The sequence below is a fragment of the Lineus longissimus genome, chromosome 13 (genome assembly GCF_910592395.1).
Source record: "Lineus longissimus chromosome 13, tnLinLong1.2, whole genome shotgun sequence".
NCBI lineage: Eukaryota > Metazoa > Nemertea > Pilidiophora > Heteronemertea > Lineidae > Lineus > Lineus longissimus.
Window position 1 is genome coordinate 10,177,217 of NC_088320.1, and position 144,179 is coordinate 10,321,395.

The 144,179-nt window shown below is 41.2% G+C and overlaps 1 protein-coding gene, 3 long non-coding RNA genes and 1 pseudogene across 4 annotated transcripts; 1 reads left to right on the forward strand and 4 right to left on the reverse strand.

Moving 5' to 3' along the window:
• Window positions 1-15,158: 15,158 nt before the first annotated feature.
• LOC135498251 (uncharacterized) lies at window positions 15,159-18,487 on the reverse strand. Its single transcript, XR_010449033.1, has 4 exons — window positions 16,882-18,487; window positions 16,242-16,310; window positions 15,886-15,958; window positions 15,159-15,381 (listed from the first exon to the last, which is right to left on the reverse strand). It is a non-coding gene; the product is annotated as an uncharacterized LOC135498251 (long non-coding RNA).
• An 899-nt stretch (window positions 18,488-19,386) lies between these two features.
• LOC135498166 (uncharacterized) lies at window positions 19,387-41,410 on the reverse strand. The gene is made up of 6 exons (XR_010449013.1): window positions 41,299-41,410; window positions 37,543-37,660; window positions 33,349-33,466; window positions 26,880-26,997; window positions 23,124-23,241; window positions 19,387-19,499 (listed from the first exon to the last, which is right to left on the reverse strand). It is a non-coding gene; the product is annotated as an uncharacterized LOC135498166 (long non-coding RNA).
• A 3,495-nt stretch (window positions 41,411-44,905) lies between these two features.
• LOC135497571 (uncharacterized) lies at window positions 44,906-53,541 on the reverse strand. The gene is made up of 3 exons (XR_010448936.1): window positions 53,301-53,541; window positions 45,490-45,607; window positions 44,906-44,987 (listed from the first exon to the last, which is right to left on the reverse strand). It is a non-coding gene; the product is annotated as an uncharacterized LOC135497571 (long non-coding RNA).
• Window positions 53,542-55,737: 2,196 nt separating this feature from the next.
• On the forward strand, window positions 55,738-56,832 carry LOC135498402 (uncharacterized). Its single transcript, XM_064788659.1, has one exon. The coding sequence runs from the start codon at window positions 55,738-55,740 to the stop codon at window positions 56,830-56,832; it is 1,095 nt and encodes a 364-aa protein (XP_064644729.1).
• Window positions 56,833-78,271: 21,439 nt separating this feature from the next.
• LOC135498403 (protein FAM221A-like) lies at window positions 78,272-89,373 on the reverse strand (annotated as a pseudogene).
• Between the last annotated feature and the right edge of the window lie 54,806 nt (window positions 89,374-144,179).

A 144,179-nucleotide genomic window follows, 5' to 3' on the forward strand; every position in this document is an offset into this window, starting at 1 on the left:
GATATGCGCCTTTCGGCAGTAGATAAGAGCCTTTCAGCAGTAGATATGCGCCTTTCCGCAGTAGATATGCGCCTTTCCGCAGTAGATAAGAGCCTTTCAGCAGTAGATATGCGCCTTTCGGCAGTAGATATGCGCCTTTCAGCAGTAGATAAGAGCCTTTCGGCAGTTGATATGCGCTTTTTGGCAGTAGATATGCGCCTTTCGGCAGTAGATATGCGCCTATCGGCAGTAGATATTCGCCTTTCGGCAGTAGATATGTGTCTTTCGGCAGTAGATATGCGCCTTTCGGCAGTAGATAAGAGCCTTTCAGCAGTAGATATGCGCCTTCTGGCAGTAATTATCCGCCTTTCGGAAGTTTCTATGCGCCTTTCGGCAGTTTCTATGCGCCTTTCGGCAGTTTCTATGCGCCTTTCGGCAGTAGATATGCGCCTTTCGGCAGTAGATATGCGCCTTTCGGCAGTAGATATGCGCCTTTCGGCAGTAGATATGCGCCTTTCGGCAGTTTCTATGCGCCTTTCGGCAGATTCTATGCGCCTTTGGGCAGTAGTAGTAATGTGCTTTTGGCAATAGTTATGGAAACAACTAACAGCAAAAATTAATTGAAAGATTATCGCGTAATAGTGCAAGATAAGCAACTGGAGTCGAATATGATGACCAGACACCCTTCAAACTCTACACTTCATGAATGCAGCACCTGAAAATGAAATTCTATAAATGTTAGAGACAAAATGTAGAAGGTGACGATGCAGTCAGGCCACCTGTTCTTGAGCTCACGGCCCTAAATCACATTTCCAGCTATCATCAGGCCATAATTCATGTCATGTTTTTGGCAACTTGTTTCTTTCAACATCAGTCATTGAAACCAGAACTCAGTGAAATCATTATTTGTATTTTCTGGGGGTTTTATAGTTAAACTTTAAGTCAGCAATGTTTATTTCAGCCTATGGATCACTTCTGTGGGGATTTCTATGGATTTATTTCATCTGATCTCCTGTCATCCTGCAGTCAATGGATGACATTTCAGTATGCCAATTGCACACCTGATGCATGTGAACACATCAAAAACATGCATACTCATCAATATACTCCAAAGCAAATTCTCATCCAAAAAAATAATAAGTAATAACGAATCCAAATTCCAAAAACTAATTTCATTTGGTATAATGAGCCTGGTACATACCTGGATTTCTTGGTATTAGTATTGTGCTGTCGTTTCTTCACTGAATTCACAGTTGGGCTACTACAGTATCAGTTAGTATTTATAACAACCTAAAAATAGAAGAGCACATAATAAAGAGTGAAATAAAATGGTCCATGGGCATGTCCTCATCTGGATCAAACAGACCCTCCCAACTCTGGAAACACTTGCTCAGGGCAAATCTCAACAGGGAGAGCGTAGCCTGAGAAGGGGGGGGGCGCACAAAATGTTTTTGGAATAGTACGATAGCTAAGGCATGTTGTTAGGAGTGATTTGAAGCATCTAAATAATTGAAACAGAGACAGCATGTGCAATCAGATAATCACAGAGCGTAATGTCCAGCTGAAATCTTCTGCCCGACAACATGAACACTAGTGACTAAACTGATCAGTAGCACCACCAGGCAAAATTCATTAACCACACTGTATCCTATACATACCTGGATTTCTTGGTATTAGTTTTATGTGGCACTTCTTTCTTCACTGAATTCACAGATTGCCTTTTACAGTATTAGTATTGTTAACAACCTAAAAGTAGAAAAGCAAATAATAAAATGTGAAATGAAATGGTCAATGGCCTTGAGGCTTGAGAACCAAGTGAGTGACAAACCTAAAACTTTTACTGTGTGATGATGGAGAATGCACCAGTTTGCTCAACTAATAAAAAGGGTTACATTTTAAAACAAAGCCTCCTATCCGAATCTATTCTGCCTAAGTGAAACTATTAACAAACCTAAGCAAAATGCCACCAGATGCAGCCTACTCTTGTAGAGGGAGCCTTTCAGCACCACACAAGAATCCATGCAAATTGTATCACATGCAGAGACTAGCCCAATCATCCGTTTTCTGTTGGTAGGAATGGGTTAGTCTCGCAGACTGGACCTTAAACTCAACTGCTGACGTGTGAGGCCAGTCTGACCGATGAGTAGGTGGGGGTCTAGCTAATTGAGAAGCCACCAGTTTCCTTTACTAAAAGGGTTACACACCTAGGCTTAACAAACAGACAGCACACGGTGGAACAGTTTGGGTGCATGGTAATGGTAAACACCTACACCATGTAGCCCGAGATATTTATTTCAAAAGAAATTAAATCAATGACGATAGTGCTGGAAAGCAGTGCACATGCCTTGACTCTAAACAAAATGGCAACAAGGACTATGGATTATAACTGACTGTGACAAGAAACAACAAAAAATTGATTGGTATGGCCTTATGTGCTAAGGAAAAAACACCAATGAGCAAAGGACTACAGATTATAACTAACTGTGACAAGAAACAATAAAATTTCATTGGTATGGCCTTATGTGCTTTGGTAGGGACAAGAAACCAATGAGCAAAGCACTATGAATTGTAACTAACTATGACAAGAAACAATAAAAAAATCATTGGTATGGCCTTATGTGCTAAGATAAGGACAAGAAACCAATGAGCGAAGGACTATGAATTGTAACTAACTCACTGTGACGAGAAACAATAAAAAAATCATTGGTATGGCCTTATGTGCTTCTGCAGCGACACGACCTAAGGACTATGGATTGTAACTGACTGTGACAGGAAACAAAATAAAAATTCATTGGACATTATGTTCTTTAGTAGGGACAATAAACCAACATCCATTGCTCTGACCAAAGAACTATGGATTGTAACTGACTGTGACAAGAAACAATAAAAAAATCCATTGCCATGGCCTTATTTGCTATGGTTACGACAAGAAATCAATATCAATTGCTGTGACCAAAAGACTATGGATTGTAACTGACTGTGACAAGAAACAATAAATAAAAAAAATCATTGCTATTGCCTTATGTTCTTAAGTGGGGACAAGAAATCAACATCCATTGCTGTGACCAAAGAACTATGGATTGTAACTGACTGTGACAGGAAACAATAAAAAATTCATTGGACATTATGTTCTTTAGTAGGGACAATAAACCAACATCCATTGCTCTGACCAAAGAACTATGGATTGTAACTGACTGTGACAAGAAACAATAAAAAAATCCGTTGCCATGGCCTTATTTGCTATGGTTACGACAAGAAATCAATATCAATTGCTGTGACCAAAAGACTATGGATTGTAACTGACTGTGACAAGAAACAATAAATAAAAAAAATCATTGGTATTGCCTTATGTTCTTAAGTGGGGACAAGAAATCAACATCCATTGCTGTGACCAAAGAACTATGGATTGTAACTGACTGTGACAAGAAACAATAAAAATATTCATTGGTATGGCCTTATGCGATTTGGTGGGGACAAGAAACCAAAATTCATTCCTGTGACCAAAGGACTATGGATTGTAACTGACTATGACAAGAAACAATAAAAATTCACTGGTATGGCCTTTTGAGCTATGGTAAGAACAAGAAACCAATGACTATGAATTGTAACTAATTGTGACAAGAAACGATAACAATTCATTGGTATGGCCTTATGTGCTCAAGAAACCAATTTCCATTGCTGTGACCAAAGCGAACTGAAACCGCCGAGCGATTTATTCAACTTTTCGACTTTCACCGCCCGAGAAAGTCAAACTTCCAACTTCCTATTCGAGTTCAGATTTGTAGCTCCGCCCCCAGTGCCCGAGCATGCGCAGTTCAATTTGTTATTATTGAAAATCATGTGAGAATCACGTGAGTCATGCGATCTTTCATTCATGAATTTTCGTAGTAAATTCCATAGTAGTGACGTCACTGAATGATTGACAGCTAGGCGCCATGTTTCATTCAAGCCTCGTTCTGATCACCCGATACGCGGGAAATGAAAACGAGGTCATACGAACTGGCTTGGCGGTTCCAGTTATTTTCAGACTTCTATTTATACCTCCATGCATGCCTGAACGGACTTATCGTTGGAAAACTTATGATGTCCAGTCCAGATTTCATCCATATCATATTTATTCATGTGAAAATACGCACTAACGCCTAAACGTACATGTAACAGAAGCAAAAACAGGAAAAGGGTCTCCGTTCAAGAATGAGTAAGCGTGACCAAATAAGGAATGCCATTCATGGCTCAACGAGGTATGTCGCATTAATTATTGATCGAGACCCGTGAAAGCATGCCGTGAAAGGCATTCCGACTCATGATCGGCCTAGTCAATTTCACCCGCGATTTCTATGAAAACTGACACTTCTGGGAACTGAGAATACTTCAACTTATGACCCATCACCCCCTAGATTTTTATTGCAGATCTGCACGAAGCTCAGGACCCGAGTTTTTGACTACCTGAAAGCCGGAATGTAACTACGCAGTTCAGTTGACGATCACCGACTCCTGCATTTCGCAGATCGTTTTTCAACGATCGTCGACGAACTATTTCAAATTAATCACATCCAATTAAACAATCAAAGCCTTCCCTAATGTCATCAACATGCAATAACACAAGCAGCCAAATATTATCGCCTATGAAATTGTGAATTTAATGAGAACTTACCTCTGAATTGACAAAAAGCGATCCGTTCTATAGCATGGTCTCCTTACGTCTGAACTGCGCAGACTCCGACACGTGACGTTCGCTGCATGTGTGATTGCACGTAGGATAACTCGCGCGAAATTTAAAATGCTCTTCTTGAGGGGTGCTCACTAAATTGCGCCAGTAACACCACCTGGTGAGAAATTCATGAACCACGCCTATTGGTAATGAAAGAGAAAGCTTTGCTCTATAAGATTAGATTTGATTCATGATCCCCAACTTAAAGAATTAGGAGAAATCAGCTGCTGGAAAGGTTTTTGGAAAATTTCGCTCGGTGCCACCTAGTGGCCAAACCCCTCATCCTGCCGGACCCACATTTGGTCTATTCAGGAGTCCTGAAGGGTCTCAACGCCTCAGAGGGAAAATCTATCGCCTATCCGCCATAGTTTTGAAACGTGCCTGTTTAACGGACAGACAGACAGACAGACAGACAGACAGACAGACAGACAGACAGACAGACAGACAGACAGACAGACAGACAGACAGACAGACGGACATTCATTCTACCATTTACTCATATGAATAGCTCAGCTTCTCAGCTGAGCTAAAAAACTTACTTTAACAAACCCGTATGTTACCCCCCTCTCTTTTTGTTTAGCCCCCTCCCAATTCAAACAAAAACCATTACTTTTAGTCTTTGCTAATATTCTTGCTCGTAATTCAGATACTTTTCTCTTTAATTCACCTGCTGAAATAAAATGAAACGGCCAGGGGCCATTGTGCTCACCGTAGAAAGCAATCTAGTACTGTTAATTATGTGCGATATGTGAATAGGTGATAGGTACCCTGGTAGGCGTACTCATACATATATATGGAATGGCTAGTAATAGGACAGGGTGGTATATATTAGTTTATGATCAGACCAATAATTGTCAATGACATCGACAAGTTCAATATCATGTGATAAAGCAGTGTTGGTGAAGACTAGGTCTAACGTTGAGTCAAAATCTGTGGTGTTTTTTGTCATGTGCTGTGTGAAATCAAATCCTTGCAACATATAGGTTTCTAATTTAGCATTGTAGTTTTCAGTATTAGCTATTGACTTCATGTTGAAATCGCCCATGATGAGGTACCTTTCAGTTGGTTCATATGTTGAGAGGCACTCTTGTAGTCTATAGACCAGGTTTTGAAATGTGCAAGTTGGTGCTGTGTAGATTGCAATGACATGAATGACTGTGTTGGAGTCTTTTGGATGGATGCAAAGAGATATAGATTCGAAGTTACTGGTGGTAATAAATCGTTTCTCCATTATTCTTATATCATTTTTCACATAAATCATTAGACCATGAGGTGGTCTTTGCACAGGGTTGGCAGTATTTTGGTCATTGCGCACAAGCTGGAAATCAGTGATAGAATAGTTCTTGTCGGTATCAGATCGTTTTAAACGTGTTTCTGCTAATGCAACAATAGATGCAGCGGTTATGTTTGGATCCGGTTTTAAATCACTAAAGTGTGCGTAGACAGATCTAGCATTGTGGTAGACAATTTTCAGTAGATTTGATGGCTGGTAAGACAGGGCAGTTTGTATTATTTGATGATTTGACCAACTCTGGTCAGCTATGTGCAGTGAGTGGATGTACTGGGTATTCAATTGATTGGTGAACACTAAATCTAATTCTGCATGTGGACACTTGTAAACTTTTTTCTTTTTTTTCGTGCTTGTTTCTTCATTTGATTGATAGGCGGTGAACATACCATTATCTGATTGTGTAAACAGATGTTCATCCCTTTTGGAATGTTTTGGCAGACCTTTTGTGGTTGGTTCTCCAATATATTGTTCAAATTGATATCTCTGCATCATGATGGTTTCCAAGTCGTTCTGGTACATGTTGACCATTATCTTGTTTGCTTTCGCTGAATCTGGATCATTAGCTAGTACTGGCTTGTCAATGTTATTGAAATTTCCAATGATGAAGAATCTCTCTAATTGTTGGTAGGGCAAAAGGCAAGTATGGAAATTATTGATTAGTTTTGACCAAGTGGAATTTGGATACACGTTTATGAAAAGGACATAGTATTGTTTACACGAGATAGATTGCGGAGGCTGTAAGTGCAGGAGGATTGTTTCAAAAGTGTCTGTTCGATCGGTTGTTGTTTCCAAGACAGTAATGTCTTTTTTTATGTATAGCATCAGTCCATGCATTGGTCTCATGATATTGTCTGTCGGTTGGTGATCATTACGTACAAGTCTGAAATTTGGTAAGGCATATGTTTCAGTGTGATCAGATTGTTTCAACCGAGAATTTGCAAGTGCAATGACGGACGCTGTTGTGATGGTTTGATTTTTTTTAATCTCATCAAAATGATCATACACTGATGTAGCATCATTGAAGACAATGGCAAGTTCTTTTCCCTGGTAGACAGGTGTGTAGCACAAGGAGAGTTTGTTTTTCTGCTTCATTAATCTCATGTACTTGATCACTTTGGCTGATTGCGAAATGGCACTTTCATTGAGGTCAAGGATGTACAGATCATCGATGGATCGGACTCGACTTAAAGCAACATAATGTGAATGTTTCATTAAATTTGTTGGTGTTGTTTGCAGTACTTGGTTAGTGTTCATGTTAACCACAAGCTTTTTGAATGTGCCCCCTTGTGCAGAGTGGACAGTTCTTGCATTGCTGGGTTTCAAGGGAAATTGACTTCTCATAATGGTATGATGTTTTCCCCATAAGAACTGACGTTTGACAGCAAATATAGGTGTCCATGATTTGTCGATGTGGTCTGAGTAAAGGGAGCGATTGGTTGCTCTTCTTTGTTGTCCAATCTTTGTTTCTTCGAATTGAACCCATATAATGGACGGATTTTTAACAATGTCTTTAAATTCAATATATTTTACAATGCAGGATGAGCCATTTACTATGCCGTCTTCTATATCGGAGTTAATTGTTGTTGAATATGTGAGGGAAACAGCAATGTTGAGTGTCCTTTGGAGGTTTGCAGAGGCTTTGTACGTGTCTATTGTTTTTAGGCTGTCATATATCTTTTGTTTTTGTTTTTCCGAAACATTTGTTATGAGAACATCATGAGCATCAATTGTTACTTTTGTCATAGTTGCTTTATCGAAAAGTTTGTTGTTATGAGCATCGACTAATCTATTAAGCAAGAATATGTGAGGTACATCTTCAGGATAATTTGGATCATTTTGGGTAATCATACGACTTTTTAATTGAGTCAAGTCATCTTGGGTTTGTTTTCCTGTTCTTAATCTATTTAGGATGTTGGCGAATGTCATGTCACCTTGTTGCCTCATTATTTGATCAAGTTCGTACACAAAGAAGTATTCTTGCCAAAAATTACCTGCCAAGTAGGCATTCGTTGCATTTGAATCTTCAAACACATAACTGTCAAAACATGGTTGCAGTTGATACATATCACCAATGGCAAGGACATGTATTCCTCCAAATAGGTTCTTGTTGTCTAAAATGTCCGTTAGTCTCTGGTGAATGAAGGAGAACATACCACAGCCAACCATAGATATCTCGTCGATGATAAGGACTTTTAAGTGCCTATATTTAGCTCGTAGTGTATTTCGTTTTTCTTGTACCAGGGGTATGTAGTCAGCTTTGAAATTCTTTTTGAATGGTATACTAAATGCTGAGTGTATTGTAGAGCCTTCGACAACATATGCTGCATATCCACTGGGGGCTATTATTTGTATTCGTAGATCCTCTGGATTCTGACCTTCTTCGGAACATAAGTGTCTTAGCATGAATTGATATAGGGCTTTAACAACTTGCGATTTGCCAACTCCTGCCCCGCCTGTTAGGAAAGTACACAGTTGATCATCACTGGTCTTCAATCTTTGTACGATATGTGTGAAGAACTCTCTTTGTTTATGGTTCAAAGTTCGAAGCAAATCTTTGTACTGATCATCTGGCAATCTTTTACCAATCAATTCAACTTCTTGACCAGGTGGACGAACAGAAATACCAATGTCTTGGCCAATGTCATAAGTCTTCTGATTATTTGCACGCTCAGGGTCAAAGAATAAGCATTCGCTACTTTGGATAGTGTGATCAATTTCATCTTGCTCAATGATATCGCCTTCTTCTGCTTGGGCAATAGCCTCTTGTAACTCGTCAATGTTCTGTTCATACTGTCTTCGTTTGGCTTCAATAGGTGTAGTTGTTTTCAGGTAGTTGTAATGCTGTTCATAGGTTTCAAAATCCCCCAGCAAGTTTTTTTCAGATGTCATCCAAGGGTGAAACAGTAATATTCTCTCCCTATAATAAGCTTCAGAATCGTTGTCTTTATTGAATTTGACATATCTGATGACCTTAGGTTTATTTCTCTTCGTTATCTTCATGCCACTCTTTGTGACGTAGGATTTTTCTACGTTAAAATCATGGTCCTCATCTATGTTGTGAACATGTTTTGAAGTCATTTGGTCATCAAGCTCACTGGAATCATCAGAAGGGTAATCATCTACATTGTCTTGAAAGAGATCATCATCATGTTCAGTTTTTGGATATGTAATGGTGAAGCATGCCACATAATCAGCAAGGCAATATTTTCGAAGACAAAATGGTCTTTTAGCATAGAGGCCGATGTTTCCAAGAGTCTGTACATCAGTTGATTGTGGTGACAATTTCTCTAATTTGTCTCGGTCTTTTAATATAAATGGCCGTTCCTCAGGGGTATTGGTATTTATGAAGACCACATCTCGTGAACAGCGCGTCATTGGCATTTGTAGTACAAGATATGCTGCCTCTTGTGCTCCCGTTTCAACAGAATTGAGAAATTTGTTTCCCATGTGGCGAACAGCTTGTCGGAGTTCCATCTTGTCTGCCTTTGCTTCTTTGGATGCGGTGTCAAGAAGAGCACTCATTCCTTTCTGGGATTTGCAGGTGTATGCAATGATGTAGACTGCCACAGCATATCCATCAAGAATGAATTGAATGTCATGGTTAGCTTGCCAGGCACCAAGTAAGTGCTTCATGTATGGATTAATACGGATTTCTGAAGGTTCTCTTTTTAGGAATACTTTTGGACATTTTAGGGATGACCGAATGCTTTTGATGTACTCATCTTCTGACATGTCTAACTGTGCAAGAAATTCATCAAACGTGAGGACGACATCTTTTCCGTCACCCATTTCATTCAAAGTCTCATTAATTCTGGTGAAATTTGCCTTGTATTTTTTCAGAAGTTCTTCATCGATATCTGGATCAAGTTGTTCCAGAATTCTTGTCCTTCTCATTGGTGGCATTGGATATCCAAATCTGCACACTGGATGCTTACCTTTTCTGCATGTCTTTGAATGTTTGTGATATTGCAATGCAAGGAATGGTTTATCAGATTCACTGACATTTGCTGATACGCTAATTACAGAATCAATGTAGTTCACAACTTCTTCTTCAGAGGCTGAGCCATACTTTGGTGCACCTTCTATCCATAGAGCAATATGTACATGTGGACTACCTCTATTCTGAAATTCCACCCTATAAAAGCTATCATTAATTTCACCGCCCAGTGGGTAATGTGGTCCTTTCAAAACAATTTTCATGAATTGCTGAAATCTATGATCGAAATATCTAGCACAGGTTACAGGATCAGCACTAAGCAGTCGGCTTCTTGTTTGCCAGTTAAACTGCTCTATTTGTTCATCAGTATATTCTACTTTGTCAATCAACAAGCCGAGTGTCTTAAGGAGTGGTGACCATCTTGTATCAGCAGCTGACAAAGACATGAACAGAGTTGGTATTCCGAGTTGTCGTATCATAGCAAAAACTTCTTTTTTCTTGTTTTCGAGGTAGGGTGGGGAATTCCGTATGGTTCTGAATATATAATAGCCCTCATCCAAGCGAACAATATTATCTCGAACATTGCTGTTTAACACATCTTCGGCTGTGTAAGCTTTTCCTTTGCTTTTGCAACGCCGTACAGCTAACTTCACTTTATCAGATATTTGTTTGATTTGTATTTTCTTCAATTTAAAGAAAAGATTAGGAATATTCTGGGAAACTCGGCGATCTACGGATCTCAATTCATATTTGCTGATATCACTATAGTGCACTGGTATGTCATTTTCAGATCTACCATTTCCACAAAATATTGTTGGGAATGAAAGGTATTCTGCATTACTATCTTGAAATATGCTTAGTGGTCTTTGGCCTTCTCCAGGGGCAAATATGAATTCCTGAGGTTCAGCAACTTCCGGAGCATCGAGCATTGTGTCCATGTTGCCAGATGTTTTTTCTGTTTCGTCGACTTCACTGAAATGATCGCTATCATCATCGGTGTCATTATCATTAGTTTTATCCTCTGTATTTGAGGCAATGTGAATGTCAAAATGAGGTGTACTATTTTGACGGTTTCTTTTCAGTTGGGACGTGCTTGGCACAGGTGAAGAAGCTGTTGGGTCAGCACTAAAAAATATATCTTTGCCGTTTTCCGTGATCATCTCAAAATTGACAATACCATCTTCATCCTGTTTCAATAACTGTGAAGTGCTTGGGCGAGGCTCTGATCCTGCTGTGTCAACAAATTCTGACATGGCTCCAGAGTGTTGCTGGTGTAAAGATTCCTTCCAAGTGTTGTGGTCATTGATAGTGATATCTTTGTAAAGAGGACCATTGTCTTTTAACCACTTCAGAGCGTTAAGTACTTTAGTAGGTCTGATATTTTCAATAAATTCATTGGTTTTGTATTGCATTCGCCTTTTGAGTTTTACTGGCACGGTTTCCATATCGGATAAATTTCTAGGTAGAGACCTAACTGTTTTTGACACATCTACTGGGACATTGACCACATTGCCTCTCACCATCTTCTGACCACCAACTGGAAGTTCTCTCATTTGCATGAACGGAATGCGTAATGATATAAGTCTTTCTTCCAACTGGTACAATTCCAGTTCTTGTGGTTTGTCTTTTACTTTGAAGCCAACATTGTTTGCAATTGACAATTTTGGGATTTTCCCTTTACTGACGGAATCTCGGCAAGTTCGGCAGATCCATTCTTTGTTGTCAACAGATATATATTCAGTCTTACATTGTGCCAACAAATCTTGTTGTGCCGTTGATACACTAGCTCTTTTGATATCAATGACAGAATCTTTAAACCACGTTTGATGACAACACGTGCAAACATAAAGGGGACCAATTTTAATTTTTTGATGAAATTTGTCTATGCATTTGTCAAGGTTGGAACCATACTCATTTTTTTGTCGTAATGTTTTTTCTACAGACTGGTAATTGGCGTTTGCTCTAGATATCTTTTTCTGCATTCTATTGGATAGCATTTCTTGGTGCCTATATTCTCGATCACTTGACCGCTTAAATCGTTTTCTTTCTCTTTCAATTTCTTGGAATTCCTCAGCACATCTGTATTTCTTTTTTCTCGATAAATCATTATTTTGTTCAATGGAATATATTCTTGGATCGCTACGACTTTTTTGTTTGTTTCTTCGTTCTTTGACTTTTACTTCATGATTTTGCCGAACATGTTGCTTACTTTTTAATTCTTTGATTTTATAATCTGGATCAGTGCGCAGTTTCCGTTTGCTTGGTGTTCCTCTTTTATTTTCCCTAATTTTATAGTCTGGATCAGCACGAACCCGCTGCTTATTTTTGACCTCCTTGGCTTTATAATCTGGATCAGCACGATCTCGTCGCTTACTTTTGACCTCCTTGGCTTTATAGTTTGGATCAGCTCGCAGTTTCTGTTTGCTTGATGTTCCTCTTTCATTTTCCCTAATTCGATAGTCTGGGTCGGCACGATCTCGTCGCTTACTTTTGACCTCTTTGGCTTTATAATCTGGATCAGCACGAACTTGTTGCTTACTTTTGACCTCCTTGGCTTTATAATCTGGATCAGCACGAACCAGTTGCTTACTTTTGACTTCCTTGGCTTTATAATCTGGATTAGTACGTTTCTGACGTATGTAGGCCCTCATTTTCGCTTTCTTCCTTTCATGTTTTTCGTTCTGATCCATGAAATATGTCGCAAGATGATCTAACAGTGGTTTCTGACAATTTGATGATAATCTTTCTTTGGTTGAAGTGGCACTATGCGAAGCATTTATGGAGGGAGTCGTGCTGTCATTCGGATAGACTATTGTCTCAGACATGCATTCATTTTCTGAAATTGCTGTATGTGCAGGTGTCTTCAAAATATTTGGTTGGGTTATTTTCTTATCATCAGAATGGTTAATTTTTTCATCTTTTTTTCTAATCTTTTTTGGAACAGTGGTTGATGAAGGTTCAGTGATATTTCTGGTGCGTACCGGTAAGCTTAAATGGAGTGGATCATGTTGTCTATTCAGTGCTAATCGAAAGGCTTTTGGTGTGAGGATACTAACTTTGAAGAAAGTCACTTCAAAAATAAGTTGATGCAAATCATTGGCGTATTTGTTTATATAACACTGAAGTTGAGAGTCATCACCAAAGCTTAACAATACTGATGTTCCATCAGGAACTTGGTTACCATGCTTGTCTCTGCTATGAGAGTCAAAGAGATAATAAGCATTTTCATGAAACATCACTGCAAATGCATCGTATCCAATAATCAAGATTGCTCCAGTGCAAGTTGTGATGTGATCAACAGCAGTTTGAAGGGACAAGTTTGGCAATTCCACTGTTGTTTCATGTAAAATCACATTTACTGTCGAGCCAAGCCGTTTCAATTTGAAATGTTCATTGAAACATTTGATTAATGGAGGCAATTCGTCAACTGCAAGGTAACTAATACTGTTGAAACTCCTATACAACATGTCGCCATTCATCAAGATGTCATTCAAATCATTTGATGCCCAATGCAAAGGTGAAATGACAAGTGAATACATCAGTGCGGTCACTGCATTTGCAACACATTGCTTACCAACTGAGTCGGTAGAGAAGAAGTGGTGATCTCCTTGGTGGAAATGGCCTTGGACAACTCGACTTATTTGTGGATTATCCATTGGTCCAGGATTACTTTCTACATCACCACTTAATTTCAATTTATCGAAGTTATATGAACGACATAAAAGTAGATGTTCCAGCAGGCAGCATGAAAAATAGTATTCACAAGTGCTTTGTAATGAGGAGTAATGGGCAGCCGCTCTTACATTTTCTACCTGGTCATTGTTTTTCTTGGTAATTTCGTCAAACCTAATGTTGTAGCTATACAGTTCAGACAGACTGTAGCCTTTAGAGTTATCTCTGTGTGGTATGAAGATTTTGGTGCATCCACACTGACCAATGTCCTTATGTTTGCTGGATGTTGCTCTACTATAGAAACAGCCCACAGCTGAACGGTATTGTTCAACAGATATCATGCTTACTTTTATCTATTCCACGGATTAAATTACACAATACGATTGACACAACTTACTACAAGCGCGACACGCTTTTTTTCCCTAAATAATTCGATAGTGCAATATTTCAAGAAGTTGATTCAGTTCATATGTACTTGTCTTTCAGAAGTATTGTACTTCACACTCTTGATCGGTCTATCCCCAATAGTCATAATCAGCGACAATAATGTCGTACCCTTTCTGTGGCCAATATGATCGTCACAATCTTAGGTTCAATATCAACAGGAGTAACACGTTGTTGCAGGTAGAAGTAGGAAATATATTATCAGTACGGGTAGTAAATATATTGAAGAACTGAACAATCAGAGGGTTACACTCGACCTTCCGATGAATTTTATTGAGTCTTGACCGGTTGTCCAAATTGTCACAATTAGCTGTGCACTTTTGGTGATGAACAATATTACAGGAACAGTTCCTTTGTAGCTATGTCTCTGTCTATCTATAGATAGGAACCAAAGTCTACTATAATATACAAGTAAGAGTTTATTTATGAAGAAAAAATATACTTATATTATAACAAAGACATAGTACAGAATGACGGTGGATACAGTAAAATAGTCGGAACGATGATGAAGAGTAGCTGGTCCTACAAGATGCACCTATAAAATGGAGTCGATGGGAAATGAGTATCAACCTTTTTCCTTCAGGCTTTAATGGACTGTTCTGCTGGTCAATCTTGAGAAGTATCTTTTTCTTCTTCACATAACTTTGATAGCGCTTCACTTGGTTTTGCTTCGTAGGTCTGGTTTGCTTGCTTTCTTTGTTTCTGATTATATAGTTTGCTTTGCTGGTTGTTTGTTTGCTTATGCTTATGTTCTTCGTTTGCTTATGCTTATATAACAGGCGTGCAGCCTGCTGTGCTGCTATGGGTTCTCGTGAGAGAGCCTGGACTGTGCAACCTGTGGAAAGTTGCACGCTGTCTCAAGCAGGGCAGACAACTTCAGAAAGTGCCAGCAGCGTTACGCAAAATTTTCCAAATGAGAATTCTCGAGATGAAAATTCATCAATGGAAAATTATGCCAGAGTTACCCGGCAGGCACAGGTGCACGCTGACACCTGCGATTAAGTTCAAGTACACGCTGACACTTGAACTTTGTTCTCACCAATGTGAGAGGGCCTTGGTTAGAGGCAAACGCAAGTGTGATGAACACTTGCACAGTTACCAATGCCAGAGTTACCCAGCAGGCACAGGTGCACGCTGACACCTGCGATTAAGTTCAAGTGTACGCTGACACTTGAACTATGTTCTCACCAATGTGAGAGGGCCTTGGTGAGAGGCAATAAACACCAATGCCAGAGTTATATGGCAGGCACAGCCAATATCACTCGGAGGGCAGGCGTACAAAGGACACTTGGTCAATTGTCAGCAGTGGAAGGTCGTCGTGGCTAGTGCAAGCCAAATCTGCGTTAGCTGAAACAAGAAGGAGAAACAGGTTAAATTAGAAAGTTTTGGGAAAGAACAAAAGGTTTATCAAATTACCTGCAACGTGAAAGCAGGCGAATCGCAATGCATGCCCTTGCTCCATGGACACCAGAGTCCAAAGGCCTGACGTCCACTAAAGTGGTTTTGAAAAGCAAAGATAGTAGCCATGTGGCGGCCATGTTTGATTTTGAATAGGGTCTGGAACTAGTAGAGAATCTCCCTTTCACTACATGTAGGTCATGACCCACATACGTTTCAGGTCTGTCAAAAAGAAAACAAGTTGGTGGCCTGGTGGACATCTGGGACTTTGGTTTGGGCCTAAAATCAATAGGGAATTTCCTCTACCATAGGAGATCACACCACAAAACTTTCAGTTCAGCCATGGGTTGAACTACCATCGCGAAGTGTCCACCAATTCCTAATAGATACATTGATAAAATAATGCCTTGAAAGTATGCGTACTTGGTGATCCAATTATGTCAGTGTACTTACATTATCAAAACCTCCAACAACCCCACCACCACTTTGGTGTCAATAGCACACAACCTTGCTTAAGTGTGTCAATCTTGAAAAGAGACAGAGAAAAGTTTTCTAAAACAGTTGTCATGTACAACATACGTCATCTTCTGTGCACCATGCGACTGGTTTTGCCATGGCGGGGCACAAAATTATTATGTCATGTACATCATACATATACACAGACGATGTCGTACTAATCAATGTAATATTCAGTTATCACTGTGTGTATACTGTATATCGTCATGGCGTTGATTCCCAATAAAGGTGGCGATATCACAGACAATATTCCGACAACATCGTCATATTACACCAGGTGATGTAAGACTTACCGCAGTAGCCCTAAATAAGCTTGATCTGCATCAGCAATACACTCAATGACTCATAGAAATAGCAACAACCTAAAAAAGTAAATGAAATACATGTACTAGCATATTATTATCGAGCCTATTATTATAAGCCCAACCACAGCCTGACAGAAAGTGTCAAGAACGTTTGATCGACCTTTCTTAGCTGTAAGAGATAACATCACACCAGCCGGAGGAAGTCACTGCCACGCCATCCACAACAAACCTTTTAAGAGGCACAATGAACAAAAGAACAGATGCTAGTTTTCTGCTAGTTTGTTGTGGCCAGCTGAATTTTGCAAACTGGGTTGACTGCAGAATCTGGTATGGCAGGGACAGTCAGTACATTTTGTGTACAATTGACCCAATGTACTAGTATACAGTGGCCAGCACGACCAGTACATGTTTTGTAAACAAACAATGTGTAGGCCTATACAATAATGTAGTGTAGACGACATGCATCATTGCATGCATGCTGTGTGTATTGCATGTAGTTGAGCACGAGCATCATGACCAAACTTCCAAAAACACACCTCAGACCTACTAATACTAGAAAATACAATGAGTGTAGGTCCAATGTACATTTTAATCAAACCTCATGTCCCAAATGTTGCATTTAACTTACCAATAATGCACTAATAACACTTTGAAAATCCTGAAATCAAGCACATGTGCAGTCTCTTGCAAGATGAGAAACAGGAAGTGGTCAATGTATGGAGCGCCTTTACTGAATAAATTATTCTCTGATATTTTTCAAATATGTATTTTTTTCAGTTTCAGTGATGCAGAACCTAAATACAGCAGACCCTACATAGAAATCCTTTCCTCCTAACTGAATTGAAACAATAGTAGTAGTACAGCATATTTATGTATGGTCTCCAACTATACTTATAGGGCGCCTTTCGTGCACAAATTTAGTGGCATCTTTGAAATAATTTTCAATAAAATCCAAGAAGTAATGGTCACATGGTACAAGTTTCCCACCCGATTGTGGTGGGTTAATCATAAGCATAATTTGATGTGCGGTACTTGCAGCTGCCACTTTGGCCTGTGGGGCCTAAATTTGGAATGATCTATGAGCTGTTCTAATATTTCTGTAAGGTATGACAAATCAGACAACTGCCTTTTTTCCTATGATCATGTAGGCCTCTCCTTATTCACACATGCATCTGTGATCTGTTCAGAACTGGCCCTGGCCAAGTGGTGAATCCGAGACTTGCGGTACCAAGCTTGCATGTACAGTCTAGGTCAAAATAATAGTGAAGAACGTGCCACTTGATGACAATGGTGAATTTTTAACTTTGACCTCAGTGATCCCTGATTGATAGGTCAAATGATAAACCAGGGTGATATGTATACACATCCACCAACAATTTCATCACTCTAGTGACAACAATAGGCTACAAAATGACAAAAAATGATTTCCAAGATAGCCACCTAATGATATGGCACCAAATAAATAAAAAATCAAGAAAATGTAAGGTACAAGTCAGAAAAGACAAAAGTGAAAAGATAAAAAAAATAATAAAATAAAAAAAATATTTTTGGCCGTCCTTGACCGGGGTTTGAACTCACGACCTTTGGATTGCCACAACACGAAAAACACGAAACATGCAATTTCGGCCATATCTGTGTCTGCGTTGTGACCTCTGTGACCTTGACAAGTAGGTCAAATTAAAAACCCATATGATATATGATGTATCCTTGCTATGAGTACCTACCACAAAAGTTTTATCGAAAACAAGTCATCAAGCGAGATATCACACTTTTTAGATATCCACATTCGACCCCCTGGTGGCCAAATTGAGAATCAGATCGGACCGATATTCAGCACAAGACGTTATCTGATATAGGGGGTTATATGTACCAAGTTTCAAGTTCATAGCTGTGGCGGTTGAGAAACGTGCCATAGTTACACTGAAACAGCCAATTTATGCCATTTGACCTCTGCAACCTTGAAAAGTAGGTCAAATTAAAAACCCGTACGATATATGATGTATCCTTGCTATTAGTACCCACCACGAAAGTTTTATTGAAAACAAGTTATTGATAAGCGAATTATCACACTTTTTAGGTATCCACATTCGGCCCCCTGGTGGCCAAGTTGAGAATCAGATCAGACCGAAATTCAGCACCAGAGGTTATCTGGTATAGGGGGTTATATGTACTAAGTTTCAAGTTCATAGCTGTGGAGGTTGAAAAACGTGCCATAGTTACACTGAAACAGCCAATTTACGCTATTTGACCTCTGTGACCTTGAAAAGTAGGTCAAATTAAAAACCCGTATGATATATGATGTACCCTTGCTATGAGTACCTACCACAAAAATTTCATTCCAAACAAGTTATTAATAAGCGAGATATCACACTTTTTAGATATCTACATTCGGCCCCCTGGTGGCCAAATTAAGAATCAGATCGGACCGAAATTTAGTGTCACAGGTCATCTGACCAAGGGAGTCCTGTGTACAAAGTTACAAGTTCATAGGCTTAGCGGTTAAGAAACGTGCCACTGTTTTTGAAACAGGATACGACGACGACGGACGACGACGGACGACGGACACTGCGGTGTTGTATAGACTCCCCTACGGTGAGCCAAAAATTAGTGAAAGCTTGGTACCCTGCCACCCAACGTGCTCTGTGCCCGACACCTCCCAAAATGAAAATAACATGCAAAACAATCAACACTTTCATTACTATTCACAATTGATGATTGTTATGAAACATATCTAGCCCAAAAAAGTAGAAAAATTTGAAATTATTTGAAATTTTTTGAAAATTTCAATTTTTGGCATTTTCACTTAAAAGCCCTGTAGGCCAGGGGGGGGTTAAATTTGAGAATTTTCTTTTTTTCCACATTTTCCAATTTCAATGATATGTCCACACATTCTCAACACATTTCAGCCAATTCAAACGGTTTTTGTGGATTTCAGAGCTCATTTACTATTTTTGACCTGTAACCCAAAACCCTCTAATGAAGAGGGATAATCTTGAGATATCAATGAAATATGCCTTTTCCCAAGCATTTGAGATGTCTTGACTAACATAACCAAGTTTCATCAAAAATGAACTTGATTTGAGCGAGCTATTAACGTTTTAAAATTTTGTCCGATATGGACAACCTACCTTATATTTCGTCTTCAAATTGTTTACAGACTGTCTTCAAGTTAAGCTCATTAACTCGTAGAATTCTTAATCGAATGGTACCGAATCTTCGACAAATCACCAGTGGTCTACAGTCAATCTGAAATAGGAATTTGAAACAATTTTAATTCATGACAAATATTCAAAAATTTCAATTTTTTGGAAAAAAGTTGTCTTTTTAAAGGATGTTCCAAGGTTGTGACAGTGGTATCATGCTGAAAATGTCAAAATTTCAAATCGAACAATATTAACTTTGTCTGAAATTTGAAAAACAACAAATATATGATGCATTATAAGCATGGAAAGCTTGTTAGTAAGGTGTGAAATGACAAAAAGATTAACCCATATGTTATCTCCCTGTCTGTCACATCCAAGTCTGACACTTCCACAACAGCAACCATTGTCATCGCTATTGTCCTATCAACATCGACCCTTTTGTAATCTCTTGTCCTTTCTTGTGTATTTTCAGTCTGTTGAAGGAAGCATCCCGAAATAGGCATCTCCTAGGAGTACGATTTTAAGCGAAGAAAGACAAGTATACGAAAAGACAAGACAAGATGAGGACAAAGGCGAGGAGATTGATAGGAAAACGGGGTTCTCCGAGGCGTGCTAGGGCATCGAATGCAGCAATGAGAACAATGTTCAAGAGCGGACACGTGCGGAGTGGAGGTGTCGAGGTGGTGAGCGACGACGAACGAGAAGTAGGCCTACAACCCACATGGAGACGACTCACGCCCCAGGAGTACGGACAGGTCACAACGATGGGACACGACGGCAAAAGACACATACCGGATATTAATAACCGTACTGCCAAGAATGTCAACTTACTACGGCTGAACATGAAAGAAGACACTGATGATGAGATGGAGATACCAGATGAGACCATGGAGCATGATCACGAGAGTTTCGTTGTTCAGACAACCAAACTGATGGATGTGCTCAACGACGTTAACAGGGCCCATAGCGAATATCACGTGAACTGTCAGCCGATATTCAAATATGGAGAGGTACGTAAGCAGGGGGTGTGTTGTTCAGTCACTGTGGTGTGTAAAAACTGTGGTTTTTATTTGAAATTGTATAAACTTTTTGAGGACATAGACACTGGCAAGCGCGGACGAAAAGCCGCTCTTCCAAATGTTGCATTACAGATTGCGTTGCAGGACACAATGATTGGCAACGAGAGTATGAGTTACATACTGAGCATGATGGGAATCCCGCCCCCCTGTAGGAGTATCATGCAAAAGCAGGCAAATAAAGTTGGTGATGAAACTGTTAAAATGAATGTGGCCGATATGGCAGACATACGCGAGAACTTGAAAAGGATACTGCGCCTAAGAAATCAGGACGACACAGGAATCAATGTCCAAGCTGATGGACGCTATAATAGTTTACACCTCACTTCGAGGAACAAGATGGGCCGTTGTGCGAGCACAATGACTGGATTATGTGTTGAAAATGTGACAGATGAACACAAAATCATTGACATTGAGGTTAAAACAAAACTCTGCTGGATAGGGGCTGCAATGCGGGCGAAAGGTTTTGAAGTTAAATGTGGTGCCACTGGCACAAACGTTGACGAACGACACTCGAAGTGCACGGCTAACTTTCCTGAAGCAGATGCATTCAGAGAATATGATCTTGGGGTTGCATTTGCCGAGACTTTTGAGAAACAGGGCCTACATGTAGAACATTTGACTACAGATGGTGATTCCAGTTCATTCAAAGGGTTAACTGATGCAACAAAAAAGCTCTTCGGCGGCTTGTTCACGGTGAAGCATCAACTTGACTCTATACATTTGCATCAAGCCCAGACGCGTGCAGGACATAGAGCTGAATTCAGTAAAGGTATGTTCCCGGGACGTACTGCTGAGGAGAGAACACTGTTAAAAACAACGTTTCTGAATGATCTTAGGGTAAGGTCATCCAAGATTTTGCAATCTCTATTCAAGCGCTGCAACGGTGATCTTGACAGGATCATGGGATACCTGTATGACACTGTTGCCTGTGTTGTGAACTGCTATGGTGGTGACTGCACTGGTTGTCGACAGAACGAATTCTCACTGTGCTCAGGCACAACTGGTTCTTGGTGGCACAAATCAACACGATGGTCATCTTACGGTGAGATTCCCAAGTTTAAAATGACAGTGATTGACAAGAACTTGGTACATCTCGTTTTGGAGGTATGCCTTAGTAAAGGAGCGTTGCAACAGCTGAGTCTTGGCGTGACAACCCAGGGGGTCGAGTCCAAGAATCGAGGTCTGTCGGCCAGCGATCCTAAGATTGTGACCAGGAGCAGGAACTCAACCCCTCGTATCCATTCAGCAGCCCACAGAATGAACCATAACATAGCCGAGAGCTAAAGTGGTTCAACATCGAAGTCGATACTTGTTGCCGCCCAATGAAAGCACTGGACAGAATTGCAATGAACAGGCAGTACACAGTCAGGTACCAACGGAGTGCTAGACACCAGAAGTTAGCTGGTGTTTTGAAAAACATCAGGGCAACAGATTACTTCACCAAAAAGAAAAACAAAACCAGGGGTGGTGACTACAAGAAACATGTGATGATAACAATGCCGGACTTGCGAAGGAAGGCTGTCAAGAAGGCTGTTGCACGACGAGACAGACCGCCTGTACCAGAGTGGAAATGTCTCGACCCAAACAGCAGAAACTATGACCACTCCTACTTTCGGCGATCCTTCAAGATCCAACCAGCCACCAAGACATCCAAGAGGTTGCCATCGCGGTAAGAAAACTTTCAAATGTCAATTCAATATAATGATATTTTCTTTCAACTTCAACATATAGCTTACCAGGAAAAATGCATTTAGGGCGGTTGCCATGGCCTGCACAGACTTTCTTGGCATTGCACCTTTTTCTACTTTGATTGACCCTTCCTCTTTCTATTGTCAAGTGCTCGACTTTCACGCACAGAGGATTATGACAAAGATGACTTATATGATAACCTGCGCCAGTTTTGAATTTCAATTCATCATGGTCACACAAAAACATTGCCCGGTGTGCCGTCATTGTGACCGGCTTATCTAAAAAACTTACTTTAACAAACCCGTATGTTACCCCCCTCTTTTTTTGTTTAGCCCCCTCCCAATTCAAACAAAAACCATTACTTTTAGTCTTTGCTAATATTCTTGCTCGTAATTCAGATACTTTTCTCTTTAATTCACCTGCTGAAATAAAAAAATTAGTGAAAGCTTGGTACCCTGCCACCCAACGTGCTCTGTGCCCGACACCTCCCAAAATGAAAATAACATGCAAAACAATCAACACTTTCATTACTATTCACAATTGATGATTGTTATGAAACATATCTAGCCCAAAAAAGTAGAAAAATTTGAAATTATTTGAAATTTTTTGGAAATTTCAATTTTTGGCATTTTCACTTAAAAGCCCTGTAGGCCAGGGGGGGTTAAATTTGAGAATTTTCTTTTTTTCCACATTTTCCAATTTCAATGATATGTCCACACATTCTCAACACATTTCAGCCAATTCAAACGGTTTTTGTGGATTTCAGAGCTCATTTACTATTTTTGACCTGTAACCCAAAACCCTCTAATGAAGAGGGATAATCTTGAGATATCAATGAAATATGCCTTTTCCCAAGCATTTGAGATGTCTTGACTAACATAACCAAGTTTCATCAAAAATGAACTTGATTTGAGCGAGCTATTAACGTTTTAAAATTTTGTCCGATACGGACAACCTACCTTATATTTCGTCTTCAAATTGTTTACAGACTGTCTTCAAGTTAAGCTCATTAACTCGTAGAATTCTTAATCGAATGGTACCGAATCTTCGACAAATCACCAGTGGTCTACAGTCAATCTGAAATAGGAATTTGAAACAATTTTAATTCATGACAAATATTCAAAAATTTCAATTTTTTGGAAAAAAGTTGTCTTTTTAAAGGATGTTCCAAGGTTGTGACAGTGGTATCATGCTGAAAATGTCAAAATTTCAAATCGAACAATATTAACTTTGTCTGAAATTTGAAAAACAACAAATATATGATGCATTATAAGCATGGAAAGCTTGTTAGTAAGGTGTGAAATGAGAAAAAGATTAACCCATATGTTATCTCCCTGTCTGTCACATCCAAGTCTGACACTTCCACAACAGCAACCATTGTCATCGCTATTGTCCTATCAACATCGACCCTTTTGTAATCTCTTGTCCTTTCTTGTGTATTTTCAGTCTGTTGAAGGAAGCATCCCGAAATAGACATCTCCTAGGAGTACGATTTTAAGCGAAGAAAGACAAGTATACGAAAAGACAAGACAAGATGAGGACAAAGGCGAGGAGATTGATAGGAAAACGGGGTTCTCCGAGGCGTGCTAGGGCATCGAATGCAGCAATGAGAACAATGTTCAAGAGCGGACACGTGCGGAGTGGAGGTGTCGAGGTGGTGAGCGACGACGAATGAGAAGTAGGCCTACAACCCACATGGAGACGACTCACGCCCCAGGAGTACGGACAGGTCACAACGATGGGACACGACGGCAAAAGACACATACCGGATATTAATAACCGTACTGCCAAGAATGTCAACTTACTACGGCTGAACATGAAAGAAGACACTGATGATGAGATGGAGATACCAGATGAGACCATGGAGCATGATCACGAGAGTTTCGTTGTTCAGACAACCAAACTGATGGATGTGCTCAACGACGTTAACAGGGCCCATAGCGAATATCACGTGAACTGTCAGCCGATATTCAAATATGGAGAGGTACGTAAGCAGGGGGTGTGTTGTTCAGTCACTGTGGTGTGTAAAAACTGTGGTTTTTATTCGAAATTGTATAAACTTTTTGAGGACATAGACACTGGCAAGCGCGGACGAAAAGCCGCTCTTCCAAATGTTGCATTACAGATTGCGATGCAGGACACAATGATTGGCAACGAGAGTATGAGTTACATACTGAGCATGATGGGAATCCCGCCCCCCTGTAGGAGTATCATGCAAAAGCAGGCAAATAAGGTTGGTGATGAAACAGTTAAAATGAATGTGGCCGATATGGCAGACATACGCGAGAACTTGAAAAGGATACTGCGCCTAAGAAATCAGGACGACACAGGAATCAATGTCCAAGCTGATGGACGCTATAATAGTTTACACCTCACTTCGAGGAACAAGATGGGCCGTTGTGCGAGCACAATGACTGGATTATGTGTTGAAAATGTGACAGATGAACACAAAATCATTGACATTGAGGTTAAAACAAAACTCTGCTGGATAGGGGCTGCAATGCGGGCGAAAGGTTTTGAAGTTAAATGTGGTGCCACTGGCACAAACGTTGACGAACGACACTCGAAGTGCACGGCTAACTTTCCTGAAGCAGATGCATTCAGAGAATATGATCTTGGGGTTGCATTTGCCGAGACTTTTGAGAAACAGGGCCTACATGTAGAACATTTGACTACAGATGGTGATTCCAGTTCATTCAAAGGGTTAACTGATGCAACAAAAAAGCTCTTCGGCGGCTTGTTCACGGTGAAGCATCAACTTGACTCTATACATTTGCATCAAGCCCAGACGCGTGCAGGACATAGAGCTGAATTCAGTAAAGGTATGTTCCCGGGACGTACTGCTGAGGAGAGAACACTGTTAAAAACAACGTTTCTGAATGATCTTAGGGTAAGGTCATCCAAGATTTTGCAATCTCTATTCAAGCGCTGCAACGGTGATCTTGACAGGATCATGGGATACCTGTATGACACTGTTGCCTGTGTTGTGAACTGCTATGGTGGTGACTGCACTGGTTGTCGACAGAACGAATTCTCACTGTGCTCAGGCACAACTGGTTCTTGGTGGCACAAATCAACACGATGGTCATCTTACGGTGAGATTCCCAAGTTTAAAATGACAGTGATTGACAAGAACTTGGTACATCTCGTTTTGGAGGTATGCCTTAGTAAAGGAGCGTTGCAACAGCTGAGTCTTGGCGTGACAACCCAGGGGGTCGAGTCCAAGAATCGAGGTCTGTCGGCCAGCGATCCTAAGATTGTGACCAGGAGCAGGAACTCAACCCCTCGTATCCATTCAGCAGCCCACAGAATGAACCATAACATAGCCGAGAGCGGGCGACGGAAACTAAAGTGGTTCAACATCGAAGTCGATACTTGTTGCCGCCCAATGAAAGCACTGGACAGAATTGCAATGAACAGGCAGTACACAGTCAGGTACCAACGGAGTGCTAGACACCAGAAGTTAGCTGGTGTTTTGAAAAACATCAGGGCAACAGATTACTTCACCAAAAAGAAAAACAAAACCAGGGGTGGTGACTACAAGAAACATGTGATGATAACAATGCCGGACTTGCGAAGGAAGGCTGTCAAGAAGGCTGTTGCACGACGAGACAGACCGCCTGTACCAGAGTGGAAATGTCTCGACCCAAACAGCAGAAACTATGACCACTCCTACTTTCGGCGATCCTTCAAGATCCAACCAGCCACCAAGACATCCAAGAGGTTGCCATCGCGGTAAGAAAACTTTCAAATGTCAATTCAATATAATGATATTTTCTTTCAACTTCAACATATAGCTTACCAGGAAAAATGCATTTAGGGCGGTTGCCATGGCCTGCACAGACTTTCTTGGCATTGCACCTTTTTCTACTTTGATTGACCCTTCCTCTTTCTATTGTCAAGTGCTCGACTTTCACGCACAGAGGATTATGACAAAGATGACTTATATGATAACCTGCGCCAGTTTTGAATTTCAATTCATCATGGTCACACAAAAACATTGCCCGGTGTGCCGTCATTGTGACCGGCTTATCTAAAAAACTTACTTTAACAAACCCGTATGTTACCCCCCTCTTTTTTTGTTTAGCCCCCTCCCAATTCAAACAAAAACCATTACTTTTAGTCTTTGCTAATATTCTTGCTCGTAATTCAGATACTTTTCTCTTTAATTCACCTGCTGAAATAAAAAAATTAGTGAAAGCTTGGTACCCTGCCACCCAGCGTGCTCTGTGCCCGACACCTCCCAAAATGAAAATAACATGCAAAACAATCAACACTTTCATTACTATTCACAATTGATGATTGTTATGAAACATATCTAGCCCAAAAAAGTAGAAAAATTTGAAATTATTTGAAATTTTTTGAAAATTTCAATTTTTGGCATTTTCACTTAAAAGCCCTGTAGGCCAGGGGGGGGTTAAATTTGAGAATTTTCTTTTTTTCCACATTTTCCAATTTCAATGATATGTCCACACATTCTCAACACATTTCAGCCAATTCAAACGGTTTTTGTGGATTTCAGAGCTCATTTACTATTTTTGACCTGTAACCCAAAACCCTCTAATGAAGAGGGATAATCTTGAGATATCAATGAAATATGCCTTTTCCCAAGCATTTGAGATGTCTTGACTAACATAACCAAGTTTCATCAAAAATGAACTTGATTTGAGCGAGCTATTAACGTTTTAAAATTTTGTCCGATACGGACAACCTACCTTATATTTCGTCTTCAAATTGTTTACAGACTGTCTTCAAGTTAAGCTCATTAACTCGTAGAATTCTTAATCGAATGGTACCGAATCTTCGACAAATCACCAGTGGTCTACAGTCAATCTGAAATAGGAATTTGAAACAATTTTAATTCATGACAAATATTCAAAAATTTCAATTTTTTGGAAAAAAGTTGTCTTTTTAAAGGATGTTCCAAGGTTGTGACAGTGATATCATGCTGAAAATGTCAAAATTTCAAATCGAACAATATTAACTTTGTCTGAAATTTGAAAAACAACAAATATATGATGCATTATAAGCATGGAAAGCTTGTTAGTAAGGTGTGAAATGAGAAAAAGATTAACCCATATGTTATCTCCCTGTCTGTCACATCCAAGTCTGACACTTCCACAACAGCAACCATTGTCATCGCTATTGTCCTATCAACATCGACCCTTTTGTAATCTCTTGTCCTTTCTTGTGTATTTTCAGTCTGTTGAAGGAAGCATCCCGAAATAGACATCTCCTAGGAGTACGATTTTAAGCGAAGAAAGACAAGTATACGAAAAGACAAGACAAGATGAGGACAAAGGCGAGGAGATTGATAGGAAAACGGGGTTCTCCGAGGCGTGCTAGGGCATCGAATGCAGCAATGAGAACAATGTTCAAGAGCGGACACGTGCGGAGTGGAGGTGTCGAGGTGGTGAGCGACGACGAACGAGAAGTAGGCCTACAACCCACATGGAGACGACTCACGCCCCAGGAGTACGGACAGGTCACAACGATGGGACACGACGGCAAAAGACACATACCGGATATTAATAACTGTACTGCCAAGAATGTCAACTTACTACGGCTGAACATGAAAGAAGACACTGATGATGAGATGGAGATACCAGATGAGACCATGGAGCATGATCACGAGAGTTTCGTTGTTCAGACAACCAAACTGATGGATGTGCTCAACGACGTTAACAGGGCCCATAGCGAATATCACGTGAACTGTCAGCCGATATTCAAATATGGAGAGGTACGTAAGCAGGGGGTGTGTTGTTCAGTCACTGTGGTGTGTAAAAACTGTGGTTTTTATTTGAAATTGTATAAACTTTTTGAGGACATAGACACTGGCAAGCGCGGACGAAAAGCCGCTCTTCCAAATGTTGCATTACAGATTGCGTTGCAGGACACAATGATTGGCAACGAGAGTATGAGTTACATACTGAGCATGATGGGAATCCCGCCCCCCTGTAGGAGTATCATGCAAATTCAGGCAAATAAGGTTGGTGATGAAACAGTTAAAATGAATGTGGCCGATATGGCAGACATACGCGAGAACTTGAAAAGGATACTGCGCCTAAGAAATCAGGACGACACAGGAATCAATGTCCAAGCTGATGGACGCTATAATAGTTTACACCTCACTTCGAGGAACAAGATGGGCCGTTGTGCGAGCACAATGACTGGATTATGTGTTGAAAATGTGACAGATGAACACAAAATCATTGACATTGAGGTTAAAACAAAACTCTGCTGGATAGGGGCTGCAATGCGGGCGAAAGGTTTTGAAGTTAAATGTGGTGCCACTGGCACAAACGTTGACGAACGACACTCGAAGTGCACGGCTAACTTTCCTGAAGCAGATGCATTCAGAGAATATGATCTTGGGGTTGCATTTGCCGAGACTTTTGAGAAACAGGGCCTACATGTAGAACATTTGACTACAGATGGTGATTCCAGTTCATTCAAAGGGTTAACTGATGCAACAAAAAAGCTCTTCGGCGGCTTGTTCACGGTGAAGCATCAACTTGACTCTATACATTTGCATCAAGCCCAGACGCGTGCAGGACATAGAGCTGAATTCAGTAAAGGTATGTTCCCGGGACGTACTGCTGAGGAGAGAACACTGTTAAAAACAACGTTTCTGAATGATCTTAGGGTAAGGTCATCCAAGATTTTGCAATCTCTATTCAAGCGCTGCAACGGTGATCTTGACAGGATCATGGGATACCTGTATGACACTGTTGCCTGTGTTGTGAACTGCTATGGTGGTGACTGCACTGGTTGTCGACAGAACGAATTCTCACTGTGCTCAGGCACAACTGGTTCTTGGTGGCACAAATCAACACGATGGTCATCTTACGGTGAGATTCCCAAGTTTAAAATGACAGTGATTGACAAGAACTTGGTACATCTCGTTTTGGAGGTATGCCTTAGTAAAGGAGCGTTGCAACAGCTGAGTCTTGGCGTGACAACCCAGGGGGTCGAGTCCAAGAATCGAGGTCTGTCGGCCAGCGATCCTAAGATTGTGACCAGGAGCAGGAACTCAACCCCTCGTATCCATTCAGCAGCCCACAGAATGAACCATAACATAGCCGAGAGCGGGCGACGGAAACTAAAGTGGTTCAACATCGAAGTCGATACTTGTTGCCGCCCAATGAAAGCACTGGACAGAATTGCAATGAACAGGCAGTACACAGTCAGGTACCAACGGAGTGCTAGACACCAGAAGTTAGCTGGTGTTTTGAATGAAACGGCCAGGGGCCATTGTGCTCACCGTATACATCTTTTAGTAGGCAGGATCATGCTTAGTTTAGAGGTGAATATGGTGAACACAATCAGGCATGAAGACTTTTTTTAGATGTGTATTGATTTTTAGATGTGTATTGATGTCAAGTAATAAGACAGGGCAGTATATATAAGTTTATGATCCAACCAATAATTGTCTATGACATCAACAAGATCAATATCGTGTGATTGCTAAGAGTCCCTGCAATAAAAAATTCATCGAAAAAAAGTCATTAATAAGCAAGATATTGCACGTCCTACTTTTTCAGTTTTGACCCCCTGGTGGCCAAATCAAGAATCAGATGAGGCCAAAATTCGGTGTCAGAGATTATCTGATGTAGGGGGTTACATGTACCAACTTTCAAGTTCATAGCTTCAGCAGTTAAGAAACGTGCCATAGTTACACTCTAATGGCCAATTTACGCCATTTGACCTCTGTGACCTAGAAAAGGAGGTCAAATCCAAAAATCGTAGGACATGTGGTGTATCCTTGCTAGAAGTCCCTGCCATAAAAATTTTATCGAAAACAATTCACTCAAATAAGCAAGATATTGCACTTCTTACTTTTTCCATTATGGCCCCCTGGTGGCCGAATAAAGAATCAGATCAGGCCAAAATTCGGCATCAAAGGTTATCTGATGTAGGGGGTTATATGCACCAAGTTTCAAGTTCATAGCTTTACTGGTTAAGAAACGTGCCATAGTTTACACTCCAACGGCCAATTTACGCCATATGACCTCTGTGACCTTGAAAAGTAGGTCAAATTGAAAACCCGTAAGACATGTGATGTATTCTTCCTAAGAGTACCTACCATAAAAATTTTATCGAAAACAAGTCACTTAATATAAGCGAGATATCACACTTTTTAGATATCCACTTTTGGCCCCCTGGTGGCAAAGTTGAGAATCAGATCAAACTGAAATTCAGCACCAGAGGCTATGTGATATAGGGGGTTATATGTACCAAGTTTCAAGTTCATATCTTTAGTGGTTAAGAAACGTGCCATAGTTTACACTCTAACGGCCAATTTAAGCCATATGACCTCTGTGAACTTGAAAAGTAGGTCAAATTAAAAACCCGTATGATATAAGATGTATATTTGCTATGAGTACCTACAACACAAGTTTCATCGAAAACAAGTCACTAATAAGCGAGATATCACACTTTTTAGATATCGACATTTGGCCCCCTGGTGGCCAAGTTGAGAATCAGATCGGACCGAAATTCAGTGTCAGAGGTCACCTGACCTAGGGGGTGCTGTGTACAAAGTTTTAAGTTCATAGCCCTAGCGGTTAAGAAACGTGCCACTGTTTTTTAAATAGGATACGACGACGGACGACGGACGACGGACACTGCGGTATTACATAAGACTCCCCTACGGTGAGCCAAAAATCAAGAAAATGTAAGATACAAGTCAGAAAAGACAAAAGGGAAAAGATAAAAAATAATAAAATAAAAAAATATTTTTGGCCGTCCCCGACCGGGATTTGAACTCACGACCTTTGGATTGCCACAACACGAAAAACACAAAACATGCAATTTCGGCCATATCTGTGTCTGCGTTGTGACCTCTGTGACCTCGACAAGTACGTCAAATTAAAAACCCATATGATATATGATGTATCCTTGCTATGAGTACCTACCACAAAAGTTTTATCGAAAACAAGTCATCAATAAGCGAATTATCACACTTTTTAGATATCCACATTCGGCCCCCTGGTGGCCAAGTTGAGAATCAGATCAGACCGAAATTCAGCACCAGAGGTTATCTGGTATAGGGGGTTATATGTACTAAGTTTCAAGTTCATAGCTGTGGAGGTTGAAAAACCTGCCATAGTTACACTGAAACAGCCAATTTACGCCATTTGACCTCTGTGACCTTGAAAAGTACGTCAAATTAAAAACCCGTATGATATATGATGTATCCTTGCTATGAGTACCTACCACAAAAATTTCATTCCAAACAAGTCATTAATAAGCGAGATATCACACTTTTTAGATATCTACATTCAGCCCCCTGGTGGCCAAATTAAGAATCAGATCGGACCGAAATTTAGTGTCACAGGTCATCTGACCAAGGGAGTCCTGTGTACAAAGTTACAAGTTCATAGGCTTAGCGGTTAAGAAACGTGCCACTGTTTTTGAAACAGGATACGACGACGACGACGGACGACGACAGACGACGACGGAAGACGGACACTGCGGTATTGTAAAGACTCCCCTACGGTGAGCCAAAAACATCAGGGCAACAGATTACTTCACCAAAAAGAAAAACAAAACCAGGGGTGGTGACTACAAGAAACATGTGATGATAACAATGCCGGACTTGCGAAGGAAGGCTGTCAAGAAGGCTGTTGCACGACGAGACAGACCGCCTGTACCAGAGTGGAAATGTCTCGACCCAAACAGCAGAAACTATGACCACTCCTACTTTCGGCGATCCTTCAAGATCCAACCAGCCACCAAGACATCCAAGAGGTTGCCATCGCGGTAAGAAAACTTTCAAATGTCAATTCAATATAATGATATTTTCTTTCAACTTCAACATATAGCTTACCAGGAAAAATGCATTTAGGGCGGTTGCCATGGCCTGCACAGACTTTCTTGGCATTGCACCTTTTTCTACTTTGATTGACCCTTCCTCTTTCTATTGTCAAGTGCTCGACTTTCACGCACAGAGGATTATGACAAAGATGACTTATATGATAACCTGCGCCAGTTTTGAATTTCAATTCATCATGGTCACACAAAAACATTGCCCGGTGTGCCGTCATTGTGACCGGCTTATCTAAAAAACTTACTTTAACAAACCCGTATGTTACCCCCCTCTTTTTTTGTTTAGTCCCCTCCCAATTCAAACAAAAACCATTACTTTTATTCTTTGCTAATATTCTTGCTCGTAATTCAGATACTTTTCTCTTTAATTCACCTGCTGAAATAAAAAAATTAGTGAAAGCTTGGTACCCTGCCACCCAGCGTGCTCTGTGCCCGACACTTCCCAAAATGAAAATAACATGCAAAACAATCAACACTTTCATTACTATTCACAATTGATGATTGTTATGAAACATATCTAGCCCAAAAAAGTAGAAAAATTTGAAATTATTTGAAATTTTTTGAAAATTTCAATTTTTGGCATTTTCACTTAAAAGCCCTGTAGGCCAGGGGGGGGGGTTAAATTTGAGAATTTTCTTTTTTTCCACATTTTCCAATTTCAATGATATGTCCACACATTCTCAACACATTTCAGCCAATTCAAACGGTTTTTGTGGATTTCAGAGCTCATTTACTATTTTTGACCTGTAACCCAAAACCCTCTAAATAGAGACAAGACCACAATTGATTTTCCAAGCCATTTCCAGTTATTTAAAATGCCTGCCATTAAAGAATGCGTGGAGCTGTGAAACTGAAATTCGGATATGATATACGGGTTAGTCTTGCGAGTAACTGGTGCGATGGAAATTGGTGATTGACCACGGAAATTTTTTTTAAAATTGACAAGTTTGACACAAGTGGACATTTTTACCCATTTCGGCCATTTTCACTCCAAATTTGAACCACCCCCCCTATGGCCAGGTTGTCAAAATTCAAAATTATTTTTTTTACCAAACAATTTATTTATATCTGTAGACTTGCCACAGCAAATATTTTTTCAATACCTCTCCAAATATGTACTTGAGAGTAAAAAACATGCACTCGTCTAATAGATAGGCCTGGACCCTCCAACCTATGAATATTCATTAGTGGTCTTGTCTCAATGAAGAGGGATAATCTTGAGATATCAATGAAATATGCCTTTTCCCAAGCATTTGAGATGTCTTGACTAACATAACCAAGTTTCATCAAAAATGAACTTGATTTGAGCGAGCTATTAACGTTTTAAAATTTTGTCCGATACGGACAACCTACCTTATATTTCGTCTTCAAATTGTTTACAGACTGTCTTCAAGTTAAGCTCATTAACTCGTAGAATTCTTAATCGAATGGTACCGAATCTTCGACAAATCACCAGTGGTCTACAGTCAATCTGAAATAGGAATTTGAAACAATTTTAATTCATGACAAATATTCAAAAATTTCAATTTTTTGGAAAAAAGTTGTCTTTTTAAAGGATGTTCCAAGGTTGTGACAGTGGTATCATGCTGAAAATGTCAAAATTTCAAATCGAACAATATTAACTTTGTCTGAAATTTGAAAAACAACAAATATATGATGCATTATAAGCATGGAAAGCTTGTTAGTAAGGTGTGAAATGAGAAAAAGATTAACCCATATGTTATCTCCCTGTCTGTCACATCCAAGTCTGACACTTCCACAACAGCAACCATTGTCATCGCTATTGTCCTATCAACATCGACCCTTTTGTAATCTCTTGTCCTTTCTTGTGTATTTTCAGTCTGTTGAAGGAAGCATCCCGAAATAGACATCTCCTAGGAGTACGATTTTAAGCGAAGAAAGACAAGTATACGAAAAGACAAGACAAGATGAGGACAAAGGCGAGGAGATTGATAGGAAAACGGGGTTCTCCGAGGCGTGCTAGGGCATCGAATGCAGCAATGAGAACAATGTTCAAGAGCGGACACGTGCGGAGTGGAGGTGTCGAGTTGGTGAGCGACGACGAACGAGAAGTAGGCCTACAACCCACATGGAGACGACTCACGCCCCAGGAGTACGGACAGGTCACAACGATGGGACACGACGGCAAAAGACACATACCGGATATTAATAACCGTACTGCCAAGAATGTCAACTTACTACGGCTGAACATGAAAGAAGACACTGATGATGAGATGGAGATACCAGATGAGACCATGGAGCATGATCACGAGAGTTTCGTTGTTCAGACAACCAAACTGATGGATGTGCTCAACGACGTTAACAGGGCCCATAGCGAATATCACGTGAACTGTCAGCCGATATTCAAATATGGAGAGGTACGTAAGCAGGGGGTGTGTTGTTCAGTCACTGTGGTGTGTAAAAACTGTGGTTTTTATTCGAAATTGTATAAACTTTTTGAGGACATAGACACTGGCAAGCGCGGACGAAAAGCCGCTCTTCCAAATGTTGCATTACAGATTGCGTTGCAGGACACAATGATTGGCAACGAGAGTATGAGTTACATACTGAGCATGATGGGAATCCCGCCCCCCTGTAGGAGTATCATGCAAAAGCAGGCAAATAAGGTTGGTGATGAAACAGTTAAAATGAATGTGGCCGATATGGCAGACATACGCGAGAACTTGAAAAGGATACTGCGCCTAAGAAATCAGGACGACACAGGAATCAATGTCCAAGCTGATGGACGCTATAATAGTTTACACCTCACTTCGAGGAACAAGATGGGCCGTTGTGCGAGCACAATGACTGGATTATGTGTTGAAAATGTGACAGATGAACACAAAATCATTGACATTGAGGTTAAAACAAAACTCTGCTGGATAGGGGCTGCAATGCGGGCGAAAGGTTTTGAAGTTAAATGTGGTGCCACTGGCACAAACGTTGACGAACGACACTCGAAGTGCACGGCTAACTTTCCTGAAGCAGATGCATTCAGAGAATATGATCTTGGGGTTGCATTTGCCGAGACTTTTGAGAAACAGGGCCTACATGTAGAACATTTGACTACAGATGGTGATTCCAGTTCATTCAAAGGGTTAACTGATGCAACAAAAAAGCTCTTCGGCGGCTTGTTCACGGTGAAGCATCAACTTGACTCTATACATTTGCATCAAGCCCAGACGCGTGCAGGACATAGAGCTGAATTCAGTAAAGGTATGTTCCCGGGACGTACTGCTGAGGAGAGAACACTGTTAAAAACAACGTTTCTGAATGATCTTAGGGTAAGGTCATCCAAGATTTTGCAATCTCTATTCAAGCGCTGCAACGGTGATCTTGACAGGATCATGGGATACCTGTATGACACTGTTGCCTGTGTTGTGAACTGCTATGGTGGTGACTGCACTGGTTGTCGACAGAACGAATTCTCACTGTGCTCAGGCACAACTGGTTCTTGGTGGCACAAATCAACACGATGGTCATCTTACGGTGAGATTCCCAAGTTTAAAATGACAGTGATTGACAAGAACTTGGTACATCTCGTTTTGGAGGTATGCCTTAGTAAAGGAGCGTTGCAACAGCTGAGTCTTGGCGTGACAACCCAGGGGGTCGAGTCCAAGAATCGAGGTCTGTCGGCCAGCGATCCTAAGATTGTGACCAGGAGCAGGAACTCAACCCCTCGTATCCATTCAGCAGCCCACAGAATGAACCATAACATAGCCGAGAGCGGGCGACGGAAACTAAAGTGGTTCAACATCGAAGTCGATACTTGTTGCCGCCCAATGAAAGCACTGGACAGAATTGCAATGAACAGGCAGTACACAGTCAGGTACCAACGGAGTGCTAGACACCAGAAGTTAGCTGGTGTTTTGAAAAACATCAGGGCAACAGATTACTTCACCAAAAAGAAAAACAAAACCAGGGGTGGTGACTACAAGAAACATGTGATGATAACAATGCCGGACTTGCGAAGGAAGGCTGTCAAGAAGGCTGTTGCACGACGAGACAGACCGCCTGTACCAGAGTGGAAATGTCTCGACCCAAACAGCAGAAACTATGACCACTCCTACTTTCGGCGATCCTTCAAGATCCAACCAGCCACCAAGACATCCAAGAGGTTGCCATCGCGGTAAGAAAACTTTCAAATGTCAATTCAATATAATGATATTTTCTTTCAACTTCAACATATAGCTTACCAGGAAAAATGCATTTAGGGCGGTTGCCATGGCCTGCACAGACTTTCTTGGCATTGCACCTTTTTCTACTTTGATTGACCCTTCCTCTTTCTATTGTCAAGTGCTCGACTTTCACGCACAGAGGATTATGACAAAGATGACTTATATGATAACCTGCGCCAGTTTTGAATTTCAATTCATCATGGTCACACAAAAACATTGCCCGGTGTGCCGTCATTGTGACCGGCTTATCTAAAAAACTTACTTTAACAAACCCGTATGTTACCCCCCTCTTTTTTTGTTTAGCCCCCTCCCAATTCAAACAAAAACCATTACTTTTATTCTTTGCTAATATTCTTGCTCGTAATTCAGATACTTTTCTCTTTAATTCACCTGCTGAAATAAAAAAATTAGTGAAAGCTTGGTACCCTGCCACCCAGCGTGCTCTGTGCCCGACACTTCCCAAAATGAAAATAACATGCAAAACAATCAACACTTTCATTACTATTCACAATTGATGATTGTTATGAAACATATCTAGCCCAAAAAAGTAGAAAAATTTGAAATTATTTGAAATTTTTTGAAAATTTCAATTTTTGGCATTTTCACTTAAAAGCCCTGTAGGCCAGGGGGGGGGTTAAATTTGAGAATTTTCTTTTTTTCCACATTTTCCAATTTCAATGATATGTCCACACATTCTCAACACATTTCAGCCAATTCAAACGGTTTTTGTGGATTTCAGAGCTCATTTACTATTTTTGACCTGTAACCCAAAACCCTCTAAATAGAGACAAGACCACAATTGATTTTCCAAGCCATTTCCAGTTATTTAAAATGCCTGCCATTAAAGAATGCGTGGAGCTGTGAAACTGAAATTCGGATATGATATACGGGTTAGTCTTGCGAGTAACTGGTGCGATGGAAATTGGTGATTGACCACGGAAATTTTTTTTTAAATTGACAAGTTTGACACAAGTGGACATTTTTACCCATTTCGGCCATTTTCACTCCAAATTTGAACCACCCCCCCTATGGCCAGGTTGTCAAAATTCAAAATTATTTTTTTTACCAAACAATTTATTTATATCTGTAGACTTGCCACAGCAAATATTTTTTCAATACCTCTCCAAATATGTACTTGAGAGTAAAAAACATGCACTCGTCTAATAGATAGGCCTGGACCCTCCAACCTATGAATATTCATTAGTGGTCTTGTCTCAATGAAGAGGGATAATCTTGAGATATCAATGAAATATGCCTTTTCCCAAGCATTTGAGATGTCTTGACTAACATAACCAAGTTTCATCAAAAATGAACTTGATTTGAGCGAGCTATTAACGTTTTAAAATTTTGTCCGATACGGACAACCTACCTTATATTTCGTCTTCAAATTGTTTACAGACTGTCTTCAAGTTAAGCTCATTAACTCGTAGAATTCTTAATCGAATGGTACCGAATCTTCGACAAATCACCAGTGGTCTACAGTCAATCTGAAATAGGAATTTGAAACAATTTTAATTCATGAGAAATATTCAAAAATTTCAATTTTTTGGAAAAAAGTTGTCTTTTTAAAGGATGTTCCAATGTTGTGACAGTGGTATCATGCTGAAAATGTCAAAATTTCAAATCGAACAATATTAACTTTGTCTGAAATTTGAAAAACAACAAATATATGATGCATTATAAGCATGGAAAGCTTGTTAGTAAGGTGTGAAATGAGAAAAAGATTAACCCATATGTTATCTCCCTGTCTGTCACATCCAAGTCTGACACTTCCACAACAGCAACCATTGTCATCGCTATTGTCCTATCAACATCGACCCTTTTGTAATCTCTTGTCCTTTCTTGTGTATTTTCAGTCTGTTGAAGGAAGCATCCCGAAATAGACATCTCCTAGGAGTACGATTTTAAGCGAAGAAAGACAAGTATACGAAAAGACAAGACAAGATGAGGACAAAGGCGAGGAGATTGATAGGAAAACGGGGTTCTCCGAGGCGTGCTAGGGCATCGAATGCAGCAATGAGAACAATGTTCAAGAGCGGACACGTGCGGAGTGGAGGTGTCGAGGTGGTGAGCGACGACGAACGAGAAGTAGGCCTACAACCCACATGGAGACGACTCACGCCCCAGGAGTACGGACAGGTCACAACGATGGGACACGACGGCAAAAGACACATACCGGATATTAATAACCGTACTGCCAAGAATGTCAACTTACTACGGCTGAACATGAAAGAAGACACTGATGATGAGATGGAGATACCAGATGAGACCATGGAGCATGATCACGAGAGTTTCGTTGTTCAGACAACCAAACTGATGGATGTGCTCAACGACGTTAACAGGGCCCATAGCGAATATCACGTGAACTGTCAGCCGATATTCAAATATGGAGAGGTACGTAAGCAGGGGGTGTGTTGTTCAGTCACTGTGGTGTGTAAAACCTGTGGTTTTTATTCGAAATTGTATAAACTTTTTGAGGACATAGACACTGGCAAGCGCGGACGAAAAGCCGCTCTTCCAAATGTTGCATTACAGATTGCGTTGCAGGACACAATGATTGGCAACGAGAGTATGAGTTACATACTGAGCATGATGGGAATCCCGCCCCCCTGTAGGAGTATCATGCAAAAGCAGGCAAATAAGGTTGGTGATGAAACAGTTAAAATGAATGTGGCCGATATGGCAGACATACGCGAGAACTTGAAAAGGATACTGCGCCTAAGAAATCAGGACGACACAGGAATCAATGTCCAAGCTGATGGACGCTATAATAGTTTACACCTCACTTCGAGGAACAAGATGGGCCGTTGTGCGAGCACAATGACTGGATTATGTGTTGAAAATGTGACAGATGAACACAAAATCATTGACATTGAGGTTAAAACAAAACTCTGCTGGATAGGGGCTGCAATGCGGGCGAAAGGTTTTGAAGTTAAATGTGGTGCCACTGGCACAAACGTTGACGAACGACACTCGAAGTGCACGGCTAACTTTCCTGAAGCAGATGCATTCAGAGAATATGATCTTGGGGTTGCATTTGCCGAGACTTTTGAGAAACAGGGCCTACATGTAGAACATTTGACTACAGATGGTGATTCCAGTTCATTCAAAGGGTTAACTGATGCAACAAAAAAGCTCTTCGGCGGCTTGTTCACGGTGAAGCATCAACTTGACTCTATACATTTGCATCAAGCCCAGACGCGTGCAGGACATAGAGCTGAATTCAGTAAAGGTATGTTCCCGGGACGTACTGCTGAGGAGAGAACACTGTTAAAAACAACGTTTCTGAATGATCTTAGGGTAAGGTCATCCAAGATTTTGCAATCTCTATTCAAGCGCTGCAACGGTGATCTTGACAGGATCATGGGATACCTGTATGACACTGTTGCCTGTGTTGTGAACTGCTATGGTGGTGACTGCACTGGTTGTCGACAGAACGAATTCTCACTGTGCTCAGGCACAACTGGTTCTTGGTGGCACAAATCAACACGATGGTCATCTTACGGTGAGATTCCCAAGTTTAAAATGACAGTGATTGACAAGAACTTGGTACATCTCGTTTTGGAGGTATGCCTTAGTAAAGGAGCGTTGCAACAGCTGAGTCTTGGCGTGACAACCCAGGGGGTCGAGTCCAAGAATCGAGGTCTGTCGGCCAGCGATCCTAAGATTGTGACCAGGAGCAGGAACTCAACCCCTCGTATCCATTCAGCAGCCCACAGAATGAACCATAACATAGCCGAGAGCGGGCGACGAAAACTAAAGTGGTTCAACATCGAAGTCGATACTTGTTGCCGCCCAATGAAAGCACTGGACAGAATTGCAATGAACAGGCAGTACACAGTCAGGTACCAACGGAGTGCTAGACACCAGAAGTTAGCTGGTGTTTTGAAAAACATCAGGGCAACAGATTACTTCACCAAAAAGAAAAACAAAACCAGGGGTGGTGACTACAAGAAACATGTGATGATAACAATGCCGGACTTGCGAAGGAAGGCTGTCAAGAAGGCTGTTGCACGACGAGACAGACCGCCTGTACCAGAGTGGAAATGTCTCGACCCAAACAGCAGAAACTATGACCACTCCTACTTTCGGCGATCCTTCAAGATCCAACCAGCCACCAAGACATCCAAGAGGTTGCCATCGCGGTAAGAAAACTTTCAAATGTCAATTCAATATAATGATATTTTCTTTCAACTTCAACATATAGCTTACCAGGAAAAATGCATTTAGGGCGGTTGCCATGGCCTGCACAGACTTTCTTGGCATTGCACCTTTTTCTACTTTGATTGACCCTTCCTCTTTCTATTGTCAAGTGCTCGACTTTCACGCACAGAGGATTATGACAAAGATGACTTATATGATAACCTGCGCCAGTTTTGAATTTCAATTCATCATGGTCACACAAAAACATTGCCCGGTGTGCCGTCATTGTGACCGGCTTATCTAAAAAACTTACTTTAACAAACCCGTATGTTACCCCCCTCTTTTTTTGTTTAGCCCCCTCCCAATTCAAACAAAAACCATTACTTTTATTCTTTGCTAATATTCTTGCTCGTAATTCAGATACTTTTCTCTTTAATTCACCTGCTGAAATAAAAAAATTAGTGAAAGCTTGGTACCCTGCCACCCAGCGTGCTCTGTGCCCGACACCTCCCAAAATGAAAATAACATGCAAAACAATCAACACTTTCATTACTATTCACAATTGATGATTGTTATGAAACATATCTAGCCCAAAAAAGTAGAAAAATTTGAAATTATTTGAAATTTTTTGAAAATTTCAATTTTTGGCATTTTCACTTAAAAGCCCTGTAGGCCAGGGGGGGGTTAAATTTGAGAATTTTCTTTTTTTCCACATTTTCCAATTTCAATGATATGTCCACACATTCTCAACACATTTCAGCCAATTCAAACGGTTTTTGTGGATTTCAGAGCTCATTTACTATTTTTGACCTGTAACCCAAAACCCTCTAATGAAGAGGGATAATCTTGAGATATCAATGAAATATGCCTTTTCCCAAGCATTTGAGATGTCTTGACTAACATAACCAAGTTTCATCAAAAATGAACTTGATTTGAGCGAGCTATTAACGTTTTAAAATTTTGTCCGATACGGACAACCTACCTTATATTTCGTCTTCAAATTGTTTACAGACTGTCTTCAAGTTAAGCTCATTAACTCGTAGAATTCTTAATCGAATGGTACCGAATCTTCGACAAATCACCAGTGGTCTACAGTCAATTTGAAATAGGAATTTGAAACAATTTTAATTCATGACAAATATTCAAAAATTTCAATTTTTTGGAAAAAAGTTGTCTTTTTAAAGGATGTTCCAAGGTTGTGACAGTGGTATCATGCTGAAAATGTCAAAATTTCAAATCGAACAATATTAACTTTGTCTGAAATTTGAAAAACAACAAATATATGATGCATTATAAGCATGGAAAGCTTGTTAGTAAGGTGTGAAATGAGAAAAAGATTAACCCATATGTTATCTCCCTGTCTGTCACATCCAAGTCTGACACTTCCACAACAGCAACCATTGTCATCGCTATTGTCCTATCAACATCGACCCTTTTGTAATCTCTTGTCCTTTCTTGTGTATTTTCAGTCTGTTGAAGGAAGCATCCCGAAATAGACATCTCCTAGGAGTACGATTTTAAGCGAAGAAAGACAAGTATACGAAAAGACAAGACAAGATGAGGACAAAGGCGAGGAGATTGATAGGAAAACGGGGTTCTCCGAGGCGTGCTAGGGCATCGAATGCAGCAATGAGAACAATGTTCAAGAGCGGACACGTGCGGAGTGGAGGTGTCGAGGTGGTGAGCGACGACGAACGAGAAGTAGGCCTACAACCCACATGGAGACGACTCACGCCCCAGGAGTACGGACAGGTCACAACGATGGGACACGACGGCAAAAGACACATACCGGATATTAATAACCGTACTGCCAAGAATGTCAACTTACTATGGCTGAACATGAAAGAAGACACTGATGATGAGATGGAGATACCAGATGAGACCATGGAGCATGATCACGAGAGTTTCGTTGTTCAGACAACCAAACTGATGGATGTGCTCAACGACGTTAACAGGGCCCATAGCGAATATCACGTGAACTGTCAGCCGATATTCAAATATGGAGAGGTACGTAAGCAGGGGGTGTGTTGTTCAGTCACTGTGGTGTGTAAAAACTGTGGTTTTTATTTGAAATTGTATAAACTTTTTGAGGACATAGACACTGGCAAGCGCGGACGAAAAGCCGCTCTTCCAAATGTTGCATTACAGATTGCGTTGCAGGACACAATGATTGGCAACGAGAGTATGAGTTACATACTGAGCATGATGGGAATCCCGCCCCCCTGTAGGAGTATCATGCAAAAGCAGGCAAATAAGGTTGGTGATGAAACAGTTAAAATGAATGTGGCCGATATGGCAGACATACGCGAGAACTTGAAAAGGATACTGCGCCTAAGAAATCAGGACGACACAGGAATCAATGTCCAAGCTGATGGACGCTATAATAGTTTACACCTCACTTCGAGGAACAAGATGGGCCGTTGTGCGAGCACAATGACTGGATTATGTGTTGAAAATGTGACAGATGAACACAAAATCATTGACATTGAGGTTAAAACAAAACTCTGCTGGATAGGGGCTGCAATGCGGGCGAAAGGTTTTGAAGTTAAATGTGGTGCCACTGGCACAAACGTTGACGAACGACACTCGAAGTGCACGGCTAACTTTCCTGAAGCAGATGCATTCAGAGAATATGATCTTGGGGTTGCATTTGCCGAGACTTTTGAGAAACAGGGCCTACATGTAGAACATTTGACTACAGATGGTGATTCCAGTTCATTCAAAGGGTTAACTGATGCAACAAAAAAGCTCTTCGGCGGCTTGTTCACGGTGAAGCATCAACTTGACTCTATACATTTGCATCAAGCCCAGACGCGTGCAGGACATAGAGCTGAATTCAGTAAAGGTATGTTCCCGGGACGTACTGCTGAGGAGAGAACACTGTTAAAAACAACGTTTCTGAATGATCTTAGGGTAAGGTCATCCAAGATTTTGCAATCTCTATTCAAGCGCTGCAACGGTGATCTTGACAGGATCATGGGATACCTGTATGACACTGTTGCCTGTGTTGTGAACTGCTATGGTGGTGACTGCACTGGTTGTCGACAGAACGAATTCTCACTGTGCTCAGGCACAACTGGTTCTTGGTGGCACAAATCAACACGATGGTCATCTTACGGTGAGATTCCCAAGTTTAAAATGACAGTGATTGACAAGAACTTGGTACATCTCGTTTTGGAGGTATGCCTTAGTAAAGGAGCGTTGCAACAGCTGAGTCTTGGCGTGACAACCCAGGGGGTCGAGTCCAAGAATCGAGGTCTGTCGGCCAGCGATCCTAAGATTGTGACCAGGAGCAGGAACTCAACCCCTCGTATCCATTCAGCAGCCCACAGAATGAACCATAACATAGCCGAGAGCGGGCGACGGAAACTAAAGTGGTTCAACATCGAAGTCGATACTTGTTGCCGCCCAATGAAAGCACTGGACAGAATTACAATGAACAGGCAGTACACAGTCAGGTACCAACGGAGTGCTAGACACCAGAAGTTAGCTGGTGTTTTGAAAAACATCAGGGCAACAGATTACTTCACCAAAAAGAAAAACAAAACCAGGGGTGGTGACTACAAGAAACATGTGATGATAACAATGCCGGACTTGCGAAGGAAGGCTGTCAAGAAGGCTGTTGCACGACGAGACAGACCGCCTGTACCAGAGTGGAAATGTCTCGACCCAAACAGCAGTAACTATGACCACTCCTACTTTCGGCGATCCTTCAAGATCCAACCAGCCACCAAGACATCCAAGAGGTTGCCATCGCGGTAAGAAAACTTTCAAATGTCAATTCAATATAATGATATTTTCTTTCAACTTCAACATATAGCTTACCAGGAAAAATGCATTTAGGGCGGTTGCCATGGCCTGCACAGACTTTCTTGGCATTGCACCTTTTTCTACTTTGATTGACCCTTCCTCTTTCTATTGTCAAGTGCTCGACTTTCACGCACAGAGGATTATGACAAAGATGACTTATATGATAACCTGCGCCAGTTTTGAATTTCAATTCATCATGGTCACACAAAAACATTGCCCGGTGTGCCGTCATTGTGACCGGCTTATCTAAAAAACTTACTTTAACAAACCCGTATGTTACCCCCCTCTTTTTTTGTTTAGCCCCCTCCCAATTCAAACAAAAACCATTACTTTTATTCTTTGCTAATATTCTTGCTCGTAATTCAGATACTTTTCTCTTTAATTCACCTGCTGAAATAAAAAAATTAGTGAAAGCTTGGTACCCTGCCACCCAGCGTGCTCTGTGCCCGACACCTCCCAAAATGAAAATAACATGCAAAACAATCAACACTTTCATTACTATTCACAATTGATGATTGTTATGAAACATATCTAGCCCAAAAAAGTAGAAAAATTTGAAATTATTTGAAATTTTTTGAAAATTTCAATTTTTGGCATTTTCACTTAAAAGCCCTGTAGGCCAGGGGGGGTTAAATTTGAGAATTTTCTTTTTTTCCACATTTTCCAATTTCAATGATATGTCCACACATTCTCAACACATTTCAGCCAATTCAAACGGTTTTTGTGGATTTCAGAGCTCATTTACTATTTTTGACCTGTAACCCAAAACACTCTAAATAGAGACAAGACCACAATTGATTTTCCAAGCCATTTCCAGTTATTTAAAATGCCTGCCATTAAAGAATGCGTGGAGCTGTGAAACTGAAATTCGGATATGATATACGGGTTAGTCTTGCGAGTAACTGGTGCGATGGAAATTGGTGATTGACCACGGAAATTTTTTTTAAAATTGACAAGTTTGACACAAGTGGACATTTTTACCCATTTCGGCCATTTTCACTCCAAATTTGAACCACCCCCCTATGGCCAGGTTGTCAAAATTCAAAATTATTTTTTTTACCAAACAATTTATTTATATCTGTAGACTTGCCACAGCAAATATTTTTTCAATACCTCTCCAAATATGTACTTGAGAGTAAAAAACATGCACTCGTCTAATAGATAGGCCTGGACCCTCCAACCTATGAATATTCATTAGTGGTCTTGTCTCAATGAAGAGGGATAATCTTGAGATATCAATGAAATATGCCTTTTCCCAAGCATTTGAGATGTCTTGACCAACATAACCAAGTTTCATCAAAAATGAACTTGATTTGAGCGAGCTATTAACGTTTTAAAATTTTGTCCGATACGGACAACCTACCTTATATTTCGTCTTCAAATTGTTTACAGACTGTCTTCAAGTTAAGCTCATTAACTCGTAGAATTCTTAATCGAATGGTACCGAATCTTCGACAAATCACCAGTGGTCTACAGTCAATCTGAAATAGGAATTTGAAACAATTTTAATTCATGAGAAATATTCAAAAATTTCAATTTGTTGGAAAAAAGTTGTCTTTTTAAAGGATGTTCCAAGGTTGTGACAGTGGTATCATGCTGAAAATGTCAAAATTTCAAATCGAACAATATTAACTTTGTCTGAAATTTGAAAAACAACAAATATATGATGCATTATAAGCATGGAAAGCTTGTTAGTAAGGTGTGAAATGAGAAAAAGATTAACCCATATGTTATCTCCCTGTCTGTCACATCCAAGTCTGACACTTCCACAACAGCAACCATTGTCATCGCTATTGTCCTATCAACATCGACCCTTTTGTAATCTCTTGTCCTTTCTTGTGTATTTTCAGTCTGTTGAAGGAAGCATCCCGAAATAGACATCTCCTAGGAGTACGATTTTAAGCGAAGAAAGACAAGTATACGAAAAGACAAGACAAGATGAGGACAAAGGCGAGGAGATTGATAGGAAAACGGGGTTCTCCGAGGCGTGCTAGGGCATCGAATGCAGCAATGAGAACAATGTTCAAGAGCGGACACGTGCGGAGTGGAGGTGTCGAGGTGGTGAGCGACGACGAACGAGAAGTAGGCCTACAACCCACATGGAGACGACTCACGCCCCAGGAGTACGGACAGGTCACAACGATGGGACACGACGGCAAAAGACACATACCGGATATTAATAACCGTACTGCCAAGAATGTCAACTTACTATGGCTGAACATGAAAGAAGACACTGATGATGAGATGGAGATACCAGATGAGACCATGGAGCATGATCACGAGAGTTTCGTTGTTCAGACAACCAAACTGATGGATGTGCTCAACGACGTTAACAGGGCCCATAGCGAATATCACGTGAACTGTCAGCCGATATTCAAATATGGAGAGGTACGTAAGCAGGGGGTGTGTTGTTCAGTCACTGTGGTGTGTAAAAACTGTGGTTTTTATTTGAAATTGTATAAACTTTTTGAGGACATAGACACTGGCAAGCGCGGACGAAAAGCCGCTCTTCCAAATGTTGCATTACAGATTGCGTTGCAGGACACAATGATTGGCAACGAGAGTATGAGTTACATACTGAGCATGATGGGAATCCCGCCCCCCTGTAGGAGTATCATGCAAAAGCAGGCAAATAAGGTTGGTGATGAAACAGTTAAAATGAATGTGGCCGATATGGCAGACATACGCGAGAACTTGAAAAGGATACTGCGCCTAAGAAATCAGGACGACACAGGAATCAATGTCCAAGCTGATGGACGCTATAATAGTTTACACCTCACTTCGAGGAACAAGATGGGCCGTTGTGCGAGCACAATGACTGGATTATGTGTTGAAAATGTGACAGATGAACACAAAATCATTGACATTGAGGTTAAAACAAAACTCTGCTGGATAGGGGCTGCAATGCGGGCGAAAGGTTTTGAAGTTAAATGTGGTGCCACTGGCACAAACGTTGACGAACGACACTCGAAGTGCACGGCTAACTTTCCTGAAGCAGATGCATTCAGAGAATATGATCTTGGGGTTGCATTTGCCGAGACTTTTGAGAAACAGGGCCTACATGTAGAACATTTGACTACAGATGGTGATTCCAGTTCATTCAAAGGGTTAACTGATGCAACAAAAAAGCTCTTCGGCGGCTTGTTCACGGTGAAGCATCAACTTGACTCTATACATTTGCATCAAGCCCAGACGCGTGCAGGACATAGAGCTGAATTCAGTAAAGGTATGTTCCCGGGACGTACAGCTGAGGAGAGAACACTGTTAAAAACAACGTTTCTGAATGATCTTAGGGTAAGGTCATCCAAGATTTTGCAATCTCTATTCAAGCGCTGCAACGGTGATCTTGACAGGATCATGGGATACCTGTATGACACTGTTGCCTGTGTTGTGAACTGCTATGGTGGTGACTGCACTGGTTGTCGACAGAACGAATTCTCACTGTGCTCAGGCACAACTGGTTCTTGGTGGCACAAATCAACACGATGGTCATCTTACGGTGAGATTCCCAAGTTTAAAATGACAGTGATTGACAAGAACTTGGTACATCTCGTTTTGGAGGTATGCCTTAGTAAAGGAGCGTTGCAACAGCTGAGTCTTGGCGTGACAACCCAGGGGGTCGAGTCCAAGAATCGAGGTCTGTCGGCCAGCGATCCTAAGATTGTGACCAGGAGCAGGAACTCAACCCCTCGTATCCATTCAGCAGCCCACAGAATGAACCATAACATAGCCGAGAGCGGGCGACGGAAACTAAAGTGGTTCAACATCGAAGTCGATACTTGTTGCCGCCCAATGAAAGCACTGGACAGAATTGCAATGAACAGGCAGTACACAGTCAGGTACCAACGGAGTGCTAGACACCAGAAGTTAGCTGGTGTTTTGAATGAAATGGCCAGGGCCATTGTGCTCACCTCATGTGGAGGAAAGATGGATAAAGAGCATGGTATTGTGTCATGTAGTGTTAGGTTTGATGTAGGTCCAAGCAATTACAATTTCCCCAAAATGGCCAATTTACAGTACATTCGACCTCTGTGACCTTGAAAAGTAGGTCAAATCAAAGAAGACCCGGGTGACACATTGAACAGTTGTTAGAATTAGATGTACCTATGATATAAAATTGGTGCCAATCGGGCAAGTCATTACTAGGAATAATGGCATTTTGAAGAATTTAGGATTTGGCCCCCTCCCAGGAGGCCAAACGGCAAATCAGATCGCACCAAACTTCGGTACCTGAGATCACCTGACCAAGGGGTACATGTGTACTTAATTTGTGATCAATAGTCATTGCAGTTAAGAAACGTGCCATAGTTACGGCCTGACAGCGAATTTACGCCATTTGACCTCTGTGACCTTGACAAGAAGGTCAAAGTAAAAACCTGTGTGACATATACTGTATGGTGGTTAGATGTACCCATTATATCAAATTGGTGTCAATCGGGCAAGAAGTTAAGGAATAATCACATTTTTAAGGTTTTTGGATTTTGCCCCCTGGTGGTCAAGTGGTGAATCATATTGGACCAAACTTCGGTCCCTGAAATCAACTGACTAAGGGGTAAATGTGTATCAAATTTGGTATCAATAGTCATTGCAGTTTAGAAACGTGCCATCGTTACATCCTAACGGCCAATTTACACCATTTGACCTCTGTGACCTTGAAAAGGAGGTCAAATCAAAAACCCGGAGGATATATGATGCACCTTTGCTAATAGTACCTACCAAATTTTTTTCAAAATTTTCCGACTACTATTAAGGGAGATATTGCATATTTTCACTTTTAACGTTTGGCCCCCTGGTGGCCAAACCATGAAACGAATCGGACCGAAACTTGGTCTCCAAGGTGTCATTACATAAGGGTACATGTGTACCAAGTTTCAACTCAATAGCTCTAACAGTTACGAAACGTGCCCTGCTAACGGACGACGGACGACGACGACGACGACGACGACGACGACGACGACGACGACGGACGACGGACGCCACGGTATGGGATAAGCTCACCTCTGCTAAGAGGTGAGCTAAAAACATCAGGGCAACAGATTACTTCACCAAAAAGAATGAAACGGCCAGGGGCCATTGTGCTCACCGTAAGTATTTTTAGTAGACAGTTACAGAAAGTGCTACAGTATGTAGGCCTCTCATAATTTATACATGCATCTGTGACCAGTTCAGAGCCGGCCCTGGCCAAGTGGTGAATCCGAGACTTGTGGTTCCAAGCTTGTAGAGTCTAGGTGAAAATGATAGTGAAGAAACGTGCCACTCCATGACAATGGTGAATATATTTTTAACTTTGACCTCAGTGACCCTGACAGGTAGGTCAAATAACAAACCAGGGTGATATGTGATGTAGACACATCCACCTGACCATAACAATTTCATCACTCGTTACACTACAGCAATCGGCAAAAAACGATTTCCAAGATGGCCGCCTAATTAAATCTATGGCACCAAATAAATCAAAAAATGAAGAAAATGTAAGATAGAACTCAGAAAAGAAAAAAGGAAAAGATGAAAAATAAAAATATTTTTGGCTGTCCTTGACCGGGGTTTGAACTCACGACCTTTGGATTGCCACAATACGAGGAAAAACACACAAAACATGCAATTTCGGCCATATTTGAATTCCGATCTGGCTGAAACTTGGCATACAAATAGTGGCTTCTTAGATGCATCATTACACAAAATTAAAACTCTTTACATTGAACAACGACAAAACGTACCAAGAACGGTAAAGTTTTCAACTTTGACCTCTGTGAACTTGAAAGGTGGGTCAAATCAAAAACCCGTAAGATATGTGATGTATCCTTGCTGGGAGTACCTACCATGAAACTTTTATCAAAAACAAATCAGTAATAAGCGAGAAATCACACTTTTTGAGTTTTGAGTTTGGGCCCCCTGGTGGCCAAGTCAATAATCAGACCGAACCAAAATTCAGTGTAAAAGGTCAACTGACCTAGGGGGTCATTTGTTTAAAGTTTCAAGTTCATAACTGTTGCGGTTGAGAAACGTGCCATAGTTACACTCAAACGGCAAATTTACACCATTTGACCTCTGCGACCTTAAAAAGTAGGTCAAATCCGAAAAATCGTGCAACATCTGAGGTAATCTTGCTAGGGGCCCCTGCCATAAAAATTTCATCAAAAACAATTTGCTAATAAGCAGGCTATTGCACTTCTTACTTTTTCTGTTTTGGCCCCCTGGTGGCAGAGTCAAGAATCAGATCAGGCTGAAATTCAGCACCAGAGGTTATCTGATATAGGGGGTTATATGTACAACGTTTCAAGCTCATAGCTTTGGTGGTTGAGAAACGTGCCATAGTTACACTCAAACGGCCAATTCACGCCATTTGACCTCTGCGACCTTGAAAAGTAGATCAAATTAAAAACCCGTTCGATATATGATGTATCCTTGCTATGAGTACCTACCACAAAAGTTTTATCGAAAACAAGTCACTAATAAGCGAGATATCACACTTTTTAGATATCCACATTTGGCCCCCTGGTGGCCAAGTAGAGAATCAGATCGGACAGAAATTTAGTGTCACGGGTCATCTGACCTAGGGGGTCATGTGTACAAAGTTTTAAGTTCATAGGCCTAGCGGTTAAAAAACGTGCCACTGTTTTTGAACTAGGATACGACGGACGACGACGACGACGACGACGACGACGACGACGACGACGACGACGACGACGACGACGGACGACGGACACTGCGGTATCGTATAGACTCCCCTACGGTGAGCCAAAAACAAAACCAGGGGTGGTGACTACAAGAAACATGTGATGATAACAATGCCGGACTTGCGAAGGAAGGCTGTCAAGAAGGCTGTTGCACGACGAGACAGACCGCCTGTACCAGAGTGGAAATGTCTCGACCCAAACAGCAGAAACTATGACCACTCCTACTTTCGGCGATCCTTCAAGATCCATCCAGCCACCAAGACATCCAAGAGGTTGCCATCGCGGTAAGAAAACTTTCAAATGTCAATTCAATATAATGATATTTTCTTTCAACTTCAACATATAGCTTACCAGGAAAAATGCATTTAGGGCGGTTGCCATGGCCTGCACAGACTTTCTTGGCATTGCACCTTTTTCTACTTTGATTGACCCTTCCTCTTTCTATTGTCAAGTGCTCGACTTTCACGCACAGAGGATTATGACAAAGATGACTTATATGATAACCTGCGCCAGTTTTGAATTTCAATTCATCATGGTCACACAAAAACATTGCCCGGTGTGCCGTCATTGTGACCGGCTTATCTAAAAAACTTACTTTAACAAACCCGTATGTTACCCCCCTCTTTTTTTGTTTAGCCCCCTCCCAATTCAAACAAAAACCATTACTTTTATTCTTTGCTAATATTCTTGCTCGTAATTCAGATACTTTTCTCTTTAATTCACCTGCTGAAATAAAAAAATTAGTGAAAGCTTGGTACCCTGCCACCCAGCGTGCTCTGTGCCCGACACCTCCCAAAATGAAAATAACATGCAAAACAATCAACACTTTCATTACTATTCACAATTGATGATTGTTATGAAACATATCTAGCCCAAAAAAGTAGAAAAATTTGAAATTATTTGAAATTTTTTGAAAATTTCAATTTTTGGCATTTTCACTTAAAAGCCCTGTAGGCCAGGGGGGGTTAAATTTGAGAATTTTCTTTTTTTCCACATTTTCCAATTTCAATGATATGTCCACACATTCTCAACACATTTCAGCCAATTCAAACGGTTTTTGTGGATTTCAGAGCTCATTTACTATTTTTGACCTGTAACCCAAAACCCTCTAAATAGAGACAAGACCACAATTGATTTTCCAAGCCATTTCCAGTTATTTAAAATGCCTGCCATTAAAGAATGCGTGGAGCTGTGAAACTGAAATTCGGATATGATATACGGGTTAGTCTTGCGAGTAACTGGTGCGATGGAAATTGGTGATTGACCACGGAAATTTTTTTTAAAATTGACAAGTTTGACACAAGTGGACATTTTTACCCATTTCGGCCATTTTCACTCCAAATTTGAACCACCCCCCCTATGGCCAGGTTGTCAAAATTCAAAATTATTTTTTTTACCAAACAATTTATTTATATCTGTAGACTTGCCACAGCAAATATTTTTTCAATACCTCTCCAAATATGTACTTGAGAGTAAAAAACATGCACTCGTCTAATAGATAGGCCTGGACCCTCCAACCTATGAATATTCATTAGTGGTCTTGTCTCATCGAGTTTGTTTACAATATGCAGCGCCATCTTGGAAAAGCCGTGACGTCACCGCGGTATCCTCCTTGAGCATTAATGCAACCAACTGCTACCCACTGTAAGTCAGCTGAGCTGACCATGAGCCTCTTGTTGGTTTACGGCTTACTAGTGTGCTATTCTTATAAAAGTAACTCTTTGAGGTGTACATGTATTGCATCTTGCGAAATGGGGCACTGCTATGGAATCTGTTGCATGAAATGTAGGAGAAAACCAGTTCGTAGTGTCATGACACGGGGGAAACAAGTGTTGCAGCAAAAAAATCAGCTATTGGTTTTACAAAATCCATTCGGTTCTCAAAACAAAGAAAATCATTGTACAGGAGGAAGCCTGTTACACTATTTTGCGATCCTAATCTCGAGGTGTTTATTTTCAGCTTACGTCAGGAATATATTTCCCCAGTTAACTGATGCAGAATTCAACACCTTTGGAAATGAATGCATCAAGAACCAAAGGAAGCCGGGGAAGGAGGAGTAGTGACATGAGTGATGCCTGACCCCCATTCTCCTAGCGATCCTAAAGTCCGCTCATTTCACCGCCGACATCAAAGGAGGTGGATCGGCATGGGATATTGTTGCCGCTCTGGCCTTTTAGGCTGAACTGATTATACTAATTACACTACAAAACTTTTCATATTATATTTTGTTGTTGTCTTGAACTCTGTTGGGTACTATTAGACAAAAATGTTCGTTTTATAGCAGTTGGATTGGAATGCCATGATATCAAATACATGTAGCTTTTTTGTCGGTCACCAACATTCTGGTCGCCAATGGTAGCAATCATCTTTGACATCAGCTGGATTCTGCTCTCTGTTTTCCACATGAATTATATTGTACACTTCAATGTAGGATAGTGTCTTGAAAGAAGTGCTAATATAGGCCTACGCCAATAGATAAAGTAGAATTTTTGCTTACTTTTGTCTCTTCCGTTCCGTCAGGTGCCAGTGTGTAGGTCCATTGTTCACCAGGGGAGCTCTGCACTTTTGATAAGTTTAGCTAAATGGGTAATTTACCAGGATTTTTTCCGACTTCGATGTGTGTTTCAACAGTATGCACTTGAAAAATTTGAGTCAAGCGGCATGAGATTTTAGCCAATCAGGTTTGAGCTCAGTTTTAGCGACAATGGCGAGTGCAATTATGTTTACTGTATAGCCTAGCCTGGTACCACTGGCCACCGTCAGACGACGCTGTTGTGTTTGACCTATTTTGACTTTTGTATTGACGGGACGGACGGAGCGTCGTCTGACGGTGGCCAGTGGTACCAGGCTATACTGTAGCCTAAATACAGGAAAAGACAATGACACGTCGTATTTCAACGCATGTGCAATCGATCGTAAACAAAGACATTATTTCAATTCAGCACAGGCCTTGTTTTGCAAGGTCACAGTCTAAAACTTCTATTTCATCGATTTTCAATGCAGATTCGTAGCCGAAATGCATCAAATGCATCAAATGAGTAACATAGAAACTAGATTACGCGTGGGAAGCCTCAATTGAGGCGGATACGCGAAAAAGAGTAGAAAATGCGACTAGCAGACGACGCATTCAAATATGGCGTCGATGTATTGTGTGTACAAGAAACGCACATAAAAGGCACGGGGGCAGAGGAAATAACAACAATATAGTGCATGGATCTATAGCGACGGTAAAACAAAATACGAACTGTTCTATACCGGCCCAGAGGACAATAAACATCATGGTGTTGGACTAGTTATATCGAAAAACATTAAACCACAATTTCAACGAATCAATGATAGAATTTGCATGATGACAGCCAAAATGCCGAAACGAGATCTTGTCGTCGTAACAGCATATGCACATACATTACCGAATAGTGAGGAACATCCCGAAATTCGTGATAATTTCTATGACGATTTAGAAAGCATAATCAATAAACAGGCGAGGAGATCCCTCCTAATCATAGCAGGCGACTTTAAACGCAAAAACGGGCTCAGCATGGAGAGAATTTCCAGAGAACATGGGGAAATTCGGAAAAGGGACAGTGAACAGCAATGGTCAATTCCTACTAGAGATGGCAAAAAGAAATGAACTCATCCTAACAAACACACTATATCAACATAAGATGGCTCACCGAACCACTTGGGAAAGCCCCGGTCAAAGAAAAGACAAACTAACCGGCCAAATGAAACCGTGCAGAAACCAAATAGACTATGTAATGACCAGAATCCAACATAGAATGATCATAACCGACTCTCGATCATACAGCGGCATTAATGTAGCGACGGACCATCGTCTACTACTAACAAAGATACGTTTAGACTGGTACAAAATGAAACCAAGCAAACATCAGCAAGGTCAACTCAACATCACGAAACTCGCCATAGATAAAGAAATGCAAGATGCATACTCCCGAAAGGTTGAGGAAAAGCTCCAAACTGAAGAAAATATGACCCCACAAGAACAATGGGATACCATCGTGAACGCATGTTTAGAAGCCGGGAAAGAGACAATAAGCAAAGAAAGAAACAAGAAACAAAGTGAAAACAAACTTATCAAAGAACTGTCAGCAAAACAAAAGAAACTCAGAGATGATCGAAATGCAACAACAGATCATGATAGACGGCGGGAACTACAAACAGAAAGATACGCAACTCTCAAACAAATCCACCAACTACTAGCAGAGGAGGAGAAACAGAAGATTGAAGTCAATTAGATGAATTAGACAGATACAAAGATGATTCCACTAAGATGTATCAAGTTATAAGGTCACTAAAATCGATCGAACCCCAGAAGAAAATACTGGTACAGGGAGAAAACGGTTTAGCCACAAACGAAAAAGAACAAGCCGACATCATCACCAAATTCTTCAACCAAACCTTTTGTGTAGATTGGGAGCTCGAAATACCAACAACACCCCCACAAGAAATGACGACAATGGACGATACCTTTCACGACAAAAGAAGTAGACAACGCCATAAGAAGTCTAAAGAATGGGAAGAGTCCTGGATGTGACAACATCAAAGCCGAACTATTAAAGTACGGGCCAAAAAAACTAAATACAAGCATAGCCAAGATACTTAACGACATAGCGAAAACAGGAACATTCCCAAGTGAAATAAAAAGAGGCATACTCATCCCCCTTCCGAAACCAGGAAAACCTCAAGGACCACCAGCTAACCTACGACCTATCATCCTCCTCTCAATGATCAGAAAAATACTTGCCATCTGCATGATCCGAAGAACCGCCGAGAAAATCAACACACACATTCCACGGAGTCAAGCTGCTTACAGATCCGGTAGAAGCACCACTGAACATGTCTTCGCATTCAAAATATTGGCAGAAAAAGCCGTAACATCAGCAGACTACACCATATACACACTCATGCTAGACATGAGTAAGGCTTTTGATACCGTGAAGAGAGAGACCCTATACCAAGATCTCCGTGAGATACTCCAACCAGACGAACTCCACATGATGACGATTCTATTGAAGGATGTCACACTGAATGTAAAAGTCGGACGCGAAGTAGGAGCAGAAATAAAGACTAACATAGGTGTCCCACAAGGAGACTGCGCCAGTCCAATCGCCTTCACGCTATACCTTGCTAAAGCCCTAAAACCAGAACGGACAGATATCCCACTAGAACACAACTACGCACAAACAGTAAAGACAGCCGAAGAACTCCAACCAGACCATCTCAAAGATCACACTTATGCCACACCCACAGACACATATATGGAAATAGACGAGCAATATGCCGATGATATCAACTGGATCACCACAGCCCAACACAAAAGAACAGAAAAAGAGAAGATCGTCCCGAAACAACTCAAGAAAAGAAATCTAAACGTAAACGAAACAAAGACTGAGAAGCATACCATCACAAGAAACGGAAATGATGAATGGAAACGATGCAAACTGCTCGGGAGCCTACTAGACACAGAAAAAGACATAAAACGAAGAAAAGGTTTGACCATCAGCACCTTCAACAAACTCAAGAACATCCTACAATCCTCCAAAATCGATCTCAAAACCAAACTCCGAGTATTCAACACCTACCTCCGAAGCATATTCCTCTACAACTCAGAACTATGGACCCCAACCGCCAAACTTGAACAAGAAATTGATGCCTTCCAACGTACCCTACTAAGAAAATTACTGGGAATTAGATGGCCACAAAGGATTTCAAACGAAGACCTCAATAAGAAGACACAACTAGAACCATGGTCCCAAGACACCAAAAGAAGGAGACTGAGCTGGTTCGGCCACTTGCTTCGATTGAGTGAAGACACCCCAGCCAGGAAAGCCTTAGCCGAATCAATGCGAACAATCAAGAAACCACGTGGGCGACCAAAGCTCACGTGGCTAAAACTCATATACCAAGGTCTGAAACTCCAACCAAACCATGACATTCAACATTTGAGTATTCTGGCTGCGGATCGGCAGCATTGGAACGGTGTGAAAGAGGGCGCCATGTCCAAATAGGACGAAAGCGTAACGACGACGACGACGACATGCGCAATACATCGACTCGCATCGTTGATGATCTGGCGCCTCGAGTTTCAAGATCGGTACGGAAAGATGTAGAGCATCTTTCTGTACGCTCAGAATGAGGTTGCTAAAACACATATATATAAGTTAAAACTAACAATAGGTAAAAAACATCCTGAGCAAGTTTGCAAAATACTCGGGCAACGAGGTGTTTGATAGTTTATGCAAGTTTCTCGAATTCGAATCTATTTTTGTCTGTCATGTGACCTCGGCAAATTCCCGGCCAATCTTGACACTAGAGGCGCTGATTTCGTTGCTTACAAATTTCGGCACTGTGCGAGTTTGGCCCAAGCCGGCCGCGGTGGAATTGAAAATGTCCTCGTCCATGTCTATCATGTGTACGAGTTTGATTTGAAGAGGCATTTATCTGCATCATTGGAACAAAAAAGTGGCAGTGAATTCACTCAGACATAAACAAAATGGTAAGCATATGATATATACAACATTCCGGAAATTTCGCAGAAGGTGCTGTTCATATTTAACCTGGCTATTTCCATGACCATGAATGGCATGATTCTGGGCTGTTATTTATTAAAGCTGAACTATCTCCATTTAAGGTGCCTGCGCCATGTTTATAAAAAGGCAGCCGTGCCACCGCGCGACTACCTTTGTAAATAGCAACTACCATCCGCCATGTTTTAACCCTTTAGCTCCTGGGGGTCTACAAATTTTTTTCCAGCATCTCCCTGAAGATTTCCAGGTAGCCTATTCCTATAGCATGTATAGTGTATAGGTGTACACCTTTCCAGAAATGGGGCGCTGAGTGTCCGAAGTAATGATATCATAAGGGGAAACTAGGCCTTATGGTGGAGGGACAAAGGAGATAGTCATTGTTGACCAACACACTTGAATGCCTTTAATGACGGACTAGGGGGAAAGAGTTAGTTCCAATGCAAGCCACCAATTTCGGGAAGCATTTATAAGCCCCCCTTTAGGAGGGGCTCTTAAGATACACGTGTGTGTGGGAGTATATACTGATTTGATGAGAAATAAAGAGAGTAACAATTGTATATCCTACAAACAATTGTTTTTGGTATTTTTCTGAATTAACTCCGTTGAGTTTACCGATTTCTCCGCGATCTTCCGGTGGTGGTTGCTATCCCATTGGTTGAAATTAATTTAAATTAATTTAAATCTTCATGGGAATTCGCTACATCATATGCCTAAGAAATTGGCCAATTATATTAATATTTTTATTAGAGAAATATCCGTCCTAAATAATGACAGAAAAGGGTGGTTTATTTCAATTTTGTGTCGACATGATCGAGGTCACGTGACATAAAAACAAAACAATCGCACACACCCGTCCAAAAAAGGCACTTTAAGAAAAACAAATACGTTTTTCCAGCTTAAAACCACACTGACGACTAAGTTATATTGGTCTTCTGCCCAAATCTGAAGTATCAAAATGAATCACAAACTAGAACTAGCTCTATTTAGCAAAAGTTGCGTGAAAAATTCGGGTGAGCGACATTCTGCACCCTAGCGGCCAATAATTAAACTACTTTCAGCCGTCTGCTCCGGTCTCGTTAGGAAGTTTTTCCCAAATGTACGCGATGATGACGTGCCCCATTAACAGGACGTAACATCTATTTTAAAATGCGTTTCCAAAGTGAATGCATGAGGACAACCTATTTGTGTCGTATATCACTGGAAACGCCCGATTCTCGTGAATAAGGACAATCACAATGACGTATTACATTACCAAAACAAAAATGTGTCGGAAGGAACTATATGGATGGTCCCATCGCACCCCCCCCTCCAGCAGTATGACACAGAAGGGCTAGTTGACTGTCCACCGGGGGGGTTTGGGGGGAGCTTCCCCCCAACGCACTGGTAAAAACCTATGTCGATGGAGGGGGGTTTGGGGGGTGTCCCCCCATTGTAACAGCTGTAGTTGTTAGAGCTTGCACTTAACATATGCTCGTAGGGGGGTTCGGGGGAGCTCCCCCGACCTAAAGGGGGGCTCACTAAGTCCTTGACTTTACATATTAGACTGTCTTTGGGCAAAAGAGATCTAGGCCTATATGCAAAAAATTACAAGTGATCGGGAGCTCTGAAGCGAGGTATATGGTTAGAGAGTGTGTGTATACCGGCAATGAAAAAAAGTTGACCCGGAGCCAGAAAACCACCTCACCCAGGTGAAATTTTTGCACGCGAGGATTCGTATACGCCTATGCACAGCAATTTACCTGGGGAGAGATTTTCTTTTTCCAAAACAATGCAGGGGGACTGATGATTTTTACGCGGAGTAGCCACTGTTCGGTTGGAGATTTCGTCAACGGATCCAGTAGTTACGAAACGTGCCCTGCTAACGGACAACGACGGACGTCCCGCCAATGCAAAAGCTCACCTCTAAGCTAAAAACCATTGTGTACAATCCGCATTAATCTTGAGAGCTACTTGTTTTAGTACAAATACAACATCTTATCCTACAATATGATATAACGTCAAATGACAATTACACAGAATCTGTACAGGTAAGGAGAGGGAAATGTGTAGTACGATGAGCTTTGTATGTCAAAGCAGGCCAGTGGACCATTTTGCTCCTAGACATGGCATCATCCTAACTATATACCCCCCCCCCCCCACCACCACCACCACCACCACCACCACCACCAGAGTCTTCTCGCTCACCAGCCCTATTAACGAAGAGCTCCCTATCAAGGCCTGAGCCTTCCCCATATTATTTATTTTGAAGCTAACAATCATACCTACAATATGATATCATTAATTTTTCATTTTAACCCCCTGGTATCGAAAGCATTAACACTCTCAGCAATTTAGTGAAAATAGATAGAAAGGCCCTGTAGTAAACAATAGAATCATAAAAAGTTCCTACCTAATCAAAAAAATCTTTAAAGAAACCCTAATGTACGATAATTCAACCTAATACTTTTGATCGAAAAACACAACCCGGCAGTCTCCTGTACATGAATACATGGAGGAGGCTGACTCGCCAACTCGCCCTGTATTAGTATTACTCGGTAAAATGTACAGCAACCCACCTAGGAACAAGGAAGATTACACTGTGGTGTAACTTTACTTCTCTGCCCCTTGGATATCTTAGGGTGGGAGTTTTAAACACGGGCGGCTACGGGCGGTACAGGAGGGGTACGCCGGTCGTAATTACTTGTGTGTTGTCCGGTTAAATAGAAATCCACCAATACATATTGCCGTAGTGCAGTTATTATGTACAAAAAATTGGTTATATCCGCACTTTCGGAGAAAGTTCGGATACTGTTTTTATCAGGATTGTCGGTCCGACCGTCTGGCCGTCCGTCTGTATGTCACACTCTTGTGACCTCTCTACATTCTGAACGAGTTAGCCTAGACATTTCATATTTGGTGTGCACGCGTATCGGGTGAATATCAAGACCAAGTTCGATAATGGCTGATTTCGCACTCAAGATGGCTGACTGGCGGCCATTTTGTTGTAAAACTTCCAAATCACTTGTGACCAGACCTACATTCTGAACGAGTTCGCCTAGACATTTCATATTTGGTGTGCACCTGTATTGGGTGAATATCAAGGCCAAGTTCCATAATGGCTGATTTTGCATTCAAGATGGCCGACTGTCGGCCATTTTGTTGTAAAACTTGCAAATGCCTTGTGACCTCTCTACATTCTGAACGAGTTCACCTAGACATTTCATATTTAGTGTGTATGTGTATGGTGTAAATATCAAGGTGAAGTTCGATAATGGCTGATTTTGCATTGAAGATGGCCGACTAGTGGCCATTTTGTTGTAAAACTTGGAAATGCCTTGTGACCTCTCTACATTCTGAACGAGTTCACTTAGACATTTCATATGCGGTGTGCATGTGTATTTGGTGAATATCAAGGCCAAGTTTGATAATGGCTGATTTCCCACTCAAGATGGCCGACTAGCAGCCTTTTTGGCTCACCGTCAGGGGAGTCTATAAAATAGCCCTGCGTCCGTCGTCCGTATCCTGTGTGGCACGTTTCTTAACTGCTTGTGCTATGAACTTGAAACTTTGTACACATTATGAGCTAGGTCACATGACCTTTGGCAGCGAATTTCGGTCCGGTCTGATTCTTCACCTGGCCACCAGGGGGCTAAAACCAAAAACTTAAAAAGTGCGATAGATCGTTTATTACTGATTTGTTTTTGCTAAAATTTTTATGGTGGGTACCCCTAGCAAAGATACATCAGATATTATACGGGTTTTTGATTTGACCTACTTTTCAAGGTCACAGAGGTCAAACTCTAAAATTTCACCGATAGTGGCACGTTTTGTCTTTATTCGTCATATAGTCTTTATATTTGGTGTGTAGACACCTGTTACGTAGCTCTACATGTTGACAAAAAATCAGGTTAATGTGGCGTACTTTTCAAGGTCACAGAGGTCAAATGGTGTGAATTGGCCGTTTGTGTGTAACTATACACCTTTCCAGAAATGGGGCGCTGAGTGTCCGAAATAGTGATGTCATAAGGGGAAACTAGACCTTATGGTGGAGGGACAAAGGAGATAGTCATGGTTGACCAACACACTTGAATGCCTTTGATGATGGACAAGGGGGAAAAAGTTAGTTCCAATGCAAGCCACCAATTTCAGGAAGCATGTATAAGACACATTTCTTAACCGCTAAAGCTATGAACTTGAAGTTTGGTACACCTGATTCCCTATGTCATGTTACCTCTGACACCAAATTTCGGTCCGATCTGATTCTTGACTTTCAAATATTGCCGTGCGGCCATCTTAACCACTAAAGCTATGAATTTTAAACTTGGTACACATGACCCCCCTAGGTCAGATGACCTGTGACACTGATTTTCGGTCCGGTCTGATTCTTCACTTGGCCACCAGGGGGCCAAAACCAAAAAGTTTGAATAGTGCCATATCTCGCTTATTACTGATTAGTTTTTGGTAAAAATTTTATAGTAGATACTCATAGCAAGGATACATCACATATGACACGGGTTTTTGATTTGACGCACTTGTTAAGGTCACAGAGGTCAAATGGCGTAAATTGGCCATTTGAGCGTAACTGTGGAACATTTGTTAACCCCTAAGGCTATGAACTTGAGACTTTGTACAAAGGACCCCCTAGGTCAGCTGACCTGTGACCCTGAATTTCACTCCGGTCTGATTCTCGACTTGGCCACCAGGGGGCCAAAAGTGAAAACCTAGAAAGTGTGATATTTCGCTTATTAGTGATTCTTTTCAATAACATTTTGATGGTAGGTTCTCCTAGCAAGGATACATCACATATCATATGAGTTTTTGATCTGACCTGCTTTTCAAGGTCACAGAGGTCGAATGGCATAAATTGGTCGCTTGACGCAAGGGCCCAACGCGCCGCGTAGCGGCAAAAAAGCGAAGCTGGCGAAACATTTATAACGGGTCACCGTCACTTATTGGCTCACCGTAGGGGAGTCTATACAATACCGCAGTGTCCGTCGTCCGTCGTCGTCCGTCGTCGTCGTCGTCGTCGTCGTCGTCGTCGTCGTCGTCGTCGTCGTCGTCGTCGTCGTCCGTCGTATCCTAGTTCAAAAACAGTGGCACGTTTCTTAACCGCTAGGCCTATGAACTTAAAACTTTGTACACATGACCCCCTAGGTCAGATGACCCGTGACACTAAATTTTTGTCCGATCTGATCCTCTACTTGGCCACCAGGGGGCCAAATGTGGATATCTAAAAACTGTGATATCTCGCTTATTAGTGACTTGTTTTCGATGAAACTTTTGTTGTAGGTACTCATAGTAAATATACATCTTATATTATACGGGTTTTTAATTTGACCTACTTTTCAAGGTCACAGAGGTCATATGGCGTAAATTGGCCGTTAGAGTGTAAACTATGGCACGTTTCTTAACCACTAAAGCTATGAACTTGAAACTTGGTACATATAACCCCCTATATCACATAGCCTCTGGTGCTGAATTTCAGTTTGATCTGATTCTCAACTTTGCCACCAGGGGGCCAAAAGTGGAAATCTAAAAAGTGTGATATCTCGCTTATAAGTGACTTGTTTTCGATAAAATTTTTATGGTAGGTACCCTTAGGAAGAATACATCACATATCTTACGGGTTTTCAATTTGACCTACTTTTCAAGGTCACAGAGGTCATATGGCGTAAATTGGCCGTTAGAGTGTAAACTATGGCACGTTTCTTAACCACTAAAGCTATGAACTTGAAACTTGGTACATATAACCCCCTATATCACATAGCCTCTGGTGCTGAATTTCAGTTTGATCTGATTCTCAACTTTGCCACCAGGGGGCCAAAAGTGGAAATCTAAAAAGTGTGATATCTCGCTTATAAGTGACTTGTTTTCGATAAAATTTTTATGGTAGGTACCCTTAGGAAGAATACATCACATATCTTACGGGTTTTCAATTTGACCTACTTTTCAAGGTCACAGAGGTCATATGGCGTAAATTGGCCGTTAGAGTGTAAACTATGGCACGTTTCTTAACCAGTAAAGCTATGAACTTGAAACTTGGTGCATATAACCCCCTACATCAGATAACCTCTGATGCCAAATTTTGGCTCGATCTGATTCTTTATTCGGCCACCAGGGGGCCATAATGGAAAAAGTAAGAAGTGCAATATCTTGCTTATTTTTAGTGATTCGTTTTCAATAACATTTTTATGGTAGGTTCTCCTAGCAAGGATACATCACATATCATATGAGTTTTTGATCTGACCTGCTTTTCAAGGTCACAGAGGTCAAATGGCGTAAATTTGTCGTTTGATTGTAACTATGGCACGTTTCTTAACCACTAAAGCTTTGAACTTGAAATTTGATACACATGACTCCCTACGTCATGTAACCTCGGACACCGAATTTCGATCTGATCTGGTACTCAACTCGGCCACCAGGAGGCCAAAACTAAAATAGGTAAAAAGTGCAATATCTCGTTTATTATTGACTTGTTTTTGATGATATTCTTATGGTACTTACTCCAAGCAACGATACATCACATGTCATACCGACTTTGGTTTGACCTATATACTATACATGTACAATGTTTCTTAATCTGGATGAATTACAAAGCACCAAATATCTATACGGTGAGCACAATGGCCCCTGGCCGTTTCATTATTGGACTTATAGCGCATTTACGGGGTTGCAACTATTTTGCTTATAGTGTCACCAGGAAAGAAAAGCATGCGACCTAACGCCGATCTATTTGTATAAAGTGATAATTGGAAGGTATATAGTAGGAAATATCAATAAAATAATCATTCCATGTCGTCTTTTGAGGGCATTTTTGATTGTAAAAAATATATGTATACGTCACCGTAGTCTCTGCAATGATAATTTTATCAGAGCAGTCTCGCGCAAGTAGAAGTTCTTTACCTATTAGTTCTTCACTTATTAGTCTCAACGTCTGGCGCAAAGCCAGACGTTTTCCATTACGATTTCACTACGATGTTTGACAAGAAGGAGCAGTGCGCGAGATATGCTAATGAGCAGACTTCCCTCGCTTGAGTTTCTGAAGAATGTTCCATATCGCGCTAAGCTCATCACTGCTGATTATGACAGGCGTGCAACGGTAGGTATCTGCTCCCCAACTTCCACCCTAATACGGTACAATAAGTTACCATTTGATGGGAATGGGACAATGCCCTCACTGTGTATGGAGTCATAGGGATAAGAAGACATTATTCATTAGTTTTGGTACAAGTGATTTTGCCCAAAAAGCATGCGCATTCAAAAAACAAAATATGCAAGGTATCACGTACATGACCATGACGACGTGCAGAAAGTGCACTGGCCAGTGCATACCCTATGGCTATGTACTAGTAAACATGGTAAACATGGTAAACATGAACAACATCATTATTCATCGGCAGTTCATTTTACTCTGAGCTTTTCCTGAAACATATAGCCATGATGATTAGGCCTACCATGTACCATGACCAATAACAGCACTAGATCATGTAGATGTCAACAAGTTCACATGAACCGTATAATCCCGCATGGCGCATGTGGGGCATGCGTCTAAACCAAAGCCCCAAAATCACTTGTTTTTGTCTATTTCACTTGTGTTTCCCCCGTCTCCCAGTCCATAATACATTTACAGTTTACAATCCCCGATCATGGCCCAACAAAAGGTCATCGGTTGACTAAAGGAACACAACTGTTCAATGGATTTATAGTTCAATAGTTGAATGCGATCAAACTACGTCTTTTCAATCGTGGATTGTAAATTTAACCCCATGGGCCTAGGGAAGGCCCTATAACAATACTTTCGACACAGTTATTATCTCCGCTGCCTCCACCATGTTACACACAGTGCTCACTGCTGATTCTAAAATGCGCCACCTAGTCAAAACAGGACATATGTTCTTCTAGGAATAGATCTCTTTCCAGTATTTCGTCATTCCACTATCGTCATCACCTCATCATACTTTCATTGACATTACAGGCACACATCAAGATCCACAGAGCACTCTTCAAATCATCTAGTGGTTATCCAACTAGGATTATAAAGGTAATTTCTTAGCCCCGCACAGTGGGTTTCAGTCTTGATAAAGGGGCACTATTGCTAGCAGCTAGGTAGGCAAGATAAAGTTAGCCGTAGTAGCCGATAGGGGTCTCTCACCCCTCAAAGTCGTCACAACTATTCAAGCTTGTACAAGGAATACATGCAGCGCTGACTCTAACAAGACCCAATGGGAATGTCGCACAGTCATCTGTCAAAAACAAGATCTATGTTGTAGTATGATCTCTTGCCAATATTTAATAATTGCACTATCGTCATCACCTCATCATACTTCATTGACATTACAGGCACACATTGACATAGACCACTGTTGCAATCAACAACACAGTCGCTATCCAAGTAGCATTATAGAGGTAATTATCATTATCATACCTCATTAGCATGTGAACCAATCGCGTCGCGTCCTTTGCGATCACGGCAAAGCCTCATGGAATAATGTCTTTCACCGTTGAATAATTTTTCATATTCCATGCCTACAACTTCAATTTCTTCATATTCCATGGCTAGAAGTTCAATACTAATATAATATCCAAGATAAAGTTACAAGAAGTAGTCAATAGGGGTCTCTCACCTCTCACTGTATGTCCACACTATTCACGCTTGTACGAGGAATACATTCAATGCTGAATCTAACAACACCCAGTGCCCTTACTCTGTATATTAGTCACTGGAAGATGGCCCATTTCACTCCTTGCTTCTACTTCACCTATAGTCTATGCAAACGCCTCAGTTCTATGATATCACATTCACTTTCAGCTGTCATGCAACGCAACAACTGTGCTATCTGCCATCGCACATCAACGAAGAAGTGCAGCCGCCCACATTCCACCTCACGTCTGTCCGACCAGCTGCAATCCTCGAGGACGCCCCACTGTACCACGATTTCACTACGATGTTTGACAAGAAGGAGCAGTGCGCGAGATAGGCTAATGAGCAGACTTCCCTCGCTTGAGTTTCGGAAGAATGTTCCATATCGCGCTAAGCTGACCACTGCTGACCATGACAGGCGTGCATTGGACTGGTACAGGTTGGAACTGAACATTGAATATGCTGGTGGTGACGCTTTCTGATGAGAAGTTGGTCGTGACTGATGCAGTATCCTTGGACTTGTCCACAGCATCGTTCAATCATTGCTCTCTGAGCTGCCTTGATTCTGTACTTACCCAAATACTAAGACCAAATGCCTCTTGACTGTGCTTTAAGAGAGACTGGCGCCATGCCTAGAGATATGACTGACCCCTATTGGCAAATTTGTATGACTTTATCTTGCCTACCTAGCTGCTGCCTATAGTCTCCCTTTAACTGCGGAACACTTCAAAGTCGATAAAATGCCATGTTCCACCTTTTAATGTGTTCAGACTGCCATTTTCAAAATAATCAAGTCAGGACACTGCCTTCTCGTCTCATAATAAATTTTGCTTTCCTCAATAATAACATTTCTTCTTCTTCAATGCTTTCATCATTCCAAACTTCTCCTCCTCTGACTTTTACAGGGGTACAGTCATGGCAATCAAAACCCAAATACTGAGACCAAATGCCTGTTGACTGTGCTTTAAGAGAGACTGGCGCCATGCCTAGTCTCTCTTAAAGCACAGTCAACAGACACCAACCCCCTCAGACTCAGAAACCACAAACGCCCAACCCTTCCTGCTACCTTAATACTTCTGGATTGTAACTATGGCACGTTTCTTAACCACTAAAGCTATGAACTTGAAATTTGGTAAACATGACTCCCTATGTCATATAACCTCGGACACCGAATTTCGATCTGATCTGGTACTCAACTTGGCCACCAGGAGGCCAAAACTAAAATAGGTAAAAAGTGCAGTATCTCGTTTATTAGTGTTACTCCAAGCAACGATACATCACATGTCATACCGACTTTGGTTTGACCTATATACTATACATGTACAATGTTTCCTAACCTGGATGAATTCCAAAGCATCAAATATCTATACGGTGAGCACAATGGCCCCTGGCCATTTCATTGTTGTAAAACTTAGATTTGCCTTGTGACCTATGGCCTGTTATGTGTAGCACTATGCGATTCACTGATTCATTCAATATTTCAGTCAGAAATCGAATGAATAGTTTCTTTAGTGAAAAATAAATCAAATAAATTGTCAATCAAATCGAATGATAGGTTGTTTTATCAAAAATGTATTGGAAAGAGTTTAAAATATCAAGACCGAGATCAAACAATCTCATTCGATTCTTACAAATCACCTATTCAATATTAATCGCATAATTCGTCATATAGATTAAAGTACATTTCGATATAATCAAATAGTTCTTACAAAAAATTGAATGATAATTTGATTTTAAGAATGAATGTTCATTCGATTCCATATCAAATGAAAAGCAATATTCGATTTAAAAATCAAATGGTCTATTTGATTTAAATCGAATAAAAAATATATATATTTGATTTCAAAATCGAATGGTCTATTCGATTTAAATCAAATGATTATTCGATTTAAAAATCAAATGGTCTTTTTGATTTAAATCGAATAAAAAAATATATGTATATTTGATTTCAAAATCGAATGGTCTATTCGATTTTAAATCGGATGACCTATTCGATTTAAATCGAATGAGTATTCGATTTCTAAATCAAATGGTCTCATTCGATTCTGCTCCTATTCCATTCGATTCTAATTGGTTGCTAGTTTGTCACGTGACTACGATTGACCAATCAAAATCGAATAGAAATCTACAAAAATCGAATGACATATTCAATTTTAAATCGAATGGTCTATTCGATTTTAAATCGAATGACCTATTCGATTTAAATCGAATGAGTATTCGATTTCTAAATCAAATGGTCTCATTCGATTCTGCTCCTATTCCATTCGATTCTAATTGGTTGCTAGTTTGTCACGTGACTATGATTGACCAATCAAAATCGAATAGAAATCTACACAAAATCGAATGACCTATTCGGTTTTAAATCGAATAAAATCTGATGATAATTCGATTTTAAAATCGAAAGACCCATTCGATTTCAAATCGAATATATGAAATCGAATAATACTAAAATCTAATTCATATATTCGATTTGAAATCGAATTTACATTCGATTTAAATATCAAATCGAATAGTGCATTCGATTTTGAAATCGAATAGCTATTCGATTTCAAAATCGTATATACTTCTTATTTGATTCTGAAATTGAATATACTTTGATTAAATTGAAAGATTTGGTGTAATTAAAATCGAAAATGCTTCGTTTTTTGACCAGTTAATGCGATATATTTGAATCTGATTTTGATCTATTTCTTTCACCTTTTGATTTTTTCTAAGTTATATTCGATTATGAATTTATAGTGTTTGATTTGATATACAACAAGAACAGTATTTTTTGTTGATAAATGTTTGAAAAAAATCGAATGAATATGCAAAAAAATCAAATGATTGAGGGAAGAATCGAACAAAGTTGATTAAAATCGAATAGATAGGCACAAAAATCGAATTTTAATTGCAATGTTGCTCAAATCGAATTTTGCTACAAAAAACATGCCATAGTGACCCCTCTACATTCTAAACGAGTTCACCTAGACATTTCATATTTGGTGTGCAGATGTATGGGGTGAATATCAAGGTCAAGTTCAATAATGGCTGATTTCGCATTGAAGTTGGCTGACTGGCGGCCATTTTGTTGTAAAACTTCCAAATCCCTTGTGACCTCTCTACATTCTGAACGAGTTCACCTGGACATTTCATATTTGGTGTGCACACGTGTATGGGATGAATATCAAGGTCAAGTTCGATAATGGCTGATTTTGCATTCAAGATGGCCGACTGGCGGCCTTTTTGTTGTAAAACTTAGAAATATCTTGTGACCTCTCTACATTCAGAACGTGTTCACCTGAACATTTTTCGCTATAGAAATAGACTACCCAAAATAACAATAAAAGCCACTCCAATCATCAGCTTCCTTCTTTACTATTCTATTCTATTCCATTCCATAACACTACCAGCAACCTGATTTCACCAAAGTGCGGATATACTAGCGTTTGCCAGCAAACGCGGTGCCTCTAGTTTAAACTTGGTATTCATTGTATTGGTATATCTGTCTACACAATGACAATGTTTAAAATTTATATTTAGTATGTATTTCTGCAATTGGAAATCTTTCTCCCTACATGATATATCCTCTGACACCGAATTTCGATCCAATCTGATTCTCGACTTAGCCACCATGGGACCAAAACAAAAAACCGTAAAAAGTGCAATATCGCGCTTAACAGTGACTTATTTTCAATGATATTTTTATAATTTAGTAGGTACTCAGAGAGCAAGGGCACATCACATTTCCTACGGGTTTTTGATTTGACCTAATTTTCAAGGTCACAGAGGTCAAATGGTGTGAATTGGCCGTTTGAGTGTAACTATACACCTTTCCAGAAATGGGGCGCTGAGTGTCCGAAATAGTGATGTCATAAGGGGAAACTAGACCTTATGGTGGAGGGACAAAGGAGATAGTCATGGTTGACCAACACACTTGAATGCCTTTGATGATGGACAAGGGGGAAAAAGTTAGTTCCAATGCAAGCCACCAATTTCAGGAAGCATGTATAAGACACATTTCTTAACCGCTAAAGCTATGAACTTGAAGTTTGGTACACCTGATTCCCTATGTCATGTTACCTCTGACACCAAATTTCGGTCCGATCTGATTCTTGACTTTCAAATATTGCCGTGCGGCCATCTTGAAAATGAAACAAAGTGGGATTGCAACCAAATTTCATGTGATTGTATATCTAAGTACTCTCTACAACATCCCTGATTTTCAGTCAAATCCATCTACCAATATGGCCGCCAGGCGGCCATCATGAAAATTAAACAAAGTCCTGTTACTCCGAAACTAATGATCGGATTGCAACTAAACTTTATGTGATTATGTATCTATGTACTCTTATAAATATCCCTAATGTTCAGTCAAATCCCATGACAAATATGGCCGCCAGGCCTGCATCGTGAAAATCCAACAAAGTCATACTCCTAAACTGTTGAACAGATGTCAACCAATTTCCATGTGACATGTACACTCTTCAATAACCTGAAATTCAGTCAATTTTATAACCAAAATGTTATACTTAGATGGTACCGGTATTTTTCTTTTTGCCATTGAGCCGAGAAGAATAATATTATCCAATACGTGTGACATATACGAAGAAATAATGAAGAGAACGGCTGGATGGTTCCTATAAACGTTGTTATGAAAAAATATAAAATGATACAAAATTGAGAACACTCTCAAATCCAATAACACCTTGTCACATGTCACTTCCGTTCTATAGTAATAAAAGAAATTACTACCTGGAGTCACATAATGAGGCCTAGCAACAAGTACCTTGACCAAGAAACTCATTGCGAACTATTCCCATATTTTAATTCAAGACTGTCAGGTGCTGCCACCAACACTACGGTGGACAAACTACAAAATCAGGGAAATCTAACATTTTCACTCTCTGTCATGAAAAGACCAATAGTTCCCAATCAAATACCTAGGTCAAACCAAGATTGAGTACAACAGTTCAGCTACCAGCAATGGCATTTAAAATATAATGGGAACTCACCAATATTGCAAATAGAGACTTCGCCCTGAACATAATCACATACATGGATATTCCTACACACACATCAGCGAGGCGACACAGAGAGAATCGCGACGTCACTGAGAAAGATTTAAAGCGAATATTAGTGCGTTTCACAACAATATGGGAATAAAAACTGGTGAAACTAACCAGAAACTGTTCTCCCCATATCCACTGCAAATGACATGCATTACATTACCCGAGGTGGGCACATGGTCCCTGGACAATTTCATTCATATGTATGTATATGAATGACCCTAAAATCTAGGTCGAGTTCAATTTTAGGTGCGCTGTGATTCTTAGTTTGCCGACTAGGTGACTTTTTCTGAAAAACTTAAAACTGGTCTAGCTCCCATATCCTTTCAGACAGGAATTCTCCATTTGAGACTTAGGATTTCAATGCGGTTTTATTGATTTTCAAGTGTTTTGGACTTATTTCCACAGAAATAGGTAGGTGCAGCTACTAAAGGTACATCATTTATGATACAAGTTATTTTTTTTTTTACCGAATTTCAAAACATCTCCCCCCGAATTCCTACTGCCAAGCAGGCACAGTGCCCTGGGCGCTATCGTTTAATATTCTGGGGTTTTCCGACTGCTGCTTACGATATTGGCCTTCACACTCGTTCCTAGAGACCTGCAATGCATGCCGTCCTGTAGAACAACCATATAGGCAGGGGCCGTGCTACCCTGTTAGCAAATTCGTCCAATTCATGATAAGCATTCAAGTTCAAGTTTGCCAATTACGTTCATGACTTTACTTACTATAAATTTCATACTTGGATTTATTTCATTTCAAGATACATTTATTTTGAATTATCAAACATTTCTGTGGAAATAAAGAGTACATAAAGTGCCAAAACACTTGAAAATAACATAAAACCGCATTGAAATCCTAAGTCTCAAATGGAGAATTCTTGACTTGATTGGAAAATAAATATCTTTCATAGGTGTGGTGATTTCAGCCAATAGGACGAAAGTAGGACAAGGTTGAATCATTTGCATAATTGATGTTATGAATGCAACTGGCACAGCCATCCCATTTGAGATGGTAGTTGATAAAGCTTGGAATCAGTGAAACCATGTAACCAGTGATAAACCTTGGAATAGTCAGTACTAAACCGTGGAATCACTGTGCAAGTACTGCGTAAAATCGGCGCATTTCTTCCACGATTTATACCCTCCCAACTGCCAATCTCGTCCCAGCTGACTTTATTGATAGCAATTTGCCAGTAGTTCCAGAATCAACCTTTTTGTGGAGGATGACGTCATCATTGAATGCATTGGAAATGTGTTGTTGTCGTTAAAAAATAAACTTATATTCATGACAGGCCGCCATTTGCAAATATCTAATTATTGCTCTTCGATAAAAGCAAAAGTAAGCTTTTGTGATTGTTTTGTATTCCATATACTAAAATAAAACGTTTTTATTAGAAGAATCATTTGTATATATGATGCTCTGATAAAGCTCAGTAGATATGACAAACATGCACACGGGAATCACTAAAAAATGTGTCCACTTAGAACTGGTTACATCACGAAAATATCTCTACATCCCTCGATGTGTACATGAATATGTACGAAATCACTCACAGCGAAGGAATTTATTCACATTTTTCATCTCCAAACCCGGCTAAAACCTTCGGTAATAAACCTTCATCTACGTTTCTACGGATAAGTGCCAGCCGGTACTGCATGATGTAGTCAATCTTCTCTGTATCACCCTGTATGATCACACCGCTCCGTTGTTCAAATAGACCCCGTGTGGTGGTGTAGTAAGCGGAGCGCTGATTGGTCCATATTATGGGTGTGTGGTGGGCGTGTCGTTACGTGCATGCCCACATTTGGGAGATCAGTAATGTACACTGGAGGCGAGGTATGACTGGGTTGTTCTCAAATATAGATTATTGAATCGGATATGCGACTGATTTCTAAACTACCGTCAAATTCCGATCTGATCATGTAAAAATAAGCTCCAAATATTGATTCATAACCACCTTAGGTTCAAATGGCATTATTTCATGTTTTTATGCATTTTTAGGACTGATTCCAAGGTTTATCACTGGTTTCAAGGTTTCACTGGTTCCAAGCTTTATCACCTACCATTTGAGATGTTTGGGGAATCCCCATTTCATGCCCATGAGGAGTTGAATACATATACTTGCTATTTTTGATTCACAATTGCGATCCTTATTTTTGCCTCTTAATTTTGTTCTTCGTCGATTTTCTCCTTGAAATCTATCACTACAGGTCTTATTATTTTACAAAGCCTAGCTAAATTTGTATGCCGTTCTGTGTCCCCTCAGATTTATTTGGTATAAATCGCTAGCTTTTTGAGAAAAGGTGATTTTTGTGGTCATTCGTCAATTTATTTCATGGATATTTTGGGTGGTGTCCGTTTACTCGATAACTGCTTTTAAAATCAAATAAAAGGTTTTTTAAGGTATTTGATATGAATTAAAAATATTACTATTTGTCCAGTGGGATTGTCGTTGGACATTGACTGTTGAACAGTTATGCAGGAATGACAAAAATATGTCCACATTGTTGAGAGTACAGTAGAACCTCCCTTAGTGGACACCTCTGCCAGGCGGACACCTCTACATTACGGACACGTCCGGCCAGTCCCAATTTTTTCTAAGTCATTTCAAATAACAAAAACCTCTGTACGGCGGACACCTCTCTACTCCGAATTGCGGACCTACATTCGGCGAATGAGGTCATCGGGAAGTTTAAACTTCTTTCCTTTATACCTCGGTCCACAGAGGAAATATTGTTTTCAAATCTGGCCGAATATTTTTAAATAATTTTTCATTTTGACTTGTAATGGAATTAGTTTAGTTTTCACCGCCAGTTGGCGCTACAGGCACATTTGACAGATTTTTGACGATTTAAAAGCCCGGGTTATGACGTATAGTTGCGCAGTTGTATTCTGCGCATTGAATTGGCCAAGGAACCAGGCTATATTTCAGCATACCCACTGTGACCAGTCTAAAGATGGAAGATTGATTTTGCAACAAGTAACCAATTTTCTGCTAAAAAGTAGTCAAGTAGGCGATATTATCACTAGTTCCTTTCAGTGGGTAGTCATAAGGTCTTAAGGGAATACTTTCAGAAATTAGTTCTTGAAAATTTGGCCACAATTCTGTGAAAACGATATCGGAAGTGCACGCTCTGTTTGCGATGTATTTTGAAGTGGAGAATTCCCACAGTATGTGCAGTGAATCGGCATGATTCTGTTTGCATATTAGTTTTTAGTACTACGATTCTTACATGAGTAAAAAGTAGACGTTTTAAGCAACACAATAATGTTACTCCCATAAAAATTGATTCAAAATTGACGGAGCTACGGCATTCTGTTCGGCAATTGGCAGCGCTGATAAAATACATTGCATGCTAATACATGCCAAATGGCACACTTTAAAAAGCGCTCATTGGACAACGTAGGGAATCACCAGTAATGACGTCATCGCTGGTCTAAATCTTCTATATAATAATATTAGAAGGGGGACGAATAAAGTCACACTTAGAGGCGTTGGATCACCTTGAAATTTTGCATGAATGGTGATGACACCTTACCCTGATGCAACGTCTTGGTTTTATTCAAAAATTTACTTCAGAGGAGCAGTAATGAGGGATTTTTAATCGGACACTGTCAATTCTCCTTACCACTCACATAAGCCAAGCCATTGCGGGAAATGAAATTGTAAACAAACGCATGTGTGCAGTTCAAATGTAAACAAAAATGTATTTTTGGTATTTTTGGTTGCTGGACTTGGGTTTTCCCGCAGTCAGGAGCTGGGGTCAAATTGGTGGTCTATTGTTTATGGGTGCTGTTTTAGTCCGAGGTAGCCCTTGATTATGAAGGGATTTTCAAATTAAGGTGACCATGGTCTTTTTATATGCTCACCACGGCTTTCAATACTTGATGTTTCTGAAGAGGCGTGCGGAACCTGACATGGCCTTACCAAGGAGCTGCTCACGGTGCTGAACATCTAGCTTGCCTGTCGACTAAGTGCCTTTTTGGCCGAGACATTGCTACATGTAGGAGGAGCACGCATTTTAAAGTTATAGTAGTGATAGTACAGTTGGTTCGAGCCATTTAGAAGCCGACGTGTGAAGGTCTATCTGGGTTCTCCTTCTCCGTATAAAAAGGGGAATATTGCTGACTAAGGAACGAGGCATATTGACATTGCCTCATCATCTCTATCGGACCAATTGATATACTTTTATATGCACACATACATCACGCCATTGCAGGGTCCGAGTCTGTGGAAAATTGGTTTGATTAATTTGTCTCTTTGATATTGCTCCTTTATTGCATTAGATTTTCATCGCAATTCAATCTATTGGCTTACTGTATTTAGCGCAATATTACGCCTATTTAGCGCAATATTACGCCTCGGGAGCAATCATTATTTTCTGACTCTAAAAAATACAATGGAACAAGGGTAGATGTCAGTTATCGTATCATCTCATAGATGGCGCGCCTATTGATCTATTATTATATACTAGTAGTAGTACATGGTGTGGTGGCGGTGACCTATTAGCTTGAATATCATGTCTGTTTTGCATTGGGATAATAAAGATTACCTTAAAGAGACAATATAGGCAGCAAGATAAAGTTACACAAAGTCGCCAAAAGGGTTCTCTCACATCTCACGCTTCTGTAAGGAATATATTAAGTGCTGAATCGGACATGGCCCAGCGCCCTTAGTTCGTGACGGGTGCCGGTTGGCTGGTCGGGGAACTAAGTCTACCTACCACCCTGCCATCTTACGACGATTATGAAACCATGGTAAACACAAACTCACACTCGCGAAAGTCGTCGACCTAACAGTACCCGTACTTCAGTTTTTTGTTATTGGATTAGTAGTGTTAGTATACACCGAAAATATCGGAGCTACAGGTCCGTCCTCGAACGTTTATCCATGGTAAATCATCATGTGTGGGTAAATGTATTAAACCAAAAAATGAACACTCCCTAAGCGGAAGTAGTTGATCTCGTGCCCTATGTCCAATTACGTGCATTTCATTGTGTTTCTCAATAGGCAGAGAAATAGGTACCACATTTTGGGTTTTCCCCCATTCATTGCGCTAAGCGTAATGATTGCGCTAAATACAGTTAGCCCAATCTATTCAAGATATAGCCAATTTGAACCTGTCTGCGCCAAGGATAGATTGGTTCCCGATTGACTCACTAGGGATACGCAGTAGAGCACAATGTCATGAAAAACGACCCTTTGTATTGTAAATTCCAATCACCTGCAGGACAGGTCAATTTCTCTCAATAAAATTAATTTTGTTGACTCCTGTAATCTCTACCTTATTAAAAAAAAAAAAACAGTGGTGTTCGTCCCAAACTGGTCATTTCTAATTCTATTTATTTTGAACTCTGTTAAATCAGGATACCTCTCAATTACAGACAGCATTTTGTATCCTTGTGCTGTACAACCCAGCCTGGACATACCACCCTTGTCCATGGAGAAGTCTCATCCTCTCTGACACTTCTTTTCTGTAAAGCTACCGATACAACATACTGAACTAGGGATATCTTCCGTTGCCTCCAGTAAAATTTACATACCATGGCTGATTAGTTCAATCATATTTCATCCAGCTGGCAGGTCTGCATTGGAAATTTTAGTGGTATAACGTGTTCTCTTGACCTTCAAACAGTAGTATAAAGCCGATATTTACTACTTTACACCCTCTGTCCTATGTTATTAGGTCATCCAGTTGAGCGCCAGGCCCTTGGGCCTCTTGTTAGTGGGTGTAGGCCTAATGCAGTTTTGTAAGGGGAAGGTTCCTTTCGAAAATCAGCGCGATTCGAAATTCAATATGGCCGCCACGCTCACATCCTCAAAATAGGTTTCTACAATTTTAATTTCCATATGCAAACTAGCCACTCCACTAAGCCAACTTCACCATTATCTCACCTTCAACCTTAATAGGCTGAGGGGTTATGCTCGCTTTGCGATGCTATTTTTGCCATTTTGAAGTTAATGGTTGTAGCTAGAGTGATGATAGGTGGCACGTTTCATTTCCATTTGAGCTAGAATGTTCTAAACTTGTGAGGACATACATCGAGGGACCCCTCATTTCTCTATTCAGGCGGCCATCTTGAAAATTAAACAAAGTCAGATTGCAACCAAATTTCATGTGATTGTATATCTAAGTACTCTCTACAACATCCCTGATTTTCGGGCAAATCCATCTACCAATATGGCCGCCAGGCGGCCATCATGAAAATTAAACAAAGTCCTGTTACTCCGAAACTAATGATCGGATTGCAACTAAACTTTATGTGATTATGTATCTATGTACTCTTATAAATATCCCTAATGTTCAGTCAAATCCCATGACAAATATGGCCGCCAGGCCGCTAGGCCGCTATCGTGAAAATCCAACAAAGTCCTATACTCCTAAACTGTTGAACAGATGTCAACCCAATTTCCAAGTGACATGTACACTCTTCAATAACCTGAAATTCAGTCAACTTTATAACCAAAATGCTATACTTAGATGGCACCGGTATTTTTCTTTTTGCCATTGAGCCGAGAAGAATATTATCCAATACGTGTGACATATACGAAGAAATAATGAAGAGAACGGCTGGATGGTTCCTATAAACCCTGTTTCTGAAAAAATGTAAAATGATACAAAATTGAGAACACTCTCAAATCCAATAACACCTTGTCACATGTCACTTCCGTTCTATAGTAATAAAAGAAATTACTACCTGGAGTCACATAATTAGGCCTAGAAACAAGTACCTTGACCAAGAAACCCATTGCGAACTATTCCCATATTTTGATTCAAGACTGTCAGGTGCTGCCACCAACACTACGGTGGACAAACTACAAAATCAGGGAAATCTCACATTTTCACTCTCTGTCATGAAAAGACCAATAGTTCCCAATCAAATACCTAGATCAAACCAAGATCGAGTACAACAGTTCAGCTACCAGCAATGGCATTTAAAATGTAATGGGAACTCACCAATATTGCAAATAGAGACTACGCCCTTTTCCCTTGAGTAAAGAATGTGCCGAGATTAACAGATTGTTAAACTAAAGAAGTGGCTTGGACTATCAACAAGTGCTTTCGGACGCTGGCCAAAGTCAGAGTCACAAAGCCAATAAACCTTATTGGGTCAACAATGACTCCAGTTCTGACATGCATTCACATATTGATTGTGAAAATTACTCAAGGCAAACTTATTCTCGAATTTACTGGGTCAGTTTGCCGATCAACAAAAACGATCACAGCCGTGCCTATTCAAATCATTCTACTTTTTCTGGTTGGCCCTGGACTTGACAGGTGGCAGATACACATTGGATTTCTTTTGCTGAAAAACAGAAAGAGAGGAATGAAATTTCATGATAGTTAAGATTGCATTTTGACACCTGAAAATAAGAACATATTCATTCGACTGAAGAAGCTTTATGAAGCTTGCAGGGAAATGCTTCATACGAGAAACTTTAACAGATTTCATAACTTCAAAGATACCTCCACTCCTTATAAACCCAGACTCTAACTACAAGTTGACCAACAATAGATTGAAAACTTCTGTGGCACAAGTTGGTCAACTGACCCTTTCCTGGTAGCGCCTCTCATAGAAATCCATCTCCGACTCCCCGGGTTGACGCATCTTGGACTTGAGCTCCTGCTGCTCTCGGTCAGAAATCCTCAAGCCCTGGGTCTGCTTGACCATGTCGACCTCCTCGAGGTTAGCACGGAGGAACGGGTGGTCTTCGCTTGTGATTGGCTGATTCAAGAAGGCCTTTGATGGCAGGGCTGAAAAAGGGATTCGGTCGTTAAATATTGCATTGAAGTTGCCACGTAAATACTGAGTTGAGAGATGAGGGTCAGTCACTCAATGAGAACAAAAGTACTATTGGCAAAGTTTGTTTCTAATGCATCTCGTGAAGTACTGGTCTAGATCCCAGACAAGCACCGATGTTAATTCTGAACAGTGGTATTGTTCATCGTTCCACTTTCACAGTCCTTTGCAATCTGCCAATCTAAAATGTCACTGTTTCCATGTAACTGAAATTATAATTTTCTCTAATTGAAAATATTATCCACTAGTAGCGTACTTACCTGTTAGAATTACTTTTGAGTATTATCCCGGCTACCCGGATCCAACGCCGATTCCATTTTTTATACCCCACCATTATCACCTCCTGCGCATGCGTACAACGTACTTCCTCTTTATCTGAGGTTGCTATACACAAACCAAAAATCCACAACAGCAGGGAGGAGGGTGGGAACATTCTTACAGGTAAGTACGCTACTAGTGGATAATATTTTCAATTAGAGAAAATTATAATCCACTGCGTAGCTCCCTTACCTGTTAGAATTACTTTTGAGTAGAAATACTGAAGCTTATTAGGATGGTGGGAGTCTTGAAAAAAGGAGGTGATAATTAAACACGAGATGTTGAAAGGACAGCCTGGGCAAACCTCGCCCTCTGACCTGTAACATCCCTCATGTAAAAAGCAGTGAACGTAGAATCTGATTTCCAGTTTGCTGCTTGCATGAGTTCCTCCATTGGTACTCCCTTGGCTAAGGCCCACAAGGTGGCCATTGCCCTTACATCATGTGCCTTACAATGTACCCTCTCCCTGAGCGAGGCATTGTCATAAGAAAACTTGTTGGTTTCTACCAGCCAGCGACTGATAGTGTCTCTAGCACAAGGTTTTACTTTCCCTTTCGCATATGTCAGAAAGAGCTGATTCTGGCCGTCTCTGACACTCTTGGTCCTATCTAGGTAAATTCTAAGTGCCCTGCATGGGCACAACCAGGTGTCTTCCTGCACACTGGAGACTGAAGACATTTCAGGTAAAAAGATTGCTTTACTCATGTAGTTGGCGGATTCATTTTTGGCCATGAACCCTGGGGATGGAATGATTGTCAGCCCTTCCCTTGACCAAGACAAATGGCCTTCGTCGATGGATAATGCATGAAGAGTGCTTCTCTGCCTCGCCGAGGCTGCTGCTATCAAAAAGGCTGTCTTCCAGGACAGGAATTTCATATCTGCCTTCCCCAGAGGCTCGAAAGGTTCCAAACAAAGTTTCATGAGGACTAGAGGCAAATTCCAACCCGGGCAAATATGCCTAGACGGAGGTCTGATGTAAATGAAAGACTTAATGATGTCAGAAAGTAGAGGGTACCTACCCACTACTATTCCACCCCAACCTGGGTGCACCACTGATATAGCAGCCTTGTAACCCAGAATAGTTCTAACCTGGAGATTCTTAATCTCGAACAAATAAGTAAGGAAAGAGGAGACCTCGGCTAAAGTGGCCTGCAATGGTCGAATCTCCCTCTCCCTGCACCATTCAAAGAAAATTCGAAGTCTGGCATCGTATGTGTCCCGGGTTGACTTTCTTCGGGCCTGGGCTGCATGCTCTGCAGCGTTGACAGGTATGCCTTTCTTAACCCAGGCATTCTTGATAATCTCCATGCAACTAGCTTCATGATGGAGGGATCTTTGTGGAGTTGTTTGTTGTGTGGTTGGTACAGTAGGTCGGGTCTGTCCGGAAATTTCAACGGCGACTCGATCAGGAGATCTAGTACCCCGAGAACCAAGGCTGTCGGGGCCACCACGGTGCTATGAGGAATACAACACAGTCCTCCTCTTGTATTTTGTTGAGTACCCTCTGTATCAGGGCTACCGGAGGAAAAGCATAACCCAGGATCCCCCTCCAAGAAATTGACAGGGCATCTACTGCCCATGCCTGAGTGTCTTGAACTGGGAAGACATATACAGGAAGCTGGTGATTTAGACTTGTTGCGAATAGATCGACATGGGGTCTGTCCCATCTGCTGAATACCAGCTTCAGAATGTCCCCCTTTAGGGTCCACTCTGTGGGGAATGTCCCGTCTCTCCTGGACAGAGCATCCGGGACTATGTTTTTCACCCCTGCGATGTGTCTGACCTTCAGGGAAATGCCCAGGCGTGCACACCAAAGCAGGACTGACCTCATGAGAAGACACAGGTCCTTCGAATCAGTGCCCCCTTCTTTGTTTAGATATGCAGCCACCGTGGTGTTGTCGGTTAGAACAAGTACCATCTTGCCCCCCAGCGATTTTTTGAATCCCATCAAGGCTAGCTGTACAGCTCTCAATTCTAGCCAGTTTATATGTTTTATTGCCTCTGCCTTGGTCCAAACTCCTGAAAGGCTGCTGCCCTCCTTGAGTGCTCCCCAACCCTCGAGTGATGCATCTGTTGAAATCGTCACTTGGGTTTTTTGGGGGGTTATACTGACCCCTTTGAATAAATTGGCTTCTACTGTCCACCAGTGGAGCTGACGTTTCAGATTGAAAGGTAGAGAAATATGTTTCGATAGGATATTCCTCTGGGGGCACCAGGACTCCCGTAAATGAAGCTGAAGGAGCCTCATCTGAAGTCTCGCCCATTGGACAACGTCTGTGCATGATGCCATCATTCCAAGGATGCTGAGAATTTCTCGAGCAGTGGCCCACTCTCTGTCCATTACGGATGAAATTGCAGACTAGAGAGCTGATGCTCGTTCCCGTGATGGGAAGGCCAGACTGTCCACTAGGTTCAATATTGCCCCAAGACTATTACCTGGGTTGGTGCCAATTCGGATTTTTTCCAATTTATCAAGAAGCCCAGGGCTGTGACAGTCTGGGTCTCTAAGCTTAAGACCTGTTTCAGTCGGCGTCGACTGAACGCTCTTATAAGCCAGTCGTCTAAATAGACATGAATTCGGATTCCTCTGGTCCGAAGGTGGGCCATGAGGGTTGCAACTACCTTTGTGAATACCCTCGGAGCCGATTTCAGTCCAAAAACCAGGGCCTTGAACTGAAATTGTTTGCCCGCAAACTGGAATCTGAGGAATTTCCTGGATTCTATGTTCACAGGGACGTGAAAATATGCTTTGGACAGGTCCAGCGATGCCACCCATTTGTCGGGTTTCAGAGACCTCATCACTGACCTGAAGGTCTCCATCCTGAACGGACGGTCTACTATGTATGAATTTAAAGCCTTTAAATTCAACACAGGACGCAAACCCCCCAGATTTTTTGGGAACAAGAAAAAGATTTGAATAGAAACCTACCTCTTGTTGGTGCACCGGGACTTCCTCTATTGCCCCCTTTTCCAACATCTTTTCTATTTCCAAGGACATGGCCCCCCTCTTCTCTTGGCTGAGAGAATTTGCTGTGTCCGGACGGAAGTTTGACAAGGGAGGGCTTTTTTCGAATTCTATGGAATAGCCATTTTCCAAGATGTTGAGCACATACTTGTCTTTTTGTAATCTTTCGCCATTTTTTGGTGAAAGAGCCCAGCCTGCCCCCCACTGGAGGCCTTGAAGATGTTGTGGTGGGGGGGGGGGGGGGGGGGCTGGGGACAATGGTTGCTATTGTGACTGTTTGGGGCGATAGGACTGCTTGAATGACCTTTGCCCTTTTCCCCATTTGTTGCCCTGGCGACCTTGAGTTGCCTGCTGTTGTGCCCCCCATTTTTGCTGAGGCTTCTGCAGACCTTTTTTGTCGGCTCTTGAATCATAGCCTGGGGCCCAAGCCTCGTTCCTCGTGGGGGGCCAATCCCTTGAACTGGTTATCAACGGAAGAAGAAGCTTTCCTCTTGGTATTTCGAGAACTGTCCCTGCCAAAACTGCTGGCAGTTGACGCCATCGTGCTTGCCATTTCTCGAGCATCACGTCTTAACTGTGAAGATTCCTTCGCAATATCATTAAACTTTCCTCCAAAAAGTTTAGATCCCTCAATGGGAACCTTCAGAAGGGCGTCCCTGTCTGACTTGTCTGGAAGATTTAGGGCTTCCACATACACATGCCTACGCTTGTTGACACATTTTGCCAATGCTGTAGTGCTCAGGGCGGCCACATCGCAAGTTGCCGTCGCTAGTGCCCTCAAAATCGAAGCAATGTCCGCCTCCGTGGAGCTCGCTTCTGGAGCCAGGGCCTGTCTGAAGGCTGCTAACAGGTACGATGAGTGACACACCACTCTCTGTTGACAACGAAGAACTTTGTCGATCCCTTCTAGGGCCTTCTCCGTCTTCACTTCAGAGGGGTAAAGTGACCTAGGTTTGAACCTACCTACCTTGGTGTTAAGGTAAGTGGCAACCGACTTGTCGAGACTTGGACATTTGCCCCTCCGTTCGAAATCAGTCTCCGGCCATCTATATTGCCTCCTTAGTCTATTCTCATCCGAGAATGACACCCTAGGAAGGCTCTTGTTAACTTTGTCCCACCTGATGTCCACGCTGCCATCCTGTCCACGCTGCCGGTCTCTTAGGGAAAGGAGATTCTCCCCCTCCAAAAATACTATCTTCATAATTGTCTCCAAGTACAGAATTAATATCCCCACGATGGACAGGTGGACTCCTCCCAGTCCTGTGGGAAAGGAAACTGGGCGAATCTGGAGAAACCGCACGACTGTCCCTACTAGGGCCACTGATCGGACCACTGCCGGCTACACCGGGCCTCACCCCTTGCAGTGAGGATGCCATTATGCCCAAAATTTTAGTCTCAAAGTGGGACATTTTTTCTTCCATGAAGGAACTCATCTTTTTCTCCCAGACTGCCCCAGCTGTGTGAGGATTTTTTTGAAGATGATGACCTTTACCTATGACCCTCATGGCCATGAGAGTGATCATGGTGACGAGACCCCTTTTTTGACGAGTGGGATTGGGAAGACCGTTCCCTGTCTGTAATATCCTTCTTTCCCGATCCACTAGGAACCCCCACCTGAGGCTCAGAGGATGGGCCGCTATCCTGTCCTGCTTTCTCAATGGAGCTGGATCCCTGTCCAAGGGAGCCCACATTGGAATTCGGGTGTGATCCCCGACCAGAGGCACCCTTTTCTTCCGCGGACTTGCATAGATTTAGCGGCAGATTTTGGTGACCTTGACCCCGCGGCTGTCCGGCCACTGTCAGAACGGCCGTTTTCAACACGCACAGAAGTCGCATTATCGGGCGTGAAAAGCGGTTAATCTGCCTGAACGGAGTGAGACATGATACACAACAAATATAAGTTATAAATACAATATAACCAGAGAATCTAGCGTAAAAGATAAAAAAGAGCGTGAAAAACACAGGAAATTTCGAGAGCTTTCTCATCTGCGATCCGGGTTTGAACGCGCCGAAGATAAAGAGGAAGTACGTTGTACGCATGCGCAGGAGGTGATAATGGTGCGGTATAAAAAATGGAATCGGCGTTGGATCCGGGTAGCCGGGATAATACTCAAAAGTAATTCTAACAGGTAAGGGAGCTACGCAGTGGATGTGACAAAACATGACGCCCTCCTGCCCGACTGAGCGTCCTCCCTCCTGTCGGAGTGGGCATCCTCTCATCACCAGATGACTGGTCATCAAATCCAAAGATTAATTGAATTATGAGCGTACCTTTACCACTCAGGTCCATCCTCATGTAGCCCTAAGCCAGAGATGAGAAGCCCGACAGACTGCCCATGGCCTGGTATGGGACGTCCTCCTGCCCGACTGGGCGGCCTTGTTTCTCCTCCCACCATCTCATGTCTGTGAGCCGGCTCACCGCAGCCACAGGTGTAGGAACTCTTGAACCCAGCACACTTGCATCCAGCTGAAACACCAGACAATACATTAGTTTGATATTTGTAAGTCTCAGGATGGAAGGCAATAGCTGTTGTGAAGGACATGGGGTGCTGACACCGGCCCAGCAGGTGACCTTGTATGTTGAACAGTTGGGTGCCAACTGACTCGGCCTTTAGCCAGGAAAGAGGAGTCCATCGTGAATCTATGTGTAGGGTTATCAGGACATGTACATGAAATTATGAAATTCAAGACTTCTCCAACTTACACTTCTTGCACTTCATGAGATTCGTCTCCGAATGTTCGTCCGAGTAATGTTTACAGCCGCACCTGATTAGTTGAGAGCCATTCAGCGGGATGGGACGTAGCTGTACGAGTTACAGCAGCAGCCACGGACTTTGCACGGCTGAAGGATGGGGCAGGCCTCCGGGATTGTTTCAAAGTATGTTTTGTGTTGCTTATATCTGGAAGAGAAGGTTACACTTCTGTCATTTTGTTTAAATTGGCATCCTGGACTTTTCGGGCTATCTGGGAGTGGCACAGTAGATAAGACTGTTACGTCTGAGGTCACCAGTTTGATTCTAAGTCAGACTACAAACCTGTGAGTACAGAAGCATGGCATCTCTGGGCCAACCAGCTTGCAGTCGATACCAGTCGGTGGAGAATACCAGCTGACATACAGGCGGTTCTTTTGACGCTGAAATTATAACACCCAAATAAAAATATGTTGTGATATAGAATTTGACTTCGAGCAGATAAATTTTGCTTCCTTAAGGCCAGTGCTGAACTGGAACGAAAGGTTGGCAGTCCGACAGATTGACTGCTGTAAACTGAGAATCTGAGATACTGTTAATTGGGTAATGTTCAAAACATTAAACTTGCTAATACATGTTTTTCTTTTTATTGTTTACATAGAGTTCTTAGATGATATAAATGAAAACCAGCGGAGTTCTATGCCTACCATTAGCAGAACTCTTCTCTGGTAGTCTTCAAAGTCCTCAGGTGACATGATGACACCCCCATCATCATCGCCAACAATTCTGAAAAGATTCAAAACGTGTGATTGGGATGGTACGGAAGTTAAAAGAAAACATCTAGCAAACAAGTGATTTTTTAATCGCTGTGACCTGTGATTTTAGTAAATCGTCACAATCTTGGATGAGTGTTTGTGTGTCTCACTTGGAGACAGTCCGAGTCTGGATGCGTGTTTGAGTGTCACACTTGGAGACAGTCACAATCTGGACCAGTGTCTGTGTGTTTCACTTGGAGACAGTCACAATCTGGACGAGGGTTTGCTGGTGTCTTTCTTGGACTGGAGACAGTCACAATCTTGGATGTGTGTTTTGTTTGTTTCACTTGGAGACAGTCACAGTATTGAAACACTGTAGGAAAAACACATCATTTTTGACGGGTCATCCTATTTTGCGTCCAGTGGCGTCCAACGCGAAATAAGGCCATTCAAAATTAATTTTTAGATTTACGTCACTCAGATCTGAAAAATTTGGTGGGGAGGGGAATTTGTTTTTTACTTTTTGACATTATTGTGCCCGGAACATTTATCCCAAACCAGGCCTTCACTATAGTTACGCCACTCGTTACCTGAACAACAATGAATCCCATGTTGTCAAGGAATACTGCTCCGGTACACAAATGTCACAAATCGAAATCGAAACTAGTCTACTTCAACACAATGCCATGGTCCCGCTTGCATCACTAACCACAGATGCTATGATTTATGTGAGTTTTCAACATTTAATGACTCTAGCGTCTGACAGGTGGTGCGCCCTTGCAATATTAATAGTAACTTCAAAGACCGTTGATTTTTTTATTGAACGTGCGCGCCGTACGTGTGTTCAGAGGCTGCCAACTTTATTAAATATTCAAAGCATCCCTGTAGACAGGAATTATCGCAGTGACCACATGAAATTGTTGAAGGTTGCCTACAATAGTTTTCCCGCCAAAAACGAAGCCGCTCAGTCGTCTGCCACGTGTGTACGCGGCAACTCTACCCGATCGTTAGTCCCAGTACGCTATCTTTCCAAGTTCATAACTCAGTTCATATTTTTCTAATCTCTTTGTCAAAGATATCATTTTGAAGCTTAGGACTATACTAATTGACTGAAACGCAAATTCGCGGCATCCGTGTCCTCCTCAGTTCGAAAAAGATGAAAGAACCTTCCACTCTAGTATATTCCCGCAATGCGGCGTCGGTATACTATTGCGTACTACATCTAACGGGAGTTGGATATTTTGGCTAGTATTGTCATATAAGCACTGTACCTAAGCTATCCCTATGAGGAGTTGTGCCAGTAATGAGTAGGGCCATAAAAAAGGTTTCCAATGGGCTTCAAGACCGATCTAATACAAAAAAACGTTTTTTTTTAAATTTAGCAAAAAACAAAAACATATAGGGACGGAGGCAAAAACTGGGGCGGTCGGTAACGTAAATCTAAAAATTAATTTTGAATGGCCTAATGGGGTGTATATGGTTAAAATGTTTTCAAGCTTCCAAGGAGGATACCGCGCTGCATATTGTGAACAAACTCGATGAGACAAGCCAGGCCTATCAATTAGACGAGTGCATGTTTTTAACTCTCAAGTACATATTTGGGAGGTGTTGAAAAAATATTTGCTGTGGCAAGTCTACAGATATAAATAAATTGTTTGGTAAAAAAAATAATTTTGAATTTTGTCAACCTCGCCATAGGCGGGGGTGATTCAAATTTGGAGTGAAAATGGCTGAAATGGGTAAAAATGTCCACTTGTGTCAAACTTGTCAATTTAAAAAAAAAATTCCGTGGTCAACTACCAGTTTAAATCGCACCAGTTACTCCCAAGACTAACCCGTATATCATATCCGAGTTTCAGTTTAAGGAATTGAACCCGAGGCGGAGGACCTTGGTTGAGTTACCAAGACACTCGAGGGTGGAGCTAAAATACAGTCCAAACCCGAGCCGATAGGCGAGGGTTTGGACGAAATTTTAGCTCCACCCGAGTGTCTTGGTAACTCAACCAAGGTCCGAAGCCGAGGGTTCAATTTCTATTCTAAAAGTACCTCAAACTTGAAAAGATAGGCCACGAAAATAACTTGAATATGTGCGAATTTGGCAAATTCCATCCATCGCCTGCCCGGAGCGCTGGTAGCGCCGTTGTTTACATTATGTTACGGCAGTGCGCATAGGAAGTGATGCTAAAATCCGCGCAAATGGGCTATTTGGAGCGTTTTTCTCAGCAAATATGTGTAGTGCTCATTAAAAAACTTAGGGTGGTTGATGCTTCCTTGGTTCATTTGTGTTTGAAGCAGTGTTTTGAGAGCCTCAAACTTCTGAAGTGAGCTGTGTGCATGGTTTCCACATTTTAGTGCAACCCGAGGGAACTTTGGTAGAGCATCTTGGTTGCGTGTCCAAAACACTCCACTCTCAGAACGAGGCTTATGCATTTTCCATTAAAAAGTTGACTTTACGGTACCAAGGTATTTTAGAATTCACAACCCCACGCAGTATTTGATGGCGGGCATTTGAAATAACTGGAAATGGCTTGGAAAATCAATTGTGGTCTTGTCTCCATTCAGAGGGTTTTGGGTTACAGGTCAAAAATAGTAAATGAGCTCTGAAATCCACAAAAACCGTTGTAATTGGCTGAAATGTGTTGAGAATGTGTGGACGTATCATGGAAATTGGAAAATGAGGAAAAAAAGAAAATTCTCAAATTTAACCCCCCCCCCCCCTGTCCTACAGGGCTTTTAAGTGAAAATGCCAAAAATTGAAATTTTCAAAAAATTTCAAATAATTTCAAATTTTTCTACTTTTTTGGGCTAGATATGTTTCATAACCATCATCAATTGTGAATAGTAATGAGAGTGTTTATTGTTTTGCATGTTATTTTCATTTTGGGAGGTGTCGGCACAGAGCACGATGGGTGGCAGGGTACCAAGCTTTCACTAATTTTTTTATTTCAGCAGGTGAATTCAGGAGAAAAATATTAGAATTGAGAGCGAGAATGTTATCAAAGACGAAAAGTGACGGTTTTTGTTTGAATTGGGAGGGGGCTAGGCAAAAAAAGAGGGGGGGTCACATACGGGTTTGTTAAAGTAAGTTTTTTAGAGAAGCCGGTCACAATGACAACACACCGTGCGATGTTTTTATGTGAAAATGATGAATTGCAATTCAAAATTAGCACAGGCTATCATATAAGTCATCTGTGTCATAATTCTCTGTGCGTGAAAGTCGAGCACTTAACAATAGAAAGAGAACGGGTCAATCAGAGTAGAAAAAGGTGCAATGCCAAGAAAGTTTGTGAAGGCCATGGCAACCGGCCTAAATGCATTTTTCCTGGTAAGCTACAGTATGTGTTGAAATGAAAGAAAATATCATCATATTGAATTGACATTTGAAAGTTTTCTTACCGCGATGGAAACCTCTTTGTTGTCTTGATGGCTGGTTGGATCTTGAAGGATCGCCGAAAGTAGGAGTGGTCATAGTTTCTGCCGTTTGGGTCGAGACATTTCCACTCTGGTACAGGCGGTCTGTCTCGTCGTGCAACAGCCTTCTTGACACCCTTCCTTCGCAAGTCCGGCATTGTTATCATCACATGTTTCTTGTACTCACCACCCCTGGTTTTGTTTTTCTTCTTCGTGAAGTAATCTGTTGCCCTGATGTTATCAAACACCAGCTAACTTCTGGTGTCCAGCACTCCGTTTATACCTGACTGTGTACTGCCTGTTCATTGCAATTCTGTCCAGCGCTTTCATCGGGCGGCAACGAGTATCGACTTCGATGTTGAACCACTTTAGTTTCCGTCGCCCGCTCTCGGCTATGTTATGGTTCATTCTGTGGGCTGCTGAATGGATACGGGGGTTGAGTTCCTGCTCCTGGTCACAATCTTAGGATCGCTGGCCGACAGACCTCGATTCTTGGACTCGACTCCCTGGGTTGTCACTCCAAGACTCAGCTGTCGCAACGCTCCTTTAATAAGACATACCTCCAAAACGAGATGTACCAAGTTCTTGTCAATCACTGTCATTTTAAACTTGGGAATCTCGCCGTAAGATGACCATCGTGTTGATTTGTGCCACCAAGAACCAGTTGTGCCTGAGCACAGTGAGAATTCGTTCTGTGGACAACCAGTGCAGTCACCACCATAACAGTTCACAACACAGGCAACAGTGTCATACAGGTATCCCATGATCCTGTCGAGATCACCGTTGCAGCGCTTGAAATTAAATAGAGATTGCAAAATCTTGGATGACCTTACCCTAAGATCATTCAGAAACGTTGTTTTTAACAGTGTTCTCTCCTCTGCAGTACGTCCGCGTGTCTGGGCTTGATGCAAATGTATCGAGTCAAGTTGATGCTTCACCATGAACAAGCCACCGAAGAGCTTTTTTAGCTCAGCTGACAAAGTCAGCAGAGCTATTCATATAGCTATTTGATTGGTGTCCGTCCTTCCATCCATCCGTCCGTGGACACAATTGGGCATTTTGTAACCGTAAGGCCTAGGCACTTCAAATCTAGTCTTGCTTATAAACACCGCAGAAAATGTTGCTTACGGAAAAAATTTTGGGCGATTCGACTCAAATTCAGCTCCCCAGGGGGCAAAATGCGTAAATGAAAAAACAACTTTTTGACGCTCTATTCCAGCAGATAAAAGCTTGAAATAAAGTTGAAAAGGTCTTCATGATACAGACGTTTTGATATAAAATAGATTAGTGTTGATTTATATCACCAGTTGGCGGTAGTGAGCAAAACTGTTGTTTGACCCCAGATGATTCCGCTTTAAATTTCCCGCCGCGATCGAAAACCTCGAACCAGGGAATACCGGACTGCTGGTATTGCCAGTGCATCCACTGTATGAACGGCTCGTCTGGGGTAAATTGAAGAGGCGGCTCGACCCTCCACTGCGCGGTCGAGGTTACCTGGAGTACTATCATCAAGAAAATGGCGGTGACCTTTTTATTTCTACCGGAGCGGTGATTTTGTAAGTGACAAATTTTCTTATTTAAGCCTTTACGGAAATGTATTTTGGTACGAAACTTCACACGTTTATAGAAAAGATCAACGAGAATGTGTTCAAATGCCCTCATAACGATGAGTTCAACGGAATTTGGTCAAAACAACCTTCGAATGGAGTCAACTTTCTTTGCGAAATTGAAGCGACGACCTCATTATTTATCGTAATTTATGCAGATCTGAGTCCAGCTGATGGGTGATGTTCTGATTTGTGTTCAAACTATTGGAAACTTCGGAAATTAGTTCTATTAGTTCTACTATTCTGCAGGAGTATATTATAGCCATTGATGTTGACAGCTAAAAGCACGAAAACTTTGTTTATTTATCAAACTGTATTGAGTGTTATCGAATCGAATGGATGTGTCGATCGTCGGGGCGGATTGATATGTGGTTGTGCGTCCAAGGCGATTAGGTCATTCAGTTAGTTTGAGAAAGATCATGATCATGAAGATGCGTGTTGTGTCATCATAACCGGAAAATAATTTGAAGTTATTAGTGGTGTTGTCATTGCCATTTTTTGCATGGAATGATAGTTCGAGAGCTCTCATCGACGTATTCAGCATTGATGGAAAGTAGGTCCGGATTTGGCAACACGCCAGCTGTCTCACATTGTTCCTCCTGGAGTCACCAGGCAACTGACTTAACATGGTGCTACAGCCAACACTGTACAATCACTTTCCATCTTGACATCTTGTAATAATCTTTGCCAAATCAGTGATTCTTATATAATTTACTCCATGATTGCAATCAGCCTTTGTTAAATTCCAATCACCTGCAGGTCAGGTCAATCTTTTACCAATAAAGTTAATTTTCTTAAGCACCTCTTTATCTTACTTCTTCACATACAGGGCATCCCAAACACTTTGCTAAATCCACTAACCCCCCATTTCAAGTTGGTATTGCACCAGACCCAAGCTCAACGGTACAATGATCATGTAAGTGTCCAAATACCTTTTCAGGACATACTAGTATGAGGACATCAATTTTGATACCAGAAGCAAAACCAATCCTGTCCGTGTGTCCCTGTGACATAGATCCTGGCTCTATTGGAAATGTCGCACTCGCACTGCATTACTTCATGTGATGTCACTTACATCTTTCACAGTTGACAAATTGAAGCATCCATGGTTATTGTAACTATAATAGTCCTTGCCAAATCTATCTAAAAGTATCAGTAAAACTGCTAAACTATGAATTGTATCTGCTTACTCAGCTGAGCGCCAGGCCCTTGGGCCTCTTGTTGTTGCATCGGTTCCACATGTACATGTTCCACATGTAGGCCCTGTTTCTCAAAAGTCTCGGCAAATGCAACCCCAAGATCATATTCTCTGAATGCATCTGCCTCAGGAAAGTTAGCCGTGCACTTTGAGTGTCGTTCGTCAACATTTGTGCCAGTGGCACCACATTTAACTTCAAAACCTTTCGCCCGCATTGCAGCCCCTATCCAGCAGAGTTTTGTTTTAACCTCAATATCAATGATTTTGTGTTCATCTGTCACATTTTCAACACATAATCCAGTCATTGTGCTCGCACAACGGCCCATCTTGTTCCTCGAAGTGAGGTGTAAACTATTATAGCGTCCATCAGCTTGGACATTGATTCCTGTGTCGTCCTGATTTCTTAGGCGCAGTATCCTTTTCAAGTTCTCGCGTATGTCTGCCATATCGGCCACCAACTTTATTTGCCTGCTTTTGCATGATACTCCTACAAGGGGGCGGGATTCCCATCATGCTCAGTATGTAACTCATACTCTCGTTGCCAATCATTGTGTCCTGCAACGCAATCTGTAATGCAACATTTGGAAGAGCGGCTTTTCGTCCGCGCTTGCCAGTGTCTATGTCCTCAAAAAGTTTATACAATTTCGAATCAAAACCACAGTTTTTACACACCACAGTGACTGAACAACACACCCCCTGCTTACGTACCTCTCCATATTTGAATATCGGCTGACAGTTCACGTGATATTCGCTATGGGCCCTGTTAACGTCGTTGAGCACATCCATCAGTTGGGTTGTCTGAACAACGAAACTCTCGTGATCATGCTCCATGGTCTCATCTGGTAACTCCATCTCATCATCAGTATCTTCTTTCATGTTGACCCGTAGTAAGTTGACATTCTTGGCAGTACGGTTATTAATATCCGGTATGTGTCTTTTGCCGTCGTGTCCCATCGTTGTAACCTGTCCGTACTCCTGGGGCGTGAGTCGTCTCCATGCGGGTTGTAGGCCTACTTCTCGTTCGTCGTCGCTCACCACCTCGACACCTCCACTCCGCACGTGTCCGCTCGTGAACATTGTTCTCGTTGCTGCATTCGATGCCCTAGCGCGCCTCGGACAACCCCGTGTTCCTATCAATCTCCTCGCCTTTGTCCTCATCTTGTCTTGTCTTTTCGTAACTTGTCTTTCTTTGCTTAAAATCGTACTCCTAGGAGATGTCTATTTCGGGATGCTTCCTTCAACAGACTGAAAATACACAAGAAAGGACAAGAGATTACAAAAGGGTGGATGTTGAATAGTGATGACAATGGTTGCTGTTGTGGAAGTGTCAGACTTGGATGTGACAGACAGGGAGATAACATATGGGTTAATCTTTTTGTCATTTCACACCTTACTAACAAGCTTTCCATGCTTATAATGCATCATATATTTGTTGTTTTTCAAATTTCAGACAAAGTTCATATTGTTCGATTTGAAATTTTGACATTTTCAGCATGATACCACTGTCGCAACCTTGGAACATCCTTTAAAAAGACAACTTTTTTCCAAAAAATTGAAATTTTTGAATATTTGTCATGAATTAAAATTGTTTCAAATTCCTATTTCAGATGACTATAGACCACTGGTGATTTGTCGAAGATTCGGTACCATTCGATTAAGAATTCTATGAGTTAATGAGCTTAACTTGAAGACAGTCTGTAAACAATTTGAAGACGAAATATAAGGTAGGTTGTCCGTATCGGACAAAATTTTAAAACGTTAATAGCTCGCTCAAATCAAGTTCATTTTTGATGAAACTTGGTTATGTTAGTCAAGACATCTCAAATGCTTGGGAAAAGGCATATTTCATTGATATCTCAAGATGATCCCTCTTATTTAGAGGGTTTTGGGTTACAGGTCAAAAATAGTAAATGAGCTCTGAAATCCACAAAAACCGTTTGAATTGGCTGAAATGTGTTGAGAATGTGTGGACATATCATGGAAATTGGAATATTTGGAAAAAAAGAAGAAAATTCTCAAATTTAACCCCCCCCCCCGTCCTACAGGGCTTTTAAGTGAAAATGCCAAAATTTAAATTTTCAAAAAATTTCAAATAATTTCAAATTTTTCTACTTTTTTGGGCTAGATATGTTTCATAACAATCATCAATTGTGAATAGTAATGAGAGTGTTGATTGTTTTGCATGTTATTTTCATTTTGGGAGGTGTCGGGCACAGAGCACGCTGGGTGGCAGGGTACCAAGCTTTCACTAATTTTTTTATTTCAGCAGGTGAATTCAAGAGAAAAGTATCTGAATTACGAGCGAGAATGTTAGCAAAGACTAAAAGTGATGGTTTTTGTTAGCTCAGCTGACTAAGTCAGCCGAGCTTGTCAAATAAGTTGTTCAGTGGCGTCCGTCTGTCCATCCATCCATCCATCCATCCGCCTTGAAGAATGTACCCTTGTGCATCAATTTTTCGCTACAGGGGGGGTCTTGTGCATCAATTTTTTCGTATGCACATATGTGCATAAGAAAGTGGTTTTATTTTTGAAAAATGGCATCCTGTGGATCATTTTTTGGTGTCCAGAAGAAATCTGTGCACAAGCATAAAACTGTCCAACTAAAGTGCTTGGACTCCATTCGCAAGATGGATGGACGAACATTCACACTGCAGTAGCGCCCTCTACCCCATTATCACAAGATTCTACTGCGCATGCCCGGAAGACTATTAGGCGGCCATTTTTTACCATGTGCACAATTTCCATCCAGACATGCCAGATCCATGACAAGTAACCCGACTTTTCATGGTTTTGTTTCACCCGGTGAAGGATTTTTTTCATGAAATAGGTAGGTTAAACATTCAGGATATCGTCAACATAGATTATTTGCCATTTTTGGTTTGTTATGCTGAACTGTGTGTGTTTGTGCGGCTGTTATAAAACGCGGATTCCGCGGAAATCCGCGGAAAAATCTAACTTGGCTGCAGGGTGGCTACCTGAACCGCAGGTGAGAGTTTTTCATATTAATAGTGTGCATTGTTGTGTGCATGAAGTACTCCTGGTGACAAGGTCTTTGGGAATCCCCGTTATATGGTGCGCTGTATGCGCCGTAAATCACAAGCACCTTGTACAGTAGTTTGAAATAAACTTATACTCTAGGACGGGCCGCGAAGTAAGTTTTTGTGATTGCTAAAAATAGACTCCAATGCGCAGTCGCATACATGTATATGGTTGGTTAGGTTCGAGCTGCAAGGAGATTGTCCTAAAACATTTTCGTAGACCAGAATTCAGTTCGTCATCGACCTATATTTGAAGGAGGCATACCGTAACGTACATCAATCCGGGCATCAATCACACTTGAAAGCAGCCTCGTAATATGTTCCGTTAGGGAATCAGGAACCACGGTGGTGTCGAAGATAGGCCTAACATGCAAAGTTTATCAACACCTGTCACCCCTGCGAAATTCGACTGGAAATTGTCGGCAAAAGCCGGCAATTTCCACCTAATTCCAAACTATTTTTCCTTGCCAGGAGGCTGGAATTAGCTGGAAATTCCAGAAAATGTCAGGGCTGGAGTTTGGCGGTATTTTGGTAAATGGCAGTGCCAGAAAATGCCAGCTCGGGAAAAAGCTGGCATAACCTGGCATTAGCTGGAACCTTTAAATTTCCAGAGCTGGAATTAGGTGGAAAAATCTTGACCCAGGCCTTCCAGCTGATTACCAATGTCAGGGCTGTCATTTATTGGAAATAGCTGGCATTAGTTGACATTAGCTGGAAATTTAATATTGAGTATGTGACCTGCTCTACGTTTGAATCGATCAGAGCACTGCACACTAATAAACAGGCGTTTTTTGTCACTCAACAGTGACTATGATTAGAATCGTTGTGATATGCAACAAGAAGATCTCTTGTCGTGGAGTAAAACCAATAATCGCTTAGTTTTGACTTTGCTGATTGCAATCTTGTCACACGCACCTGCGATTATCACCACAGACAGGCAATTTTTCACATGCAAACATGATTGCAAGTTGATTTTGCTTGATCCCAGGCCGTGCGATTTCCAATTCTAATTCAATTTTGATGGCATCTGCAATTATAACTGCAAACAAGCAATTTCTGTCACACAGAAATATGATTAAAGGTTGCAGGTTGATTTTGCTTCCAACAGAGGTTGCTAGGATGACCAGTTCTTGTTGCGGGCACCTGAAATTATCTATGCAAACAAGTGATTTATGTCACTTGCAAACATGATTGCTGTGGCATTATCAAGTTTTGAGCATATGCCACTGACCTAATCCCTTAGTTTTCTGACACAATCTTGTCACACTGTTATAATGTAAATATCATTCTTGGTGTGTGTTGACCATGGACTTACACGAGCATAAGAGGCCCTATCATATAAAACGTAAGATTATTGCTTCACTGAGGCTTCTTGCAGACACTTCTGCCAGGCGGACACTTCCCCATTGCAGATGGTTTAAGTTGCCACATGACCTGGGTTGGAGTGCTCGTCAATGCCGACTGGCGTCGTCAGGGCTCAATGCCCATCCTGGAGACAGCACGTCATTTACATCATAGCTAATTGTGATCAGTTGATACGATGACGTCATTGACAATCACTGACAGGAAAATTTTGCCTCTCGTTTAATAATATAGATAGTGCAAAGTATTCACATTGTAATATTAGGCTCATAAGTTTGAGGATCATGGATTGACCAGATTGGTGTGAATTGCCCCAGGGCCCATGGAACATATGTAGGCCTATACCAATTTTAAGTCCAGACTTTACGAAACGTGCCGCGCTAACAATACGGCCGCCACCAACGATGGACGCCACATCATCGCATAGGCTCACAAGGTGAGCCAAATAAAAAAGAGGTGCCGTTTTAACTGGATACCGTGACATCAACATGATGTTAACCACACATAGCACACTCTGTCACTTTGATGTCTGGAGGGCAGGGTTACAGACGGGGACTGACGTCCAAAATGGATGTCCAAATAACATCACTGCACGACCTTGAAAAGAATGATGGAGCAAGCCGACTGTTGATTGACTCCATCACTTACATGAGTCATGAGCTGTGGACATCTCCCATGCAAAATCTTACAGTTATGATACCGTCCGGGTCTACGATCATGCATACAATAATACAGGCTTAGCAAATACACTGATTCAGGCTTCATCATATGCTAAAAAAACAACCTCAAGGCCTGTCCAGATTACCCTTTTTGCATTCATTTGAATCCTTATGTGTTCCAATTCAATTTGTGTAAACTTTGGATATCTTGATATCGAATTCGGGGTAAAAATCAAGAAATAAGAAGAGCTCCCACATGATTTCTTTGTTTGACTTGAAAATTCAAACCTACCAGTTCCTGTCTGAGGTGTAATGCATCATGGCATAGGTCAGGTGATAAGACCACATGATAGAATTGCATAACATAATAGCAATTTTCATAATGCCAGCAAATGCCAGCTTTTTCCAACAATTGTCAGAAACATCGAATTTGAAATTTCCAGCTAATTCCAGCTCTGACAATCTCATAGTAAAGTGACAGAGATTTCCAGCGCTGGAACTTTTACGAAAAGTAAAGTTCCAGAAAATGCCAAGAATTTCCACCCCATGGATAAAGTTCCAGTTTTTGTCAGCTTTTGCCAGCTATAACTTTTCGATGAAACTCTCTAAATTCAAAAGGCGTTTTTACACGGTGCGGGTTCAAGCCGGATCGAGACTAGTTCAGGTACCAGCCGGTTTATTTTCCCTCGTGTAAAAGCGAACCTACCGTCCTGAACCCTCCTGGTCCGAGGCGGGTTCCGATCGCCGGTCTCGGGTCGGTGCAGGCCGGTGTAGGCCGGTGGAGGAGGGTTTATTTATGCGTGTAAAAGCGAACCGGCTCCGAGCCGGTTTGCACACGGTACTCGCGTGACGTCATTCGCGGGAATAGCTGCCGTGTTCCTGGCATGAAATTTTCCGCGGAAAGAAACTGCTGTGAAATCTTCAATTTATCGAGAGCAAGAGCTTTCTTTCCATACAAATGCTGTGTACCAAAGCAAAAACTCTGCATCTCACCGGCGCCATCGTGAACCATTTTGTATTATTTGTTGAAGGTTGTGATATTTTCGTAGCTCCACCGCCAGCAGGATTGATCAGCGCCACCAATTGACGATGTTAGTGACGAACCGGCCTGGAGCCGGATCGAGGCCAGATCGTCGAACCGTCCCCGTGTAAAAGCGAAATGAACCGTCCTGAACCGAACACGCCTCGTGACGGTTCAGGAGGGTTGTCTTGAACCAGCACCGTGTAAAAAGGCCTAAAGTGTCAGCTTATTCCAGCCAAGAGCTGGAAATTCCAGCTATTTCCAACAAAATCCACCTAAGGTAAAATTCATTTCGCAGGGAAGAAAAAAGAGGGAAGAGTCGATCGGAATGGCATGAATGGCGCTCCAGAGGATTAAAATATGACCGATGAAATATGCAGATAACTGGTAGTTCTTGCCTCCGATTTATGATTTATGTTGTTATTTGTATAATATAATTATCATTAAATATTATGCGCGTATTTACTGGCGGCTTTGTGATTTTTCCGCGGAATCCGCGTTTTATAACAGCCGGTGTTTGTGATGTGATTTTACTGATAACAAAACAGAAATTCTGCCACACACACCCCTTGGAAATCGGCATCAAAAGCAAATTTCGCGTTCATAAACTCACATGAAACTTTCTGACAATATATTTTGACACTTCTTCCTTCTAATGATTCCATGCTGAACCAAAATTATCGCTTTTATTATGCCCGAAAGGCCTAACAACGAACATGACGAACTGACCTGGCCACCCTAATTTCGCCATGTCCCTAATAGGCTATAGGGGCCTACAGCCAAATGCATGCAATACAAGCAATGCTAGTAGCAAATAGGCCTATATCATCATTATACAAAATGATAATAGTGAATAAGTGTTCTCCACAGCAGTTAAGTAGGGGGTGCCTCGCAGGGGGGTCCGTTTTCCGCCCCCCTCTTTAAAAAAATCCCCAAATTTTTTTTTTTATTTATTTTTTTTTGGTTGAAAATGACCTCCTAATTCGTTTTATCCACCTTAAAATGCTATAATATGAACCAATATGCCTTTAAAAAATGTCTGAAGTCCTTAAAATCTTCAAAATTCGACTTCTTATAAAACAGAATTTTGAACAATTTTCCCAGTTCGCGCAAAAATGGTCTCCGTGCACGCGAAAAACGGTAGATCAGCCCCCCCTCTTAACTTGAAAGCTGTGGAGGACACTGTGAATAAACCTGAAGTTGAATTCAATTGATAGTAGGCCTTTGATTTTTTGAAACCCTGTTTGAACTGTGATGGTTCCCTAGGCAGTTGCTTGTGCAACTATTCTCATTTCTGTGCACAAGTGATACTCTTGTGCATTGGTTTTTTTGTGCAACAAACCAACACGCATGCACCATGTTTCTATCAGTAGGCCTACATGTACATGTAGGCCCGAACTGATGTATGAGCATAGAAACGAGCATGCATCAGCCTGATTCATAACTTTATCAACATTGTATAGGCCTAGTAATGTTATTGTTATGAAACGGGGCTGGTGTTCCTGAAGTCCTCGTTAGGTTAACGGTATCGTTACGCTATTCATTAATCCAGTTGTAACGGCGTCCCTAACATATTATTCTAAAATACCTTGGTACCGTAAAGTCAACTTTTAAATGGAAAATGCATAAGCCTCGTTCTGAGAGCGGAGTGTTTTGGACACGCAACCAAGATGCTCTACCAAAGTTCCCTCGGGTTGCACTAAAATGTGGAAACCATGCACACGTCACGTCAAAGGAATTTCACCTCACTTCAGAAGTTTGAGGCTCTCAAAACACTGCTTCCAACACAAATCAGTCAAGGAAGCATCAACCACCCTAAGTTTTTTAATGAGCACTACACATATTTGCCGAGAAAAACGCTCCAAATAGCCCATTTGCGCAGATTTTAGCACCACTTGAGCGAGCCGATGCGGACTTCCTATGCACGCTAACATAATGTAAACAACGGCGCTACCGGCGCTCCGGCCGGGCCGGCGATGGATGGAATTTGCCTCGGCGAGGGTTTGGACTGTATTTTAGCTCCACCCTCGAGTGTCTTGGTAACTCAACCAAGGTCCTCCGCCTCGGGTTCAATTCCTTAAACAAAGGCTTCGGGAACACCTGCCCTGACTAGTTGACATGGGCCTAAATTTGGTTGCATAGAAATACATGTGCCCAAAAAGGTGCACAAGAGGTACTCAGTCCTAATTGCTGTGATTATGAACATCTTGTTATTTCATCTTCCAGTGGAACATGGCCAGTCACACACTGACTCGCAAGACTGAATGCCAATGTGGTGCTTCGAAAATGGAGGTGCTTCTTGCACAAGTATCAAAGAACACCTTGAATCTTGAAGTTAGGGAAATTGATGACGTCATTGGTAAGTCAGATTTGAAGAGAACAGGCAATGGCATTTCAATCTCATGATGGCTACAGCATTATACATGTATACCCCAGCGCCCAAAATTTCTTTCTGGGGTAATGACTCCCTCTGTTAACAAGCCCTTTCCCAGCTAGCAAATTACATGGGACCCATATGGGTGCCAAATGGGCAATCTGGGTTGCCAATATGGGCTCCATCTAAACAAACCATATGGGACCCAGATGGGAAACATGGGGCCCACTTCAACCATGTGGGGCCCATATGTGTTTTGCACCGTGGACGCCCATGTGGGTACCATCTGGGCAAATTGGGGTATCTGGGTATGACGTGGGGGTTGCATGGGCAAGCACCACCTTAAACCCCTGTAAATCCCAGTTAGTGCCCACCTGGTCTGATGTGTTCTACACTTCTTTGAATAGTCTATGTCATCCCCAGACACGTTGTCTCAAAAAGAGATTGGGGACACTGAGTTGAGTTCATTGAGAATGGAAAAACGAAACAAAATGTATGATAAAAAATGAAAATATTTATTTGATTTCTATAATGAATTGAAGTTGATATAGAAATACTTATAATATACTGAGTATCAACAATGTCAAAGCACCAATGTCATTGAATAAACCTGAGATTTTGTCCTGCATAACAAAATGTATGATAAAAAAATGAAAATATTTATTTGATTTCTATAATGAATTGCAGTTGATATAGAAATACTTATAATGTACCGAGTATCAACAATGTCAAAGCACCAATGTCATTGAATAAACCCGAGATTTTGTCCTGCATAACAAAATGTATGATAAAAAATGAAAATATTTATTTGATTTCTATAATGAATTGCAGTTGATATAGAAATACTTATAATGTACCGAGTATCAACAATGTCAAAGCACCAATGTCATTGAATAAACCTGAGATTTTGTCCTGCATAACAAAATGTATGATAAAAAAATGAAAATATTTATTTGATTTATATAATGAATTGCAGTTGATATAGAAATACTTATAATGTACCGAGTATCAACAATGTCAAAGCACCAATGTCATTGAATAAACCTGAGATTTTGTCCTGCATAACAAAATGTATGATAAAAAAATGAAAATATTTATTTGATTTCTATAATGAATTGCAGTTGATATAGAAATACTTATAATGTACTGAGTATCAACAATGTCAAAGCACCAATGTCATTGAATAAACCCGAGATTTTGTCCTGCATAACAAAATGTATGATAAAAAAATGAAAATATTTATTTGATTTCTATAATGAATTGCAGTTGATATAGAAATACTTATAATGTACTGAGTATCAACAATGTCAAAGCACCAATGTCATTGAATAAACCTGAGATTTTGTCCTGCATAACAAAATGTATGATAAAAAAATGAAAATATTTATTTGATTTCTATAATGAATTGCAGTTGATATAGAAATACTTATAATGTACTGAGTATCAACAATGTCAAAGCACCAATGTCATTGAATAAACCCGAGATTTTGTCCTGCATAACAAAATGTATGATAAAAAATGAAAATATTTATTTGATTTCTATAATGAATTGCAGTTGATATAGAAATACTTATAATGTACTGAGTATCAACAATGTCAAAGCACAAATGTCATTGAATAAACCTGAGATTTTGTCCTGCATAACAAAATGTATGATAAAAAAAATGAAAATATTTATTTGATTTCTATAATGAATTGCAGTTGATATAGAAATACTTATAATATCGTTAGCCTCACAGCATAATTGCCTAACTCATACTTGAAGGTTTTGAGAAAAATTAAAGAAAACTATTTTTTTAGAAAACGCTTAAGAAATTTTTACTCAAACTTTAACAATAACTTATAACAGATGTCTCAACATTTTAAAAACCATGAAAATAAGTAAACAATGCTTGAATAACACAGAATAGTGACATAGGCAATTATGCTACGAGGCTAACGATATACTGAGTATCAACAATGTCAAAGCACCAATTAATGTCATTGAATAAACCTGAGATTTTGTCATGCATTTCCATGTTTTGGCAAGTCACTGTTCATCACTATGTTTATATACAGTAGACCCTCTCCATTAAGGACACCCTTGGGACTGACAAGTGCTGTCCTTAATAGAGAGGTGTCCTGATTAGAGAGGTCAAATTGAATGGAAACAACCAATTTGGGACCAAAACTAGTGTCCTTAATAGAGAGGTGTCCGCTAACAGAGGTTCCACTGTATATTCTTAATTGTCACTATCAATATTTTGTGGCTCTGGCAGGGCAGGGTCATTTCCACCTGGCAATTGCTGTTCAATGACCACTTCAACTGCTCTCGCCGCACGTTTTCCTCCTGCTCCTCGATCACGCGCATTCGTGAACCATAACGACATTTTCTCTGCGATGGCCTTGTCTGTTGCCTGCTTTTGATAGGCATGTTTGCGAACACTTTCTGAAACCAAAGACGTATAGTGTAACAGTATTATGTACATAACAATAGTTTTCTGACAAGAAGACAATCAATAAGTAGTACGACAGACAACAGATGAGAGGAGTATTGGCTATATTTCATAATTGACATCATTTTTGTGATCTAATGGAACTGCACTCTATTTTTGGGTTGCATGGACAAAGTTTGAATTGCTTCAAGTTACATTATGTCAGTATTTCAGAATAGAAAATAAGGGGAAAGATTCTAATCAACTTTCCAATCAAACCCCCGATCAAAATTGGAGTGTTACTTTTTATATCAAACACACAAGTTTTCATCCTGGTGATGGCTCACAACAGGCGCTGTGAGAATAAATGTAACTTCCGTTGTAAATGATTTTTCCTTTATGTCGCCAACTTACTTGTTATTGCTTTGTTTAAAAGCTTGAACTGATTGAAGGCATCCTTCTTCTTAGCCCCAGTTGGATTAATGGTTTTTGCCAACTTGCAATCTACCACCTCCTTCATTATATTGCCGACAATGCCCTTGAGGTCATTGCCCCCAACAAGACTCAATCGCCGCGTCTGAAGTAAGAAATGGGTATAGCTATATTCACCAAAAAAAACCAAGTTTCTTTACAAAGGCATTAATCAGCTTGTTCCAAGAGACTTCTTTGCAAACCTCTCAGATTCATTTTCAGTATTTCACTTAAGACTGCTTTTGGTTGAAGACTATGCACTTTAGAATTGTTCACCATTTGATAAAACACTGAAAGATTGTGAAGTGCAAGGACAGGTACACTTGATCAGAGAGCGAGTCAAACTTTGGTGTGGTCGTTACTTCTTGTTACTCACCAACTTCTTGAATACAATTTCTGATTGCAGACTATCTTCGAGGTGGCGAAGGTCTGGAAGAGAAGTGCAAGGGATTTCCAACTCTTCCTCGACAGCCTCATCTTGTTGTGGGTTGTTTTCCACCAGTTTTTTCAACAAGGCTTCTTGGGCAATTTGCTTGTCCAAGATCCTCTCCAGAAGACCAAACACTCTTCCTGCAAAAAAGATAATGAGTTGCAAAGTTCAAGCCATTTTGTTATGACAAAGAAATCAATACCACAGGAAGAATCTTCAACTTCAAAAAATACTGTCAGTGTCACACAATATTCAAATGCGGTGGACAACACAATGATTTCCTGGTTATCAAGAAATCCCCACAATGTCCTACTGGTACCAAGTTATTTCTTGATCTTGATCTCGATTCCAACAAGGTATCAAATTGTGAAGTTTTTTGTCATTCTGTTTAACCGAAGGATGCTTAACACGTTGACTACAGTACGAGTTATCTCGTAGAAATAGGTTATTTGTATTTGCCACTACGAGTTATCTCGTAGTGACCAACTGAGTTCAGTGTCACCTGAATTAGTCTGGCAGTGATGAATGCATGCTAAAATTTTTGCCGGCAACACGGCAGGACTCAGAATTCATAATGCATACATTAGCAAGGTGTAGACTGTTCATTACTGGAGGTAACAAGTTTTGGTGAGGGACCCCTGGGTAATGGCGGACCGGGAGATTCAAAACTTTTTGGTCGGCAGTAAACGTGTAAAACTTTATAAATGAAATGACCAACATAAACACTTACCCAAGGATACATTGGCAACAGGCTGTTGCACATGTGTTGGAGTACCACTCATGCCACTATCAGAAGGTCGAGGGGATTGCAACGGCGACCGAAAACTTTGGACCGGAGTCCCAGATGTACCATTTCTTCGATCTGAAATTGAAAATAGAAAAAGTTGTTTCTAAACTGTTTATATCGGAGCTTACCACTCTATTACACCAATGCACAAATCATTTCTTCACACCATCTTGCGACATGTACCCTCCTCATGACCATTTCATTGATGATGGAAGCATGCATTTTAAAGCAAGCATTTTAATGCAAGTGATACAATATACAAATAGTGGATGTTTGGGAGTCCGATATGGAATTTTGATGGATGAAGAAATGTCTTCTGATGTTTTGCCCTTATCCCTACAAGGAGGTTTCCTGGCTATCAATGGGCTACAAAGCACTTGATTGATAATGACCAATATCAGAGCTGAGCTTTCAAGGCATTGAAACTTACAGATCTGATGTGTTCCTAAGGTACTAAATTGCACCTGATTTGTCATGTTCAATCAGATAATAGTTTCTTTCCACAAATTATCTTCACTTACCAAATGATGCATTATCACTATCAGCAGTCTGACGTGGTGACTCCGGCATGAATGTTGCGGAACATCCTTTAGGGGATTGCAAGCATGATGGAAAGGCACCTGAAGAAAACGAGCTCCGGCCTGAAAAGAATAATAGAGTATACAATGTACAATTACTTTACGGTGTAACAGTGATGTCACTGGCAATGATGGAATCGCAGTTCCTAGATTTAGCCATCAGTATCATGATCTAGCCAAATTTTCCCACAGTTACAATAATTGCTTAATCATGATTTTATATATCTTGAATTCCATGATAATGATACATAAAATCACCAGGCAAAAATAAGGACAATAAATCGAATTGTAGCCAATGTCCGTGTGATAAAGGCTAACAGTCTTGACAAGCGAGTAGCCAGGCATGCCAGTATAGGTTTAATTCAAAATAAGATGACATTTAATGGCACAATAATTGGACTACAAATATCATGAAATGTCCCTAATCCAAAAATATAGGGATATTGCTGCATTGCAATAATTACCACTGATTCTTTGCCTCGGGGGTGGCTTTGGTAAATTGTTACCAACATATGACAATGGCAGGCCGACTTCCAAAGGGAAAAACGTAGAAGACGATTCTTCGGCACCACTAATATTACCCTCCGGCTCGTACCCAAATCGATCTGGAGACCTGAAATTTAAAACAAAATTAAGCCACGAGGATACATCACAATATTCTGTCATAATAATGCACACACATTTGAATTGATTTACCGGGTACTCCTCTCAAAATAATGTGACGGTTGCAGTGATTGTGCTTTTAGTAGTCCTTTCTACTAGTTGACAAGTAAACAGCTTTATGGCAGAGGCCGATCAATGAATCATTTTCTATAAGGCCTACCTTCTTCTCCTCTTATTCTTGTGAAAAGATTCATCTCCATCCTCATCTTCAGTCGTGTCCAGGGAGCTGGTATATATGGACTTGTCAGCCTTCTTGTTGGCCTTTTCCCAGTCCGCTGTCAATGAAGAAGAAATTAATTATTGCAATGCTAATTTTGAGATGATTCCCAAAGGTCTGTTGTGCACCTGTGTATCGGGGCCGAGACCTCATCACACTGAAAAGGAAATTTGTGTTTAGGCAGAGAGAGAGAGAGAGAGAGAGAGAGAGAGAGACAGAGAATATACTTGATCTTTGAGAATGCATTCTCCCTAGATTTTAAAATGTATAGTATTAGTCAGTTATTATTGTATATTACATGTAGCTGCTAATAATTTTAATAAGGTTTCATCCCATGGGCAAGGCATGGGGCAAGCAAATGTTTTGTGCCACTGCAATTACATTTATAACAATGAATCTTGAATGTAAACAATTTAACTTACTTGTTGTGTAAAGAACGCGACTGATCCTGTAGACCTTCCACCTGTCAGAGGGGGCTTCACCCCTTTTCGCAGCCGCCTTTAACTTTTGGGAATCCTTGATGTGTGTTGGCCACAAAACATGTGAAGACAGCTCGTCAGGTTGCGCATTAAACCAAACTTTTGGGATGACCGCCACCGAAGTTTTATTTGCATTTTCATTCCTGCCATCTACTACAAATTCTACTACGAGGTATTCCCTTTCCAAATCCTTGTTTGGTTTGACAAATGATGATTCCATATTTACCTATTCATGACAAAATCAAAAACATGAAAGATTGTGAAATACACAATGTAATAAACCTGCAGAATCTTCTTGTTAATGTGTGATGATTAGGAACATACCGTACTACATTACAACAACCAATTTTTTACTCATGTTGAACCGGAACAGAGTTCCTGTAGGCCATGTAACTTTTTTAGCCTGATAACTACCAATGTGACCACCTAATGACCCTTTTTGACAAACTTTTAACCTCAACAAAATCTACATAAGCCTACATTGTACATAGGGGACACTTTCCTAAGGAGTAAAATCACGGAACCTGGAAGTACACAGCAGTTTCAAGAGACGACAAAAAAGTAGAAGTATCACCCACTTAAAAGAGCTGGTGGAGGATAGGGACAAGTACAAATTCCTCTTTGTTGAGAACGAGTGGAAATCTCTGTTCCTTATAAGGAATCCTGAATAACTTTGAGACAAATGAAGACACTTTCTCCGCCTTAAGAAATCCAGACAAAGCACTAACCTTGACAATACCAAGGTCCCTTGAGTCCAATGGGTATTGAAAGAATGCAGTTACAGATTTAAATTCTTCAAACATCACAACTGGCTCCGACTGCTTATTTTTTGAATCCCTACAAATATTCCTAATCAGGCCATATTTTGAGCCAATCTGCACACAGCTATCACCGTCCTGAGAAGAATATCTAAAACCATCAAGCTCCATGCTCTTGTACTGCAAACAAGTCCTGTATGGGAAAAGAACTGGACCAGAGGAGTGCTCTTGCCTGAAAATGAGGCCTTCTTTGTTCTTGTCTTTTGCTGTCCCCTTGGATTCAGAAAGCCTACGAATAACCTGAGAAATTGCCTGGTTGGGTTTACGCACCAATTTTTTAAGTTTACCCAAGTGGTTTTCAAATGGAAAGGCAGAGAACCCATCAAGAACACCATAAATCTTTGCATCAGCTGCTAAATGAACAAGTCCATGAACATTGTACACATACATGTCTCTACCATACAACTTCCCCCATTCTATCACAAATAACCTGAGTAGATCACTTGCATATTCACAATGAGTAGTGAGATACAATGGACTGGACAGGCGATAGATAGCAACGAAAAGTAGAGAAAAATGGCGATAACAAGCATCAGACAAATTTCTTTTAGTCGCCACAATTCCACTATACAGGACGAATTGGCGGAACTCTGTTGCCTTCCATCTATCAACGTCATCAAGTGATCGACATTTTCTAGGGAATTCCCGTGGCACGAATTTGTGACACGAGAGGAGAGAACCAGAAATCTGACTGACAGCATTGAAACCAATACGACAATTGTTTGCAATTGGGCCCTTGATCCAAGACCAGATGATTCGTTTAACAACACCAAGATACACCAGATGCATGGGATCAAGAGGGAAGTTGGAAACCATTCCCAATGAAAGCTCTGAGAGAGGTGAGATACCAAGTTGGTGGCCACCTTCTGCACTGTAAGCCATCTCATCAAAAGCAACATCAGTTCGCAGAGGAGAGTCAGCTTCTGGATAGGTAACCTTCTTCACCCAGACGCCTTTCTGAACACACTTATCACAGCCATAATATCCACTGTATAATTTAGTTTTCTTCACAAAGCAACGTGCTGGAGTATCACATATGAAACATGACAAATTGAGTAAAAACTGCTTCCTGAAACCATCAATTTCGATGTCAATCCCATTCTTTTCAACATACTTGACTTCAGACACAAAGTCAGCAAGAAATACATCAACACTGTCTGGCTTACTTTGTCCACAAAATAACCCAATGATAAATGGATCAGCCGTAAATGGCATGGAAATCCTTCCCAAAATTGGCCAGAACTGCGTCTTTGAACTCTTGTAGAGAGGCAAACCATCTATATTGATCTGGATATGAACAGTGCCACCATTACCGATGTCAAGTAATTCAGATGAGCTGGTTTTTATACCCTGAACTAGGCCAAAATGGTGATAACTACCTCCAGCTATGTTCTGAATTTCATAGCTTGTGGTCGTTTCAAGAAGGGTGCGTGGGTCCTTGGGAAGACTTGGATGAAATGGGCGTAAGACGGAAAGAAGACCTCTTATTTTGTTGTGTGGAATCTGAGAATCAGCTGCCCAAACTGCAAGATTATCAGTGAGCTGTGAATGACCACAACCTTCATCATCACTTTCACTCGAGTCTGAACCCCACGTATTATCCGAATACGAGTAGTAGTCAAACTCATCATCATCATCATTATAATCAACATAACCGTCAAACTGATGTCTTTTTTCAACATCATCACCTGGCCTGTCATTTACAGAAGGAGTGAATTCCTCATTGTCCGACTGATCACTGCATAGGCCCACTGGGCCTTTATCCAAGACTGAGGCTGGCCTAACACCATCAAGATAAGGGGCCTCATCAACAAAAATAGGATCATCTAACCTGTGATATTTACTAGGCATGTCTGTGTAGTAGGGAAAAACAGACGCACTTGACGGCGATGACGTTGCTGCTTCAAACCGACCCTCGGCCACACCACCACCCTCACGCTCCTGGTCCTGGAGGACCACCTCATCCTCAGGCTCAGCTTCAGCATGTTGATGTTCAGGCTGCGGCTGGTTGACAAAATCAAGATGCGCATTGACATTTTGTTTGATTTTCCTCCATCGTGACCAACGTGACTTTGAGTTTGAACAACTCATGACGACAAAAAGCAAAAATAACAGTACCACTAGATTAAGATTGATTGAACAGGATAAAAACAAGGCTACGAGTACCACTACATAGGCCTACAATACATGGTCATGATAAAACAGCAAAACAGGTAGGCAAGACGCACTGCACAGTGTATTTTCACGTACATAAATGTACACAGTTAAATGTACAGTGTAGCATGTACAGTTACAACAGCACTAGCAGCCTACAACGAACAGGATATCACAACAAAAACATCGAAGAATCTGCAGGATTGTATTGAAAGAATGTATATAAAGCACACAAACATCAAGATTGATGCTTTAGACAAGGTCACAACTAACCTGGCAAACAAAAAACTATACTAGTCAATGAAATTATGGGAAAGTTTCTCTGCTTTTCGAGTAATGGCGTGAAGAACAAAATCAAATATGGCGGCTGACAATGGCGTGCAAGGAGGGGACAATACTCGTCCCCATCAGCTCTTTCAGCTCCATTGAAGACGCACGATGCACTCGGAGGCCAATGGGGACGATTTTGATTTGCTTTGGCGCCAAACAAATTTTGTAAAATGCCAGCTTTACTCCTTGAGCTTTACTCATAAATTTCATAAAACATATTTCATTATCATAATCTTGAATGGGCCTCATGTAGGCTAAACCCTTTATTTTTAAAACAATATAATTGGAAATTCTCAGATGTGGGATTGATATGGGGTTCATATGGGATACATTGGGCTTGCAATTCTCAATTGATCCCCATATAAACCATCGCAAACCCACATGGGTCCCATAACTCGAAACCCATATGGGCCCCACATGGTGAAATCCCATGTGAAATAAACCATCTTGGTCCCACATGGGTTACATGTGGGCCAGATGGGACCCTGCTTGCCCAGGTAAAACCCATGTGGTTCCCATATGTTTTGCTAGCTGGGTTGGCTTTAAAGTTCGTGGGGGTGATTGTTGTCAGATTTTATGCGTGGCCAGATGATAAGTCGAAAATTGCTTTTTACAGACATTGAGATATCACTTGCGATGAAGGCATGAAACAGGTCTGCAGGCATGCTGAATTTCGACCCGAACATTTGCATAGGGCGGTAGGCCCTAGGCCCTACTAGTTTTATAATGAGGCCGCAAATGCAGTGGCTGGCGTTGGCCCACACCACCACCATATACATGTAGGCCTACACAGCTGGCATCTTGGTGTCGCATGATTTCGCATTGCAATGTCCAGGGTGGGTTAAAGTGGTGAAAAAGACGCTACTGAACGCAGCGTATGCTCAGACCAGTTTCCGCTGACGGCAACTCTGGTGGCGAGAGGCGTTCACTCAGTTAGGGTGTCGTGTGCTGCTAGCTTTAGGCTGTACTAGAGGTCTGAAATACATTTTGTACCACTAAACATGAATTTTATTTGGTAACCTCTGCTAGGAACTTCTTTTTTATAATCCTGTTCACTTGTGAAAGTAGTTGTTACTAGTGCATTTGCTTATATAAGTAGTCAAGGTTACTAAACTTCGCTGATAGCGACCTCTGTTGCTTGTGCACCTAGATTCGCGTGTGGTCTCCTTGATCAATTCCTTGTTTTTTCACTTTAGCACTCAGTGCCAATCAAGGTGCAAAGTAGCTTGATTTCAGTGTTTGAATTCCGAGTGCTGGACTACAGGATAATTATTATTTCCTGTACGATACATGTTGATTATGCATTTTATAGCTGGTTCTGAGAACAGGTCATTTGATGAGCCTCAGACAGGATTTTTGTGTGGTCTTTTTCCTGTCAAGTACCTAGTTTTATTTCTGCTGAATGCACATAATCTCGGAGCCAAGAGAGAGGATTATTTGTCATCTCGAGTACAAAAAGTTTGAAGCTTGGGATGATCTGATGTGGCAAGAATGGCCATTGTGTTTACGGATGCAGAACATGATATTACAAGTTGTTTGTCTCTGCTATCCACATGTTTCGTAGGTCTAACTTGCTGTGACATTTTGCACATGACGTCATCAGTTTCTGTGGAGTGTGTATGTTAAAGTCGTGAACTCGATCAGAGAACACGAGAACATGCGTAAGTTTTATTGGCAAGGAGTGTTGTTACGAGGGTGTGAAGTTTAAAAATGATGTTCGACCAATATTAGGTGACATAAATCGTGTTTTTCCAACTTATACAAAATCGATTTTCCCCAGACACGGGTCACGCGATGTCATGACAACCAACTCATCAAGTCGGTCGTGTTCTCAGTTGGGGGGGGGGGGGGGGGGGGGTGGGGGGGGGGGAGATCTGAACCTCTCAATTATATAGCTAACAGCAATGATGATTGCCTTACATTTGAGATTTATTTGATTAGGAAGCTTTAAGCTATTTGCAGATGTTTTTGTTACACATGTTTTGATGTCATGACCTTAAGAATGTTAGCAGAGTGTATTCATCCAGTTGTCTCGGATTGCTGTGTATGTCCCTTCTGTTTCCCTTGTCGCTAGCTGTTACAATAAAGGCATGCACAACTTGTAAAGCGTGCTGTCTGCAAGGGTCAGGGCTAATTCCAATACACGATTGCAGATTTAATGACGGTGAACCTTGATTGCACATCACTCATCAGTAATGACTGGGACACTATTGAAGTGGTTAGTGGTCTCCCTAGCTATAAAACCCTAAACAGTCAATCAAGTGTCCCAGTCATAAGCCCTACATGTAATTCTGCAATTGTGTTCTGGAATTAGCCCTGACCATCTGGAAGACATACTCTACTGACAAAAAAGTCATTCGAATCACCACGGTTTTTGTTTAAATTACATGCTATTTTTTATGTTTTGAACTGTTGGTGTATTGCATACTATGGTATTTGTATGAAATAGAATTATAAACACCTCAACAAAAGTAAGTTCCCCGTAATAGACAATCGAAAAATAATCATAGACTACTCATGATATATGAATACTGATAAGAGCAATTGTACCAGGTAGTCTTATCAACGATCTTTGAAAGGTACAACATTATCGGACCTGTTATTTTTGAGTTATTACAATTATAACAAAAAGTGTCCCATTTCAAAAATCGCAAAATGACTCCGTTCATTGCCATTTCAATGATCTGAATGACTCGTCATAATGACAAGCTCACTGATGTGCCTACATTTACATTGTGATTTTGGAAATTGGACTCTTTGCATTCATATTGTTCTCATTCATTCAAAACTTTACCATTAGGGTTGACCTTTTCACCGTTTGTTCCAAAGACCATACCCTGCTTATAATGAAATTTTCGTTTCTACACGGCCAATTATTTTAGAGTTATTAACAATTTTTTTAAGGGGGCCGGGGACTTACTTTTGTTGAGGTATTTACATGCAATTTTTATGTTTTGAACTGTTTGTGTACTGCATACTATGGTATTTGGATTTGGATTAGAAGAGGTGCTGAAAAACTGAAGTGCTAGATTTCAATTTGCAACAGCAACAATTCATTTCAAAGACATTTTTCATGTTGCTGTGTTCATACAGTGTGATTGGCCTTGGCCGATGGGGTCTAAGCAAAACCTAGGAAAAACTGTTAGCTGTTCACTTCTCCTTGTGCACATTCTATTTTGGATGTCCAGACCTTGTGCACCAACATGCTTTGCTTGTGCACCTCCTACAATTCAAGCTAAAAGCCATCCCCGCACATCTTTCTTGTGCACATGTTGACAGAAATAGTATCTTCCTTCTGCACATGTTCTCAGAAATAGTATCTTCCTTGTGCACATGTTGTCACTAGTCAGAAGTATCATGTTGATAGAAATATGGCTGCTCCTGGGGTGTTTCCAAGTTTACTTGTTTTTTTCGATCAACAACTTTGAATGCACTGACTTTCCCTTTTGGTTTTTGAATAGAGACTATTTCCTTGTGTATCGGGACATTTGCCACCTAGACATTTGCACATGAGAAAATGGTTAGGGTTAGTTTTAGGTGCAAAAGTCCGGTGGGATTTTTCAATTAAAATGACTTTCTGAAAATGGTGTACAGTGGAAACCAAAACCAACTTTGAAATCACCCATTGTATATCCTTAGTAAAGTTTCACAATGTGTGCAGCTAAGCCGCTCTTATGATAATACTAGTTTTACATCCACCCCGCTTGGTTTACAACCACAGCATTTATTAAACCAACCAAAAACAACTGTCTTCTTCCACCACGAACTACAAGTACAAGGTACCTAGACCCACCGACAGGTGCAACTAAAAGTAGGTAAAAATGCATTGAAGATACGAATGGAATGGTAATGCTACGCCAGTCTGGTCACCGAGTGACAAACTGCAAATGTTCCACCTCGCAGTTGCCATGCCTAAATTGGTAGTCCGTTTTCTTAACCACAAGGAAAATAAGACACAGCAATAGCAAGGTGGGAGTAGGACTAGACATGAGTTTGTGAGGTAGAAGTACAACTTATGTGTATTGTATTAGTACTTTGTTTTGATTAAGAATGGGAACACCCCCGGACAGACAGACATAAATTATGTGACATGTATGATGTCCATTAACGGAGATATATCTTGTAATAAAAATGTCAGTGTGAATAAAAAAATTTTCAATGTTTTATGCATTGTTATTGTTTTATGTTTCCCCTATTTTAATCTCGAACATGTAACTGTTTCTAATAGCGTTGTTCCCTATTCACAACAGTTGCTGACATAGACTGCATACGGCCTATATTTCCATGCAGTTCCCAGACAGTAGAACTACTGTATTTGCTACTGTTGAGGCCTAAGCACAGATGGCTGCCGAATAAGAGGCCTTTTGTGCAATAGTAGCTATAGTCAGCATTTCATTTCTGTCTACTGTTGTGAATAAGGAACAACTCTAATAACATTTTTTCAAAACTATGCGACTCTAATGGCACCCGTGTAGTTAAAGATTTAACCCCAAATGTCTGTGAGAGAAAAGGTGTAACTGAGATAGCCCGGAGGTATAAATCGGTACCTGGCCGGCAGACATGATACCAGTTTTCACATATGTCTCAAGTCATGTGTTTACTGAGGAACGTAAGTGAATCATGACATGTGCAAAGTGAATTGTTCATTCCTATGTAACGGCCTTGCCCCATCAATAATGAAGCAAAACCTTGGGAAAACGTTGTTCACTTCTACTTGCGCGCATTCTATTTTGGATGTCCAGATCTTGTGCACCAACATGCTTTTGCTTGTGCACCTCCTACAATTCAAGCTAGAAGCCATCCGGCACATCTTCCTTGTGCACATGTTGACAGAAATGTCATCTTTCTTGTGCACATGTTCTGGGCACATCTTCCTTGTGCACGTGTTGACAGAAATGTCATCTTTCTTGTGCACATGTTCTGGGAACATCTTCCTTGTGCACATGTTGACAGAAATGTCATCTTTCTTGTGCACATGTTCTGGGCACATCTTCCTTGTGCACATGTTGACAGAAATGTCATCTTTCTTGTGCACATGTTCTCCGCACATCTTCCTTGTGCACATGTTGACAGAAATGTCATCTTTCTTGTGCACATGTTCTGGGCACATCTTCCTTGTGCACATGTTGACAGAAATGTCATCTTTCTTGTGCACATGTTCTCCGCACATCTTCCTTGTGCACATGTTGACAGAAATGTCATCTTTCTTGTGCACATGTTCTGGGCACATCTTCCTTGTGCACGTTGACAGAAATGTCATCTTTCTTGTGCACATGTTCTCGGCACATCTTCCTTGTGCACATGTTGACAGTAATGTCATCTTTCTTGTGCACATGTCCTCGGCACATCTTCCTTGTGCACATGTTGACAGAAATGTCTTCTTTCTTGTGCACATGTTCTCGGCATATCTTCCTTGTGCACGTGTTGACAGAAATGTCATCTTCCTTGTGCACATGTTCTAAGAAATAGTATCCTCCTTGTGCACATGTTGTCACAAGTCAGAAGTATCAGGTTGATAGAAATATGGCTGCTCCTGGGGTGTGTCTTCCTTGTGTCATTTTCTTAAGGCATCATGATTTCCAAGTTTACTTGGAGCTTTTTTCGATCAACAACTTTGAGTGCACTGACTTTCCCTTTTGGTTTTTGAATGGGAGCAATGCTGATGGTGTTTCTTTTTATTCGACTGGAGACTATTTCCTTGCCACTGACATGCTACGCACAAATAGGATTAGGCACTTATGCGGATTCTATGACATTCAACAGTACAGGCCTGTGAGTGAAGAATAAGTGTTTCGAAGGTAGGTTTTCCTGTCCCTGCAGATCTTGCTATTAGTTGGGTTTCAGTGTCTCAAATGGTCTGGCCTTCACTGACAAAAAAGAAGAACATAACTTGCACAAGTGAAATTTGTGTGTACCACAAGGTCAAAGCACACAGTGTCCAATTCTTCTCCAGCTTTTTTCAGACTTACCCTGCATCTTGCCCTGATCTATGCAGGGTTGTTGAAGGATCTATACTTGTGGATCACATTTTCACTCCAATTTGACCTTGTGGTTCAATTTTGACATATGCACATAATATGTCCATAAGGAAGTGGTTATGCTTGTGGATCAGTTTTGGTGCACATGCATTTAAAAAGTGGCACTCTAGGCCTGTTTCCACTGGACTGTTTAGTGCGTCGCACGATGGCGCAATTTTACACCTTCAATGCTATTTTAGCTTTTTCTCGACGGAAAACCGCGCCGTTTTTCAGGTTTGAATGGAAAAGCGCTCTAGTGGGGACAGGCCTTTTAGGTTTACAACAAGTTTCGTTAGTGCTGATCACAGATTATGATGAACAATTTTTCTTAGTCCGTGGAAATTAAATGTTCAACATCACAAATGTGACTTGGTAAAAAGTTACAGTATTCAGGAGGCGTGGCAAACCGCTCCCAGTGGTTGGGGGGGGGGGGGGCTTGGCTCCATGAGGCATCGTCCTAATGGGGCAATTACCTAAGGATCAGAGCAGTTCTCTGGGGACCCCGAAGGCGGCTAGGTATCTGACAAATACCAGTACGCCCACCATATATCAGGTGGTGCTAGTTACTTTGAATTTATGAATCATACTAAGCTCATATGTTGACAAATGATGTATCATGTATCAGAGTTGGATATTGACAATCAGTGCCTCTTAGTGGTAATAATAAAAATTGATCCATATGCCACATATCAGTGTAGTACTAATCATAATATGTAAAGAGCAATCTCTAGTGAACTCACACAACTGTTTGACATGGGGGAGCCCCCCAAACCCCGTCCTTCTGACATATATAGCCAGTACATTGGGGGATGAGTCCCCTAAACCCCCTCCCCCGTTCTCTAAAAGTGACAGGTTTTAGTCAGTACATTGGGGGGAAGGCCCCCCCCCCCCCCCCCCCCCCCCCATTGGACTCTAAAAATAGAATTCCTTGGAGACGCTGAACAATAAGGCCCCATAAAGAAATAGTCCCCGCCCCGGTAGCTGTCTCATATCTGCTAAAAGAAGCAGCTCTTTGTGGTGAAATAATAATTGAATGCATGTCATGACACCCAGGAGCTTTTTCTCATTTCTGAAACAGTTGCATGGTTGGAATGAATTTCCAAATCAGTCCGTCAAATCTCTATGCAATGAAAATTGAAATGTCACAACTGTCTCCACCGACGTTGTCCTGTATGTCCTAGCAGACGATTTTTAAATAAATGATGTGATTGATACACTTGTAGATTGGAATGAATTATTTCTTCAATGATATGAAAGTTGAAAACCCTCGAGTACGAAAATGCAGAGGCAAGACACATCATGCATGTCATGACACCCTGGAGCTTTTTCTCATTTCTGAAACAGTTGCATGGTTGGAATGAATTTCCAAATCAGTCCGTCAAATCCCTATCCAAATGGAACTTTAAGACCACTCTATATTTGTGCAGTAGTGTTAAAACTGACTTTTTGAAGTAAAGTACGTAAATCGAGAAGAAGAGGACGTTTACTTCGTCCATCTGCAATGAAATGTCACAACTGTCTCCGCCGACGTTGTTGTCCTGTATGTTCTAGCAGACGATTTTTAGATACATGATGTCCCACACCCGCACTTCAGGACAGTGGCGCTGGTGTGAATAAATCTACTTGCGTGAATGGTCAATGGCTCATGACGTCATGAAATAATTGCGTCAACAACGGGAATCATGGTAACTGTGGTTGCGGTGCGTCGTAAAAGCAGGATCGGCAAGCGCGGCCCGTATGGAATGCAACAAACTGTACCGGAACCGGAACTGTCATGGGTCTGCACAAATTTTTTCAGATTCGATTGACATGATGGATATATGAATTTTTATACACACACGTAACCATTACACTCACTACGTTGTGTGAGTTATCAATGTACCTATTATAAGTTGCTTCAAGAGGCCCTTTAACCCAGCAATTGTCATGCAGAGTCACCCTAACACTCCAAGAGACGTACTTCAGGAAGCATATATTGTTGTTCAAGTGGCTAGTATATGAGGGGGAGGGAATCATTCAGGGGGTATTGTCCATCGTGCGGGGTGAGTTGTCGAGGCAGAATACTTAGTACCCTTCATGATTAACACTGATAAGCCTCCTCGACTCATCCTCTTCAAAACCTATAGCCTAAGTTTGGTCATGCTTTACAGTATTATCATTGAAACACTCCCTAGGTAGGACAGGTCATGCACTGACACAAGGTTCCTCAGTCTCTGGATACTCTTAATTGTGTTTGCGACATTGTTAAAAAATTGATGTTGTTAATAATATTTTACATGCAGAGGTTCTAATCGTTTTCATACCAACCATGAATAAAAACAAAATTATATAACACGATATGTTTTTGATAAAAATAATATAAGAAATCATCATTTCCTGTACTTCAGAGAAAGATCTAAGACAATTTACCAGATTTATCACTGATAACTACCAGATTCTGTATTTATGTTCACAAGTTTGGATAGGCAGATTTCTTGTGCATATCTGTTCACTTGACCTATTTTTCAACAAAGATTTTGTGCACCAGTTTTCATATGTGCAGAAGGCCATTTCGTAGCAATGCGTATGTGCATAAGCAAAATGATTCACAAGCATACATATTTCCCTCCATCCGTCGTCGTCCGTCGTCGTCGTCCGTCGTCCGTTAGCAGGGCACGTTTTGTAACTGTTAGAGATATTGAGTTGAAACTTGGTACACATGTACCCTTATGTAATGACACCTTGGAGACCAAGTTTCGGTCCGATTCGTTTCATGGTTTGGCCACCAGGGGGCCAAACGTTAAAAGTGAAAATATGCAATATCTCCCTTAATAGTAGTCAGGAAATTTTGAAAAAAATATGGTAGGTACTTCTAGCAAAGGTGCATCATATATCCTCCGGGTTTTTGATTTGACCTCCTTTTCAAGGTCACAGACTCACAGAGGTCAAATGGTGTAAATTGGCCGTTAGGATGTAACGATGGCAAGTTTCTAAACTGCAATGACTATTGATCCCAAATTTGGTACACATTTACCCCTTAGTCAGGTGATCTCAGGGACCGAAGTTTGGTCCAATATGATTCACCACTTGACCACCAGGGGGCAAAATCCAAAAACCTTAAAAATGTGATTATTCCTTAACTTCTTGCCCGATTGCCACCAAATTGATAATATGGGTACATCTAACCACCATACAGTATATGTCGCACAGGTTTTTAATTTGACCTTCTTGTCAAGGTCACAGAGGTCAAATGGCGTAAATTTGCCGTCAGGCCGTAACTATGGCACGTTTCTTAACTGCAATGACTATTGATCACAAATTAAGTACACATGTACCCCTTGGTCAGGTGATCTCAGGTACCGAAGTTTGGTGCGATCTGATTTGCCGTTTGGCCTCCAGGGAGGGGGCCAAATCCTAAATTCTTCAAAATGCCATTATTCCTAGTAATGACTTGCCCGATTGGCACCAATTTTATATCATAGGTACATCTAATTCTAACAACCATTCAATGTGTCACCCGGGTCTTCTTTGATTTGACCTACTTTTCAAGGTCACAGAGGTCGAATGTACTGTAAATTGGCCATTTTGGGGAAATTGTAATTGCTTGGACCTACATCAAACCTAACACTACATGACACAATACCATGCTCTTTATCCATCTTTCCACCACATGAGGTGAGCACAATGGCCCTGGCCATTTCATTTTATTTCAGCAGGTGAATTCAAGAGAAAAGTATCTGAATTACGAGCGAGAATGTTAGCAAAGACTGAAAGTGATGGTTTTTGTTTGAATTGGGAGGGGGCTAAACAAAAAAAGAGGGGGGTAACATACGGGTTTGTTAAAGTAAGTTTTTTGGATAAGCCGGTCACAATGACGGCACATCGTGCGATGTTTTTGTGTGACCATGATGAATTGAAATTCAAAACTGGCGCAGGTTATCATATAAGTCATCATTGTCATAATCCTCTGTGCGTGAAAGTCGAGCACTTGACAATAGAAAGAGGAAGGGTCAATCAAAGTAGAAAAAGGTGCAATGCCAAGAAAGTCTGTGCAGGCCATGGCAACTGCCCTAAATGCATTTTTCCTGGTAAGCTATATGTTGAAGTTGAAAGAAAATATCATTATATTGAATTGACATTTGAAAGTTTTCTTACCGCCATGGCAACCTCTTGGATGTCTTGGTGGCTGGTTGGATCTTGAAGGATCGCCGAAAGTAGGAGTGGTCATAGTTTCTGCTGTTTGGGTCGAGACATTTCCACTCTGGTACAGGCGGTCTGTCTCGTCGTGCAACAGCCTTCTTGACAGCCTTCCTTCGCAAGTCCGGCATTGTTATCATCACGTTTCTTGTAGTCACCACCCCTGGTTTTGTTTTTCTTTTTCGTGAAGTAATCTGTTCCCCTGATGTTTTTCAAAACACCAGCTAACTTCTGGTGTCTAGCACTCCGTTGGTACCTGACTGTGTACTGCCTGTTCATTGCAATTCTGTCCAGCGCTTTCATTGGGCGGCAACAAGTATCGACTTCGATGTTGAACCACTTTAGTTTCCGTCGTCCGCTCTCGGCTATGTTATGGTTCATTCTGTGGGCTGCTGAATGGATACGAGGGGTTGAGTTCCTGCTCCTGGTCACAATCTTAGGATCGCTGGCCGACAGACCTCGATTCTTGGACAAACCCCTGGGTTGTCACGCCAAGACTCAGCTGCCGCAACGCTCCTTTACTAAGACATACCTCCAAAACGAGATGTACCAAGTTCTTGTCAATCACTGTCATTTTAAACTTGGGAATCTCACCGTAAGATGACCATCGTGTTGATTTGTGCCACCAAGAACCAGTTGTGCCTGAGCACAGTGAGAATTCGTTCTGTGGACAACCAGTGCAGTCACCACCATAACAGTTCACAACACAGGCAACAGTGTCATACAGGTATCCCATGATCCTGTCGAGATCACCGTTGCAGCGCTTGAATAGAGATTGCAAAATCTTGGATGACCTTACCCTAAGATCATTCAGAAACATTGTTTTTAACAGTGTTCTCTCCTCTGCAGTACGTCCCGGGAACATACCTTTACTGAATTCAGCTCTATGTCCTGCACGCGTCTGGGCTTGATGCAAATGTATAGAGTCAAGTTGATGCTTCACTGTGAATAAGCCGCCGAAGAGCTTTTTTGTTGCATCAGTTAACCCTTTGAATGAACTGTAATCACCATCTGTAGTCAAATGTTCTACATGTAGGCCCTGTTTCTCAAAAGTCTCGGCAAATGCAACCCCAAGATCATATTCTCTGAATGCATCTGCCTCAGGAAAGTTAGCCGTGCACTTCGAGTGTCGTTCGTCAACATTTGTGCCAGTGGCACCACATTTAACTTCAAAACCTTTCGCCCGCATTGCAGCCCCTATCCAGCAGAGTTTTGTTTTAACCTCAATATCAATGATTTTGTGTTCATCTGTCACATTTTCAACACATAATCCAGTCATTGTGCTCGCACAACGGCCCATCTTGTTCCTCGAAGTGAGGTGTAAACTATTATAGCGTCCATCAGCTTGGACATTGATTCCTGTGTCGTCCTGATTTCTTAGGCGCAGTATCCTTTTCAAGTTCTCGCGTATGTCTGCCATATCGGCCACATTCATTTTAACAGTTTCATCACCAACTTTATTTGCCTGCCTGCACACCCCCTGCTTACGTACCTCTCCATATTTGAATATCGGCTGACAGTTCACGTGATATTCGCTATGGGCCCTGTTAACGTCGTTGAGCACATCCATCAGTTTGGTTGTCTGAACAACGAAACTCTCGTGATCATGCTCCATGGTCTCATCTGGTATCTCCATCTCATCATCAGTATCTTCTTTCATGTTGACCCGTAGTAAGTTGACATTCTTGGCAGTACGGTTATTAACTCTTTCAGTGCCCAGGATTTGGGCATTTTTGGGCATTGTCACTACCCAAAATCTCACAAAAATAATTGAGATACACTCATCAAAATTCTTCAAAACCTTTGTCTTTACCTCCTGTTTCAATAAAACAGCAGTAATAAGTAGGGGCATACTAGGATTATGTTCTAAATTTTTTTGAGGGAGTGGTATTTTTGGCCGATTTTCACCATTTTTCACCTAAAATGAGGGGTGGCAAACCCCACCCCACCCTCTCAGTCGAAAAAATTATTCAATTTGGACGCCCCAGGCCAGAGAAACCATATGAACCACATTTGAGTAGCTGGGGACATCTGGTGTCGTCTGGAGGAACTAAAATACCTTAATATTTAGGACGTACATGTACGTCCTTGGCACTGAAAGAGTTAATATCCGGTATATGTCTTTTGCCGTCGTGTCCCATCGTTGTGACCTGTCCGTACACCTGGGGCGTGAGTTGTCTCCATGCGGGTTGTAGGCCTACTTCTCGTTCGTCGTCGCTCACCACCTCGACACCTCCACTCCGCACGTGTCCGCTCTTGAACATTGTTCTCGTTGCTGCATTCGATGCCCTAGCGCGCCTCGGACAACCCTGTTTTCCTATCAATCTCCTCGCCTTTGTCCTCATCTTGTCTTGTCTTTTCGTAACTTGTCTTTCTTTGCCTAAAATCGTACTCCTAGGAGATGTCTATTTCGGGATGCTTCCTTCAACAGACTGAAAATACACAAGAAAGGACAAGAGATTACAAAAGGGTGGATGTTGATAGGACAATAGCGATGACAATGGTTGCTGTTGTGGAAGTGTCAGACTTGGATGTGACAGACAGGGAGATAACATATGGGTTAATCTTTTTGTCATTTCACACCTTACTAACAAGCTTGCCATGCTTATAATGCATCATATATTTGTTGTTTTTCAAATTTCAGACAAAGTTCATATTGTTCGATTTGAAATTTTGACATTTTCAGCATGATACCACTGTCACAACCTTGGAACATCCTTTAAAAAGACAACTTTTTTCCAAAAAATTGAAATTTTTGAATATTTGTCATGAATTAAAATTGTTTCAAATTCCTATTTCAGATTGACTGTAGACCACTGGTGATTTGTCGAAGATTTGGTACCATTCGATTCAGAATTCTACGAGTTAATGAGCTTAACTTGAAGACAGTCTGTAAACAATTTGAAGACGAAATATAAGGTAGGTTGTCCGTATCGGACAAAATTTTAAAACGTTAATAGCTCGCTCAAATCAAGTTCATTTTTGATGAAACTTGGTTATGTTAGTCAAGACATCTCAAATGCTTGGGAAAAGGCATATTTTATTGATATCTCAAGATGATCCCTCTTATTTAGAGGGTTTTGGGTTACAGGTCAAAAATAGTAAATGAGCTCTGAAATCCACAAAAACCGTTTGAATTGGCTGAAATGTGTTGAGAATGTGTGGACATATCATGGAAATTGGAAAATGTGGAAAAAAAGAAAATTCTCAAATTTAACCCCCCCCCCCTGTCCTACAGGGCTTTTAGTGAAAATGCCAAAAATTGAAATTTTCAAAAAATTTCAAATAATTTCAAATTCTTCTATTTTTTTTGGCTAGATATGTTTCATAACAATCATCAATTGTGAATAGTATTGAGAGTGTTGATTGTTTTGCATGTTATTTTCATTTTGGGAGGTGTCGGGCACAGAGCACGCTGGGTTGCAGGGTACCAAGCTTTCACTGATTTTTTTATTTCAGCAGGTGAATTCAAGAGAAAAGTATCTGAATTACGAGCGAGAATGTTAGCAAAGACTCAAAGTGATGGTTTTTGTTTGAATTGGGAGGGGGCTAAACAAAAAAAGAGGGGGGTAACATACGGGTTTGTTAAAGTAAGTTTTTTAGATAAGCCGGTCACAATGACGGCACATCGTGCGATGTTTTTGTGTGACCATGATGAATTGAAATTCAAAATTGGCGCAGGCTATCATATAAGTCATCTTTTTCATAATCCTTTGTGCGTGAAAGTCGAGCACTTGACAATAGAAAGAGGAAGGGTCAATCAAAGTAGAAAAAGGTGCAATGCCAAGAAAGTATGTGCAGGCCATGGCAACCGCCCTAAATGCATTTTTCCTGGTAAGCTATATGTTGAAGTTGAAAGAAAATATCATTATATTGAATTGACATTTGAAAGTTTTCTTACCGCGATGGCAACCTCTTGGATGTCTTGGTGGCTGCATGGTTGGATCTTGAAGGATCGCCGAAAGTAGGAGTGGTCATAGTTTCTGCTGTTTGGGTCGAGACATTTCCACTCTGGTACAGGCGGTCTGTCTCGTCGTGCAACAGCCTTCTTGACAGCCTTCCTTCGCAAGTCCGGCATTGTTATCATCACATGTTTCTTGTAGTCACCACCCCTGGTTTTGTTTTTCTTTTTCGTGAAGTAATCTGTTGCCCTGATGTTTTTCAAAACACCAGCTAACTTCTGATGTCTAGCACTCCGTTGGTACCTGACTGTGTACTGCCTGTTCATTGCAATTCTGTCCAGCGCTTTCATTGGGCGGCAACAAGTATCGACTTCGATGTTGAACCACTTTAGTTTCCGTCGTCCGCTCTCGGCTATGTTATGGTTCATTCTGTGGGCTGCTGAATGGATACGAGGGGTTGAGTTCCTGCTCCTGGTCACAATCTTAGGATCGCTGGCCGACAGACCTCGATTCTTGGACTCAACCCCCTGGGTTGTCACGCCAAGACTCAGCTGCCGCAACGCTCCTTTACTAAGACATACCTCCAAAACGAGATGTACCAAGTTCTTGTCAATCACTGTCATTTTAAACTTGGGAATCTCACCGTAAGATGACCATCGTGTTGATTTGTGCCACCAAGAACCAGTTGTGCCTGAGCACAGTGAGAATTCGTTCTGTGGACAACCAGTGCAGTCACCACCATAACAGTTCACAACACAGGCAACAGTGTCATACAGGTATCCCATGATCCTGTCGAGATCACCGTTGCAGCGCTTGAATAGAGATTGCAAAATCTTGGATGACCTTACCCTAAGATCATTCAGAAACGTTGTTTTTAACAGTGTTCTCTCCTCTGCAGTACGTCCCGGGAACATACCTTTACTGAATTCAGCTCTATGTCCTGCAGGCGTCTGGGCTTGATGCAAATGTATAGAGTCAAGTTGATGCTTCACCGTGAATAAGCCGCCGAAGAGCTTTTTTGTTGCATCAGTTAACCCTTTGAATGAACTGTAATCACCATCTGTAGTCAAATGTTCTACATGTAGGCCCTGTTTCTCAAAAGTCTCGGCAAATGCAACCCCAAGATCATATTCTCTGAATGCATCTGCCTCAGGAAAGTTAGCCGTGCACTTTGAGTGTCGAGTGTTGTTCGTCAACATTTGTGCCAGTGGCACCACATTTAACTTCAAAACCTTTCGCCCGCATTCCAGCCCCTATCCAGCAGAGTTTTGTTTTAACCTCAATATCAATGATTTTTTATCATCTGTCACATTTTCAACACATAATCCAGTCATTGTGCTCGCACAACGGCCCATCTTGTTCCTCGAAGTGAGGTGTAAACTATTATAGCGTCCATCAGCTTGGACATTGATTCCTGTGTCGTCCTGATTTCTTAGGCGCAGTATCCTTTTCAAGTTCTCGCGTATGTCTGCCATATCGGCCACATTCATTTTAACTGTTTCATCACCAACTTTATTTGCCTGCTTTTGCATGATACTCCTACAGGGGGGCGGGATTCCCATCATGCTCAGTATGTAATTCATACTCTCGTTGCCAATCATTGTGTCCTGCAACGCAATCTGTAATGCATGATTTGGAAGAGCGGCCCTTTCGTCCGCGCTTACCAGTGTCTATGTCCTCAAAAAGTTTATACAATTTCGAATCAAAACCACAGTTTTTACACACCACAGTGACTGAACAACACACCCCCTGCTTACGTACCTCTCCATATTTGAATATCGGCTGACAGTTCACGTGATATTCACTATGGGCCCTGTTAACGTCGTTGAGCACATCCATCAGTTTGGTTGTCTGAACAACGAAACTCTCGTGATCATGCTCCATGGTCTCATCTGGTATCTCCATCTCATCATCAGTATCTTCTTTCATGTTGACCCGTAGTAAGTTGACATTCTTGGCAGTACGGTTATTAATATCCGGTATGTGTCTTTTGCCGTCGTGTCCCATCGTTGTGACCTGTCCGTACACCTGGGGCGTGAGTTGTCTCCATGCGGGTTGTAGGCCTACTTCTCGTTCGTCGTCGCTCACCACCTCGACACCTCCACTCCGCACGTGTCCGGTCTTGAACATTGTTCTCGTTGCTGCATTCGATGCCCTAGCGCGCCTCGGACAACCCTGTTTTCCTATCAATCTCCTCGCCTTTGTCCTCATCTTGTCTTGTCTTTTCGTAACTTGTCTTTCTTTGCTTAAAATCGTACTCCTAGGAGATGTCTATTTCGGGATGCTTCCTTCAACAGACTGAAAATACACAAGAAAGGACAAGAGATTACAAAAGGGTGGATGTTGATAGGACAATAGCGATGACAATGATTGCTGTTGTGGAAGTGTCAGACTTGGATGTGACAGACAGGGAGATAACATATGGGTTAATCTTTTTGTCATTTCACACCTTACTAACAAGCTTGCCATGCTTATAATGCATCATATATTTGTTGTTTTTCAAATTTCAGACAAAGTTCATATTGTTCGATTTGAAATTTTGACATTTTCAGCATGATACCACTGTCACAACCTTGGAACATCCTTTAAAAAGACAACTTTTTTCCAAAAAATTGAAATTTTTGAATATTTGTCATGAATTAAAATTGTTTCAAATTCCTATTTCAGATTGACTGTAGACCACTGGTGATTTGTCGAAGATTCGGTACCATTCGATTAAGAATTCTACGAGTTAATGAGCTTAACTTGAAGACAGTCTGTATTAAACAATTTGAAGACGAAATATAAGGTAGGTTGTCCGTATCGGACAAAATTTTAAAACGTTAATAGCTCGCTCAAATCAAGTTCATTTTTGATGAAACTTGGTTATGTTAGTCAAGACATCTCAAATGCTTGGGAAAAGGCATATTTCATTGATATCTCAAGATGATCCCTCTTATTTAGAGGGTTTTTGGTTACAGGTCAAAAATAGTAAATGAGCTCTGAAATCCACAAAAACCGTTTGAATTGGCTGAAATGTGTTGAGAATGTGTGGACATATCATGGAAATTGGAAAATGTGGAAAAAAAGAAAATTCTCAAATTTAACCCCCCCCCGTCCTACAGGGCTTTTAGTGAAAATGCCAAAAATTGAAATTTTCAAAAAATTTCAAATAATTTCAAATTCTTCTACTTTTTTGGGCTAGATATGTTTCATAACAATCATCAATTGTGAATAGTATTGAGAGTGTTGATTGTTTTGCATGTTATTTTCATTTTGGGAGGTGTCGGGCACAGAGCACGCTGGGTTGCAGGGTACCAAGCTTTCACTGATTTTTTTATTTCAGCAGGTGAATTCAAGAGAAAATTATCTGAATTACGAGCGAGAATGTTAGCAAAGACTCAAAGTGATGGTTTTTGTTTGAATTGGGAGGGGGCTAAACAAAAAAAAGAGGGGGGTAACATACAGGTTTGTTAAAGTAAGTTTTTTGGATAAGCCGGTCACAATGACGGCACATCGTGCGATGTTTTTGTGTGACCATGATGAATTGAAATTCAAAATTGGCGCAGGTTATCATATAAGTCATCTTTGTCATAATCCTTTGTGCGTGAAAGTCGAGCACTTGACAATAGAAAGAGGAAGGGTCAATCAAAGTAGAAAAAGGTGCAATGCCAAGAAAGTCTGTGCAGGCCATGGCAACCGCCCTAAATGCATTTTTCCTGGTAAGCTATATGTTGAAGTTGAAAGAAAATATCATTATATTGAATTGACATTTGAAAGTTTTCTTACCGCGATGGCAACCTCTTGGATGTCTTGGTGGCTGCATGGTTGGATCTTGAAGGATCGCCGAAAGTAGGAGTGGTCATAGTTTCTGCTGTTTGGGTCGAGACATTTCCACTCTGGTACAGGCGGTCTGTCTCGTCGTGCAACAGCCTTCTTGACAGCCTTCCTTCGCAAGTCCGGCATTGTTATCATCACATGTTTCTTGTAGTCACCACCCCTGGTTTTGTTTTTTTTTTCGTGAAGTAATCTGTTGCCCTGATGTTTTTCAAAACACCAGCTAACTTCTGGTGTCTAGCACTCCGTTGGTACCTGACTGTGTACTGCCTGTTCATTGCAATTCTGTCCAGCGCTTTCATTGGGCGGCAACAAGTATCGACTTCGATGTTGAACCACTTTAGTTTCCGTCGTCCGCTCTCGGCTATGTTATGGTTCATTCTGTGGGCTGCTGAATGGATACGAGGGGTTGAGTTCCTGCTCCTGGTCACAATCTTAGGATCGCTGGCCGACAGACCTCGATTCTTGGACTCAACCCCCTGGGTTGTCACGCCAAGACTCAGCTGTCGCAACGCTCCTTTACTAAGGCATACCTCCAAAACGAGATGTACCAAGTTCTTGTCAATCACTGTCATTTTAAACTTGGGGATCTCACCGTAAGATGACCATCGTGTTGATTTGTGCCACCAAGAACCAGTTGTGCCTGAGCACAGTTAGAATTCGTTCTGTGGACAACCAGTGCAGTCACCACCATAACAGTTCACAACACAGGCAACAGTGTCATACAGGTATCCCATGATCCTGTCGAGATCACCGTTGCAGCACTTGAATAGAGATTGCAAAATCTTGGATGACCTTACCATAAGATCATTCAGAAACGTTGTTTTTAACAGTGTTCTCTCCTCTGCAGTACGTCCCGGGAACATACCTTTACTGAATTCAGCTCTATGTCCTGCACGCGTCTGGGCTTGATGCAAATGTATAGAGTCAAGTTGATGCTTCACCGTGAATAAGCCGCCGAAGAGCTTTTTTGTTGCATCAGTTAACCCTTTGAATGAACTGGAATCACCATCTGTAGTCAAATGTTCTACATGTAGGCCCTGTTTCTCAAAAGTCTCGGCAAATACAACCCCAAGATCATATTCTCTGAATGCATCTGCCTCAGGAAAGTTAGCCGTGCACTTTGAGTGTCGAGTGTTGTTCGTCAACATTTGTGCCAGTGGCACCACATTTAACTTCAAAACCTTTCGCCCGCATTCCAGCCCCTATCCAGCAGAGTTTTGTTTTAACCTCAATATCAATGATTTTTTATCATCTGTCACATTTTCAACACATAATCCAGTCATTGTGCTCGCACAACGGCCCATCTTGTTCCTCGAAGTGAGGTGTAAACTATTATAGCGTCCATCAGCTTGGACATTGATTCCTGTGTCGTCCTGATTTCTTAGGCGCAGAATCCTTTTCAAGTTCTCGCGTATGTCTGCCATATCGGCCACATTCATTTTAACTGTTTCATCACCAACTTTATTTGCCTGCTTTTGCATGATACTCCTACAGGGGGGCGGGATTCCCATCATGCTCAGTATGTAATTCATACTCTCGTTGCCAATCATTGTGTCCTGCAACGCAATCTGTAATGCATGATTTGGAAGAGCGGCCCTTTCGTCCGCGCTTACCAGTGTCTATGTCCTCAAAAAGTTTATACAATTTCGAATCAAAACCACAGTTTTTACACACCACAGTGACTGAACAACACACCCCCTGCTTACGTACCTCTCCATATTTGAATATCGGCTGACAGTTCACGTGATATTCGCTATGGGCCCTGTTAACGTCGTTGAGCACATCCATCAGTTTGGTTGTCTGAACAACGAAACTCTCGTGATCATGCTCCATGGTCTCATCTGGTATCTCCATCTCATCATCAGTATCTTCTTTCATGTTGACCCGTAGTAAGTTGACATTCTTGGCAGTACGGTTATTAATATCCGGTATGTGTCTTTTGCCGTCGTGTCCCATCGTTGTGACCTGTCCGTACACCTGGGGCGTGAGTTGTCTCCATGCGGGTTGTAGGCCTACTTCTCGTTCGTCGTCGCTCACCACCTCGACACCTCCACTCCGCACGTGTCCGGTCTTGAACATTGTTCTCGTTGCTGCATTCGATGCCCTAGCGCGCCTCGGACAACCCTGTTTTCCTATCAATCTCCTCGCCTTTGTCCTCATCTTGTCTTGTCTTTTCGTAACTTGTCTTTCTTTGCTTAAAATCGTACTCCTAGGAGATGCCTATTTCGGGATGCTTCCTTCAACAGACTGAAAATACACAAGAAAGGACAAGAGATTACAAAAGGGTGGATGTTGATAGGACAATAGCGATGACAATGGTTGCTGTTGTGGAAGTGTCAGACTTGGATGTGACAGACAGGGAGATAACATATGGGTTAATCTTTTTGTCATTTCACACCTTACTAACAAGCTTGCCATGCTTATAATGCATCATATATTTGTTGTTTTTCAAATTTCAGACAAAGTTCATATTGTTCGATTTGAAATTTTGACATTTTCAGCATGATACCACTGTCACAACCTTGGAACATCCTTTAAAAAGACAACTTTTTTCCAAAAAATTGAAATTTTTGAATATTTGTCATGAATTAAAATTGTTTCAAATTCCTATTTCAGATTGACTGTAGACCACTGGTGATTTGTCGAAGATTCGGTACCATTCGATTAAGAATTCTACGAGTTAATGAGCTTAACTTGAAGACAGTCTGTATTAAACAATTTGAAGACGAAATATAAGGTAGGTTGTCCGTATCGGACAAAATTTTAAAACGTTAATAGCTCGCTCAAATCAAGTTCATTTTTGATGAAACTTGGTTATGTTAGTCAAGACATCTCAAATGCTTGGGAAAAGGCATATTTCATTGATATCTCAAGATGATCCCTCTTATTTAGAGGGTTTTTGGTTACAGGTCAAAAATAGTAAATGAGCTCTGAAATCCACAAAAACCGTTTGAATTGGCTGAAATGTGTTGAGAATGTGTGGACATATCATGGAAATTGGAAAATGTGGAAAAAAAGAAAATTCTCAAATTTACCCCCCCCCCCCCCCCCGTCCTACAGGGCTTTTAGTGAAAATGCCAAAAATTGAAATTTTCAAAAAATTTCAAATAATTTCAAATTCTTCTACTTTTTTGGGCTAGATATGTTTCATAACAATCATCAATTGTGAATAGTATTGAGAGTGTTGATTGTTTTGCATGTTATTTTCATTTTGGGAGGTGTCGGGCACAGAGCACGCTGGGTTGCAGGGTACCAAGCTTTCACTGATTTTTTTATTTCAGCAGGTGAATTCAAGAGAAAATTATCTGAATTACGAGCGAGAATGTTAGCAAAGACTCAAAGTGATGGTTTTTGTTTGAATTGGGAGGGGGCTAAACAAAAAAAAGAGGGGGGTAACATACAGGTTTGTTAAAGTAAGTTTTTTGGATAAGCCGGTCACAATGACGGCACATCGTGCGATGTTTTTGTGTGACCATGATGAATTGAAATTCAAAATTGGCGCAGGTTATCATATAAGTCATCTTTGTCATAATCCTTTGTGCGTGAAAGTCGAGCACTTGACAATAGAAAGAGGAAGGGTCAATCAAAGTAGAAAAAGGTGCAATGCCAAGAAAGTCTGTGCAGGCCATGGCAACCGCCCTAAATGCATTTTTCCTGGTAAGCTATATGTTGAAGTTGAAAGAAAATATCATTATATTGAATTGACATTTGAAAGTTTTCTTACCGCGATGGCAACCTCTTGGATGTCTTGGTGGCTGCATGGTTGGATCTTGAAGGATCGCCGAAAGTAGGAGTGGTCATAGTTTCTGCTGTTTGGGTCGAGACATTTCCACTCTGGTACAGGCGGTCTGTCTCGTCGTGCAACAGCCTTCTTGACAGCCTTCCTTCGCAAGTCCGGCATTGTTATCATCACATGTTTCTTGTAGTCACCACCCCTGGTTTTGTTTTTTTTTTCGTGAAGTAATCTGTTGCCCTGATGTTTTTCAAAACACCAGCTAACTTCTGGTGTCTAGCACTCCGTTGGTACCTGACTGTGTACTGCCTGTTCATTGCAATTCTGTCCAGCGCTTTCATTGGGCGGCAACAAGTATCGACTTCGATGTTGAACCACTTTAGTTTCCGTCGTCCGCTCTCGGCTATGTTATGGTTCATTCTGTGGGCTGCTGAATGGATACGAGGGGTTGAGTTCCTGCTCCTGGTCACAATCTTAGGATCGCTGGCCGACAGACCTCGATTCTTGGACTCAACCCCCTGGGTTGTCACGCCAAGACTCAGCTGTCGCAACGCTCCTTTACTAAGGCATACCTCCAAAACGAGATGTACCAAGTTCTTGTCAATCACTGTCATTTTAAACTTGGGAATCTCACCATAAGATGACCATCGTGTTGATTTGTGCCACCAAGAACCAGTTGTGCCTGAGCACAGTTAGAATTCGTTCTGTGGACAACCAGTGCAGTCACCACCATAACAGTTCACAACACAGGCAACAGTGTCATACAGGTATCCCATGATCCTGTCGAGATCACCGTTGCAGCGCTTGAATAGAGATTGCAAAATCTTGGATGACCTTACCCTAAGATCATTCAGAAACGTTGTTTTTAACAGTGTTCTCTCCTCTGCAGTACGTCCCGGGAACATACCTTTACTGAATTCAGCTCTATGTCCTGCACGCGTCTGGGCTTGATGCAAATGTATAGAGTCAAGTTGATGCTTCATCGTGAATAAGCCGCCGAAGAGCTTTTTTGTTGCATCAGTTAACCCTTTGAATGAACTGGAATCACCATCTGTAGTCAAATGTTCTACATGTAGGCCCTGTTTCTCAAAAGTCTCGGCAAATACAACCCCAAGATCATATTCTCTGAATGCATCTGCCTCAGGAAAGTTAGCCGTGCACTTTGAGTGTCGAGTGTTGTTCGTCAACATTTGTGCCAGTGGCACCACATTTAACTTCAAAACCTTTCGCCCGCATTCCAGCCCCTATCCAGCAGAGTTTTGTTTTAACCTCAATATCAATGATTTTTTATCATCTGTCACATTTTCAACACATAATCCAGTCATTGTGCTCGCACAACGGCCCATCTTGTTCCTCGAAGTGAGGTGTAAACTATTATAGCGTCCATCAGCTTGGACATTGATTCCTGTGTCGTCCTGATTTCTTAGGCGCAGAATCCTTTTCAAGTTCTCGCGTATGTCTGCCATATCGGCCACATTCATTTTAACTGTTTCATCACCAACTTTATTTGCCTGCTTTTGCATGATACTCCTACAGGGGGGCGGGATTCCCATCATGCTCAGTATGTAACTCATACTCTCGTTGCCAATCATTGTGTCCTGCAACGCAATCTGTAATGCATGATTTGGAAGAGCGGCCCTTTCGTCCGCGCTTACCAGTGTCTATGTCCTCAAAAAGTTTATACAATTTCGAATCAAAACCACAGTTTTTACACACCACAGTGACTGAACAACACACCCCCTGCTTACGTACCTCTCCATATTTGAATATCGGCTGACAGTTCACGTGATATTCACTATGGGCCCTGTTAACGTCGTTGAGCACATCCATCAGTTTGGTTGTCTGAACAACGAAACTCTCGTGATCATGCTCCATGGTCTCATCTGGTATCTCCATATCATCATCAGTATCTTCTTTCATGTTGACCCGTAGTAAGTTGACATTCCTAGCAGTACGGTTATTAATATCCAGTATGTGTCTTTTGCTGTCGTGTCCCATCGTTGTGACCTGTCCGTACTCCTGGGGCGTGAGTCGTCTCCATGCGGGTTGTAGGCCTACTTCTCGTTCGTCGTCGCTCACCACCTCGACACCTCCACTCCGCACGTGTCCGCTCTTGAACATTGTTCTCGTTGCTGCATTCGATGCCCTAGCGCGCCTCGGACAACCCTGTTTTCCTATCAATCTCCTCGCCTTTGTCCTCATCTTGTCTTGTCTTTTCGTAACTTGTCTTTCTTTGCTTAAAATCGTACTCCTAGGAGATGCCTATTTCGGGATGCTTCCTTCAACAGACTGAAAATACACAAGAAAGGACAAGAGATTACAAAAGGGTGGATGTTGATAGGACAATAGCGATGACAATGGTTGCTGTTGTGGAAGTGTCAGACTTGGATGTGACCGACAGGGAGATAACATATGGGTTAATCTTATTGTCATTTCACACCTTACTAACAAGCTTTCCATGCTTATAATGCATCATATATTTGTTGTTTTTCAAATTTCAGACAAAGTTCATATTGTTCGATTTGAAATTTTGACATTTTCAGCATGATACCACTGTCGCAACCTTGGAACATCCTTTAAAAAGACAACTTTTTTCCAAAAAATTGAAATTTTTGAATACAGTAGAACCTCCCTTAGCGGACACCTCTGCCAGGTGGACACCTCTACATTACGGACACGTCCGGCCAGTCCCGATTTTTTTCTAAGTCATTTCCAATAACAAAAACCTCTGTACGGCGGACACCTCTCTACTCCGAATTGCGGACTGGGCGATAGCCAATTTTTGGTCCAATTCCCTCCCAATTACGGACAGTAGGCAAAAACAATGGTTTCCCGTGTGCGCTTGGAGAGTCAAGTAGGCCCGACAGGTGTGATATTTGCGTAATTAATCAACGTAATTACCCCATGGCATTGTGTTTTTGTATCCTAATTAAGCCGCGACATTTGTTTACTCATCTTTTCAACTAATCACGTAGGCCTATTGTGTCAACGGACACTCGTAAATCCACGCCGTTTTGTCAGTGTTGCGGCGAATATGTGTAAGTAGAGAAATTAGAAAAAATTTATTATTAATCAAAGGTGGCTGATGGACAGAAATTATGGTGTTTTTTCACACATTATGACATGTCGAGGAGATTTTGCAATAAAAGGGGCACCTTTTACTAGAGAGATTATTCACGCTCTGAGTTCCAAAGTAGCTCAATTCATTCAACGCAACATCACAAGCAAATACCGATCAGCCAACAGGTTTAAAGTTTCTACGCTAGATGTCGACACAGAGAAAACCAAGACCTGCAAGGCGGGAACTTAAAATCCACCTATCGGACGATTTGGCATAACCTCCCTAGTGCGGACACCTCTCTATTGCGGACACCTGGGCCCAGTCCCATGGGTGTCCGCAATAGAGAGGTTGTACTGTATTTGTCATGAATTAAAATTGTTTCAAATTCCTATTTCAGATTGACTGTAGACCACTGGTGATTTGTCGAAGATTCGGTACCATTCGATTAAGAATTCTACGAGTTAATGAGCTTAACTTGAAGACAGTCTGTAAACAATTTGAAGACGAAATATAAGGTAGGTTGTCCGTATCGGACAAAATTTTAAAACGTTAATAGCTCGCTCAAATCAAGTTCATTTTTGATGAAACTTGGTTATGTTAGTCAAGACATCTCAAATGCTTGGGAAAAGTCATATTTCATTGATATCTCAAGATGATCCCTCTTCATTGAGACAGGACCACTAATGAATATTCATAGGTTGGAGGGTCCAGGCCTATCTAATATGTAAAGAGCAATCTCTAGTGAACTCACACAACTGTTTGACATGGGGGAGCCCCCCAAACCCCCGTCCTTCTGACATATTTAGCCAGTACATTGGGGGATGAGTCCCCCAAACCCCCTCCCCCATTCTCTGAAAGTGACAGGTTTTAGTCAGTACATTGGGGGGAAGGCCCCCCCCAACCCCCCCCCCCCCCATTGGCCTCTAAAAATAGAATTCCTTGGAGACGCTGAACAATAAGGCCCCATAAAGAAGTAGTCCCCGCCCCGGTAGCTGTCTCATATCTGCGGACAGTGACAGAAGCAGCTCTTTGTGGTGAAATAATAATTGAATTTTCCACCTGCTAGCCTAGATATTTGTGTATGTTTCTTCACCAGTTAGTTAATAACGAATTTTTGTAGCTGATATATTCTTAATTGTTTTAACGCGTTTTTTTTGGATTCGTTTGGCGCCAAAATCAAGAATGGCAAATTTACGATCTTGACAATAGAGGCGCTGATGTCGTTCCGGAACGGTAGATGCTAAATCGGATAGCCAGGCGGTACGGGAACTCCTGCACTCTGACCACGTGACCTACATCATTACTTCACAGTTCCGGCACTGGGTCGAGTTTGGCAGTTACTAGAAATCACGTGACTGGATCTGGATTTAGTAGTGTTAAAACTGACTTTTTTGAAGTAAAGTACGTAAATCGAGAAGAAGAGGACGTTTACTTCGTCTGCAATGAAATGTCACAACTGTCTCCGCCGACGTTGTTGTCCTGTATGTTCTAGCAGACGATTTTTAGATACATGATGTCCCACACCCGCACTTCAGGACAGTGGCGCCGGTGTGAATAAATCTACTTGCGTGAATGGTCAATGGCTCATGACGTCATGAAATAATTGCGTCACGAGGAAGGAAACAATGGGAATCATGGTAACTGTGGTTGCGGTGAGTCGTGAAAGCAGGATCGGCAAGCGCGGCCCGTATGGAATGCGACAAACTGTACCGGAACCAGAATTGTCATGGGTCTGCACAAATTTTTTCAGATTCGATGGACATGATGGATATATGAATTTTGTTTACACTTTATACACACGTAACCATTACACTCACTACGTTGTGTGAGTTATTAGACGAGTGCATGTTTTTTACTCTCAAGTACATATTTGGAGAGGTATTGAAAAAATATTTGCTGTGGCAAGTCTACAGATATAAATAAATTGTTTGGTAAAAAAAATAATTTTGAATTTTGACAACCTGGCCATAGGGGGGGTGGTTCAAATTTGGAGTGAAAATGGCCGAAATGGGTAAAAATGTCCACTTGTGTCAAACTTGTCAATTTAAAAAAAAATTTCCGTGGTCAATCACCAATTTAAATCGCACCAGTTACTGGCAAGACTAACCCGTATATCATATCCGAATTTCAGTTTCACAGCTCCACGCGTTCTTTGATGGCGGGCATTTGAAATAACTGGAAATGGCTTGGAAAATCAATTGTGGTCTTGTCTCTATTTAGAGGGTTTTGGGTTACAGGTCAAAAATAGTAAATGAGCTCTGAAATCCACAAAAACCGTTTGAATTGGCTGAAATGTGTTGAGAATGTGTGGACATATCATGGAAATTTGAAATAAACCACCCTTTTCTGTCATTATTTAGGACGGATATTTCTCTAATAAAAATATTAATATAATTGGCCAATTTCTTAGGCATATGTAGCGAATTCCCATGAAGATTTAAATTAATTTAAATAATTTAAATTTAATTTAAATTAATTTAAATAATTTAAATTTAATTTAAATTAATTTAAATAATTTAAATTTAATTTAAATTAATTTCAACCAATGGGATAGCAACCACCACCGGAAGATCGCAGAGAAATCGGTAAACTAAATGGAGTTAATTCAGAAAAAAACCAAAAAAAATTGTTTGTAGGATATACAATAGTTACTCTCTTTATTTCTTATCATCATTCATTATATACTCCCGCACACACGTGTATCTTAAGAGCCCCTCCTAAAGGGGGGCTTAATATGTAAGGTCAAGGACTTGGTGAGCCCCCCTTTAGGTCGGGGGAGCACCCAGTACAATGGAGGGGAAAAACTCCCTAACGAGACCGGAGCAGACAGCGGAAAGTAGTTTAAATTATTGGCCGTTAGGGTGCAGAATGTACGCCGCTCACCCGAATTTTTCACGCAACTATAGCTAAATAGAGCTAGTTCTAGTTTGTGATTCAATATTGATACTTCAGATTTGGGCAGTAGACCAATATAACTTAGTCGTCAGTGTGGTTTTAAGCAGGAAAAACGTATTTGTTTTTCTTAAAGTGCCTTTTTTGGACAGGTGTGTGCGATTGTTTTGTTTATGTCACGTGACCTCGACCATGTCGACACAACATTGAAATAAACCACCCTTTTCTGTCATGATTTAGGACAGATATTTCTCTAATAAAAATATTAATATAATAGGCCAATTTCTTAGGCATATGTAGCGAATTCCCATGAAGATTTAAATTAGATGTTCTCGTAACCTGTTACAACTGGTCTGATTTATTTATTCAGCGCCATTTTGAAAAACAAAAAAAAATTGTTTGTAGGATATAACAATAGTTACTGTCTTTATTTCTCATCATTCATTATATACTCCCGCACACACGTGTATCTTAAGAGCCCCTCCTAAGAGGGGGCTTAATATGTAAAGTCAAGGACTTGGTGAGCCCCCCTTTAGGTCGGGGAGCACCCCCGAACCCCCCAACGATAGTGTAACGTTTTTAGCTCACCTCTTAGCAGAGGTGAGCTTATCCCATACCGTGGCGTCCGTCGTCCGTCGTCGTCGTCGTCGTCGTCGTCGTCGTCGTCGTCGTCGTCGTCGTCCGTCGTCGTCCGTCGTCCGTTAGCAGGGCACGTTTCGTAACTGTTAGAGCTATTGAGTTGAAACTTGGTACACATGTACCCTTATGTAATGACACCTTGGAGACCAAGTTTCGGTCCGATTCGTTTCATGGTTTGGCCACCAGGGGGCCAAACGTTAAAAGTGAAAACATGCAATATCTCCCTTAATAATAGTCGGGAAATTTTGAAAAAAATATGGTAGGTACTTCTAGCAAAGGTGCATCATATATCCTCCGGGTTTTTGATTTGACCTCCTTTTCAAGGTCACAGAGGTCAAATGGTGTAAATTGGCCGTTAGGATGTAACGATGGCACGTTTCTAAACTGCAATGACTATTGATACCAAATTTGGTACACATTTACCCCTTAGTCAGGTGATCTCAGGGACCGAAGTTTGGTCCAATATGATTCACCACTTGACCACCAGGGGGCAAAATCCAAAAACCTTAAAAATGTGATTATTCCTTAACTTCTTGCCCGATTGCCACCAATTTGATATCATGGGTACATTCTAACCGCAATACAGTATATGTCACACAGGTTTTTAATTTGACCTTCTTGTCAAGGTCACAGAGGTCAAATGGCGTAAATTCGCCGTCAGGCCGTAACTATGGCACGTTTCTTAACTGCAATGACTATTGATCACAAATTAAGTACACATGTACCCCTTGGTCAGGTGATCTTAGGTACCGAAGTTTGGTGCGATCTGATTTGCCGATTGGCCTCCAGGGAGGGAGCCAAATCCTAAATTCTTCAAAATGCCATTAATATTCCTAGTAATGACTTGCCCGATTGGCACCAATTTTATATCATAGGTACATCTAATTCTAACAACCATTCAATGAGTCACCCGGGTCTTCTTTGATTTGACCTACTTTTCAAGGTCACAGAGGTCGAATGTAATGTAAATTGGCCATTTTGGGGAAATTGTAATTGCTTGGACCTACATCAAACCTAACACTACATTACACAATACCATGATCTTTATCCATCTTTCCTCCACATGAGGTGAGCACAATGGCCCTGGCCATTTCATTACCCAGTACAATGGAGGGGAACCCCCCCCAACCCCCCCCCCCCCCCATGTTGGGACCATCCATAGTTCCTTCCGACACATTTTTGTTTTGGTAATGTAATACATTGTGATTGTCCTTATTCACGGGAATCGGGCGTTTCCAGTGATATACGACACAAATGGGTTGTCCTCATGAATTCACTTTGGAAACGCATTTTAAAATAGATGTTACGTCATCATCGCGTACATTTGGGAAAAACTCCCTAACGAGACCGGAGCAGACGGCTGAAAGTAGTTTAATTATTGGCCGCTAGGGTGCAGAATGTCGCTCACCCGAATTTTTCACGCAACTATAGCTAAATAGAGGTAGTTCTAGTTTGTGATTCATTTTGATACTTCAGATTTGGGCAGTAGACCAATATAACTTAGTCGTCAGTGTGGTTTTAAGCAGGAAAAACGTATTTGTTTTTCTTAAAGTTCCTATTTTGGACGGCCGGGTGTGTGCAATTGTTTTGTTTATGTCACGTGACCTCGACCATGTCGACACAAAATTGAAATAAACCACCCTTTTCTGTCATTATTGAAGACGGAATATTTCCCTAATAAAAATATTAATATAATTGGCCAATTTCTTAGGCATATGTAGCGAATTCTCATGAAGATTGAAATTAGATGTTCTCGTAACCTGTTACAACTGGTCTGATTTATTAATTCAGCGCTACAACTGGTCTGATTTATTAATTGAGAGCGATTTTGAAAAACCAAAAAAAATTGTTTGTAGGATATACAATAGTTACTCTCTTTATTTCTCATTACTGTATTTTGCTGCGTATAAGGCGCAGCTTTTTGACCCAAGAAAGCCCTAAAATCGGGGGGTGCGCGTTATACGAAGGTGCGTGTTATCTATGGCCTAGCCCTAGGAAGCCACCGAATGATCACAAGATTTTTTCCATCAACTCATTTCTTTTGACGGCTTTTTTGGCTTGCAACCAAGTCGGCGCATTTTATATTTTTGCACAAAAGAAAAATCGGGAATATCGATGCACTTTGCATAGTTCACCAATGCTAACTCGCCTGTTCTGTACGCAATACATATTAGTATCCTCATTATCATTTCAGTTACTTCTATAAATGTTTTTGAGGGTGCTAAGCAGCAATATTCAGAGCGTAGATGCGAGATAAATCCAAATCGATAAATCAGCTGATCGTGTGCCGCCACTATCACTGTTTTGTCTGGTCTTAGTAAATCTGAAATATAATTTATCCCTACTTCCTTCCAATGTTTATAAAAGATCATTCTTTGATTAATTTTGATTAATTTATTGTACCATAAATCCTTCTAATGTTTATAGAAGATCATTCTTTGATTTAATGTCAGGTCAGGTTAGCTACCTGCCACTGGTAACCTGTAAGCCAGTGCCACCTGTCTCAGGTGGGTGACTTGTCACCCAGGGCGGATGAGCTCATCTAGAGCCAACGGCAATCTAGTTCTCCACTAGCATAGCCTCGTGGAAACTAGACACCGAGGCGACCTGACACACAAGTGACTAGTCACCTTGGGCAGTGGAGAAAGTTCTCCGGGGGAGACTGGCCTCCTTAGCCTTGGCCGGCAACTAGTCTAGGAGATGGAAAACTCTGTTTTAATTTTAAACTCTATTTTAATTTTGATTAATTTATTGTACCATAAATATGTTTTTCCAGAGCCACGTGCTTGCAGGCGCCGCCTCCTTTGCCTTAGTGAGCCAATCATGTTTTACCAGACTATTATGTGGAAGTGTTGTCCTTTGCTGGATTAGGGGTACCATAAATGTGATGTATGTTTTACCAGACTATTATGTGGAAGTATTGTCCTTTGCTGGATTCGGGGTACCATAAATATGTTTTTCCTGAGCCACGTGCTTGCAGGCGCCGCCTCCTTTGCCTTAGTGAGCCAATCATATAACATCTTATATTGTAGCATGTGATGTATGTTTTACCAGACTATTATGTGGAAGTATTGTCCTTTGCTGGATTGGGGGTACGGTTCACTTGAATAAGACAGATGTAAACAATGCAAGTTTGATAAAAGAAGCAATTACACTGTTAACCCGTTGACATGAAGGTGGCAGCACCACACTGTAGTGACTCTTAAAGGGGCAATAGGGATTACACTATGTTATTTCTTAACTTGGAACTGAACGTTCGTGCACTTTGATGTGGCTTGAAACACGTTAAAAAGAAAAGTCTGACTTATCTTAGACATCTGAACATGATACATGAAAGTCCATACTTTTAGTTTAATCCAGAAATACTAAATTTAGGACATAACCTGGACATGTGTCATAGAGGTTACATAACGCTGCGCAACCTGAAATTTGGTTGATGGAAATATAGCGTCAAAGGCGTTAAGATGCCTTCGCAGTTTATAAATCCAAGCGATCTACTGGTTTCACCAGTCCGGTTGATCTCCTAATGTCGCTATCGGTCACCTGTAGCTGATTACAGGTAGGCATCAGTCACTTGAGGCTGATTTATACCGTTAGGCATGATTGTCTCTTAGACTTCTACGGTTTCTGCGTAGATCTTACATTATTGTTATCAGTGCTAAAATTATAACCCCAAATCTTATTTATAATTACATCCATAAACCCTCTCCATTTGAACCATTCGGTTGCTTTTAGTCCCAGTGATTCAAAAGGTATCACTGTTTTGTCTGGTCTTAGTAAATCTGAAATATAATTTATCCCTACTTCCTTCCAATGTTTATAAAAGATCATTCTTTGATTTAATGTCAGGTCAGGTTAGCTACCTGCCACTGGTAACCTGTAAGCCAGTGCCACCTGTCCCAGGTGGGTGACTTGTCACCCAGGGCGGATAAGCTCATCTAGAGCCAACGGCCATCTAGTTCTCCACCACCATAGCCTCCTGGAAACTAGACACCGAGGCGACTTGACACACAAGTGACTAGTCACCTTGGGCAGTTGAGAAAGTTCTCCGGGGGAGACTGGCCTCCTTAGCCTTGGCCGGCAACTAGTCTAGGAGATGGAAAACTCTGTTTTAATTTTAGGTTAGCTACCTGCCACTGGCAACCTGTAAGCCAGTGCCACCTGTCTCAGGTGGTTGACTTGTCACCCAGGGCGGATGAGCTCATCTAGAGCCAACGGCCATCTAGTTCTCCACTACCATAGCCTCGTGGAAACTAGACACCGAGGCGACCTGACACACAAGTGACTAGTCACCTTGGGCAGTGGAGAAAGTTCTCCAAGGGAGACTGGCCTCCTTAGCCTTGGCCGGCAACTAGTCTAGGAGATGGAAAACTCTGTTTTAATTTTAAACTCTATTTTAATTTTGATTAATTTATTGTACCATAAATTTCCTTCCAATGTTTATAAAAGATCGTTCTTTGATTAATTTTGATTAATTTATTGTACCATAAATATGTTTTTCCTGAGCCACGTGCTTGCAGGCACCGCCTCCTTTGCCTTAGTGACCCAATCATATAACATCTTATATTGTAGCATGTGATGTATGTTTTACCAGACTATTATGTGGAAGTATTGTCCTTTGCTGGATTGGGGGTACCATAAATATGTTTTTCCTGAGCCACGTGCTTGCAGGCGCCGCCTCCTTTGCCTTAGTGAGCCAATCATAAAACATTTTATATTGTAGCATGTGATGTATGTTTTACCAGACTATTATGTGGAAGTATTGTCCTTTGCTGGATTGGGGGTACGGTTCACTTGAATAAGACAGATGTAAACAATGCAAGTTTGATAAAAGAAGCAATTACACTGTTAACCCGTTGACATGAAGGTGGCAGCACCACACTGTAGTGACTCTTAAAGGGGCAATAGGGACTACACTATGTTTTTTCTTAACTTGGAACTGAACGTTCGTGCACTTTGATGTGGCTTGAAACACGTTAAAAAGAAAAGTCTGACTTATCTTAGACATCTGAACATGATACATGAAAGTCTATACTTTTAGTTTAATCCAGAAATACTAAATTTAGGACATAACCTGGACATGTGTCATAGAGGTTACATAACGCTGCGCAACCTGAAATTTGGTTGATGGAAATATAGCATCAAAGGCTTTAAGATGCCTTCGCAGTTTATAAATCCAAGCGATCTACTGGTTTCACCAGTCCGGTTGATCTCCTAATGTCGCTATCGGTCACCTGTAGCTGATTACAGGTAGGCATCAGTCACTTGAGGCTGATTTATACCGTTGGGCATGATTGTCTCTTAGACTTCTACGGTTTCTGCGTAGATCTTACATTATTGTTATCAGTGTTAAAATTATAACCCCAAATCTTATTTATAATAACATCCATAAACCCTCTCCATTTGAACCATTCGGTTGCTTTTAGTCCCAGTGATTCAAAAGATATCACTGTTTTGTCTGGTCTTAGTAAATCTGAAATATAATTTATCCCTACTTCCTTCCAATGTTTATAAAAGATCATTCTTTGATTAATTTTGATTAATTTATTGTACCATAAATTTCCTTCCAATGTTTATAGAAGATCATTCTTTGATTTAATGTCAGGTCAGGTTAGCTACCTGCCACTGGTAACCTGTAAGCCAGTGCCACCTGTCTCAGGTGGGTGACTTGTCACCCAGGGCGGATGAGCTCATCTAGAGCCAACAGCCATCTAGTTCTCCACTAGCATAGCCTCGTGGAAACTAGACACCCAGGCGACCTGACACACAAGTGACTAGTCACCTTGGGCAGTGGAGAAAGTTCTCCGGGGGAGACTGGCCTCCTTAGCCTTGGCCGGCAACTAGTCTAGGAGATGGAAAACTCTGTTTTAATTTTAAACTCTATTTTGATTTTGATTAATTTATTGTACCATAAATTTCCTTCCAATGTTTATAAAAGATCATTCTTTGATTAATTTTGATTAATTTATTGTACCATAAATATGTTTTTCCTGAGCCACGTGCTTGCAGGCGCCGCCTCCTTTGCCTTAGTGAGCCAATCATATAACATCTTATATTGTAGCATGTGATGTATGTTTTACCAGACTATTATGTGGAAGTATTGTCCTTTGCTGGATTGGGGGTACGTTTTACTTGAATAAGACAGATGTAAACAATGCAAGTTTGATAAAAGAAGCAATTACACTGTTAACCCGTTGACATGAAGGTGGCAGCACCACAGTGTAGTGACTCTTAAAGGGGCAATAGAGATTACACTATGTTATTTCTTAACTTGGAACTGAACGTTCGTGCACTTTGATGTGGCGTGAAACAGGTTGAAAAGAAAAGTCTGACTTATCTTAGACATCTGAACATGATACATGAAAGTCCATACTT

Bases quoted from the DNA above. Each gene is read 5' to 3' on its own strand.
- LOC135498402 (XM_064788659.1), top strand. From the start codon at position 55,738: ATGAGTAAGGCTTTTGATACCGTGAAGAGAGAGACCCTATACCAAGAT.